Genomic DNA, 118,203 nt, shown 5'->3' on the forward strand with positions numbered 1-118,203 from the left:
GAATCTGTACTTAATTTAGTGACCAATTTAATTACTAATTTATATGTAATTTAATGACAAATTTTTTGGTCACTAATGATATTTCTATTTAATTTTAACCACTTCAAACATAATTTAATAATTAGTTCTGTAAGGTATTTTTCATTTTATCATACCTTAATTATACATTTGATTTCCTTTGTGCGATTTCTTTCGATAGTCTCTCAAATTATTTCTAAAACACACATTTGTTAGTCTTTTAATATTTTTATTTATTGTTTATTTTCATCATGTAGAATAATATTTCGATATATTCTATCTAATTATTTGTTATTTTATAACTCACTATTAATCATACTGTAATTTTTTCCACTTTAATTGTATAAATAACTTTTATTTACTATAATATAAAAATTTAATGTAATTGCTATGAATATTTTTTTGTCACTATCCAACATATATTGAAGTTCAAAAGATACAAAATCTATGTCAAAATTTTATTATTATGTTTATTATTTGTTCTTTGTGTCATTTTGATCAAGTGATGTATTATAACTTTTATTAGTGTATAAAAAAGAGATTCATTATAATTTAAAAAATTGAAGTAAACAAACATTTAAAATATATTTTAATTTGAATATTTGTTTTCCTTTTATTATTATGTTTATTATTTATTCTTTGTGTCATTTTGATCAAGTGATATATTATAACTTTTATTAGTGTATAAAAAAGATATTCATTAGAATTTAAAAAATTGAAGTAAACAAACATTTAAAATATATTTTAATTTAAATATTTGTTTTCCTTTTATATTTTTTTGAAATATTTTTTAATTTTATCAACTAAGTTCATCAATGTTGTAGTTTGCAAATTTAACAAATGTTTTGGTTCACATGAAATTTTATTTGGTATTCTAATATAAAATGTAAACAATTATAATTTATTTTAAGGTATTTGGCATCGAAGAAAATCCTCCTAATATTGAATATTTCATAATATTATGTTTTCTTTACCGTAATTTTTTTTCTTTTATAAAAATTAATATTGAAGTAGTTAGAACACGGGTACGGGTATGGGTACGAGATTATACCCGTTACCCGGTGGGGATGGAGATGGGAAAAAAGTTTGATACCCGTTGAGTTTGAGTATGGGAATGGGGATGAATTTTTTATGCGGGAATGAATATGAGATAGCGAAACCCGTTCCCGCCCCGTTGCTATCCCTAATTTTGGATAGTGTAGTTGAAAAACCTTAAACTGAATTTTGAAAATACAGTGATGTTGGATAATCTTGATTTGCAAAAGTTGTGAGTTATGATTTTACCGTATGATTATCAAGAGGTAGCCAAAGACATGAAATGTCTGATGGGATGGTTCCCAACTTTGTCATACTAATCCCACCCATTCAAACCGCTCCATTACATCACTCCCAATCACACTTCGCCACGTGGCATGCTACGTATGCACCTTAAAGATCCTTCAATGTTGCATTGCATCAGCATGAACATGTGGACCCCACTGTCTTCTACGCCCTCGACCATCGTTTCCGCTGTAAAAAGACAAAAACAAAATTCCTCTTAACGCCTTCTTTATTCACGCCAAACATTTTCCGTCAAAACTAACGCCGTCACCCCTCCTCCTCCGTATAAATACCACACCCTCAACCTTCGCCATCTTCCAAATTTTCGGGTACTGATTCTAGATTCTCGTATCCGTTTCCTCGCCAAGATATCAACTACACCATTTTGTTAATCATCGCTCCATCATTCTTGCTGCTTAGTTCGAAGCTCCAAAAATGGAAAGCTAATTTGAAGGAAACAAAAAAGAGAGTGTCAAATCACATCGTATTGTATCTGAGGCAAGCCAATCCAATCGAATCCAATCCACCGTTATATCAGGTAAGTTTTTATCTCTTTGTTGTGTGGTGAGGGAAATTAAAGCGTAGATAGCAGTAATTAATAGGTGTATGCATTGCATTAAAATGCATTTCAGATCCCAAACGCAGCGCATTTAATTTGATTGATAGATTGTAGTAGGAGGGAGGGATTTTGATTTTGATAAAACGAAGATGGTGCATCGGCGAGAGGTGAGACAGATGAAGGAGAAAGGGTTGAGCGTTTGCTTGCTAAGTCGTTTTCGAATAGTAATGACTGACTATATTTAATTAATTCTGCTTTTGCAGTAAAGCTAGAATTATAATTTCTCAATCAATGCACTAACAATTTCAATTCTCTTTTCTCCTTCATTCTCTTTCACTGTCCAGTTACCTCTCTTCGCACCCTCCGACAAACATTGATTCCTCATTCAAACCCATTCTGTTTTTTCCGCAATCCCAAAAACACGTACCCTCACTCTCACTCTCTCTCTATCTCTAGGTCACTCAGTCAGCCGCTTTTGGTTTTCGGGTGTGCCTCGAAGAACGGGGATTGATGTGATTTACACAAAAGATAAAGAGAGAATCGAAAGAATATATTATAGTATGTCACTTGTTTTTTTTTTTTTCATTATATCTTATTGTGCTATAGTACCTATTTTTGTATTAATTTATCGATTTTTCTCTTTGTTTGAGGTGCGAGAAAATGTTTTTATTATCAATGGGGTTCATTTGGTTCTTTTCTTTATAAGGGGTGTCAGAATCTTCGGCTTGGAGGTTCTTCTTTTAAAATTGCGAATTTGTGTGCGGTAAAGCAAAGCAGATAGTAGTAGTGTAGTAGTACCCTGGCCATTCCTTGCCCCATTTTGTTTCCTTTCTCTACTTTTTATTATTGATCCCATTTTCTTCTTTTGAGATTTTGAGATCGCTTTCGATCTTGCTCTGATCCCGAGCCTCCTTCTCAATACCACTTTTTCTTTTTCTCTTTTCCTCCCTTCTGTTTCCCCACCAAAGATATCATTTCTTAGACCACCAAACTGCTAAATTTAAGTTCCCTTTTATTTTTCTTCTGCTTCGCATTCTCATCTGTGCCGTTGCTGCATTTCTTCATTCAATTTGGGGCTTCCATTGGCTGGCGTTGCTCTGTCACTGTTTCATTCAATGAAAGTGATTGCCTCAAACGCGTGACCAGTTATGTCCTTCATTACTATTCCACGTCGCCCTCCATCCCAGTCCATCCAAAACCATTATATTATTAAAAAATTGACTGGTTCTTTGATATTTATCTAACTATTTTGAATTTGTCTTGCAGGAAAAGACGAGGGTATAATTAAAAAGAGTAAAGAAAGATGTTTACGTGTATAGCGTGTACGAAGCAAACGACGGATGAGAGGGAGGAAGAAGGAGGAGTCCGTGAGAGTGGCACGCCGAGTACAAAAGAAGCTGTCAAAAGCCTGACCACACAGGTTCTTCATCTCTCTCACACATTCTTTCTCTCTCTTGATTCACCCACAATCTTCATCTTGGTGAAAAACAAATAAAATCTTCACCCCGTTTAGGTGCACTCATATATGACGGGGGGCCACCACTATTTCACGAACACTTTATATGATTTTTGATAAATTATTTCTATTTATATTTTTGAAAATAGCGCAGGTATGTAACTATTTCAGTCTTACATGTCTTGATTTTGACTAGTTACCGTCAAAGCTTAATAGTCACAATTACGTAATTTGATGAATGCTTATTTTTAATTTAATTTAAAGTAAATGGTCTATACAAATTTTTTTAATAATACGTTATTATCGATTTATGGGAAACGAAATTAAACATTTTATTTTACTAATATGTTTATTGATATTATTCTTCTTATTAATAAATTAATAAATTTAATATCATTTCTTTATTTGTTAATTTAATAGGAAAAATATTATTTTGAATAAAGATTCAACCGAGTGGCCATAAGTTAAGACACGCATGGTTTTGGATGACGCAGTTTTGTTTTGTTCTGTTCTGATTTGGACCCTTTTGATGTTGGTGGTATGCTCCCTATCATATACTATTTGCTATTTTATTCGTTTATTTAGGAGCTTGTGGGCATATGGTGTTGCCATTTTGCTAAGCTGTGGAGGTGCAACATGGGTTCATGATTAACCAATCAACCCTTGATTATCCACTTATAATTGAATATGAGTGGAGCAGCAAGGTGTTCTGCTGTTTAAAATTTATAATAACCATGCAAACATCAACGGATCAATATATTACACGATTCCGGTGATGTCTCGTTACTTTCTAGTACTCTGCATATAACTTTTATTTTTTAATTTAGGATATAATAAAGAATAATACCACGAGATTTTAGATGCAGAAACTAACTTGTTATACTAATATAATTATATTAATATAATCTTGATCAATAGCGAACAGTATGAATTAATTTTTTGCTTTTATCCAAAATATTAACTTGGTTTTCCAAGAAAAGCAAATGTCTCGGTCAATTATTCTAAATGCGTAATGAGAATAGCAATAGTGGGAACATGTTTCATATTCAGCATTTGAGTTGATGATGAGAAAAGATTCCTATCACAGGAAGGGTCTGCCATATTCCTATTCCTAGTGTGGCCCATCCTTGAATTCTTGTCGATTCAATGTTTTTCAAAAGGTTTCTATTACTACCAACGCAGAAAAAATAAAGCAAAAATAGATAAGTGATAGCCGACTATTGATAGTTTTTATGGCAGAAAAGTATATATATATATATATATATATATATATATATATATATATTTATATATGCCTTAGCATTTACTTTTAGACCAATAGACACGATTCACTTTCTTAATGTCTGCTTATGTGAGTGTGTTACCTTCATTTTAGCGCTCTTTATTCTTCTTTGTAAGTCGATGTAAATGCAATTTAAGCTGGACTCAACTCTCTTAAGACGATCCAATATTGTTCTAATCAACAGAATAGTGTGTGAAGCACTTCTCTCGAATTTCTATGCTTATCCTAATATTTTGAACCAACTATTTCTAAATTAAGCTAAAAACTTCATGGGAAAAAACTGGCTAGAAATCAACTGAATTTTCTTCAAAGGAAATGTTTTCCATTAGTGTAACATAGTTCATGGTAGCATATATGTAAAGATTTTGTCATCCACTTGCATCCTCAACCCAAACACATTCTCCACAATCCAGCTGTAAAGGTTTTTCTTTGAAAATGACCGAAGACTGAAACCTTAGCCTCCATTCAGTTTCATCCAAATTTACTTTTAACTTATACTTCAGAACTTGCACAAATGGTTTCCATCGGTTCTTCCTTGTGTGCCATTTGGCTAACACATTTCTGCTATCGTCTGCCAATATTTAATGTGCTTATCTTTAAATTATTTATATCTTTAATTATGGCTTTTCCTCCTTCTTTTTGTTTCCTCTGGTCCAATTCCAATAAAAAACAGATTTTTTTAATCATGGACAATCTGTATTTGCTTCTTCTAGCCAGTAGATGACTAGTTCTCAGTCTATACTTTTCTCTTTTCCATCTAGTGCATTATATTTTAGACAATCATATCATATTCAGGATAAAAGGAAAGTATCAAAGCAATATGAGTAGGTGAATAAAGCAAGATGCCACTCAGGTGTTTATGAAGCCTTGACACATTGTTGAGATATAAAAATAGAATTTTAAACTGTACCCACTCCCCACTTGAGAGTACTAATTGTGTCAGTCAGTGACCGAAATCCACTTAGACATAGAATATATTATTAAATATTCGACAATCCTAATTTACAAAAGAATAGAAGGAGTATGTTATATGAACTGTTCAAGGAGAGTTACTTGGGGAGGGGGTGTTTGGGCCCAATATACGGTACTCCTTTTAGATAAAAGGAAGGGTGATATAATTCCATATTTCGAGTTGTTATGAAATGTTTTATTGTATTATTTCCGTTACGAAGCAATGATTCAAACGTATAACCACGTTACATCATTTAATCCCTCAATCTTCCCTCTATATTATTATAATATAGTTGTTATCGAGTTGGTTTGGTCGTTAAAGAATTATTTTCCTTTCTGATTACTTGTGGTCTTGCGTCTAAATAGCTTACTAATCAAAATTTTCAACTGAAGTTATCTTATGTATAAATCGACGAGAAAGATTGCTATAAAGATAAATTGTAATATCTTTTCTTGCAATTTCACTCGTCCTGAATAATTTGTCCTTGTGGTAGAAAAAAGGCTCTTATATTTAGTTATTTTCTATATTTAAAATTAAATAATTGAAGCCTCTAATGCATCGGTGTTAATACGGTTATATTCTTTATATGCAGATAAAGGATATGGCACTGAAGTTTTCAGGTGCTTACAAACAATGCAAACCCTGCACAGGGTCCAGTAACTACAAGAAAGGACATAGACCATATCCAGACTTCGATACCATCTCAGAAGGGGTTCCATACCCTTACATTGGGGGTGCAAGCTCAAGTTCAACCCCTGCTTGGGACTTCACAACCTCTCACTACCCTGGTGGTAGATCAGACCCACGATTTACTGGGGCATTTGGTGGTGACCGCACGCCTAGAGGACGAGACTCAGCATCAGTTTGTGATGTAGTCTTAGAGGACGAGGATGAGCCTAAGGAGTGGATGGCAGTGGTGGAACCAGGGGTTCACATTACCTTTGTGTCTCTTCCTAATGGGGGAAATGATCTTAAAAGAATTCGCTTCAGGTATGGTAACGACTACGCCAATAATTGGCTAGTGATTTCAATTACAAGTTATTGCAGAAATGTTAATTTTCTAGTCAATGATAATTGTGCTTGTCCCTAAAGTAATAATTAATCAACCAATTAAACACTAAATAAATTTGTCCCAAATTTCCCTCGCCTAACAATGGTCTATTACTTGGCACTGCACTTGTTGGATCAAAAGATTAGCTGAAATATGGAGTTTACATTCTGAAAAGAATACCTTAGGCCTTAATATGAATATTACACAAAATGTATGGGAGTTTTTAGTTGTTGAGAACTTAAATTATCCTGTAGGAGCAAAGACTGACAATACTTAGCATTTGAATTTGAAGCCGAGAGATGTTTAATAAATGGCAAGCGCAAAGATGGTGGGGTGAGAATTACGACAGAATCATGGAACTTTATAACGTGCAGAGATTTAATCGACAGGCACTCAACACTCCTCCAAGGTCTGAGGACGAGGTAATAATCTAAATTTCTTTCCATCAAGATTATGTTTTGCATTATCTTCCTCATTCATTATATCTTATCATGTAGAGCACGATTTTGTAAGACTAATTTCGTCTATACAATTGTAATGGATGGTCCAGCTTATATGTAAGTTAAAAAAATGTTTAGATCATTCAGGTTGTACTGATAAGATTAACTCCTCTCGCACTCTCTAAACTTGTAGCTTGATAATATGTTTCCTATGAATTAAGTAAGAAGACAACTGTATTCAAATTTTCAAAACCTACATTGAGATTAATCTGTATAATTTTTTGGACAGCCAAGAGATTCTACCTACACAAGATTGACATCTGCACAGGAAAGTCCCATGGCCTCAAACAAGGATTGGACCCCCAGGAGTCACTATAAACCTTCTGGGAGCAGAGGATATTACCCCTCTGAACCGTTGGATCATGGTGGAGGTGGTGGGCACTTCCATGCAGGGCCATCTATGGAACCAGCGAGGGATACTACTGCTTCTAGAGATGAGCCTTCTATCAGCAATGCCAGCGAAATGGAGGCAGAATGGGTAGAACAAGACGAGCCTGGGGTTTACATTACAATCCGGCAGTTAGCTGATGGGACTAGGGAGCTTCGACGTGTCAGATTCAGGTACTACATAGTATAAGGCATCACTAAAAACATGTTCCTGTTCCTATTGTGGTGTCACAAAAAGACAGTTTAAAAGTTTTTATGGTTATTTGGTTTTGAATTTAACAGTTTTTGAACTCATGTTTGCAGCCGGGAAAGATTTGGTGAGGTGAATGCAAAAACATGGTGGGAAGAAAACAGAGAGAGAATACAAGCTCAATACCTTTGAAGTGTATTCCTAACAAAAAGTGGAATCCCCAATTTTGTCTCCAAGAAAATGTTACGGTATGACTCCAGATTAAGGAGTGAAGTGAGTCCTATACAGAAAAGAAAACTGGACTTGTGGTGACTCCATTTTTGCCAAGTATCAGTCGCCATTGGAATGGATTGGGAGGTCTAATCTTTATTACAAATCACATATATATTTTTTATCCTCCTAATTTCCCTGCCTTGCTTTCTTTTCATTTTAAGGGATGCTTTTTTTCTCATCACAGTTGCTGTTCCATTAATTTATCACCATTTGTTTATTTTTTTTATCTCCCAAGTGGAACTGTGTTGTAGCTGCTTACCAAATGGTTGCCTCTTATAACGAGAGATCAAAGAAATTAAGCGAAACACACTGGTATTTGTTAATGCATGATTCTACTATTTGGTTTTGTTTAAATAAATTTCTCTATAAATATTTACAGAGAAATGAAATTGAGCTTTTCAATTAAATATAGTAGAAGACGTTTAAATTTGCGTTCTTGTATAAAAGTCCGTACAGAATACATTACCTATGGTAGTGAGTGTTTAGGAGAGGTGAGGCTTTCCTTGTCCAAATTCAAGACACAATTCCTCATTGTTACTTCCACCATTCTTTTGCTATTTTCACAAAATTGCTGTAATTTTCTTTACAAAATACTATATAAATACTCATTTTATATTAGTTCACACTACAAAATGGAAACAAGTTTATGTTCTGAATTTACTTTCTCCAAATATACAGCGAAGCATCTTGTGAATTATAAATCGATATGAAGTGAAAGTTTTTTTGTTTTGAACTAGGTTCTGTTTTATTATTATTATTATTATTATTATTATTATTATTATTATTTGTTTAAATGCTTATGCGTAAACTTTTTAATTCATTTTGATTCTTCCAATTTTGAACATCAAAGACAAAAATAAATTTAAAATATGTAAAAACTATCAACTGAGGTAGTTAAAATCTCCAACAATATATCAATTACACTGATATTATTGTAAAGTCAATTCTTGATGTAAATATAAAAGCGGTTTTTTTCTGAATAGTCTATGAAATAAAAAAGATAATAAGTCATTACTTTTAACCTAACTCAGTAAAATAATTTAGAATAAGATGATAGCATATATAACAATACTTCAAGAGCTACCAAGGATAAACAAGAAATAATAATAATAATAATAATAATAATAATAATAATAACGTAAGATAATAATTTTCTGAGTGAATTTATTATCATCCACGTTGAAGTCCATGAAGGCACTTAGTCCTTTATATAGACACTAAGGTCAAATAAAAAAAAAAACAAGTTAAATATTCCTATTTTTAAATAATTAGTTTTGGAACTCAAATTACAATAATAAAAATACATTGTCCCCTTTTTAAGATCACATCAAATATGAAATAAGTCTAACACGACTTATAACAATTAAACTATAAAATAAGAGTAAATGCTCAATTTGGTCCTGAAAGATTGACAAAATGGTTGGTAGGTTTCTCAATAAAATGTTACGCAAATGAGTCCTTCAATATGTATCATCTTGCATCTAAGAAATATTACATAAAGAAAACCAAAAAAAAATCTAAGTTCGTATGTAACTTCTGAAATTACCACTCCTGTAAATATTAAGTCCTCATTACATTAGACAATCTCTTTTACCATTGCTCAACAATAACACCTACAATAACAACATTCCTCCAATGAACGTAGAAAATGGCCGGTGAAGAAAAGAATTGTTGCAAACTTTCCTTGTTGAAGAGTAGTATCCAAAATAATCTTGAAGGAGCACGTCTTAGAAGGAAGATGATGTATTTCTAAGTGAAATTAGGAGTCATAACTATTCACAAAAACACACAAGTATAAATGTTATATCCAAGTTCAACATATCATTTTTTTGGTTTTGATTGTAAGTTTAAATTGTTGTAATTAATTCAAGTAGTTATGTTCCTATCTAATACGCCAATTCTAGATGGAAAGAATTATGATCATTGCGTGATAGGAATGGAAGTCATTTTTGGTTATCAAGAAGTTCTTGAAACTATGAAAGAAGGCACTAGAGAGAAGGCAGATGCAACAGCCAAGAAAAAGTACTTCAAGGCACGTTGTCTTCTTCATCAGTGTGTGTGAATCTTGATAACTTTGAGAAGATTGCCAAAGCCCAGACACAAAGGAGGCGTGGGATATTCTGCAAAAGGCATAAGGAGGTGCGGAGAAGACCAAGAAAGTAAAGCTACAGTCTCTCAGACGACAGTACGAGATGTGTTATCCATGCTTGATCAAGAATCTATGTTGGACTACTTCAACATGATGCATTTGCTGGAAAATTCCATGAGAACATGTAGAGAAGTTGTGACATAATAGAATATGCTAGAGAAGAGTCCAAGGATATTTCAAAGATAAAGATAGAAGAGATCCAAGGGTCGTTGGAGGCTCATGAGTTAAAGTTGTTGTCAAGAAATGCTGACAGAATTGGTTAAGAGCGAGCCCTACACTAGTTTGTCACGTGGAAGATGGAAGAAAGAAAAGCAAAGCAACAAATTTGGAGAAAAGGGAGTTCTTTTGATCAAGAACAATCCAAACATTATGAGAAACCAAGATCCTCTAGTGGGAGTAGCTGAGGAAGTAGAAGTGGTAAGCAAAATCAAGATAGGAAGAAAATCAATGCTTTAACTATGAGAAATGAGGTCATTATACAACTGATTGTTGGTAGGGCAAAGGGAAGAAAAAGAAAGATTCAGATAATGATGCTTATGTGGCTTAAGATGAACTGATTGAGGAACATGTGTTGCTCATGGTTACAAAACATGATGATATTGTCTTTGAAAATTGGTTCTTGGACACTGGTTGCTTCAATCACATGACTGGACACAAGGAGTGACTTACCAATCTTGATACCAGCAAACAAAGCAAAGTGAGGTTGGCTAATGACAACACCATAACAATAGTAGGTGCAGGTGATATTGTGATCAGAGGAGATGGAGAAAAGGTAACAAATATTAAGACAACTAGTTGAGAAAGGCTTCTCACTTGCCATGAAGGATGAGTTGCTGAAAGTTTATGACACGAGACAGAAATTGGTGTTGAAGTCTCCTTTGTCAAAGAACAAAGCCTTTCAGATCAGGTTTCAAAGCAGTGTTTTGCAGCCACTGTTTTGGACAAATCAGATTGGATTTGGCACATAAGGTTTGGTCATCTAAATTTTCAGAGTTTAAAGAAATTAGCTGATAACAAAATGGTGATTGGATTGTCTAATATATCTCTGCCAGATAAAATGTGTGAAGAATGTTTACTTGGAAAATAGCCAAGAATTGCTTTCAAGTCCCATATGCATATGACAACCACTGATTTGTTGCATGTGACATATTCTGATGTGTGTGGTCCATTTGAAGTACCTTCTTTAGAACAAAACAAGTATTTTGTGTCTTTTGTAGATGAATACAACAAAATGTTGTGGGTGTATCTGATTAAAGCCAAGAGTGATGTTTTGCAACATTCAAGAGATTCAAGGCTGCTGTTGAAAATTATAGTAGGAAAGCTATAAAAATTCTAAGGACAGATAGAGAGAGAGAATACACTTCAAGAGTCTTTGAAGATTTTTGTGTTGAGAATGGTATAGAACATCAAGTCACAACTCCATACACTCCCCAACACAATGGTTTGGCAGAAAGAAGAAACAGAATTGTCCTGGATATGGCCTGCAGTAATGTGAAGCAGAAAAATTTGCCACATGTATTATAGGGAGAGGTAGTCTCTAATGCTTGTATATGTGCTGAACAAGTATCCTACAAAGAAGTTGGAAGATAAGGTTCCATAAGAGGTTTGTTCTGGCAGCAAACTTGTGGTAAATCATCTTAGAGCATTTGGTCCATTATGCTTCAAGCATGTTCCATATGCAAGAAGAAGAAAGTTATAAGACAAAAGTGAGATTTTGATCCTTGTGGGATATCATGATACAAGTGCTTATAGGTTAGAAAAACCCTATAACAAAAGAATTTTGTATCAGTAAGTATGTAGTGGTGAATGAGGCAAAATCTTGGTATTAGAAGTCTGATTGCAACAGTTTAAAAGAATTTAAGTTCAAGTAATACTAGGTGATGTAGGGAGTGAAGAAGGTGCAAAACCTGCTTCATAACATGAGTTTGTCTAGCAACCTAGACCGCAACAGAGACAGTTCAGATAGATAAATCTCCCATATACATTGCTGGATTTGAGTTGTATCCGAATAGTGATATGACAAATGAAGGTGATCTTTTGCACTTTGCTCTAATGGCAGAAGCCAAGCCAATTGATTATGCAGAAGCATTGAATCAGGAGTTGTGGAGATCTGTTATGGTAAAAGAGTTATAGGCAATTGAGAGAAATGAGACCCGATTTTGAACTGAATTACCCCATGACAAAAGATCGATGGATGCCAAATGGGTATTCAAGATAAACAAAATCATGTTGGATCTATCTCTAAACGCAAGGCTAGATTGGTTGAAAGGTTTGAAACCATAAGATTGGTTATGGCCTTGGCAAATGGAAGAGGGTGGTCCTTGTTTCAACTAGATCTGAAGTTTTCATTTTTAAATGGTTCACTAGAAGAAGATTGTATGTTACACAAGATTAATGAATTTCAAGTTGAATTTCAGTAGAGTTGAATTTCAAGATTAATGAATGCAGTGATGAGGAAGAGAATGTGGACAACACTTTGTACAAACATATAGTAGGCTCTTTGAGATATCTTTGCAACTGCAGACCCGATATCTTCTTTGTTGTTGGATTGATTAGCAGATACATGAATAATCCAAGGAAGGCACATTTCCTTTCTGCAAAAAGGGTGTTGAGATACATTAGAGGAACTTTGAATCATGGAATTTTGTTTCCTAAACAAAATCAGGTGCAAGGTGATTTATTGGCCTATTCAGATTATGATCAATGTGGAGATAGCCTAGATAGAAGGAGCACCAGAGGGTACATTTTGAAGTTTTTGGGAGTACTAATTTCTTAGTGCTTAAAGAAGCAACCAGTTGTAGCTCTATCTAGTTGTGAGGCTGAGCACATTGTTGGTGCATATGCAGCATGCCAAGTTGCATGGCTAGACTAAATTCTCACAGAAATGACGGTCGGAATAGAGAGACCAAAAAAGTTATTCGTGGATAACAAATCAGCCATTAACCTAGCTAATAATCTTGTATCTCATGGCAGGAGTAAACACATAGAAGCTAGATTCCATTTCTTACTGGAGGAGGTGAATAATGGAAGGCTACAAGTACTTCATTGTTCCATTGGAGTTCAAGTGGCAAATATACTTATTAAGTCATTGAAAAGAGATAGACTTAGAAAGTACAAAGTTGAGCTGGGTGTGGTTAATTCATGTACTTGAATTAGGGGGCAATGTTGTAACTAATTCAAGTAGTTATGTTCCTAATTAGGTCTTCTATAAATACATTTTTTTTTCTCTGTAAAACTGGTTAATATATACATACATAGAGAAGTTTCTTTAAAATTTTACCTCTATTTTCTTCTTCCCTTCTCCACTAACATAAAGAACTAAGTATAAAACATAATTTTAATGTATCATGTCAAATGAAAAGTGTCTAGCTTAGCCCACCAAACACAAGTTGAGTGGCTGAATGGATGCAAGCGGTGTTTGTTGTGTACTTCGTTTGATAGACATAAATGTTGTATGTATGCTTTGTATCTGATAAATTTTTTCTTGAACAAAAACAAGTCAGCATACTTAATCTACTAATATTTTGCCTGAACATACAATAAATATACTTTGTTTTACATACATAAACCTTAAACATTTCGTAATACATGTCAAACTAATAAATGTTAATTTTATGCTTGTAGAGAATATACACTTCTTCATTATTTCAAGATAATTTCATAATCGTTCTGTCAACTTCAAGATTTTTCAAAGAACATGCTAAATGAATCTTCACATAGACAAACTTTTCTAGAAAAGGTGGGATGTCAATATTGTAAAATCAACCAACTATACCAAGTCTTACACTTTGCTTGAAGAAGGAAAGAAACTACGTGCATAAGTTTGTTTAGCTTTACCATGCTCCAAAAGGTGTTATCAAAGAAGTAATACATTTAATTTCAAAACTTGGTTAAGAGTATTTAATGTGTTTCATAGCAAGACTCTCTCATGGTTACAAATTTGCAAGGACTCTTCTTCTCAACTCTACATTAAAGAAAATCCACGTGAAGAAAAAAGAATGACGAAACCCTTGCAAAAAGAACGTGCACAAGCTTTGTTTTTCTTAAGCTTTCCTAGGCTTTGTATTTCATCGCCATAACTGTTTATAAGAGTGTTTGTTAAACATTTTCTGACTAGCAACTCTATGATCTATTAAATCACTTTCTTTATAAAAGTTCAACCAACAGTGGTTGGGTCTAAAGAATATTAAATCATCAAATTGTCACTTGCACCTAACAATAATGGTCTTTCATTACTCTGCCAGCCAACCTATGCATGTTCCTTAAAGAACTAAAATTCATGAATAATTAAATAAATTATTAAGCTGCTTAATCTTAATAATATTCAACAACTATTTTATCCGCTAAAAATGCTCTTCAGAAAAAAAAAAGTGCTATTCTCAATAGATGTACGCGTAGATGAAAATGAGGCATTACATAATGGAAAACTCGGTTTAAAATTTAGTGGTTAAATAAAATACATTTATGGAGAAAACAACAAAGAATATTGAGGTTTATAATTTTGGAAAACCTGATTCTCAAAACAAATAAAAAAGTGTGATGTCGGTATGTTGAGTGAAGACACGTCAAACATAATAGTTGATGAGTGAGGGTGACACTGGAACTTGTTGAGCACCATTAATGAAGAAGCTTTTATATAAACACCTCCGCACGACTGAAATCTATATAAAAAAACCCGTAATAGTAACAAAAACCATCACCAACTCAGCAGGGCAGGTGCAAACCCTTAACATATCATTCAGCATTGGCACAATTTAAAAAATTGATCTATCGAAGATTCTCAAAAGTCAACTCAGCCAGCAACTTTTCTAGTAAAACGTCTCTCAGTTGTTGGATTTTGTTGTCCGGACCTGAGTACGAAGTTTCCAGATTCAGATATATAATTCACTCCCGCCTTCATTGCAGGCGATGGACGGTTTTGTCCCATGGACTGTCTACGGGTACCGATGGACATATTCGATAACTTTTCAGCGGTTTCTGAAACCCCGCGTACAGTCCTCCCCTTGTTCATAGAAGCTGCCAAACACATTATTACGATTCAAAATCTGCTTTAAATCAAAGTAGTTATTAGAGTATTTAAAGCCTTACTCGGGCTGTCTTTTCCTGGAATTCGATATTTTGATTGTTGAGTAGTCTTCAATGACTTCTTGTTCTTATCCTTCAGAACAAACAAAAGAATTTTAGAACAACAAATAAGTCCAATATTGTAACACCAAAAAGGAGCAAAGGCCAAAGAGGAGTCAGATTTGTGTGAGATCCTGAACTATCTTGATGCATAGCCCCACATATTCAAAGAGTGAATAGGTATGGGTTGGCAATAAGATATTCAACAAGTAAAAGGCATGGGTGGGAACCAGAGATTCAATGAGTAAAAGGACATGGGTAGGTAGGGCATGAGTTAGTAAGCACAATGGGAAAGGACAGAAGTAGAAAGACAGAACAACTCACCTCGGTTGCCAAATCCAGCTTCCGTTGCACACCTGTAATGTTCAGAAATAAATGAGTTCCATGCTCTTTGCACATGTGAAACACAGCATGCCACTAAAAAGAGGGCCTATTTTCTCCACTTTTCAAGAAAATAAAAAATCTCAGCTGCAACTAGAATTTCATTGCTTCGAGACTGTAAAGAAATAAATAGAAACTATATATTCAAAAGAGCATGACTTTTGTTTGAATAGAAGATCAAATACGTGGAATGTAAGTTTAGTTGGTGGTACATTTGACTTGAACTTATGTGAGAACTGGAGATCATACCATACCAAATATAGCGTACAAATATCAAGTCTATATCACACAAAATGATAGGGAAATAGGAGGCACTAGAATTTAAAGAAGATGAAAAAAATGGAGTAATGCATCACGGTGTCGTGTAATAGAAATGTACCACCCAAGTTTAAGGAAAAAAATTTAGTACAGTATGACTTGAAATGTTTGTACAGGACAGAATGCTAAGTAGAAAACCCAACAATGAGAAAAGGTCAACATAAAAAAATATTACGATAGATAAGTGGACACAGCACAGGACTGGATTAGGAATAACATCGGAAAGCAAGTACATAATCTCCACCGATAGGTATGATAAAATATAGAATAGTCTAACAATTAGTGGAGTGAGGGAGACAGAAAAGTCAACAGGCCAGACCATTGAAGTTTTAGATTTTCATCTATAAAAGTAATTTACAATAGGACTAAGTTTATCCATTCAAGGAAAAGGCTATTGATGGTTATTACTTTGTTTCCATTATTGAGATATAAAGTAGCAATTAACCAATGTAGTAATATCTTATGGAGATTTCGCACAGAACACCAACAGATATTTCTAACCATAATGAATAATAATGATTCAGATCTACAGATGAATGGACAACACAATACGAGACAATTAGGTATAACATCGGAAAGTAAGTTGGGATAAGCAAGCCCATAATCTACAACAAGGAGAATGATAGAACATAGAATAGTCTAATAATCAGAGAAGGAGGGAGGGACACAAAAGTGCCAATAGGCCAGAGCATTGAAGATTTAGATTAATAAAAGTAATTTACAATAGAACTATGTTTTATCCATTCTAGTAAAAGGATATTGATGGTTATTACTTTGTTTTCGTTGTTGAGATATAAAGAATTAGCAATTTAAACAATGTAGTAATATCTGATGGAGATTTCCCAGCTTAAGCACCAACAGATATTTCTAACTAACAAATAATTATACGACCCAGATCTACAAAAGCTGCAATAAAAAAAATGCAGCAAGTATTAAACCTAAATATGGCTGAAACCATTTATATCACCTGAAGCTATAGAAGCATGTAATTTTGGGGAAGAAAAATTGTTTGTGAATTTTGTATTAGGCAAAGCACTAGAGTATCTCTTGAGTCCCTGCCGGTCCAGTGAACCCCTGGTTCCAGCTGCAACAAAATAAACAACAAGGAGTTTGGTATCCCTTCCAATTGAAGCATAAGCCATTCCTTAGAAGACAATATAAATTAAACTACACACCAGATGGAGGAGTTCTCGCCACAGCTCTAGTGCGAAGGGATGGAGGGATGTAAAAGCAACTCTAAACAAATCAAAAAGCAAAAATATTTAAAGCCTAATTACAGAAGTTAACATATAGTTCGTGTGATTAAAAGATATAAAAATTTTACTACAAAACTCATCCAAAGTAAGGATTTATTAAAAGATAACCTGAAAGAAAGGATGTTGAAGAGCCTCTGACGCTGTTGGTCTCTTGCAGGGATCCCATGAACAAAGTGACTACAAAAATGCAATGCAAACAGAAAATGAATACATGGCACTCCGTTAGCTAAAAAATGGGGCCAAGACTAAACTACTGTGTAATAAAAGTAAAAGTACTCACGCTAACAAGGCTAATTGCACCATCACTTCTGGATGGGATCAGAGCAGAGAGATGTACACCAGCATGCTGCAGAATTTAAACATAAGGAACTATTTAAGGAAGAAAATATTGATCTTAAAATACATAATATCAAAAGACAACAGTTTAAGGGGATAAAAGGACTAAATTAAAGACTTTTGAAATTATCCAGCACACAAAAAACAGATAAAATAGCACATATTTAATTGTTTCACATCTCACAACTTGCGTAATAATTGGTATCTAGTACTCTCAAAGCAAAACCTAAAAAGAGAAACGGCAAAAGTAGGAAAAGAACCTGTGGAAACTGATAGTTGATATCCCTCGCAAGCTTGAGTCCATCTGCCCAAGATTCAGTTGTGGGACTACCTATTACACTGCATATTTTGTAGATCTCATCTGCTTCACTGCGTGTACAGAAATAATGGAACATGTTAATTCAAAGCCCAATCGGTAAACTTGATGCTGTAGAGGAGTATGTTACTAATTATATATGTTATGCCATAAACTAATGACAATTTGAAACCAAATAATTTGCAAAGAAGTATTCAGTCATGCACTTCGAACCAAGTATCACAGATTTGCGAATTCCCTAATAAAGATCGATTAGCTATATCTAACTAAAAATATCATCATATGGGAAGTTTCATGAGTGGAGAGAAGTTAATACCTAGTACCAGGGAATAGAGGACGTAGAGTGAACAACTCAGCCATAATAGCACCCATTGCCCACATATCTACAAGATGGAAAAAAATCCATAAATGTATGGTTCTTGACACTTAAGAAATGTATTGTCTAGACTTTAGACCATAATATTTGATAAAACATAAGTCACCATAAATGACAGTTACTCAAATCAGAAACTTACCGACTTTAGATCCATATAAATGGGACTGAAGTAGGACTTCAGGGGCACGATACCTAATCAGAAGTCATAATAACACTATTAAATTAAATGCATATGAAATAGTGTATTATACATTTACAACAATAAAGTATTGAGTTGAAAAAACATACCACCGTGTGGAGACATACTCAGTATAGGGTGGTTGTGAACTGATCTCTCGGGCTAGGCCAAAATCAGCAATCTTGATGACATCCTTAGTGACCAGCAAGTTCTCTGCAAAAAGAAGTAATAGATATATGTAAATCTTAATGTGTCATGATATTCAATTCAATTATCCAGCAAGCTGCATTTAAAAAATATTATTAAAATAGATAACAAAATGGAAAAAGTTAGCAAGAAGAGAATAAAATTCTAACGTTATATCCATTCCAAGCTGTATAATATACACGGAACCCTATTAACATCATGCTACATACTAACACATTGGTATCATATGATAATTAAGTACCTGGCTTCAGATCACGGTGAAAGTATCCACGCTGGTGCATGTAAGCTAAACCTTGGAAAACTTGAAAACACCAATTTCTAACATCATTTTCAGAAAACAGTTTTTCCCTGTTTTTCATTTGTTGGTACAGGTTGTATTCCTACATTACCCAATATTGACTGAAAACAATTAGTATTAGGCTTTACATCAGCCACCAATATGCCACAAAATCCAGCCACTCACCATATACTCAAAAACAAGGCACAGAGTGTCACATTCTCTAATAACTTCCTTCAGCTTCACAATATTTGGATGGTTCATTTTTCGCAATGACTGCCATAGGAGAAATAAGAGAATAAATATATGGAGAATAAAACTAAGGAAAGATAAAAAAAAAAGGATGTGATACCTTGACTTCTCTCAAGTTTACACACTCCTCCCAAGAGTAATATTTCTTCTTCATTTTCTTTATTGCAACCTGGAATTTTATGACAGATTAGATGAAACAAACACAATGCAACTTCATATATCATTCTACTCAAAACATACTTACAACTTCACCAGTTTGCTTATTAATGGCTCTCCAAACACTCCCAAATGTTCCATCACCAACTTCCTTAATTAACTTGTACCTGTGTTCAAGGAAAGGAGAAAAAAATTGAAGATATTAAACAGTTCAAAAGAGGGAATAACAACTTCTGGTTTCAGAAACAAATACTCACCTCTCCATTTTCCCAAAGAACCCAAAGCAGCTCTTATTCAAAAAGAAATGGCAAACAAGATAAAGATAGATGGCATTTATCCCTAGCAAACAATGCCAATAAAAAGGTACAAAATGTTGACAGATATTCGATGGTCCGGAAAAGTTCACTGTCAATTCACTGTCATGGCAATGATATAAAAAACAAAAATTGTTTATGCAAGGGCAGCATAGCCTTATTGATTAATAGACCCACAGCTTTGTAGCGGTAGCAAGATGCATGCGATAGAATCAAACAAGTCCTGGAGAACTTATTTACATAGTTTCAGAATGATTGATCAAAGCACCATTCATCTTCTGCTAAACTCATCACGACCCAAGGCTTGAGGACTTCAATAATAGCCACTTCATCTAATCTACATAGTTTCGGAATTGTCAGGTAAAAAATATTTTGTGGCCACCAATATCCATTAGAAACAACAACACATCAATTGTAAATAAGTGCTGTCTACACTTCTTCAACACAATTGCTTATCTAATACTTGAGAAGCAGGCATCCAAAATTCACACATTAATCCATATACTTCGGGCCTGTAAAACAAAGATAAGGTTAAGTTAAAAATTAGTAGGTTAAAACAGGTGAAGGTGGTTATAAACAACTGTTCCCTGATGAATCACTTATCCCAGAAGTAGATTTTACAGAATGTTTCAACAGGATATTGGGTTACTAGTGCACTGTCAAAGGAACACTTATTAAGAAAGACCATTTTTTAAAGGTTTCAGCCAAAGACAAATAAGTTCTTACTCGTATGTGTTCCCCAAACACGCCGCACTGGTCTCAGATGAAACAAGCATTGAGTACACTGTGGCGATCATTAACGCAGAACAAAAGGCTAGGTGCAATTGACAAAAGAAACAAGAATAAAATCTCTATGGATGAAGAATTGGCGGTCAAGCAATTCTTGGGATAAAAGCAACCAATACTGGAAGCAACTTGGCAAGATACAAATTCTTTCCATGTCTCAAAAAATGTACCAGGAACCTCAAGATTCAAATCAAGATCACCCTGCAATTATAGAACATGAGAAAACATCTGATTAGATTAATAATCTACATATGCAAATGGCCGACAAAAATAGAAATCTCAACAAAAACAGAAATGGCAGGGGATGTGATAGACTTCAATGTTATATGAAAATCAAAATCTAAAAGTGTGTATCATCAATGCCAAATTAAACATTTTTCCTTTTTAATTCTAATTTGTTGCTAAAGGTTAAAATTTGAAATCCAACAGATATTTCAATTTTTCCAGTGGTAGAAAAGTCACCAGACTAATAAGCCATTATATCAACTAAAAACTAAAATTATGTACAAAAATACAATCAAACAAATTGCAATGGAGAGAACAAACATTACTAATTTGCAAGTCCCAAATTCAATTATGATTACAGGCCGAATGTAAAATCCATAATTATTTCAAAAACCATTTCCAAACATCCGTACTAGCCAAACAGCTACACTCGAGGCAACATCACATGTCAATTTACCTACAAAACAAACATATCATCCAGGAATTCAAGAGAGCATCAAAATTGAAAATTTTTCACCTAAGAAACAGAACTGAGTTTTCAGTTGCACCTCAAAGACAAACCCACTCCAATATTTAACCCCAATAATAATAATAATAATAATAAGCATCACAAGGATGAGGGATCCAATCATAAGAGCCCTAAACATATGATAAAAACCAATCACATTCTTGGCAAAATCCTACCAACGCACGCAGAACGCAAAGCAAAAGAACAATCAGTACCATTCGAATCAAGCCCCACGAAAAAATCGAGAGAATTGAAGACGCGCCAATTCATCTAGCAAACAATGCGCTCACTAAAACCGACATGAATGAACTTTGACAAGAGAATCAAATATCTAATCGAAACCCTAATTAAGCCATAAAATGCATAAAGAAAACCACACTCAGCCTCCTCTGCAATATCCCACAAGAATGTTCAATCAATCCCAGAGCATGAAACGAAAGCCATTCTATATCAATAGAGGGGGCATGAATGCAATTAAGTTGGAATCGGATCTGCAAATAATGAAGGGTAGAAGAAGAGAAAAGGAAGAACCTGAAAGAGGACCGTCACGAAGGACGGGAGGAGGTGGAATCCAGAGTTTCCCTCTCTCTCTCTCTCTCTCTGCCACCAAACCCAACGCAATGCCAATAAAGTCAAACTTTCCGATAATTCCTACCCTCTCTTGTTTTTTTTTTCTCTTCTCTTCCACCAAACTCTCTCTATTCTCTACAGTAAACAACACTCCAATTTTGTAAATTTTAAATTAAGCAATCTTATCAGATTAGGAGAATTTATTATTCAAAATATTTGTGTCCATAAATTTGTGTCGTTACATAATAAATTTGTATCGTTACATCATAGAAATTTAGTCACGGAAGTTTTCAGTCTCAAATACCATACATCTAATTAAAAATACATTTATTGTTAATTTTTGTATTTCCTTGCCATATTTCTATTTTTTTTTCAAAAATATAAAAGGTAATTAAAGTTTTGTGATTATTTAAAACATTATCTCGTATAAATTTTCATTTCTTGTTTATCATTTATAAATTGAATTGATTTTTATATTTTTTTTATTTTATAATATAATTATTGTGAGATCTTAGAGATCTTAAAAAGTACACAAGTATATTAAATATTTTGAGTAAAAGATAAAACAGTTTGTTTTTATAATTTGAAGAATTTATTTTATTTCAAAATTCTTTTTAAGAAGTAAATATTGGTGAATAATTATTTAATTAGAGAAGGATATTATCAGAGATAGTTAGATATTAGTAGATATTTTTGAATATTATTATATTATTATATTGTTACATATTAAAATATATTTTGAAATATTAGATATAACTATAAATTATTGTTAGATAAGTGAAAATAAAATATAATAGATTTAATTTTTTTGAAGGTCCGTTTTGGTTTAAAAATCTCAATTGTATCTATAGATTTTAAGTTATTCTAATTATATTCTATTTTAAAAATTTGTTTATTTATGTTAAAACATTATTAACAACGTTAATATTAATTGTGTGTTAGCTCAAATTAACTATATGTCACGGGCGTTTTTTCTTTTTTGTCTTACAATTTAAATTGATGTCAGTTAGGAACACATATAACTTCAATTAGTGGAGGTTTATTGGTAGTTGTAATTTAAACTATTTATCATTTTTTTAATTAAATATTAAATATTTTATTAAAAATAGATAACTGAGTAATTGAAAAAACGATAAACAAGGGTGACATATAAATAATATAAAATATATAAAATTAAACAATAAACTAAAAAATTATAATTAAATTGGCGTTTCAAATTTAAATGAGCTTAATGTTTTATAGATTGTATCCGGTTAATTTAAGAAAATAATTTATTTATTTTGTAAATTTAAAATTTTATAAAGAAAAATTAATTGTTTGAACTGAAAAATAAAATAAAAATGAATGTTTTATGTATTGTATTTGGATGATTTAATTTAATAAATTATTTATTTATTTAATAAATTTAAAATTTCATAAAAAAACGAATTGTTTGGACTAGAAAATTAAAAAAAGAAAATTAATTTAGAGATAATTAAAATAGAGAAATTTGAAATCCATTAGAAAAAGTAAAAAAATTCAAATTGGATCATTGTAATAACTTTTCATATATATATATATTAAAAAATTAAATTGATAATTTTTGTTTGAATATTTAAATTTGAATGATATTTTTATAAATTTAAAGTCTAAATTTTATATTTTAAAATAAATATTTTATCTTAAAAAAATACATTATTCAAACAAGAAAATTAAGATGTAAGATAGTTTATTTATTTTATTCAAATAAAATATTTAGAAAATAACGAAAATCTAATTACAAATAATTCAAATATAATAAATTTTAATTAATTCTTTAAAATTATAACAATTTCTTATCCTAATACAATATTAATATTTCTATGAAAATTATTCAAGGGTCCAATATGTTAATTAAGATATAATGCACATATATGATACATATATCGTATAAGACATATATTTCATACGTCGATACGTTTATTTTAAAATGCTAGGATATGATACATGATAGATATGTGATATATAAATATTAAAAAATGTACAATAATTCTTAAAAACATAATAAATATATGATTGTTATTATGTTAATCCAAATTAAAACTATATGTACTAAAGTTGTCAACATAAAGAATATAAATTATTGTCATCATAAAAGTATCCCTACAAGAAAACTCTCAAATAATTACCAATCTTAGTAACAAAAAATATGTTAAATACCAATTTTATAACTAGAGACCAATTATTTTAGTAGCCAAAACCTTGATAGTTAACATCAGTGACAAATTTAGAAACCAATTATTGTGGTCAAAACCTTTGTAGATAATTAGTGACCAGTTTAGAAACAAATTCATAATAAAAATGATTTTAATTATCAATTTAAAATCTAATTATTTGAAACTATTTATTTACCAATATTTTTTAGTTTTTAAATTGGCAAATAAATTAGTCATTCTACAGTGACTAATTATTTTTTGTCACTAAATTGACCATCATTCAAAACATTTCTTGTACAACTTTATAAATTAGATATTTGATTAATAAATATCAATAAAGTATCCTAAAGTATCGGATACATACACATGTCGAACACAAATATGTAACCTAAGTTAAAGTAAGGTACATCATATTCAAATATATCACTAATTAGGGAAATTTGTAATTCTGGGTCACTTTGACCAAGAATTTGTAAAAAATGGTCGTTTGAAATTTTATTTGTAAAAGTGGGTCGTGTCGTCAGGGGAGAGGACGACTTTAAAGGTGAAGTCGTCATCCCAAAGGCCGATTTTCTTTTTTTTTTAAATGAAGTCGTCTGGCTGGAGGCCGATTTTTGGTTTGGTGTTGGTGAAGTCGTCTTTGCAGATGACGACTTCATTTTAGTTTTTTTTTTAACAGTAAATGATAATAAATTGAAATAAAAATAAAAATAAACATTAATATATTTTTAAAATGATTAAAAATTAAAATACAATAATTTAGTAACTTGAAAATAATGAAACAGTCATCTATGTCCTCCGGTTCCAAATGTTGGTCTTCTTCTGGGTCTGTTGGGACGTCTTAGTGGTTGTTGTTGTGGTTCATCATCTTCATCTTGATGACTTTGGACATTTTGAGGAATTTGTGGTGATTAGGAAGGCATTGGCGGAGGATAGAATGACATTGATGATGAAGATCCTGGATAATAGGCAGATGGTGGTGCCATGGTTGTGGTTCCAAACATATGTGATGGACCAGCACCATAAGTTGACTGATGCTGGAAAAAACCGTATGAGGAAGGGACGTGTTAGAATAAGGTGTTTGATGGGTTGCCAAATTGAGGATGTGAATGTTCAAACATTTGACCTTGACCCATAGGGGACTGTCCGAAAAAGGGTTGGTGATGATGCATGAAATCTGGAGAAGACCCAACATGGGTAGTGTAGGGTTGTGAAGCAGGCTGAGAAGGTTCTTGTGATATGTCGTACTGTAAAATAAATAACACGGTTATTGGCATGAATAAGTATGTATGATAAACAAATGTACTACAAATGTATTATAAATAACCTCATCGTCGGAAGATTCTGACGGAGATATATAGCGGATAGTGTGGTTGATGTACCACTACATATACGGTGTTTCATCACGCAAATGACCGTTTTCGCTGAACGGTGTACCTTGAATGATCTGATTTTGTCGATCATTCCAAATTGCAATCCATTGATGATGATGTGCCACCCAATCTCTGTCGTTTCTCCCCCTCAAGTCATCCCTTTGAACTTGATCTAGGTTAACCGGCTCAGGCGGAATGTTTTGTCTTAAACCAAATTGACGCATCACCCTATCCGCCTGATGGATTTCTACTGTTGCGAACCAAATTATTAGTACTATTGCTCTGGACACTGGAGGGATGTCAACCACAATCAATCGACTAACTTCGGGTTGAATGTAAGGCCTCCACAAGAACTGAAACCAAATTGTAGACATTAGTTTTAAACTTTTAAAAATAAAAAACCTGCAATTACCTTAAGTATTACCTGTCTTGTACGTATTTGATCAAATCTCAACCGAAAATCAGTAACTGAAATTGAAGCTGGATTTATCTGATGCGTTACGTTCATCCACCTAAATAAAAATTTTGCAATTTAAAGTTAGTTAAATGACAAGAAAAAAAATAATTTAAAAGTTAGCTTTCTACCTTCTACAGACAGGGAAACCATCCCCATCAGCCACCTCCTGATCACTTAAAGGTTGAAGTGGTGGGGCTATAGAAGTAATCCTTTCCCAAGCCCAACATTGTAACAAAATCATGCATCCACCAATATTTTCTTGGCATAGGTGAATGCCATGATCTAGGCAACGATATAGACAAACCAAGACTGCAGAGCCCCAACTATAATTTCTGATGACATCCAAGTCAGCTAGCCTAAGTAGATACATGACATGTACCCTAGTTGCAGACGTGTCTGGCATTAAAATGCTTCCAATCAATGTGAGAATGTACGCTCTCGCATATTGAGCAATAACCTCATTGTTTGCATTGGGTGGAAGCTGTTGGAAAGTAGTGTTTAACCAAGATACTCAAATTGAGTTCCCCCTTATCACCGTCGGTGGTGGAATGACACCTAGATGTTCATGAAAGGTGGCGAATATGTCGTCAACCGTAGTGGGACCAATTACCACATCTTCGTCTATCGGTAGGCCAAGGAGGACGGCTACATCTTCTAGTGTCACGGTGGTTTCTCCATGGGGGAAGTGAAAGGTGTGAGTTTCTGATCTCCATCTTTCTAATAAAGAACTGATGAGGAAGTGGTTGACATCCATGTCTGGGATGTACAAGGCGTGTCCGAATCCAGCTTGATGCATTAAATTTATGACACGGGGATCAAGTATGTCTTGGTTGTTTAGTATCCAAACTCTAGCTATTCTCGGTCTAAGAACTCGTTCTCGTCCTTCCCATAAGTCGTGAGTGATATGCTCATGCTGAAGCCGGAGTAGTGACATATCTTGAGGTAGGCGTCCATTTCGTGTCATGCTAAATTAGAAATAGTAAATAAAAATTAGAATCTAAGTGTGCAAATTAATTAAAAAAAATTATTAAATCATACTTGAACCTTGAAAATAGAAGCTATCAAAGAAGTGATGAAGTATTCAACACTCTCCCACTGCGCACAAACTTCAAATAATTCTCTCCCAATCTAAGCACAACACACAAACCGAAATTGATGCATATGGATGCAACTTGAAGGTATTTAAACCAATGCCTTGATTCCTCACGTGAATGCACAACAGCTGTCCATCAATCCTTCAATATTTTCGTGCAATGTGGTTGAGAGCATGCATTCAGAAAAGGCATTTAAAGCTGCCAACACTTTAGACCAGTGCATGTAAAAATTGGACTATGCATGGCATAGAGAGTAGGAGGAATCTCTGAATTCCACTATTTCCCTGAATTCATGGCTTGGAAGTGGTGCAGTGAGGGGATCCACACATCACGGGCACGGTCAACCACGAAATAAATGCGCGCAGATTCGCGCACGTGATGGTGTCAGGGTCTTGGACAGTGAAGTCGTCATCAGTGCGGATGACAACCAAAGTGAAGTCGTCACTGACGCGGATGAATTTCAATTAATGTCATCATTGGTGCGAACGACTTTCAATTAATGTCGCCAGGCCGCCTGACGGTTTCTATACTGTTCATTTAATGAAGTCGCTGGCTTTTATTAATAAAGTCATTGCCATTAATGCGGCTTTTGTGTATCAACAAGGGTTATTTATTAAGAAACAGTGTCATTAATGACGTTTGTGTGCATTAAAATAGGTTATTTAATATGGTTGACCGTTGCCATTAATATCGGCTTCTCTGCACACGATTTAAACACCACATTCTTGTTGAAGTCTTATATTTTTTTCTCCCCTTATTATTTTTGACCCTACAAAATTTTCACTTTTCACCAAATTTGCACAGAAATGGCCGGACAAAGTCAATATCCAGATATTTTGTCTGATTTTAGTGAAGATGAGTTGGTTACCAACCAATATACAATGCATACAACAGATCATACTGGCTCATCAAGTCACACCTTAGTTGAAGCTTCAAATCCAATGACCGAAAATTCATTATGTATTGGGATGTCTTTTGACACAAAAGAGTCCACAGTGTCATATATCAAGCAATACCACATCGACAATGGTTATAGATTTGTGGTTGTTGAGAGCAAATCTGAAAAATTCATATGTCGATGTGTCGACCACAAAAAAGGATGCCCGTGGTGTTTACGAGCTGCTTATAGCAAGCGGAGTCTGAATTGGGAGATTAGAAAGATTGACGGAATCCACACTTGTTTGTCAACCATGCAACCTGCAGATCATGTCAATCTTGATTCCAACCAAATTGGTTCTATTGTGATGAACTCTGTAAAGGAAAATCCTTCCATACCTATCAAAAGTTTGATAGTTGAAATCAAGAATCGTTTCAGATATTCAGTTTCATATGACAAAGCTTGGAAGGGTAAGCAAAAAACGCTTGCTAAGGAGTTTGGAGATTAGGAAGAGTCTTATAATGAACTTCCAAGGTGGTATCAAGTTGTACAAGAAAGCAATCCCGGCATAATAATTCAATGCACTGGATCTCCTAGACTTGTTAGTGGCCAACCTGACCCTTCTTGCTATATTACGGAACGCGTATTTTGGTCTTTTGGACCATGCATTCAAGGGTTTAATTATTGCAAGCCAATTATCCAAGTAGATGGCACATTTCTCACAGGAAGATATCAAGGGACATTGCTAATATCACTAGCTCAAGATGGGTCACGTAATATATTCCCTTTGGCCTTCGCGATAGTGGAAGGAGAAACAAAGGAGGCCTTGATATGGTTTGTTCAACTCTTAAGGGAGCACGTACCACAATCAAACCTCTGCTTCATAACAGACAGGGGGAAAGGCATATTGGCAACCCTACAATTTGAAGAAGTACAATGGGAAGCAGATGGATTGCAATCAGTATACTGCATACGTCATATTGCTTCCAATTTCAACAAAAAATTCAAGAATCACGAATTGAAAAACCGGTTAAAGAATATGGGTAATAAAATTTTTGTTTCAGTCACCATATTTGATAATTAAATTAACTAATATAATTGCATTTTTACAGCTTACGAGGTCAAACAACCCATATTCGATGCTAAATTGGCGGCTTTGAGATCACATTCACCAGAAGTGGCATCTTGGATCGATAGGATACCACTACAAAAATGGACTCAAGCCTACGATGGGGGTAGTAGATTTGGACACATGACAACAAACCTGGCAGAATGTATGAATTCTGTTTTGAAAAGAGCTCATTCATTACCAATTTGTGCTCTAATTAAGGCAACATTTGAAAGGACCGCAACATGGTTTGTTGAGAGAGGGGTTAAGGCAGACTCCATGTTACGAGCAGGCCACCAGTATCCCAAGGAAATTAATACTATTATTAGAAAAAATCAACAACAAGCGGGAATGTGTCAAGTGCGTTGATACTCACGAGACAATAATGAATTTCAAGTTCAAGAGATGTTTTCTCCACATGATCACCGCCTACCAATGTCTTTTACAGTTAAATTAAATGATTGGTGGTGTGATTGTGGTCATTTTCAAGTTGTTTGACTGCCTTGTCATCACGTAATAGCTGTTTGCTCTTTCTCACATATAGACCTAACCTCATACATCCACCCAGTTTATAGCCTCTACAACATCAACAAAGCATATGAAATACAGTTTCATCCGGTTAGGAATAAAGAATATTGGTCCATATACACCGGACCAAATTTCATTCCAGACCCAAACATGCATCGTAGGGTAAGGGGAAGACCACCAACTAATAGAATCCATAATGAGATGGATGAACCAAATCCAAACAGACGAAACAAATGTTCATATTGTAGAAATGAAGGACATCATAGGGACAATTGTACCTACCGTTAGTAATTTATTACTTTATCCAATTTTCATGTAACTTTTATTATATTATTTTCATTATGTAATTTTTATTATGTCATTTTTATTATGTATTGGTTGCAAATTTTTATTATCTTATTTTTATTATGTAATGTATTTTTTTAAATTAATTTATTATACTAATAAAAGAATCCCAACAAATTAAATATACTATACAAAAAATTTAAAAAATGTAAATGATTGAAAAAACTGAAAATTAAAAATTTATAAAACATAAAATAAAACTGTAACGAAAAAAAAAATCAAAAACTGAAACCGACCTCCTTCCGGACGACTTCATCACGCTACATGCAAAAACCGAACGGAGGCCGGGCGACTTCATTTAAAAAAAAAAGGGGGGGGGGGAACCGGCCTCTGGGAGGACGACTTCACCTTAATGTCGTCCTCCCACCGGACGACACGACCTACTTTTACAATATTACTTCAAACAAACCCGCCGAGAAGGTGACTCCTTTTTTACAAATTTCCCCACTAATTAATATGGAAAAAAACAAAAACGGAATGTGTAAGACCATTAAAAAAATATATGGTATTTTATTCATAAATTAAGAGTGCACACCTCCACAACTCCATTATATAACATAGTGCAATCAGAGCATACAGCAGAATTGATGTTTGAAAGCAATATATATATAACTAATTAACCAAGTGATATTGTTAGGGTATAGTAATACATGGGAAATGCATAGTACTGGAAAGTTGTTCATGATTGAAACAGAACTTTGCCATGTTCAATATTCATATGGGTGATCTGAATCTCCTGAGGAAGAAGATGATACTTCACACCATGGATCTCAAAGATCCTCTTCAGTTCCAAGAGAAGCTCAGTCATCCTAACGTTTCTCTCACCATAGTTCTGATGGTTGATAGTGTGTTGCACACATAGGGCAAACTTTAGCTTGTCCACATTCTCAATTCCTTTTGCTATCAAACTGTATTTTGGATTCCAATACTTGGGTTTGCTCTCAATGTACCTAAACTCATAATCACTCATGTAAGATATTTTAACAAAATAAAAGGTGCTTAATGTTAAGCAATAAATTTGTCTGCAACTTTATGGTGAAGTCCTAGATTTGTACTTTAATACATCAGTGATTATCAATGCATTTTGAAGACACAGCGAAAGAACAGTTCAGAAAAATGGTTACTAGAAATCTCAGTTGTTTAACTTACATCTGTATAGATTTCTTGAGGGCAAGGATGGTCTCCATGGAAGTTGAAACATCGATGGTGAAATCAACTGCATCACCCATCTCTGGACTCCTATAGAAGTTGCTTATTGGCTTAGAGAGCAAAACTGCATTAGGGTAGTAAATTTTCTCATTGTCATATCGAAGAAACACTGTTGTCAAGATATTCATCTCTTCCACGATCATCTGTGGGTGAATGTAAGCACACAGAATTGAAGTTGAGAATGAAATGAAACAAAGAGAAAGATATGAGAAAAGAAAGGTTGTGAAATGAATTAATTACATGAACTCCATCAATGACGCATCGATCTCCAATATCAAAAGGGTGCATGACAAAGACAAAGATAATGGCTTCCAACACAGTCTTGCAGGTACCTTGGAAGGCAACACCTATGAGAACTGTTTGTGTGATGCAGAACAAAATTATCTTGAGTGTGGCCACCTCCATCACCAAAAGCATCACAATGATTATTATGACACTAACAATTGCACTTGCTATTTTGTGAAGCTGTTGCACTGCTGTTTTCGTATCGTTCAGTGACTGTGCTAGGGCTTTTCGTTCATAATATGCTCGAATCTGATCAAATAAATCGTTAGGGATATTTTTCTTACAATTTATATATATGGAACTTATTAATGCACTTTTGTTTTGAATCTCAATCCAATTTAAAATGAAATTCTTTTAATTTTTCAATGACTTGCTAATTTGAGTGCTTCTTTGAATTCTCCATTAAATAATTTTCATACATTTTAGGTTGTTAAATGGTCATAATTTGTCTTTATTTATGTGCTTTAAAAAGTTAAATAATTTTTTAATTTTTTTAATTCTTATTATATGAAAGAAAATAATTTTATTGCAATGAATGGGAATAATTTAAATGAAATTTTAGCCTTTGAAAATAATTATTATATTTTCTTTAAATATAATTTAGATCTCATAATACTTTGAATTTTTTAATTTATGGTTACTTTTTTGAAACATAAATTGAAAAAATTATTTTAAATAAATTTGGCATTATTGAGTTCTAATATAAATTTTAAACTGTTATCTTTACTAATTTTTTATTAGTATTATATTTAATAAATAAATTGTAAATGAGATTTAAATTAATTTTACTCTTTTAATGCATAGATTTGCCGTGTATTTTGTTATCATAAAAACAAATTTCTGTAAATTAAATTAATTTTACACATGTTTTATGTTCATAGGTGCATTTTAGTTTTAAATATATTAAAAAAAAACAGTTTTTTCACCAAGTAACTTTTAGTTTAAAAAGATTTCAAACCTAAAAGAAATAAAAAATACCTAGAAACTTCTATTCTATTTTCTTATCTTAAACTTCAAATTTAAAATAGTTTTCAAAAAGGGAAAACACATATAATTTTTATATAGTAAAAACTTACCACCCAATTTCTGAATGAAGACCTGCTTATCTGTCCTGTTTCAAGAGCACCTTCAAAGAGTGGAAATATGGTGTGTATCTCAACCCTCTTCAAAAATCTCATCAGATCTTCCTCCTCAATATACCTTCAGTAATTTGCAAATTACCATATTTTAACTCACTGTTAATAAATATTATGTATAATTGTTGCTAATTAATCTTTTCAGATGTTAATTGCTTATTCAAAAAGTCAACCACTGACACAATCATTTGTGTCAATTAGTTCAATCAGAACACATGATAAATGAGGTAAAATTAGCAACCCTGACCCACCAAACCAAAACACTTCACTGTACCTAATTTAAAAAGAATCATATTTTAATCTATTTTTTTAACCTACTTTTAATTCATTACTCTTATTATTCTTAAATCATCATATCACATCATTATAAAAAATTAAAATATATAATCTAAAAGTGATAAAAATAATGAGTTAAAAATAGATAAAAAAATAGGTTAAAATATTATTTTCCATAAAAAAAAAAAAGAAACAGTTTATTCTTGGTGGGACAATACATCAATAGTGCTTTGCTTGCGCACTACATTTAGAATATTTTGCACCACAATGGAAGATCTTAACGGAACCATCTTCTCTGTTGCTGCAAAATAATGGATCTGACACACCACTATGGTGCTGACACACTGGGGTAGGGAAAAAGTAAACCGGAACTATTATAATATAAAATAGTTCTATTTAAAATATGTATTCTTCTTTATAAGTTGGAACTAACAGAATTAAATAGGCAGTCAGCAATGTATAACATGACGTCACGAATAATGCTGCTTTATCAAAATTAAGAGAATTAATTACGGTTAAGAAACCTTAAATCAGAATACATTTACGAAACTTAGGTATAAAATTCCGCGGGTGTATTTTTTTTCTCTTGCTGCATGATGACGCATTGCCACTGAGCACAAATTGCGGGAATTGGTCGATGAAAGAAGCAGTGAAACGCAACACTAATGGACCACTGACAATGAGTACGAAATGAACCACAAAATGGCTCCGATCGCAGCACTACACACCTTAGTTCTATTTTAAGAGCTCATAGCATGGACCACAAAAGCAAAATAAAATTATAAATACATGGGACCAAACCCACAATATATACAGTGCCATGGCACCTGGGTCCGAATGTGCACTAGAGATGCCCTTAATGGTGCAAAACTCACCCACTCTCTTCTTATTAATTAGTTGTTTATTTGTATGGGTCAAGTGCACAACCTTTTCGATAGACCTAGAAAAGCATCAAAGTATAAAAGTACCTAGTCGCTAATGTTGTCCACTTTTAGTGGCTTTAGAAATTTTATGTCACCAAGATACCTAAGTTTCTCATTCTAGGTCATTTTAAACGACAATACTGATGGCCTTTTCAGAAAATATATCAAAGAGATTTGATATGATAGATTCATGAATAAATAAAAAAGAATTTGAATTCAATTTCAATCTAAAATTATAAATACTCACACATATGTAAGTGAAATCTCATATCAACTTAATCTCTTTTGTTGTTTGTTAATCCGGGTAGATATTGTTCGTTTTGAAAAAAAAATATTTAAATTGTATTTGATTTAGGGTTTAGGGTGTATCGCAACGCTAACAAATAAAAAAAAAAATGAGAATATGCACTTACTTGGCACCAGGTTTGGCAACGTTCTTGAAAATCCTCTGAGCACAGTTTCTAGCTTCCCACTCGCTATTGATCTCAGACTCAGCATTGCCAAAATCATCGACGGTTCTGGAAATGGTGGACAAGCCAGAAGATCTGACATAGTTAACAAGTCTCTTCACACTCCATGCAGACGAAGGGCTCTCCATGCTGAGCTCTCTCAGCTTCTCCATGTCGATCTTCCTCGACCCAAATCTCTTCGACTTGTACGAGTTCTTCGCCTCCTTCATCTTCAACCTCGCAGGCATCGACTTCGACCCCATCAGCTGGTGCTGCCGCAATATCTCCTCCGCGTCCTCCATCGCCGGACCCGACAAAGTATCCAAAATGTAGTGGTGGAAAACGCTCTCCTTCATTCTGTCAAAGTACGTCGTCACGTGGAACGACGACGCCAGCATCTTCACCAGTACGATCTTCACCAGCCAAATGGTTGCGCCCACCAGAACTGCCACCAGCGCCTGAAACATCTTGTTCAGAAACTTGTGGTTCTTCTTCTGCACATCGTCGAATACCAAGCTCCAGTACGAGAGTAACACCAGGCCTAACCACAAACAGTTTCTTATGCTTTTTCTAAGCCCGTAGATGAAGTACAACACCTTATCCCTTAGCATGAAGTTTCGTTCAAGGAAGAACACGATCACACCAACTAGCCACCCTGTTTGGATCATAAATTATTTGCAGAAATGTTTTTCAAACCCTAAATTCAATACATTTATAAGGAAAATGATATTATAATTACCTGAAACCAGGCGACCACTGAATGTAACCATTACCATGACACACCACCTCCAAATCTCCAATCCCAGGACGTGCATGTTGGTTATGGAAGAAATTGTCAAAGAACACACCAAGCATGCCAATATATTGAGGAACAAAGCCCACTCCATCACGAGCCTCCACTTCACTTTGAACTTCTTCTTTTGGTGCAACTTCGTGTTATGCTCTGAGCCATCCTCTTCCATGTCTTCCTTGTCCCATTTCCAGTCATCTTCGTCGTCGTCTTCTTCATTGGAAGTGAGCTTGTACGTGGGTTGGATAATGTCATCTTCTTCTTCAGAGGCTGCGAGCTTGTTGCGGGGAACATGGTTGAACTCTTGGATTCGGGATTTGGGTTTTGAGAAGCTGAGACGGTTAAGAGTTTTTACTTTTATGGGGTGTCTGGGTTTCTCTTGATGGTTTTCGGCTTCCATGGATGATGGCTTAGGATTATGTTGGTCGATGAAGAGAACAACTTGGTCTGAAGGCCTTGATTTCTCCATTTTTAGAAGGCTAAGGAGTAAGTGGTGGCCAAAACTTTCTTTGTTAAATGGATACGAGGGAGACACTCCATTCCAAACTTATATACAAGCTTATATACATCCATCTTTTCTAAATTTGATAGGGTCAAATATGATTTATATAAATGCAATTTTTCAAATTTAATTTAATCTATTTGTTTAATTATCTATGAATATACATTTTCATGCTTCCATTATTATTATTTTTTTTGTTTCATGAAAGTCAATACACGGTCTCCCTAGCTACTTTGAATGACCCATGGAGCCTCTAGGAGCATCGATAGATGTGCACCACTAAATTAAAATTGTGTTAATTTTACATTACTTATTTAAAATTTAACCCACAATTATATTAATTTAATCGAAACATTCCACTCGTTTAATCTAAGTGATGTAGTCTTCAAAAAATTATGTAGATATCATGTTTCTCAATTATAATAATTTGGAGATATAAATTTGATTTGGTGAATTTGAAAGAAAAAATAGAAGAGGCTGTAATAAGATCAATAGAGAAAAGTCTCAAAAGGATTTCAGAAGGCCTTTTAACGATTATGTGATGCCTATATATGTATTATAGTAGTTAACTAATAATTTTAACCAAAACATTAAACTAGTTTAACCAAAATGTGAAAACGTAAAATAGGTGTTCTTATGGTAGAGGTATACATTTATCATTTTTCAACCTCCAGTATCTTTATTGTGTTTTTAAGAGATAAATAGACAAAAAATGGACACTAATAAGATATCAACGGATAAGGTGTTGATAAATATTTCAATATCCATGAATCATCGTCATTTTCTTAAAATATTACAACACTTTTAACCCAAAATTTAAAAGTAATAGATTTATGAATGTTATTATTATATGTGGCTAATTTTTCTATTTCTTCGCTATCAATTCTACAAAATACATCAAATTAGAAGCAGAAAACATCCATTAAAATAATAGAGAAGAAGAAGAAGAAATAGAAAAAAGATAAAGATATATTAGATTTATAATAAGAAGACTGATATTTTGATTATTTTTTCTTACAATTTAAGGTATGTGATTTTGGAATATAGAAAAATGAATAATAAAAAAAATAAGTAGTCACTCAGAGAGGATGCAACCGATGTTATAAGATAAAATTGTCAAAATTTAATTTTTAAAAAATTATTTTTTTATAATAATTAAATTTGTGTAGGCTAGCTTGAAAGTTTGTAAGTGGCTATGGAGGATTCTCCCTTTTCTAGCATGAAAACGCGTGCGCACTGCGCGTACAAGCACTTTCTTGAAATGCAACTTGCCTAAATTCTTAGTTATGTTGCTAAAGTCAACTACCAAACATTTTGAGTAGTGATAATTTTAGGCACGTGGTTTTATTATGGAGTAGTGATATCTAAATCTTAGTATTTTTAAAATTCATTTTGTAATGAAACTAAAATCTTTAACTTTTCAGAACGTTTATATATTTAACGTGTAACTTTTATTATTCTTTAATTATTTATGATAAGATGTAATTATTGAGTTAGCTATATATTTCTAAATATATGAATATTTTACATGTTTAAAAAATCTATCAGAAATTCAAAGTCAAATATTACAAAATTATTTCTAATAAAAATTGTTCTAGAAAAGCTTCATACAATAGTTTCTATCATTACTCTAATAAAATTATTCACTAAAGCAGTCATGTAATGGGTAATTCCAGTCGTAAGGGAATCCATTCTCTTACTTTGATATTTTTGACGTTTTTTATGGATAAAAAGTTTTATTATTGCAAAAGAAAATAGTTCATATTAAATAAAATAGATATTTCAGTATCTTTGTGTTTAAAAACTTTGGCTCCTAAGCACAAAAATACTGTGTCCACTTTTTATAAAACATTAAATTAAGAAAAATTATTGAAAGAATTTATTTACGGATTTTTTTTTCTTGGTATTTTTCCAAGGACTTCTCTTACATTGCAGAGTCTTGTAGTTTTCGCATTTTGGTACTTAGATGTTTTTTAAGAAACGATTTTGTTAATTATATATAATTTAAAATATATAGGTTATAATACTTTGTAAATTAATATAACGAATTTTTTCATAAAATGAGAATAAAAAAAAATCAGCTTTTAGTATTGTATGTTTATAATTATGAAAAATTAATTTAGCCTTATAAGATTTTGAAAGGCCATAATAATCAAAATTTGGGGTTATAATGCTTTGAATACTTACCATTGTTAATTCAAAACTAACAAAATAACTATAAAAATTATGTTTCACTAAAAGAAAACTCTTAAATAATAATCAATTTTAATGATAAAAAATATATTTAGAGATCAATTTTATAAATAAATACTAATTTAGAGATAAATTCTTTTGAAAATCAAAATTTTAGTAACTAATGTTAGCGACAAACTAACTCGTAATAGAAACTATTTCACTTACCAATTCAAAGACTAATTATAATTTTCTGAAATTATTTGAGTTACTAATAATTTTTAGTTTATAAATTGATTATTATAGTGATTAATTATTTTTTATTATTAAAATTGATCATTATTCAAAGATTTACTTGTACATTATTAATTAAAAAATAAATAAACTGCCAATTTTAATACAGTTAATTTTAGAAAAAAAAGACTTTCAAAAATTCATGTTTTGTTTTTATTTATATTTTTCTTTCTATTATGTCATGTATGATTATATTTTCCTCCCTTATTTATATATATATATATATATATATATATATATATATATATATATTCAAATCTTCCTTCTTTATTTTATATTCTTGAAGTTTTCACAAGAGAGTACACAGTAAATTGTTTAAATAATCATTATTGATGAGGAACGATTAAGATAGTTTTCAAAACTTATGGTATTAAATTTACTTGGACTTACTATCATAATTTTATTAGTGAATAGTATATTAACTAGAAGAACTTCTTTTTAATTACTTTATTCACTAAACTTATGACATGATTTCGTATTTCACTTATGATTTAATTGAGTTATCCATTGAAGTCGTATCTAAGTATCAGAGAATATCTTACATATTAATTTTTAATGATAGATATGTAAAAATTGTGCAAACTATTATATATATATATATATATATATAATAATGTTTTCATAATGATCAATTTTAGTGACTAAAATTTGTTAATTAATATAGTAATTAATTTACAAAATAAAAAATTATAGTTACTAAAAAAATTCACTATTATGAATAAAAAATTATAATTGGTCTTTAGATTGATTTTTAAAATTTAGCTACTAAAGTTTTAACTACCAAAAAAATTGGCCACTAAACATTAATTACCAAAGTTTTTGTTACCAAAAAAATTGGATTTTAAATTAGTCTCTAATTAATTAGTGACCATTTTAGCGATTAACTATAACTTTTTATTCACAATAGGGTCTATTTTAGTAACTAAAAATTTTGGTATCTAAACTGGTCATTATAATGATTAACAACTTTTGATCATTAAAATTAAGTGTTAATGAGAATTTTTTTTATAATATATATATATAATCTTCATATATATATATATATATATATATATATATATATATAAATAATATGGTTGGATGGTGAAGGGTTGTCATGCGCATGAAAAGAACATCATGATGAAATGAAATAGACTTTCTTTTTTGGGTGGAAAAATGAAAGACTTGCTTTCCATCACATAATGAATGTGAAGATATGTATTGCATCAACATGTGAAGCATTAAAAATGTATATACATAGATTGTGATATCGACCTCCAAACAAACAGCTGTACGAGGTCGGAAAGTGCTTCATCATCGACTATAGTTATTTAAGGTTTAAACACATCAATTATTTCAACAAATAATAATATTAAATATTAAGCTAATATAGCTACATGAAGCTACAAAGAAGAACGTGGTCATCTTTGTATCAAGGAAGTGTTGGCTAACGGTACAAGATCATAAAAAACACACACCTTAGTGGGAAAATCCACTAAGCTATACAGAATTTGCAAATCAAAGACACACTTTTCTAGTGAAAAATAATCATTTTATATTTATATAATATTTCAGTTTTAAGTGAGTGTTATGCCTATGTTTGAGCATATCTTGACATTACAGGAATGATAACACATATTTTATAAACATGTTTATAGTTTTATTATATCGTGAATGCATTTTTCACATGTTTTATTTTTGTTTTTTAGCTTACTTCATTTCAATGTATCAGAATAAATTATGTTCAATGTACATATGTATTTTAATTTTGTGTTTTTAGCTTATAGATCTTTATTCATTATCTTGACGATAACTTTTTATTCTCTAAATATTATTTTTGTCTAATTCTAGTAACATTAGATTTTACATTTTTAAAGTTTCAAAATAAATATGTGATTTACAGGATTTGAAGTTCTTTACTATTTTGACACATATTTACAATAATTTTATAAAGGAACCTATGTACATTAAATTTTTCTTGTATTAGCTTAATTTTTTATAATTGGACTAATGAACCTAATTAGAGTCCAGATTTAAATCCATATAGACAATAATCTATTTATGGCATAAATATGCTTAAACTTGCATACAAAAATCATTTATTAAAATTTTCCACTTTTAGAAATGGTCCCTTCATCTCCTTTTCTTTCCATTATCTCCATATTTGTTTTCAGCCAATCCTCTTCTCCTCTCTTATCCCAAATTCCTTTGTTGTTTTCTTATCAATATATAACTGATCAATGAAAATTAATTCATCAAATCAAGAATAAATAAGTCAATTTAAGTTTTGTACCAATCATTGAAAGTTTATTTTTGTCTTTTATAATTTTTTTAGTTTTGATTTTGCTCATCGTGATTATAAATTGTGTTTTTTATTTTATAAATCAAATTTGAAATTTATTGAATTTTGATTTAATCATTAAATATGAATAGAATTGAATGATAAGTTGATTTGATTTGAATTAATCAATTTAATTGATTAATTAAATGAATTAATGGTTCAAACTTGAATATAAATATTTAGAAAACTTGCTTGGTACTTGAACATGAATTTCTTTTTTTTTAAATATTTTTAGTTTCGGTTTTTCAATTCTCATAGTTATTTAATTTTTATTTATACTCTCAAACTCTAGACCCCAAATTAATTTTTATATAAAAAATATTAAATATAGAAGACAATCAAAATTTGTCATCCGAAAATCATTCTTGATTATATTCTATATTATAAGAATGCAAAGAAAACTTTTTATATTTGATTTCAAGAGTGACAGTGAAAATTAAAAAAAAAAGTAGCCACACATAATGATGATCATGGGGCTAAGATGTAACATCAAGATAAGGACAAGAAGACTAAAAAAACAATGAGATTGTTTCACATAGTCTGAAAACAATGTTTAAATTCCTGTAGATTTAGTAACAAAATCATGCGTGTAGACATTGGGGTACGGAAAGAAGTGGTTCTAATTTCAATAATATCATTAATATTAATATTAATAAATTCTTTTCACGTTGAATTCATTTTTTTTTTAATGTATGTATCATGTACGATGCATGAGATATTATGAAACGTGAAAGTCTTAGAAGCAGAGGTTCAATGTCTGCATTATCAATCCTAATATATTAATTTTGTTTATTGTGATTACTGTTTTCTTATTATTTAACAAAAATGTGAATAAAAACATTTATTTTTCTACTAATTAATATAACAAAAGTATATAATCAATCAATAAGAAATTAAGAAATTGTAACATGATAATTTGTGAACCAACATCAGTGCTATGAACTAAACTGTATTAAATAAAAATAACAACACTGAGTGATCAGGTAAGGACGGCTCTTGGAAAACTGTTTGATGTATTTCAACACATGACGTCCATTATATGTTATGTAATAGGTTGAATCAAAATAACATGAAAGTAGAAAAATAGCAGGGATATAAAATTAAAATTAAAGATATTTGATTAAAAAGAAATAATAAAAAAATAAATATAAAAATTTTGAAAAAGAAAATTTATTTTTTTATTTTTTATTTTAAAATCATTTTGTTCTTTGTTTCGCTTCGCCCTATGTCAATATCGTTTCTTTTCTTCCTATCTCATTAATTTCAACATGCGTCACCATTAAATTTTTAAATTTTTTTATTTCAAATTACATAAAATATAAAATTTACATTCGGAATTCCGAAAAACACAATAGGGAATTCAAAAATTTTATGAGGGTACAAAAAGAAATTGATGGTGTTGCAAGAACAAACTACCCCAAGAACATTGTAGTAAGTGTCTTTGACTTTCTTTCCTTGCCTAACTTGAAAAGAAGAAATTAGCACAGGAAATCAACTTCTAATAACGTGCATGCATCCACGTCCATATATCAGAAAATAAGGAATGCTACGCTGTATAAGATACTAACAGATATAATATGCCGCCACAGAAGTGATCATGGGACTCGAGTATCATATCATAACTAGCCCGAGCATGATCTTCATAGCAATCTGGATGATCATGGCAACGTTGATGTCAGAGAAATTCAGACCATATTGATGATTGCTCATGTTGCCAATCATATACGATGGTAGCAGTTTATGAGCACAGCTCTTTATCGCTTCCATTCCAGATCTTCACAATGAACTGTTTAATTCCTTTTAGGGAGTTATCAGGCTGGCTTTTCATGTTTACGTTTCAGATATTTCCCATTCCCAGCAAGTCCAGTGTGTTTTGTAAGAATCATGCTTAAACATGAAGACGAGGGATGAATGATCTTACTACTCAACAATTTGGCGACGATGATAGCATGTCTCTTTGGTGGGAACCAGGACCTCATTTTCCTTACAGCCACGTCATCCACTTAGACAGGCACTGTCTATGAAGGTACTCTGGTAAATCTGCCTAGAAAAATAACACATTACAAAATCAGTTTAACAGTAACTTTATTTCATCTTTATCAAGAACAATAGATTTTCCTACATATACTTCTATAGAAGGTGACATGATTTCAAAATTAGAACAATAAAAAATATACAATGAAGCACATTGGATGGAGAAGGGCATATTCAGTTCAAATATGATATTTGAGCACTGATAATAAAGAGGGATAAAATACTTGAATCAAACATATTTTAAATGTAATAAACAAAATATCTATAGTAATTGCTAATTAAAGTCAAAGCTAATCATATTCAAAAACCAAAGTATGTCAAGAGACAAATTGATCTATTCATATAAACTAGAAAGAATTGATAAACAAGACAAGGGTCATAATTCAGGTACTTCACAAACATAGAGAGATAGGGTAAATAATAAAAATTCAAAGACATGGTTATGACAGAATGCGTAAAATTAATATAAAACACAGCTTAAAATGAAAAAGAGAATTGACATTTAGAAAACGAACAAGTCATTATACATGTTGTAATAAGCCATAATTTATCGATTTATTACAGTGAGTCTGTGATATTTCCATCTGTATTGATACAGAAGCTTAAAAGACAAAAGCAAAAATAAAATAAAATTATAAAATGAAGATAGGAATATTCAAAGTGCTCAAGAAGTAAAACACATGTACATCACAATAAGGTTACTATTTTGAAATGCCAGTGCTTCCTCGAATCAGACTAAAATTCAATCAAGATATTCAGCGATTTTAACAACCATAACAAATACCTCAGACATTTTTAATTTGAATGTAACCATGCAGTTCTATGTCCATAATCACTGCTTCAAATTCTACCAAGGAGAATCTCGTTTTCTTTTTTCTGGTAACTTAAATCTCATCCACTGGCAGAACCATTATGATCAAAATCCAACATTTTTCACCACAAATGTTGCAAATATGATTCCATCCACTAACGTTTATAAGCCTAAAAGTTTATTTAAATATATGGATTATGGAACTTACACTGCTCAATCCTGAAGAGTACCCATCAGTTGAAAGCAACCAACTTCTAATATTTGACAGAGAAACTAACTTCTGGCTAGCAGAATCATAATCTAGCAATTCATCATCGTCACCACCTTCATCGCGATAATAGGTCCTCCTCTTCTTTCTAGCCTTCTTTTTTCTTCTACTTTTTACTCTGACTGACAAACTGCTATCGAAATCAGAACAATCTTCTTCTAATGGTCCATCCTCTTCTGGCAATGCATTTTTATTAGAGTTACGAAAACCAATTTGATTATTCACAAACAAAGACTCCCAAGACTCGGGGGTCTGGTATTCTCGTGACAGTCTATAGTAAATAAGCCATGACAAGAGTCCCATATACTTTATCACTTCTATAGTTTTCATCTTATATTTGTCCTTGAAGATTGTTGTCAAGATATTAGGATTGCTTGGGATTGCAGACATCTTTGAAACAATTTCATTGATTTTTTCATGTGGCTCCCAAGCCTCTTCATCACGTAAAAGGCGTAGAAGCTGCCTCCCCTGTGCAGTGACAGCATTTAGCAGCAGTAACTGGTCAATAGATCCATAAGCACCACATTTAAAAACTAAAATCACAAACAAATTAGAGATGTCGTTGAAATGTTGAAGTTCCATTCTTGGGCCAAGAGATTTACAAAGTGATTCCACAAGATAGCATAAGTCTTGATCTTCAAGAGCAATAAGAAGACGTCCACACAGAGAGGAGAAGGGCTGCTGCCCGAGGAATTCATTTATAACATCCCATATGTCTTTAAATTCCTCCTTATACATTAAATCAATGAAATATTGCACAAAGAAGGACCTATCAATAAAAAAAATATCACCATCCTTCACTGACTCAGAAAACTCATCAGATGACCAAAACTCAGGTACATGTTCTAGAAAGTTTTCTACAGTTTGGAGAATATCCAAATCTAGAAAATAATGGGGCTTAGTAGCAACCACTGCTGGTGACTGCCCGTGCTTTCCTTTCCACTCCAGCTCCTCCCAACAAATATCTCTATTTTTAAATGCAAACTGGGACAGTGCCCTAAAACCTTTCCCCTGCTCTAGTCCACCGCCAGAGGAAGAGCAGGTAAACCACTGCAATACTCGCTTAGGATTACCTGCATCCCATACACAAGTTATACAATACAACAAGAACTGATACACACACTTGTTTTGCTGTCATGAAAAATTCACAAATCATAGTAAGTTCGATTTAATGAATACTAGAGCACCCATCACATATATATAAATTTCAACCAGAAACCATTCAAAAATTCACAAGGTTAAATCCACAAATGATACAACCGTTTGAATCAGAGAGCAACAAGATATCGCTATAAACAACCTACAATGCATTCAGGAACAAACAAGAGAGTATAATAAAGGAGAAACACCCAATTTCTCTCCTAGTATATGCATTCTTCATCACTTCTAGTTTTTGTAATCCCTCAAATCTCTATATCTACTTGACAATAAAATGCATAGTTTCACCCCTGCTCTGACACAACCTACTAACCACCAAAGTTTGAAACTGCAGTCAAGGTTTTAAGAAACAATCCCTGACCACAATTTCAACCACAATGCCAGGTTTTTTAAATCACTGAAACATATTTTCGACAGCAATTCACCAGTATGTCCACAGTTTCCTATGACATGATTGCAACGAAAACATTATCACAATTTAAAAAAAAAAACATTGAAATTGCGACCAGCAAACGTGGCCGAAATTTCATGGTTTCAGGCTTTAAGAGTCAGTACAAATTGCAGTACAACAAAAATTCAGAGCTTTTGTGCCCCATTAACAGTAACTTCAATGACTACTCCTAACAACACTTTAAAAGAGCAAAGAATGCGCAGACGGACTAACCTTGAAAAAATTTCTCAAGAACGTGACACCTCCCAGCCAAAATGGAACCAAGTTTGTGCGGCGAAGTGTCAACCATGAAATGCAGAAGCTGAGACGCCAAGTCGCGTTTCGTCCGTCGTGTTCTTAGCAAAGCCCGAAACAGGTCACGCTGATCGACGAAAGTCACGCAGTTGAAACCCGCGACGGTGTTGCAGAGCCATAAGCGCGCTTCGGCGCGACCCACCGCGGACCAAATAACGGTTTCCAAGTCGTTCAAAAGGGACAATTTGGATCGAGTTGAATCGTCGTTGTCTACGACGTCGTTCCAATTGGGTTTCGTTAACAACAAGTCGATCATTGTTTTGCTCTGAATGAACGAACCCTACGAACTTGTAATGGGAAACTCTGAAAACCCTAACGCGACGGAGCAAAGAAAATTGCCACGCAGCTCCGAACTAGCATGTACGTAGCCAACCTTTCAAATAACAACATAAATAAATAAGAGGCGGTTACTTTTAAGAACATGTAAAAGAATTGATGAATTCTGTAACAATCATTTTAAAAAGTTATATTTTTTTAATCATTTATACCATAAATATTTATCTAGGAAAAATGCGAAGATATTCTTTTAATATGTTATAATCGATTTTTACATGTTATAAGATTTTTATTTGTATAATAATGGCTTGAAAAATCATATTTAGGATAATTTTTAATTGATTAATATAAAAAATACATATCAAAATTAAACTCATTTAAAAAAATATACTAAATATTTTAATTATTATTTACTAACCTTTATTTTAAATGCTGTTGTCACATTTATAAATGAATAACTTTTTTTCAACAAGCAATGAACTAAATTAATTATTAAAAGTACGGTTGTAAAACATTTTAAAAAAATCAAACAAGCAATAAACTAAATTAATTCTTAAAAGTACAAGGATAAAAGTACCGAGTAATGGTTGTTATTATTACTAAATGACTACTAATTATATCTCCAAATAATAATAATATAATGAGTTTTCGACAGAGTTTTACCAGTTTGAGGATGAAAATTATATAATTTGTCAGTCTATGGAATTTTAGTCACTTAAAAGGTGAGTTGAAAATAGAATGTTAGATAATATATCACTAGCATTTAAAGAAAAACTTAAATAACAGGCATTTGATCAGTTTAGGGAATAAAATGATATTTTGTAATTTTAGAGAGTAAATAATGTTGTTTAACCCAACAAGGAACATAAATTTAGGCAAATCCATCCTCGTGAGTCGTGCATCAAACTCGTCTAAGGTTATTTCAGCCAGATATTTGGTTTTCAAATCCTGAGTATGCAGCATTAAATACTCAAAGGCGTCTCCAACAAAAATCATTGTACAGTTTCACATAACTTACGAACACTAAAATCAACCTTCAAGTGTTTTGTAAAGACTAATCTTAAAATTCGAAGGTGACTAAAATTGAACTTTTAATTTTTCAAAAACAAAATATTGTATCCATAATTTGTCATCTTGAACCAAGGTTAGACGAAAACCATAGCTTTTTCTGGCATACTAATATCTTCTGAATGCTACTGCCATTCTCAGTATCTTCTTTACGACACTCCCAACGCATACCCTTACAAATGGTTGAGATAGCATCCGTAAAGTAAATGGATTCACGAATAATTGCATACCCACCAGGTCGTAAGATTCTATCCATTTCCAGCAACACATATTTCATCTCACACCTGCAACATAACAAGCATTCTCAAATATATACACTGTGCAAGTCATGTAGCAGAGAACATATATTGTCAAGTGGGTTACAAAAGGATCCATTTTATAGATTGGAGTCGGTTATTAATAGAAAATAACTCATCTTGAATTAGCAGTTCTATATTTGTGTTGTACTAGAAACTGCAGAATGACTGTTATCCATAGAAAATTAACATATGGTACACTCACCTGTGGCTTTCTGCAGTGAAGAATCCATCAAGGTGAAGCAGGTCGTATGTTCGAGGATATGTTGAAAAAGCTTCACACCTACCATGAAAGGAATGGAATGAACATCTTTACCAAACAAAAGCATGGTCATAAATAAATAAAAGAAAGGTTAAATATATTTTTAGTTCCTGAACTTTGACACAAAATTATAATTTATTATATGTCTCAAACTTTGATACATTTTGATCCTCGAGTTTTAAAAATAAATAAATATAGTCATTTTAATCCTAAGATGTTAACTTCTTTTTTACGTATTAAATGTTATTTCAAGTTAGCATTTGAGTTGTTTATATAATTTATCACATTCAAACTTCAAATCCCAACTTGGAATACCATCTGACACTTAAAAAAAAAAGTTAGCATTATAAGGTTAAAAAGGACACATCTATTTATTTTGTAGAGTTTGAGAATAAATAGACGAATTTCAATTTTGTGTCAGAATTCAGAGATTAAAAACGTATTTAAGCCATAAAAAAATTATGATTCGTATAAAACATTTCCAAATTACCAGTCATGGAAGGTCCCAATAAGCCCTCGATCAAAAATCACAGGGAGTGTATTGGTAGCATAAGATGAGACCACGTTCATGATCCATACAGGATCATTGATCAAGGCAGTAGCAAAACCTCCATATGCTGTGTTCATGTCCATTACATTTCTTATCTTGTCTGTCCCAAGGTCGGGGATCAACTTCTTGTAGTACAAAGTCTGTTTTTTCCATTTACTGTTATCATGTCTGAAAGCTTTAGCACTCCCACGATGAACCATCGAAATCCGTTCTGGTGGAACGTTCAACCGTTCAGGCCACTTAGCAATGGATGAGAGGCCTAATTCCTTAAACTTAGGATCTGGAACCACAATACAGGCACGACTTGGAGTGTACCATGCTGAATCTGGTTCAAGGCCGTCATCACAGATATGTGGATAGGTATCTCTAACCACCTTATTATAACAATTGTTATCTTCAGACTTCTGCCATACAGCAATGTCACCCTTTTCCTTGAACAATTTAAAGCACATTGAAGTCAGCAATTCCTGCAACTTCTCATAATCTGATATTTGTGCTTCAATAGTTGTGTTCCATCCACGCCACCTGCGCTTGTAATTTATTGGTGGGCCAGACAAGACCCAAAATCCTCCAGGACGAACAATCCGGTGTATTTCGAGGAGATAAGCACCACCTAAAATCAGATAGCCATCATAAAGAACTAGAATTTAGAGTGAACTACACAGCTATAAGTAGAGAGAGATTAGAAGAAAACAAAGAAAAAAAATTATCAAGACAGTAAGATTAGAGTAAACTTGACAGCTTGAAATAAATGATGGACCTAGTTCAAGGGCATTCTATTTACCATTTTATGAAATAGAAACTCTTGTTAATATGGGAAAAACAAACTAAAATAGTCACAGCTTCACCTTTATAAAAAGCAAAGTAGTAAAATGTGGCTGATTAAGATCTAAAACTAAATGCCAGCATAATATGAAAGCACTCAACGTGTTCACAACATATGCATTTAATCCAAAATTTAGGCAGCTACAAACTGGTAATTACTGAAGTTCATGATCACAAGAAGAGTTGCATAAAAAGGAATAAATTCTAAAGTTCAAAATCCCCAGAAAGAAGTACCAAATTCTGTCCATGGGATTAGACACCTGGAGCAATGAGCCATATCAAAGGAGTTTGATGGAAATGGAAGTCTCTGTGTAGAAATGACACCAAGAATTGCAGGGATACCACGCTCTAGAGCAAATTGAATCTGAGCTCGATGGTTATCTCTTGGTGCAAGAGAGAGAGTTAGAATCCCACGATCCAACAAGTTACCACCCCAGCTAGCAACCTAATATAATATAAATTTGAGTTATGTGGTTTAATTGATTTAACTCACGTCTATAACATGTCTGAGTAATGGGACTGGATCAGTAGTAGAGTTAAGAATAGGAATTACAAAACTGGCACTTTCCAAATCCCAAGTTTGTGTCGGGAAGATACAATAACAGTAATGCAAGTGAAGAACAAGCCAAAATGTTTTAATCCCCCATTCCTCTCCTTGTGCTTCTACTTTTAAACCACCTTAATAGGTGTCTTACATGCACAATGAAATTAATTGGTTCTTTCCATTTTATGGTAATAAATTGATTTCAAAATATATTCATACAGCAGTTCAAAAGCACAACGAATCAGCATGTGCAATTAAACTAGAATCAAAGGAACTTCGAGAACTCTTATAAGCAGGCCACACCCTATTAGACAAGAAAAAAAAAGGCTGAAACACTGACCCCACAGCCAGTATCAATGGCAGTTCGAATGGTCCCATCTTTCATTTCTGGTATCATATCTTGCATTAAATCAACATATTTTCCAACACCATTGGGGAACATAGTTCCCCCACCGGGAAAGATGAATTTATCGCCTTCCTTTTTCAACCAATGCTGACCAGACTTCTGCTTGTTAATCCACTCATTTGGAACATTGCTGTAATTAACATAACAAGGAACACTTGATGTAGTGACAAAATATCTATTAAAAGAAATTTCAATCAAGCAAAGCTTTTATTGAAAACCCAAAAGACAAATATTATACCTGTACCAACATTCATCTCTGCTCTTAGGCCATCTAATTGGAGGCTTATACCCATTTGGGGGAGGAACTAAGCATTCTTTCCTCTCAGCTTTTGGAGGGCAATGGCGTTCCAACAAAGTAGGCTGACGGGAGATGTACTTCTTCCATCTCTGTAAGTTTAAGCATACATAATCAATAATAAAACTTTCTTCTACAAGTTCTATAACATGAAAAAATGGACTACAATCAGTAAACATTACCCTTGGATCTGTGCATGGAGTGTAATCTTGAAAGTCAATACTGCATTCTGGAAAACTAATGTATTTAATTTGCAGAGGATTTATGGATAGCTCCTTGGGGGACCCAATGGATATCTGGTCATATATTGACAAAAGTCTGTCCTTCTCAGAACAAAAGATTATCCCCGTATAGAAAGAAAATCCACATAGCACCACTAATATGATTGCCATAGGGACAATCGTGCTCTTTTCCTGCTGGGTGACTGGTATTCCATCTCTGTTGTTCATTGTCTGTGAAATAATCAACTATCTGAAGAAAGACAATAAACTCAACATCACAAATAGGTAACATGCTCCCCCAACTCATATCTTAATGATAAACCCAACAGTTTAAAAAGACAAATCAAATTCATATCCCATTCAAAATAGTCAGTTAACAACATTATCAAACATAGATAGATAATCACTGATGAAAAAAAGGGCACTCGGAACTCACGAGTTTCAAGAGCCACACTGTAACCACCTGCCAAGAAATCAAGTTCTATTAGTTCTGTGTTTTGCCCCTAATAATAATAATTATAGTAATAGTCTAGAAGATGCTAAAATACTGAAAAGGGGGGAAAATAACATCAGTTTCCTATCTGCTGCAGAAATCAAACATGCATAAAAGTCATATAGTATGCACTCAAATCTAAAAAGACAATTTCTCTAAGGTTATCAATCCTAGTTTAACTACTTAGGTCAAAGAATAACAGTACAGAAATCAGCAATCTGTAAAGGGGTTATCAATGTTAATTCACATTAAAAAAGACTTAAACACCAATATCACAACCAGAGCAATGAAAGAATACACAAATTCCCATGATTGCTGCATTGTGAAACCAAAAACTGGCAAAGAGAATGCGATTATGATTAAATTCCAGCCGGTCAATACTCAGCAACCACAGCAGCTACCTTCCACGCACTCTTGCCATCATGATTTTCACACAACACTGGACCCAAAAACCCACTCTCCATTCAATAAGTTAAAAGAAAGCTCTAATTGTTGCTCCATGCTCTGTTGCCATGGAAGAAAAAAAAAAAAAAGGGGGGGGCACCAAATAACAGCAACATAACAATAACTAATTGGTTAATTGTCCTTGTTTGAAAAGATGAATTGTCTATAGAGTTGTGTGAGTGCAACATTTCAGAAAAGGGTTAAATCCAAAGAACCCTCTAATCCAAGTTTCACCGATTCAGTTCAGACTTCAGAAAAAAAGGGCATATAATAATGTATTCTGTCCAATAAACAGTAAGAATTTAAACTACTTTAAGCCCATCTGATTGTAAAACGAAAAATATAAAGACCCGGAGAACTCATGCAGAAATCAGATCCGTGACAATAAAGAATGAAAAATGGAAGAATCCAAAAGAGACACGAGGACAGAGATCCGACACAGGTGAACAAAGAGAAAGAGAAAGGAATCCATGGAACAACTCACTCAGATTCCTAATGCCATGACTAACTAGCTCAGTCATTATATTACCAAATCTCTGCTGTTTTCGTCTCATGTTTGATTTCAATTCAACTTGGTCCATCCTTAACCATTTTTTTTTTCATTTAAATCACCAAAAATATCGAATTTTTTGAACCAGGGATTGTCCTTGTTCATATTTTAACCCTTTGGGGTTTTTCCATTTATAATCAGCTTCCTTGATCTAAAATTCATCCACTACTAAAATTATAAATTTGTTCAAAATAGTAAGACATTTCATTTATTTTTTATTCTTGTCATAAATATAATTATCTGTTCATAACCAATATAGATCACTGTAATTAAGATGTTCAGTGTTTTTTGTTTTTGTTGTCTAGATACCGTATCGAGTCAACGATAACGTTATGAATTTTGGTTAATTTTTTCATAAATTTTTTTAAATCTTATGAAAAATAAATTTATTTAAACAGGTCTTTATTCCATTGAATATAAAAAGCAGTTAAAATGGAGAGACTTAATTATTCGTAAAAGAAAAAAATTAACTTCTCAAAAAATAAAAATTATACAATATTCTTGATAAACACTTCTAGAAAACAAAAAATCAATTTGATTATTACTTGATTATGTGTGGATGTGATGTTGTAAAATAAGATGTTTACCCTGTCTATTAATCTATATTTAAAATAAAGTAGTTGTGGTGGAAATTAATTTTAAAATATTTAAGTTCTCATTTCTTATGAATTTAGTGTCTTATATTTCTTAATGTTACTTATAACTTTTTTCCAGTCAAGATGTCATAGGATGCTAAGAAGAATCTCACAGTAAAACAATAGCTAGCAACTTAGTCTCACACTCAAAATTAAATATTTATTGAATTATTATACGGTACTTATGAAACTATAGAAGTTGTGAATTGTCACTTATAAATTTCCTTTATTTAAACTATTGATACTTAAAATTAAAGTTTGTTTTCGGTAAACTCCAGTATTGAATTTTTCATTTTTGTAGGGATCAAAATGAAACCATATTATTCCATGTAGAATCATTACTTACTCAAACAAAATATTTAGAAAAAAAATTATAAAAAAAGTTTAATTAGAAAACAAAAATGATTGATGAGTCAACATTTGTTGAAATTTTCTGCTACATTTTAAGACTTTTTGAAATTGAGGTGTATTTGTTGAATTTTTTATGAGAGATTAATGCTATAACATTTGTAATGCCCACCTACTCTAATTAAGAACTATAAACAAGCCCTAATGTTTGATCATTAATCAGCTATTAATAGACTATACAGAGATTAAGGAACACTCACTTTTTTTCTTCATAATTTTAGGTCTATATTTTCTCTCCTGTGTCTTTTCATTTTCTTCCTTCCCTAGCCATGTTTTTGTGATTAAGACTATGTATCAAACTGTTAGAATCTGTATATTATTAAAATAGTAAAATCTGGCGCTTGATAATTGATTAAGGAAAATTATATGACTAAACATTAAAAATTCATTTGAGTTATTCAGGACAGAAATTTCACCTATTTGTCAACTTATAATCAAATAACACATGAGAATTAATCTTGAATTTATGTGAAGAATTAACTCCATTACATAATATGGCTTTACCTCTTCATGTTTGACATTCTCTTTCGATTCAAATAAAATCCTTCTTTATTTCTGTTGATGAATTCTTATGCACAGCATTAATAAAATGCTAACAATCATTGATTTGTTGAATACGATAAATGTAAAAAAATTCCGTAATTATCTGCGTATAAAACGTGCAACGGATAGAAAATGAATATTGTAAATAAATACTTGTGAATAATGATTACGAATATTTTTAATATTCACGTATTAACGAGACGGATACAGATATCAATATTCATACCCGTAAATATTCGTACCCGCTATACTTTAATTTAAATTAACAAAAAATAAAAAAACATGATTAAAATATCAACATATTGATTTTGAAAAAGTTATTTTTTTATCAATTAATTTTAAAAAAAAAATATTTCTTTGTAAACTATCATTCAACACTATTTAAAAATATTATTTACACTTTGTTTAAAATTTATAAATGCTATGTATGATATTTTATTTAAATTTTTACGATTAAAATATGTGATCAAATATTTATTTTTATTTTTTTTAAATACCTACAGGTACTCATGAATATTAAAAAATTATATAACTACCCACATAACGAATACCATGGATATGAAATTAATATTTATCCAAAATAAAGTATCATACTCGTCCCGTTCACATCCTAGAAACTATCTAAGTTACTTTTCGTTGTTTGAGCAAGTTACCACAGATGCATCGATCATCCCAATAAACATCTTTAAACAATACAGCCAAGTATTTGATAATCAAAACTCACAATAAACTTTGAACCGTGGAGAAAAAAATCATAGTATTTCTATATCATGCTCAGCATTAATATAGGTCCAGTGTTGTTCTCCGCTAAACAATCTGTACAAAAATATCATCGTCCTTCCCGTGGAGTTTGATTCCTTCACAATGGCAGCATTTGGATACCAAAACATTTTTTCCTTGAAAGGGACATGGGTGTTTAAAAGGAAGCAAGTGATTCAAAATCATGTATATAGAAAATTCTTCTCTATAAATTAAAAAAAAAAAAAATCAGATTAATGGGTTACCACTTGATCTTATGACAAAGTTGAACTTCAATGATTCTTGGCTCATTATATTATAGAATTTGTGTCATCTCTGAAATCGCTTCCCTTTTGCCTCTATCCACTATACTACTACTGAGGTTCAAGTTCCATAGTTTGTCATCTTGAAGCCTTGTTGGATGAATACCATAGCTTTTTCTGGCATACTAACACCTTCTGAGTTTCACTGCCACTCTCGGTATCTTCTTTACGGCATTCCCAACGCATGCCCTTGCCAAGGGTTGCAATAGCATTGGTAAAATAACTGGATTCTCGAATGATTGCATAACCCCAAGGTCGCAAGATTCGATCCATTTCCAGCAACACATTCTTCATTTCACACCTGCCATGCAACAATCTCTGTCAGAGCTCATGTATATAGACATTGCAACTTAAATAAGCAGAACAACACTCACCTGTGGCTTTCTGCTGTGAAAAGACCATCAAGATGGAGTAGGTCATATGTTCGAGGATAGGTAGAAAAAGCCTCACACCTAACATAAGAAAATGAAATCAACATCACTATGTTCAAAACTAAAAATCTAGTGCTTCATATTCAATATGCAAAGTTACCAGTCGTGGATGGTTCCAATAAGGCCTCGATCAAAAACCACAGGAAGTGAATTGGAAGCATAAGATGAGACAACATTCATGACCCAAACAGGATCATCAATCAAGGCTGCAGCAAAACCTCCATACACTGTATTCATGTCCATTACATTTCGAACTTTGTCGGTCCCAAGCTCAGGTATCAACTTCTTGTAGTACGCTACCTTCTTTTTCCATTCACTTTCATCGTGTTTGAAAGTACCACCACTGCCATGGTAAAGCATTGAGATCCGTTCTGGTGTAACATGCAACCGTTCAGGCCACTTAGAAATGGATGATAGACCTGATTTCTTAAACTTAGGATCTGGAACCACCATGCAACCACGAAGAGGAGTGTACCATGCTGAATCTGGTTCGAGGCTGTCATCACATTTAGGTGGATAGGTATCTTTAGGTAGTTTATTGTAGCAACTGTTATCTGGAGACTTCTGCCATACGGCAATGTCACCCTTTTTCTTGTACATTTTGAAGCACAGTGAAGTCAGCAATTCCCGCAACTTCTCATAATCTGATCTCTGTTCTTCAACGGTTGTGTTCCATCCACGCCACCTGCGTTCATAGTTGATTGGTGGACCAGACAAGACCCAGAATCCCCCAGGACGAAGAATCCGATGTATTTCAAGGAGATAAACTCCACCTAAAATGAAGATAGCCAAAAAACGCTTGAAATCCAAAAGTATTAAAGATCATGATCATTGGAGTCTTGCATAAACAGGAATAAATTCCTTTTAGATGCTAAAGAGTTCAAAATGCATAGGAAAAGGTACCAAATTCTGTCCATGGTATAAGGCATCTGGAGCAATGAGCCATGTCAAAGGAATTTGAAGGGAATGGAAGTCTCTGAGTAGAAATGACACCGAGAATTGCAGGGATACCACGCTCCAGAGCAAATTGAACCTGAGCTTCATGGTTGTCTCTTGGTGCAAGAGAAAGAGTTAGAATCCCACGATCAAGCAAGTCACCACCCCAGCTAGCAACCTAAAGTGCAGAGTTAAACGGATCAGTAAATCTCTCAGTAGTTGTTTTACAAGCACAATTAAAATTAATCAGTTTTCTGCAACTAAACCAGAAATTTGTTGTTCATGAAGGAACTTCTAAGAATTGTAATTTTGCAATTCCCGATAAAAAAACTCACCCCACAACCAGTATCAATGGCAGTTCGAATGGTCCCATCTTTCATTTCCGGGATCATATCTTGCATTAAATCAACATATTTGCCAACACCATTGGGGAACATAGTACCTCCACCGGGAAAGATGAATTTCTCGCCTTCCTTTTTCAACCAATGCTGATTAGACTTCTGCTTGTTAATCCAGTCATAAGGAACATTCCTGAAATTATACACAGCAGAAGACTTGAAGGAGTGGAAAATTACCAATTTCAGGAAATCTATATCAACTGAACCTTTTGCTGTTAACTTATAAAACATATACTGTACCTGTACCAACACTCATCTCTGCTCTTAGGCCATCTAATTGGAGGCTTATACCCATCTGGGGGAGGAACTAAGCATTCTTTCCTCTCAGATTTTGGAGGGCAATGTCGTTCCAACAAAGTAAGCCTATAGGATCCAAATTTTCTCCATCTCTGTAAATTTGAACATACTCAATCCATTAGGAAACTTTCTCCTACAAATTCTACAGCATCAGAAAATGAAATACAATTAGTATTACTCACCCTCGGATCGGTGCAGGGAGTGTAATCTTGATAGTCAGCACTGCATTCAGGAAAACTGGTGTATTTAATCTGCAGAGAACTTGTTGATGACTCCTTTGGGGATTCAATGGATTTCTGGCTGTAAATTGACTCAAAACTGTTCTTTTCAGAACAAAAGATTATACCCATATAGAAAGAACATCCACATAGCACCACAAATATGACTGCCATAGGAACAATCCTGCCCTTGTCTGGCTGGGTGACTGGTTTTCCATCTTTATTGTTCATTGTCTGTGAAAATAATAACTATCTGCACAAAAGCAATAAACTCAGCATCACAATATGGAAACATGCAACCTCATTCAAAATACTCAGCCCTCAGTCTTTATCAGACATAGATATAGTCACTAAAAAAAAGAACATTTGGAAGTCACTCTAACCACCTAGCTTATGAAGAGAGTGAATGCACCATCACTTTCCTATCTACTCCAAGAACACCAAACCAGCACATCACTTTTATACTATGGGCTCATTCAACTTGGACAAAACCATTGTACCTAAATTATCTAATCATCCTAGTTTAACTAAGTTATAGACGCAAAAACAGATTAACATCAACCAGAAAAGTAACACAAACAAACAAATCAATAACCCATAAAGGACAGGCTATGTCGATACTCCAAAAACAAGATTTAATCACGATTACTACAAGCAGATCAATGCAAAAGAATACACAAGTTCCCATGATTGATCCTAAATGAGAAACTAAAAGATGGCAAAGAGAATATGAAATGGTGTTTGAATTCCACTAGGTCAATTCTTTAGTAATCGATCACAGTTCAAAAAGGGAGAAACACAAACTAACACAAAGAACCCTCCAATCCAAGCTTCACTGGTTCACTTCAGACTTCAGAAAAAAACACGAGAAATATAAGAACGCATTTAGTCCAAACAAAAAAAAAAAGAGTTAAAAATGATTAAACCCCGTGAAACAGGAAAAAGAATAAATCTTTTTGTCTAGTAAAGAATAGTAAAGCAAGGAATAAGCAGCACTGTAAGTAACAAAAACAGGAAATTTAAGAGAAATGAAAGGATAGAGAAGCCACATGCAGAAATCAGATCTGTGACAGAAAATAAGGGGAAAAGGAAACATTCAAGAAGAGCAAGAACGACAAAGATCCTAATAGAATGAGATCTGGCACAAGAAAACAAAAAGAAAGAGAAGAAGATGATGGGAAGGAAGTGAAAGATATGAAAGGAGGGCACTTACTCCTTCTCTGTGTTCTCTCAGCTTGTGTTGCTGTGTTGGGAAGAATGAAAAGTGAACACAAACAAACAGCGATCAGAGAGAGAGAGAGAAAGATGAACTAAGAAGAAAAATAGTCCATGCAACAACCAGTCAGATACCTAATGTTATGACTAACTTGCTAACCACTATATATAGTATAAGTACAATACCATGTGCTCATGTTTGTTTCGCTTGATTCAACGTAGTTTATCTCACTTTTTTTTAGTCTGTTTGTGAACAGAAATATAGAAATAGGTGGATTTATTCTTATTTTGAAAAGAAATCTAGAAATAAGTGATGTTTTAAAAATAACAAAATTGCATTTTGAAGCATGATTTTCTTAATTGTTCAAATTGTTACATGTTTTAGAAAATAGTTTATAAAAAATTAATATTCTTAAACTAAAATTTTATCAAGAGTCCGATTAAAAAATTTATAAAAAACAATTTCACTCAAAAATTAAGAAAACCCCATTATAAGATAGGACTCTGACAGATATTGTCAAAGTTGTGATCTAGATAAGAAAAATACAAATTTTAAGAATAAGTAAATTGGAATTTTAGAACAAAAATTCAGTTGTGCATAAAATATTGTATAAGAAAACTAAAAAATTCATTTTAAAAACTTTTTAAAATATATTTCATCACATAAGAAAAGTCGGCTACTCAATTTGTTGAATGACATAAGAACAGAGAATAAAATAAAGAAAAGTTAAAAGTCTCTTTTATCACAATTAGGGTATAAAAGGAAAGAACTTCAGAATCAGAAAAAAAATTAAAACTTATTTAATCCACAAAATCGAGGTGAAGGAAGCATTTTGGCTTATTTTATGTAAAAAAATTTATCTAGCTTTGTTTGTTGTGAATGTTGGATTTTAAATTTTGTGTGAATAAAAAAAGTGACGCCAGCTTTTAATTTTCTTTTTTGGAACTCTTGTCAGAAACAATGACGTGAATATGTTATAAACCCTAGAAATTCGGTAACCTGAGTTGTGACTTTTGCTCAAACAAAGGGACCCTGCCACTTGCTATACTTTTTTTTATCACCTAAACAGAGTTTGCCACGTTCAACATTTAATCTGCACCTTATCCCTCGTTTTTGTTTTTCTTTTTTATTAGATGCTCCACTGTCCCACATATACCTCCAAAAGAATATAAAATTAATATATATCTAGTAATTTTATTATTAGAATCCTGAATTTAAAAATTAAGACACTGTCAAATAAAAATCCTTTAGTTAAAGAATAAAAATAAATAATGTAACGGTGTTAATGTCGTCAAATCTTGACAAGACCAGGAATGTGTAGAAAAGTTGCACGATGAGTTATCGAAAATTACGGCGTATTATTTGCAGGGCTTAATAAAATGTAGAAGAAAAATTAATGAAAATGTTGAATAGTAATAATAATAATAAATAGTTGTCAAGCTACTTCAAACAAATTGTGGGAACACACATGTGAACAGATGTGATATGCAATTAGGAACAAATATGGCTCAATGAAATTTTGAGTTTTTTTTTTATATTATTCAAATTAAAATTTTGGTAAATGCTTGTTCAATAACTTATGTATTATCACAAGAATAAATAGAATAACTCAAAAGATTTAATTATTTTTGTGTTGTGTTGTTGTCCGATTTGTTTCTTTTCTTTTGTTTGTACTTTCTGATTATTCTTTATTAATAAAATGTTTACATTATTTTTGCTTTGTACAGGGCATCCATATGGCAGCTAGATGATTTATCTATGGAATTTTATTTTATTTTTTACAAATGAATTCCAGACTTGTTACTAGCTGTTTCTAGAATGAGAAAATATGTTAAATCTATAAGATTTTTAAATCTAAATATCTTATTAAGATTATCGGATTAGAATTGATTTAAGTTTAGTTGCTTTTAACAAGGATAATTATCATCAATATATATTAAATAAATCGCGGTATTTTAGTTTGTATTTTTTTTTGGATAAACATACATATCCTTGTGAAATAAGAAAAACATAAAACTTTCAATATCTCAATTTAGGTGCTTGTTTATATGAAATTGTTCGGTTTACAAACCCATTTAGGATGTGTTCCTTTGGGGGTGTGGATATGAGAGAGAGTGTGAAGATGAATTTGTGTTGATTTGGGTGGATGAATTTATGTATTTTTTTAGTGGATTTAGAAGATAAAGTGAGTGGATTTGGAGATAAGTTTTATGAAAGTTAGTGAAAAATTTTATTGATGTGATAAATAAAATAAATTATAAAAACATATATAATTAGAAAGTTACCAAAATACCCTTGATGAAAAAGAGAATGATTTTGTAATTTGATGTTATAAAAATAATTATAATTAATTAATACAAAGTAAAAATATATTAAAATTATATGAAATTTTAAATTAAATAATAAATAAATTTTTATGAATGTAAAAAAAATTATAGAATTAAACTTTTAAAAAAAGTTTAAAAAAATAAAAAAAATTAAAAAAAACAACACATATACACCGGTGTCATAACTGGTGTTAAGCTCTTCTACGCACCGGTTACAAAACCGGTGCCCACAAAAGTATATTTACTCACACTTTCACATTCCCTCTCCTTAACCTTTTACTGGTAGCAATCACCAATTCTTGAGTCTCATACAAGAGTTGATTTTTTGCATAAATACCACCACCCCATTAACAATTTCTATCAAATCAGATTCAAACAGTGGAGTAAATCGAAAACCTAATATGCGGACAAGGTTTGAAAGATGGAAGATGAGGTGAAATAAGATTGCGAACAAGTTTCTATTATCAGATAGCAAAGATGAAATATATGTGAAGGGGTAGAAAAGTAAATGTTTGTATATTATCTCAAATCTCTGCAAAATTGAGGGGATGAGTTTTTAGAAAAAACCCGCAAATCAGTCTTCGCTTTTCTGTTTGAATCGTTAAATGAGAACACGAAATATTTGTAAATCCATCTTCTCTAATACACGTGAACAGTAGGAACCTTTCAAACGAACAGACGCTTAGTAAGATTTACATGAATGCTAGGAGGGATTTGCATATATAATTATTCATAAAATTCCCAATATAAAATGTTATTATTTACATCTAGTTGGTTAAGATGTCAAATGTTATATTTATAACAGAAAGTAAAAAGTCTAAGAGATAACTTGTTATGAAAAAAAAAGGATATTAAGGAAGTCTAAACTTTCTAATTGAGTGTATAATAAAGCTTCAATATCGTTCTTTCTTCTTTTTATTTCTTGCTATAAAATAAAAATATGATACATATTGTCAGACAATCTACTTGAATCACTTTTTAATTAGTGATGATAATGTCATTAGTGATTTTTTATAATAATATATATATATATATATATACCAGTTATAATCCATCAAGAATAAAAAGGGAGGTGGTGATAATTTTGCAAATAATTTGAGATTTTTTATACCGGTTGGACTAATAATCAGTATAGAAAGTAACACATTGGCAATTCTATAAATAATTAAAAACTTTTTATATCGATTTTAGGTATAATTGATATAAAAAGTGGTTTTTATAACTTCCCAATTTCACCATTCTTTATAACCTTAATCCTTATATCCAAACTTCTCCTTCTTGCACAACTCTCCAAGTTTTTTCCTCCATTTCCTTCGTCTTCTTCCTAATCTCTCCACCTTTATCTCCTTTTCCATCAACCTTTTCACAGCCATCTCTATTCTCTCCCCACTCAATACCTTCTCTAGTTGCAACCAAAATAACCAACGATGAAGATACAAATTGGAACAGAAAAAACCAACAGGGAAGCATTGTGAAACAATAAAGGTATTGGTAGTGGGTGATGGCTGGAGAGAGTAAGAACCGGAGGTGGATCGTGATTCATCAATGGTTTGCAATTTTTCTCGTGAATGATAGTTGCGGTGGAGCATAAGAGGTTTGTGAATGGTAGCACCATCGGTGACAAGGACCGACGATGACACTATTGTGGGTGGCATTAGCTATGAGGGGCGATGGTTTCTACATTGAAAGTCGTTTCATAAAGGGAAAGACAAAGGTCGAGGATGGGAGATGTGACGATCCCAACAAGGCCTTGTACCAATTCAGGAGCCTCTCACGTGAAGAAGAAGACCTTTCCCTCTTTGGTGTTTGAAGAAGAAGAAAGGTTTTGAACTAGATTGGACCTACCCCCTCTTCCTATTGTCTCCTCAAGTTCTACTATTTCATTCAACTTTATTATTTGATTTTATTTTTTTCTTTCCTTTACTTTGTGTAAATGAGTTTTAGTTTTCATCCATGTGTATGCAAAATCAGGTGAGTCTTTTTAAAAGCTTAAATAGAAATATGAATATTGTTATAATGGTGATGTTGCTTATTCTTCCTCTTCTCAACTGTCAAATAGATTGCTTTTCGTGGATTACTCTGAGCATGGAGGTGAGAAGTGAGCTAATGGATTATCTTAGGATTTTTTTATACCAGTTATGGATAGAATCAATATAGAAAGTAACATTCTTTATACTAGTTTTGGAATCAATATAGCAAAGTGAAAACTTTCTATAACGCTGGCTGATAATGTTAATTTTTACCATTATCCAAGCTACATTTTATTAGCAAAATCATCTCTTCTAAAGCTTTTAACCTACTTAATCCTCAATTTTACCTTACTTTTGTAAATAAATACATTTTGGGTTACATTGATCTAAATATACCACTAATCCCCATTTGTGTGTCTATTTATAGATTGGAAGCTTTGTTCCAAAAGTCCAGACAACTGAGTGACCCAGAATAGCAAGGAGAAGATGAAAAATGTCAACAGGAGCTACTTGGCGACACAAAGCCAGCGTCAGGCACAAGAGACAGTCAGCGCCAGGCGACACAAAGCAGGCACCAGGCGTAAGATGTAGTCACCGCCTGGCGGCACTTGGACATCGTCGGGTGATTCGCGCAAGTTTTCACTACTGTTTTGTAGCTAGTGCCTAGTGGTGAGAAGCTTCTGCCAAGCGTTAGTCTCGCTGATGTGGCAAGAGTGCCCTTTTTCTTCTTTTTTTGCGAGGGGAAACTCATCTTGAACAGTTTGGAGCTCAAGCAACGCGTTTTGGAGCTCAAGCAACGTGTTTTGGAGCACTTGGAGGTCTCTTAGGGCTAGTGGGAACTATCATTTCTTCCTCTTTGTATCTCTTCCCTCTTCCACTTCCATTTTGTAAGCTTGGGCTCTCCATGACAATGGAGAGCTAAACCCATTTTTGTTGGGGTTAGATATAGCCACTAAACTTTCATGTATTTGTGGATGATTTGAACATATATATATATATATATATATATATATATATATATATATATATATATATATGCTTCTTCCATTGATTGCTAGTATCTTTGTTTATTTACTTAAAGCTTGCTTTGTTTTAACCATTCACTGCATGATATTTGGGTCATTAGGTATTGGAAAATATCTCTGAAAACCTAGAATTGGAACAAGATACCTAATGGAACTAAATCGGGTTTGCTTATTTAGGGATTCAAGGGATTGGTTGTTAATAAGGAAACCTAGGCTCATTCAACTAAGGGATTATGGTTTAAGTAGACTTGTGGGTTGACATTAGTAATTAATGGAGAAGAGTTTTATTGTTTTATATACATGAGAGTGAAGTAGGTGAAGTCTAACCCCAACAATATCAATCCATTGTATTTCTAGTCTTTATCATTTTCTAGAGTCTTCAAATATCCAAGTTCAATTTTTACTTGTTTATGAAATATTTACTTTCTTGCACACAAAAACCCAAATTATGAATTTATTCTTTAGTTTAAATTAGTCATAAATTACGCAATTATTTAGTATACACAAGTCTCTTGGAAAACTATATCCCAGTCTTACCAGTTAGTACTTGCGCGACTTGGTACACTTGCTAAAGTCTTAACACTGGTATAGAAAACCTTGTTCAAACAATTTAAAAAGGTTTTTTTACACTAGTGTGCTTCCCTATCATAAATTCTCATTATCTAGCACCTTTGACTCATTGTCCGCAATCTCCACATATTATTGTTGACAACTCACTAATACTCATTTGCGGAACTTATGTGTGACATAGGGGAGCCAGACTCCCCTAAAATTTTTAATTTTATTTTTTATGTATATTTTTATACATTTTTAAATTATATTTATATATTATTATATTATTTATATTAAGTTTTGGAAAGTTTCTCACCATTTTATTTATATATACATTATTTATTTATATATTTTTATTGTACAACATACAAAGTTGATTATGTTCACATCAAATTGTTCATCTTTCTCCCTTCCTTACTGAAAATAATATCGCAATAAAAAAATAATCTCTTATAGTGAAAACACGACTTACATTTAAGATTATTTACCAAAAGTATTATTATTTAATATGCGAATTTTCTAACAAAATTACAAAGTTCCTACAATTTTTTTTAAAAGAAGTACAAACTTTATCTCATTTTTTAACAATTTGTAACATTCTCATAAGACAAAACTATCTAAGCTATAGATACAAACAAGAGACTTATTAAATTGTTTTGACAATACACAAATGTAATTTTTTACTTATTCATATTACTCAAAGTAAGAGTTTCATGAATATTGACTTGAAAATCAAGATATTTGTTTTAATTTGGTAGAGATTTTATTTGTTGTAATCAATTGTTGCATTGTTTTAGGTGTTTCCAAAAAACTATTGAAAGGAGAATGATCAATTGCATATCTAATACGCAAACTATATGTTCTCTTTCTCTTGTAAATTATTGTCTTACAAATTAATTAATTATATTGAGTTTCTTTTCCATAATAATTTACTTCATTTTATAAAACTAACATTTTTTTCATAATAATCTATAACATTTTATAAAATTAATATAAAAGCATAACATAATCAATTACAACACTTCAGGATATATAAATAGTGAAAGTCTTTGTCTTCTACAAAATATATTAGGTATTGTGTCTCACTAACGGTGGAATTAAGTTTCTCTAGGTTTCTAATTGGCTAATTAGGGTTAATAGATCTTGATAGTTCAAGCCTTTTTTTTTTAAAATATGTTTCATTTAATTTTCAGTAAAATTTGGAATTAGTCTATTTTGAAACTTTAATCCAATTTAGTCTCTCAACTTTATAAATACACGAATTTAGTTCTTTTAACCAAATTTTATTAAATTTATTTGACGTTTTAAACACGTTTTGTGATACAATAGTTGTTTACATCTTTTAACACATTTATACTTTAATGTTAGCTGAGAGATGCGTTAGAAACATCAAATAAACTTAACAAAATTTAATTAAAATGACTAAATCCATGTATTTCTAAAGTTGAGATACTAGACTGGACAAAAGTTTTAAAGAGAGACTAATTCCAAATTTCATTTAAAGGTAAGGGACCAAGAACATATCAGTTTTTTTTTTCTATAAATATGTTTTTCATAGCTTTTTATATTATATTTTGTTTCATATTTTACTGTTTTTCATTGTATTGTAATTATGTCACTAATGTTTTGATGAGGTTAAATTATACGTTTTCAACACTTGCTTAATGGTTTGATATTCGTTATTCTTTCTTTCCATTAATATCATGTGACGATAAAAAGAAGAATTGTTGGTGCATCTGAAAACTCAACTCCTCAATTTCTCCAATATTGTCCATGCTTACTCATTTTTGTAAAATGTATTTAATGGCACGTTGAATATCATACTATGTTGTACACCATAATTGGTTTCTAAATAATGACAAGTGATGAACAACTAAGAAACAAACAATTCTTATTATTATTATTAAAGATCATGAAACATAGTAATGCTTCGTGCTAGCAATCATACCAACCATGATGTTTTATATAACTTCCATTAGTTGAAAAAACTCAGTATTATAGCACGCGCACTCAGAACACATCACCATGCATCAATAACTACCGTCATAAATTGTAGTTAATGCAAAGTAGTTCTAGTCTCCAAAAGTGGAACTAAAATATGCATAAATATAATTAAATATAATTGAAATAAAAAACGAGTTAAACAATTCAAATATTATCATGAAATATGCTTGAAACATTATATAAACTTAACAAAATTTGGCTAAAAAGACTAAATTCATGCATTTTTAAAGATAAATGACTAAATTAGTCAAAATTTTTGAAAAAAGACTAATTTCAAATTTTACTAAAATTTGAAGAAGAAAAAACATATTTAACCCTAAATATAAATTGACGTTAATTTAACACCAACATCAGTATTAAAAGAAATTTTGGTGGGTCGATGAGACTCCGAAACCACCATTTTCCATTGTTGGATATATACTAGTTGTTTAAAGTTACCTTCCAATTTTTTTTTTTCAGTGATATTCATCTATAAAAAATTCATTAAATAATTAGTTATTATGTAATTTTATAAACTAAAATTTATTAATATTTAAGATAGTTCGTATTATAAATAAAAAATTATAATAATTTATATTCTATTTTACAAATTACTTATAATTTTTTCATAATAAAAAGTATTTTAACTATTAATATAATGTTTAATTTACAAAGTGATATTTAACTTAATTAATATAATAACTAATTATTTTAATTTTTAAAATTTGTTACTGATTAATGATTTTTTAGTGCAATGCCAAAAACATTTTAACTAATTATTAACTAATTTTTGCACAAATACTAAGATAACCCAACTAAATCCTAGTTCCAAATCATATAACAAATAAAGTCATGTTTGATACTTTTTCATAAAATATGACAAAATTCTTCTTCATTGCTAACATGTCTTCCTTGTGGAGTTTGGTGAGGCAGGTAGGTGTACAACTTTATTAGCCTTCTTTCAAGTGTCCAAACACACTGTTTTCAATGCAAACTTATTAAATAAAATGTATTTAAGATTCTTAACTTATAATAAAAAAAATCGCCTTAAAAGAAATTTTATTAAAATAGAAAAAAATAAATAATCTAACAACATTTTTGTATTAAAATAAAATGTATAAATAATATGATATAATGACATAAAGCTAAATAAAAGATGATATGAATTAAGGTGACCTAATAAATGTTACTAAAATCGAAAAATTAAAGAGGGCACTTTCTCTTGGTTGACTTCATTGATTCATAAGTTTTGTTTTGTTGTTGTTATTCCATTATTGGTGCTACTACTGTCAAAGGTTGAGCACGTCGATGTCACGAATCACCCACTCCCATTTATGCCAAACAATAAAAGCTATGAACAAAATTGTTGAAAAATTCTTTGCTTTGAAAATCGAGGTTTTAGATCGGTAAAATTTTAAACTTTTACGAAATTTTTGTGATGATTTTTCTTACACATATTGAGAAAGTAATAATTTAGAATGGCAAGTTGAGTTTTAATGAAGGAACTTCCTTCTCAAAGCTTTTCTAATTTCTGCTCAAAACTTAATGACGATAAGTTGCATATTTGACGGAACACATGGTGCTATGTTCCATTCTTTGCCTCAGTCAGTCTACATCACAATAAGATACAAAAATCTTGCGTACAGTTAAAAGAAGTTTAAACTTAAATGCATTTTCTGAGATACTTTTCTCATTTCTCTCCTTAGGAGTTGTGAAAGTGATGGTTTTGGTATAACAGGTTGAATTAAGAAAAAACCAGTTAGGCTTTCATTACATGTTAATGTGTGAGTAAATTAACTTATTTATAAATTTTTTTTTTTTACAATTTATTTTATATATTTATTGTATTACAATAAAAATGAATTGATTACATTAATTTTGTTTAATAGTGGAATCAAGATGTTTACTTGATTCTCGAAATATTATTATAAAAATACCAATTATTAGATTAAACTATCAACATATATAACTTGACAAACAAATAAATTAAATATTCAGACTATTTAAACATTATTAAGCAACATTTTCAAATATTATTGAACAACATTGTAGTATTTAAAAATATCAAATTGTGAACATATATAATTAAAAATAGTAAATAATTATAATACAAAAATTAATAGTGTTGTTGTCTTCGACACAATTCATATCTTTTGACCTTTGACCTTTGAATCAAGTGATTAAGTAAATCAAATTCAATTCAACCCATCTTTGAAAAAATAAAATTCTTTCGATCTAACCTAGTTGAACCCATAATAAACTGAATAAACTCAAATATTGAAACTAATTTTGACTTCACAAACTCTTCTACTGTAATTATAACATCATTTTAATAAAAGTTTACAATGAAAACAATAACATAAACTGTAAATGTCAAACTCTGATTTTAACTGGATGATCATCGTTAAAAATGTCTAAGAAAAGCAATGTAAACTTTTTCCTATAAAAGCGAACTAACTCAAACAGTTATAATTGGACGATAACATAAATGGTATCATCTTTCGCTTGTTTTTCTACTAATGTCGCTACTTTATTATTGGGAAGTTGTTTTTTTTAGAGGTAATTCCTACGTACGTTGAGGTACTTTTTCTAAAGATGGCATATTCTAGGGTTTGTAAAAAGTATGATAATAATTAAAGGTATGATTAGAAAAGTTTTTTATGACTTTTAAATTATTTTAATTAACTTTTTCACATTTTTATTTTTAAATTATGTGTATATTAATATATTTTTTTAATTATAGAAAAGTCAAGTTTATTTTTTAAATAATGTATAGTGGTATAAAAGTTATTATCAACTAACTTTTTCGCATTTTTATTTTTAAACTATGTATATATCAATTTTTTTTAATTATAGAAAAGTCAAGTTTATTTTTTAAATAATGTATACCGACATAAAAGTCGTTGACAAAGTGTTGGGTCTTTAGAAGATTAGTAGAGAGACTTAATGATAATGAGTCATGAAACAAAATTATATTTAAATTTTTACAATATTTTGTACTCAAAACTTTAAAGTAATGAATTTTAATCCTAATATGTTGTTATTTTTTGTTTCATTTCTATTTATTGTAAGAGTCATACTCATTATGATTTCTAACAAGCACAACATATAATGTTATATAAGTTTCTATCAATATCCTCTAACTTCTCTTGTGACAAACTCCTTTCAATATTTTGTGTTACGTCAACTTACCTAAATTGTGTATTATATTAAACTGGTTAAATAAGTTTTTTATTCATTTATAAAGTTAAAGTTGGTATAGTTTCAAAAAGTTCACTTAGTTATGTTATTTTTAAGTGATGTCCTTTACATAACTTATATTAGTTGATCATTGACAATGTTAATAGTAAATGTAGTGGTGTGTTAGGAGAAAAAGCAATAAAATAAATGAGAGAGAAAGAAATGACACAAGAACTTAAGATAGGACATAAGTAAGTATTTGATTTTGGGATATTTAAAAGCTTTACGATATGTTATGTTACTTATATAGCAACACAAAAATTAATATTCCTAAATAATATACAATTCAATAATATACAATGTGGGTCTAAAACCAAACTCCACAATAATAACAATTATCTGACTAGGAGTTTACATCATCATCTAGTGTGTGTGTCTTCACCATCAATTAATTATCCTCAAAAATCATTTGTGATAATAAAAAACATCAACTTCTTTGTTGTGACATTCTTGGCAAGCATATTGATTAGATTCTCTTATCTTGAAATCTTTAACAATGGGAAATCTCCATCACTTATAAGGTCTCTAATAAAATGATACATTCACTCCGAATGTCACTAAATAATGGAGAATCATCTTGCTCCTTCCCTAATTCTTTAAGAAGGTTTTTCAATCATATCATCTCATTAGTTTATGGTTTAGGGTTACGTACTTGGCTTCAACGGACAACAATATCACCTAATGAAAAGTAAGATTGTTTCTTCCAAAAACAAATGCAACCTTGAAGTGTCCTTTGTATATATCAATATCCATTTCACACTTGGTGTGTTTGTTTCTGAAGATAGATTTGTACTTGGCTTCAACGGACAACAATATCACCTAATGAAAAGTAAGATTGTTTCTTCCAAAAACAAATGCAACCTTCAAGTGTCCTTTGTATATATCAATATCCATTTCACACCTGGTGTGTTTGTTTCTGAAGATGGATTTGGATATGAGTGAATTTGAGTAATTTGAAGGGGAAAAGAGAGGTTGTTTGGATTAAGAGAAAAATGGTAAGAAATTAAGGGATTTGATACGAAAGTTTATGAAAGTAAGTGATGTGATGGATTTAATTAAAAAAATAGAAGATTACCATTTTATCCTTGATTTTAAATTATTCTTACTATTATTATTAGGATTAAATATGGTTTTAGTCCCCTAACTTTAAGTGAAAATTAGAATTACTCCATCTTCAAAACTTTGGACTAATTTATAATCCTCAATCTTTATAACTGCATGATTTCGTCCTTTTGACCAAATTTTATTAAGTTTATTTGATGTTTCAAACACGTTTCTTAGCTCACATTGAAGCGGAAATACATGATTTCGTCCTTTTAACTAAATTTTATTAAGTTTATTTGATGTCTCAATCACGTTTCTCAGCTAACATTGAAGCAAAAATGTGTCAAACAGTGTAAACAATTCAAATGCTATCATGAGATTGAAGTGGAAATGTGTCAAATAGTGTAAACAATTTAAATTCTATCATGAGACGCGGTTTAAATGTCAAACAAATTTAACAAAATTTGGTTAAAAGGATTAAATCCACGCATTTATAAAAATGAAGGACTAAATTTGGCTAAAGTCTCGAAAAGGATCTAATTTTAATTTTCAGTGAAAGTTAAGAGATAAAAAGCATATTTAACCCTTATTGTTATTATTATTAAAGCTTTATATCCAGGTTTCTTCATTTTAGTTGATTTCTTCTCGAACTTCAGTTTCTTCAATGGAGGAGAGAAGCTAGGTGAATCTGCGCACCACCAAGAGTAACAACCCTGCATACATAAAAATCATAGAAAATGCAAGTGATAATAGAATTTCAAAGCATTAAGAAGCCTCGAGGATCAATTATTCAGCACATAATAGGAAGGAGAATTGATTTCGTTGTCAACCACAAAAATCAAGCATTGTTGTCATCCAACCACCTACAACACACTTTAGTTTCTCCGCTGACCTCTACATGCCATGGAATAGCTGAGCCAATAACACATGAAAAAGCAATGTTATTTTCATATCGCATAGTGTTGAACTGACTTTCCATGCAAAACTTCATATTCAAGCAAGGACATGAAAAATTAAAATCAACGCTTTTCCTTGCCTTCAAATCTTTACAAATACCCAAAAACAAATGAGTTACTCACCTGCAAATCCATCCGTGTAAATAGTGCGGGCGCGAATACAAACACAAGTATATAGGTTTCTAAAGGAGTATTCTGACTCTTAGTATCTCCTTGGACAACTTCAAAATACCTTTTAGTTTATTTCTCAAGATTCTCGTACTAAAAATTTGTTTGGATGGACAAAGATCCTTCGTCTTAAAGATTTATATTGTTTTCTTCAACATATTAAGTTCCATCACATTAAACCCTATGATTAACATGTTGTCAATATACAAAGCAAGAATAATATTACTATTAACATATTTCTTAACTTAACAACAATGATCCTTTTATTTCGAGTTGTGCATAAATTTACTAAACTTCTTGTGTCACTATCTTGATGTCCATTTCAAGTCATACAAATTTTTGTAGACTAACTCGTGGATCATAGGAGTTGGATTTTCATGCCTTCTTAAAAGACCTAACAATAGTATTAAGTTTTATTATTCTATTTCACGATCGACTCAGAAGAGTATACAGATAAAGAATCCTACGTTATGGATATCCTGTATCGAAAAATTTTCTAGCAAAATTTTAGACAAATGTATTTTATTTTAATGTAGTAAAGAGAATCTACAAATTTCTATTTAACTACCGAAACAAGTGTCAATTTAAAAAGTTAAACTCATTTTAAATATTCGATAAGTTCGGCCGACAAAAGGTAAATGATTTTTTTTATCTAGTTACATTCAGAAGTCCACCAAACGCAAGTAGAATAAAAATATACAATGAAATAAATGAATCAACTAAAAGAAATGTCATTTCCTTTTAAGTTAATTTTATCAAATAAATATATGATGTTACTCACATTTGCAACTAAACGGATCTTGTTATCAATTAATTAATTTCCTTGTATTAAAAAAATTGGGAACTGTGATTTTAATATAAATATAAATATCATCTTTTGCTAGGTCATTTTATTTTCAATCCTCAACCGCTTTATTTTTAACTTTTGACCAACTGATGGGCTGGATCAAGTATCAATTAATGGCGATTCTTTCTTCCTGCACCACCAAAATTTCTTTATACACCGCTCAAAAATTTCAAATTAACTAAAGTAACTCTCGGGATATATATTTCAGAAACTTTCTAAAATAAGTTCTCCAAAATTTTCAAAACTAAATATTCAGACAAAATTTCCAAAATACAATTTTTGAAAGAGACAAAATATATTTCAAAATTAGCTTTCCAGAATAAAATCATCAAAACATATATAATTTCTCTTGAAATGAAATTTTCAGAACACTCCATGTTTCCTAGAAAGCTTTCAGAAACTGATGAAATAAGTTAAAAAAAAAAATGTTCAATTAAAGCCAATGGTAATAAAGTAAAAGGAGGTTTACTATGAGATACAATTAGTATATATTGAAGTGCAGGCTTGTAAAACATATTTGGGCAAAATCGAACCCATGTAGGTATCGGTGTATCACAAAATACAAGTGAAGATATTCAATATATATATATATATATATATATATATATATATATATATATATATATATCAAAAGTTGGAAACTATGGTTTTAACATAAATATAAATTTAGGCACCGATCAAACTTTAGTACAATCTATTATTTGAGAATTTAATTTCCTATTTTGCTTGATAGCTATCATCTTCTGCTAAATCATTTTCTTTCCCGACCTCAACTACTCTATTTTCAACTGAACAGGGACTGGATCAAGTATTAATTAATGTTTACTTCCTTCCCATGAATAAAAAAAATTTCAACGGCTCTTTATAACCCTCCCAACCACGATTTTTTATATTAAACATTTAACCTCAAAATCAGAAATTATATAAATACTATATATCAAATAAAATAAAAATAGTAAATGAAACCGGACACATATTTTTATAATGAATTGATGATTGCTTCGTTTTTATGATTTTGTTTAGAAATGACTAGGTCCTCTCTATATATCGAAATCTTTTTATTTTCATATTTGATGTTACTGTTAACTTGTACAGTTCACACTTTGTGGCTCTACCCATATAATATTGAGTAAGTAGGTTTTTTCACAACGAAATCTAATTATATGATAATAGTATTTAATTATAAATATTTGTTAGGTAACGGACCCTCTTATTCCATATCACCAAATTTCTTTACACATCCCTTCTTCAGATCTTCAAAGGAAGTATTTTATTTTATAAAATTTACTTTATGATTATATATTTCAGAAATTTTCTATTTTTTAAAATTTACAAAAATGTCCAGAACAAAATTTCTAAAATACAATTTTTGAAACATACAAAATATTTTTTTAAATTAATTTTTCAAAATAAAATTACCATCATACCTTAGTCGGGATGATATGTTTTGTGAGAACCCATAAAAATAATAATAATAAATTTTTAAAAATTATATATATATATATATATATATATTTCTATATTTTAAAAGCTTAATGGTTTAAGAGGGTTAATTCACAAATAGTTTTTGAAAACTCTTCTATTTTTGGCTTTTTGGTAATTCTGGGTCAGTTTGACCAAGAATTTGAAAATATGTGTCTTTTGAAATTTTTTTTTGTAAATCTGGGTCATGCCGTTAGGGGAGGACGACATTAAAGGTGAAGTCGTCCTCCCCAATGCCGGTTTCCTTTTTTTCTTTTTTTTTTTTGAAAATCAAAGTTGTTAGACAAGAGGCCAGTTTTAGCACTGAAGTCGTCAGGCAAGAGACCGGTTTCAATTTTTTTGTTTTTTTTTTAACGTTGCAGTTTTATTTTATTTTTAAAAAATTTTCAAATTTCTTTTTTTAACCTTTAAAATTTGATCAATTTATTTTACACAATTTTCTTAAGAGTCGTTATTACATTTAATTTGTTGGGAATTAATTTTCTTATTGGTACAATAAATTAATTTTAAAAAATACGTTACATAATAATAGAAATACATAATAAAAATAACATAATAAAAATTACATTATAAAAATTACATAATAAAAATAACACAATAAAAATGACATAATAAAAATAACACAATAAAAATGAGATAATAAAAATCAACTAGAAAATAGGATAAAGCAATAAATTATTGACGATAGGGACAGTTGCCCCTATGATGTCCTTCATTTCTACAATATGAATATTTGTTTCGTCTATTTGGATTTGGTTCATTCATCTAATTATGGATTTTATTAGTTGGTGGTCTTCCCCTTACCCTACGGCGCATGTTTGGGTCTGGAATGAAATTTGGTTCGGTGTATGGTGACCAATATTCTTTATTCCTAACCGGATGAAATTGTATTTCATATGCTTTGTTGATGTTTTAGAGGCTATAAACTGGATGGATGTATGAGGTTAGGTCTATATGCGAGAAAGAACAAACAGTTATTACGTGATGACAAGGCAGTCGAAGAGCTTGAAAATGACCACAATCACACCACCAATCATTTAATCTAACTGTAAAAGATATTGGTAGGCGGTGATCATGTGGAGAAAACATCTCTTGAACTTGAAATTCATTATTTTCTTTTGAGTATCGACGAACTTGACACATTCCCACTTGTTGTTGATTTTTTCTAATGATAGCATTAATTTCCTTTGTATATTGGTGGCCTGCTCGTAACATGGAGTCTACCTTAACCCCTCTCTCAACAAACCATGTTGCGGTCCTTTCAAATGTTGCCTTAATTATAGCACAAATTGGTAATGAACGAGCTCTTTTTAAAACAGAATTCATACATTCTGACAGGTTTGTTATCATGTGCCTGAATCTACTACCTCCATCGTAGGCCTGAGTCCATTTTTGTAGTGGTATCCTGTCGATCCAAGATGTCACTTCTGGTGAATGGGATCTCAAAGCCGTCAATTTAGCATCCAATATGGGTTGTTTCACCTCGTAAGCTGTAAAAATGCAATTATATTAGTTAGTTTAATTATTGAATGTGGTGAATGAAAGAAAAATTTTAGTACCCATATTCTTTAACCAGTTTTTCAATTCGTGATTCTTGAATTTTTTGTTGCAATTTGAAGCAATATGACGTATGCAATATACTGATTGCAGTCCATCTGCTTCTCATTGTACTTCTTCAGATTGTAGGGCTGCCAATATGCCTTTCCCCCTGTCTGTTATCAAGCAGAGGTTTGATTGTGGTGTAACGTGCTCCCTTAAGAGTTGAAAAAACCATATTAAGGCCTCCTTTGTTTCTCCTTCCACTATTGCGAAGGCCAAAGGGAATATATTACGTGACCCATCTTGAGCTAGTGCGGTTAGCAATGTCCCTTGATATCTTCCTTTCAGAAATGTGCCATCTACTTGGACAACTGCCTTGCAATAGTTAAACCCTTGGATGCATGGTCCAAAAGACCAAAATACGTGTTCTATAATATAGCAAGAAGGGTCAGGTTGGCCACTTACTTGTACAGGAGGTCCAGTGCATTGAATTATTGTGTCGGGATTGCTTTCTTGTACAACTTGATACCACCTCGGAAGTTCATTGTAAGACACTTCCCAATCTCTGAACTCCTTAGCAAGCGCTTTTTGCTTACCATTCCAGGCTTTGTCATATGAAACTGAATATCTGAAACGACTTTTAATTTTAGCTACCAAAGTTTTGATAGGTATGGAAGAATTTTCCTTTACAAAGTTCATCACAATAGAACCAATTTGGTTGGAATCAAGATTGACATGATCTGCAGGTTGCATGGTTGACAAACACGTGTGTGATCCGTCAATCTTTCTAATTTCTCAACTCAAACTCCGCTTGCAAGCAGCCCGTAAACGCCACGACCAACCTTTTTTGTAATCGACACATCGACATATAAATTTTTCATATTTGCTCTCAACAACAGCAAATCTATAAACATTGTCAATATGGTATTGCTTGATACATGACATTGTGGACTCTTTTGTGTCAAAAGACATGCCAATACATAGTGAATTTTCAGTCACTGGATTTGAAGCTTCAAGTGAGGTGTGACTTGATGACCCACTATGATCCGTTGTATAGACTATATATTGGTTAGTAACCAACTCATCTTCACTAAAATCAAACAAAATATCTGGATATTGATTCAATTGATCTGCCATTTGTGTGTAAATTTGATGAAGGTACGAACAAAATGAAGGAGTCTCGCTACTGAAATGAGTATAAATATTAATTTTAAGAACCTTAATTCCTAATTCCTGCCCACCAGCACATTTATTATTGGACACAAACCGCTATTAATGCCAACGATTTTGTAATAAATATCCGCTGAAAGCCGCTTTTAATGCCAATGTTTTTCTCTTAAAACTACGCGACTTCATTAATTAAACCACGCCACTTCATTAATTCTTCATTAATTGAACACAACTGAAACTGGTGCATGTCAAGACGACGTTGGTGGCATTAAAGCGAAACCGTTAGGCCGCCTGACGACTTTAATTGGTTATCGTCCGCACCGCTGACGACTTTAATTGGGTTGTCGTTCGCGTTAATCACGACTTCGCCTTTAATTAGCCTGACACCATCACGCGCGCAATTAATTTCTTTGACTGTGCATGTTGACTCTGCGCTGCATCACCACAAAATTAGGGTAAATTCAGAGATTCCTCCTACTCCCTATGCCATGCAAAGTTAAAAATTTGCATGCATTCGTCCAAAATGGTGGCATCTTTTAAAGCTTTATTTGAATGCTCTCAACCACACGCCACAGATAGCTTTTAAAGTTTGATGGACAGCTGCATTGTGCAATCACGTGAAGAAAATTCTACCATTGGTTCAAATACTCTCAACTTGCGCATATTCATCACTTTTGCATTCAGCTTGGATTGGCAAAAAATCCTTTGAGGTTGCGCGCAGTGGGAGAGTATTCAAGACTTCACCACACCTTTCATTGCTTCTACTTTCAAAGTTTAAGTATCTTTTAATATTTTGTTATCAATTAATTTCCAGACTTATGTTCTAATTTTTATTTACAATTTCTAAACACGTTTAGCATGGCACAAAATGGACGCCTACCTCGGGATATGTCACTACTTCGGCTTCAACACGAACATATTACTCACGACTTATGGGAAGGACGGGAACGAGTTCTTAGACCGAGAAGAGCTGGAGTTTGTATACTAAACAACCAAGACATACTTGATCCCCGTGTCGTAAATTTAATTCAACGGACTGGATTCGGACACACCTTATATATCCCAGACATGGATGTCAACCACTTCCTCATCAGTTCTTTATTAGAAAGGTGGAGATCAGAAACTCACACATTTCACTTCCCCCATGGAGAGACCACTGTGACACTAGAGGATGTAGTCGTCCTCCTTGGCCTACCGATAGACGGAGATGTTGTCACTTGTCCCACTAACATGTTATTTATTTTACAGTACGATATGTCACAAGAACCTTCCCAGCCTGCTTCACAACCCTACACTGGCCATGTTGGCTTTTCTCCAGATTTCATACATCATCCCCAACCCTTTTCGGACAGTCGCCTATAGGTCAGGGTCAAATGTTTGGACATTCACATCCTCAATTTGGCAACCTATCAAACACCTCATCCAATATGTTCCTTCTTCATATGGTTTCTTCTACATCAGTCAAGTTATGGTGTTGGTCCATCACATATGTTTGGCACCACAACCATGACACCATCATCTGCCTATTATCAAGGATCTTCATCATCAATGTCATTCTATCATCCGCCAATGCCTTCCCAATCACCACAAATTTCGTAAAATGTCCAAAGTCATCAAGATGAAGATGATGATGATGATGATGATGATGACGAACCACAACAACAACAACCACCAAGACGTCCCAACAGACCCAGAAGAAGACCAACATGTGGAACTGGAGGACATAGATGACTGTTTTATTATTTTCCAGTAACTAAATTATTGTATTTTATTTTTTAATCAATTTAAAAATACATTAATGTTTATTTTAATTTATTATCATTTATATTAAAAAAAACTCAAAATGAAGTCGTCATCTGCAAAGACGACTTCACCATGCGCCAAACAGAAACCGTTCTCCTGCCTGACGACTTTGTTTTTAAAAAAATAAATAAATAAATCGTCATCATTGAGGACGACTTCACCCTCAAAGTCGTCATTCGTCCTAGCGACTTAACCCAGTTTCGCAAAAAAAAAAATTGAGGGACCCTTTTTTACAAATTCGAGTAAAAAGGGACCCAAAATACAAAAAAAAAAACATCTACCTTCAATTCAAGTAAACTCATTCTTTTATATCATTCTTCATTTTTTTTTTCTAAAAAAAATTGACTTTGTTCCTTATTTCTTGAAAATTCAATTGTAAGTACATACTTGATTAATTTAAAAATTTGTAGGTCCTTTTATAAATATAGAAATTTTACATATAGGTTATTGACAAATTTAACAACTTTAGGTCCTTAATAAATTTAAAAATTTTGCAGGAAGGTTCCTAATAAATTTAAAACATTTGTAGGCAGGTTCATGTTAAATTTAAAAATTTTGCAAGTACGTCCTTGATAAATTCAAAAACTTTGCAACTATGTCACTGTTAAAGTTGAAAACATAGCAAGTAAGTCCGTGATAAATTTAAAAATTTGTACTTAGGTTCCTCTTACAAATTTAAATACATTGTGATAGGTTTCTGGTAAATTTAACAACTTTACAGGTAGGTATATTAAAAGTTTAAAAATCATGTAAGTAGATCCATGATAAATTTAAGAACTTTGCATGTAAGACATTTATAAATTTAGAAATTTGCAAGTAGGTCCCTTACAAATTTAAAAACTTTGCAAGTAGATCTTTGATAAATTTAAAAAAACTTTGCAGGTAAGTCCCTGATAAATTTAAAATATTTTTAGGTAGGACCCTATTAAATATAAAAATTTTGCAAGTAGTTCATTGATAAATTAAAAAACTTTGCAACTCGGTCCCTGTTAAATTTAAAAACTTTGTAAGTAGGTCCTTGGTTAATTTAGAAATTTGCAGTTAGGTCCCTTTTAGAAATTTAGAAACTTTGGATATAGGTTCCTGATAAATTTAACAAATTTCCAGGTAGGTCTCTAATAAATTTAAAATATTTGTAAACAGGTCCATGTTAAATTTAAAAATTTTGCAAGTTGATAAATTCAAAAACTTTGTAACTAGGTCGCTGTTAAATTTGAAAACTTAGCAAGTAGGTCCCTGATTAAATTTAAAAATTTCTAGTTAGGTCCCTCTCACAAATTTAAATACTTTGTAGACAGGTTTCTAATAAATTTAACAACTTTGCAAGTAGGTCTATTAAAAGTTTAAAAACCATGTAGGTAGGTCCATGATAAATTTAAAACTTTGCATGTAGGTCCTTTATAAATTTAGAAATTTGCAGTTCTCTATTAAATTTAAAAACTTTGAAAGTAAGTCCATGATAAATTTAAACACTTTGTAGGTAGGTCCTTTATAAATTTAACAAGTTTTGCAAGTAGATCCCTAATAAATTTAAAATATTTGCACGTAGGTCCCTGTTAAATTTAAAAACTTTGCAAGTTGGTCCAATATAAATTAAAAAACTTTGCAGGTAGGTTCATGATAAATTTAAAAACTTTATTGACTATCCATTGATAAATTTAAAAATTGACAATTCTTTAATAAATTTAAAAACTTTAAAGGTAAGTCCATGATAAATTTAAAAACTTTGCGGATAAGTCTCTTATAAATTTAAAAACTTTGTAGTTTGGTCCTAATAATTTTAATATATTTGTAGGTAAGACCTTATTAAATTTAAAAACTTTGCAAGTAGGTCCCTTATAAATTTAAAAACTTTGCATGTAGGTCTATTATAAATTTAAAAACTTTAAAATTAAGTCCTTAATAAATTTAAGAACTTTGCACTTAAAGTTTTACTAAATTGAAAATATTTGCAGATAGATCTCGGTTAAACTTTACAACTTTTCCAGTAGCTCCATGATAAATTTAAAAACTTTGCATATACGTCCAGGATAGATTTACTATGATAAATTTTAAAACATTGCAGGAAAATCCTGATAAATTTAAAATGTTCAAATCCAATTCTCTCGTGACATGTTCCTCAAAAAATCCGATTCGTGCGGACTCTTCCCCCAACTAACGAAGAGATCTTGACGGAATTGCCACATATGAAATTGAGCACAATTTTGCAAAGAAATAGCCCGCTTGTTTCTCAAGAAGAGATGCGAAACATGCTCAATATCATTTGATTGAATAATTGACCCAGTCCCTTGTTGTAATTAAATTTAAAAACTTTGCAAGTAGGTCACTTATAAATTTAAAAACTTTGTAGGTACTTTTCTTATAAGTTTAAAAACTTTGGTGGTAGGTCCCTGATAACTTTAAAATATTTATAGGTAGGTCCCTGTTAAATTTAAAAAGTTTGCTAATAAGTCGCTTATAAATTTAAAATTTTGCAAGTACATTCTTTATAAATTTAAAATATTGGTAGGTAGATCCGTTTTAAATTTAAAAAGTGATGTAGGCCCTTGATAAATTTAAAAACTTTGCAAGTAGGTCCTTTATAAAGTTGAAAATTTGCAAATAAGTCCCTTATAACTTTAAAAACTTTATACATAGGTCCTAGATAAATTTAAAAAAACTTTGCAGGTAAGTCCTTGATAAAATTTTGTAAATAGGTCCTTAGTTAATTTAAAAATTTACAGTTAAATCCTTTTATAAATTTAGAAATTGGTAGGTCGTTAATAGATTTAAAATATTTGTAAGCATGTCTATATTAAATTTAAAAATTTTGAATATATATCCTTTATAAATTCAAAAACTTTGCAACTAGTTAAATTTGAAAACTTAGCAAATAATAACAAATAACAAGTAAGTCCATAATAAATTTAAATACTTGTTTTGGAGATAGATTAAGTACGTTGATAAATTGAAAAACTTTGCAATGTCTTTCATAAATTTAGAAATTTACAAATAGATTCTTTATAAATTTAAAAATAACTTTCTTAGTAGATCATGAAAAATGAATATTTTGTCAATATTAGTTATTTCTAATAAAATAAGTAGATCACAAACTTACGGTATGAAATGAAATTAACATTAACTATATTTCCATAGATTATTTTTGTTCACTCTTGCATTCATTATGGTGTATTTATTTTATTATGGTGTGTAGTAATATATGCATGAATTAGATGTTATACCCTTACCACCTCAGCCCAATATTGACTTGGGACTATGGCTCATGCTCATAAAAAACCACAGCCTAATCAGGAAATATTAAATATTTTCAATGCAATGTCCATATAGGAAGAAAGATTATCCAAAGACTACAACGGCATTTGTAATGCGATGGTCATCTTTTCGAATTCGATAAACGGTAATTCTTTTTACATAATTGATAATATATTTTTCAAAAATAAAAAATTGGGGGAGTTCCATCTCTTCATAAGATAAATCAAGAAATTAACTTATTTTTTGTATTTTATTATATATATTCTGAAAAACTACGACTAAAGAAATTATTATGTATATACTGCAATCGGAAGACTACATAAATGATGTGGTGTATTCTGCAATAGGAAGACTGTTTCACAGATTAAGATATTCGATCTATACATAATTCATTTTTTATTTTCGTTTAAATTTTATCAACTTATAAATTCAAATATTTAAATCGTATTTAAGGCATTTTTAGCAAAATTTCCTTCCAGAGTATTTTAAAATTAATCCTTTCATTTGTAAAATTAATTTTAGAAAAGGACGAGGCCACCCAACTTTATTGACCTGGGTCTTATACTCTGTATAAACGAGATGAAAACTCAAGTCAATCACGTACACGGTTCAAATCAGAGGACGAAGAAAAATATAATAACATAATATTTGGTTCCTATAATACCATTAGGTCCTATAATAATTTAATTTAAATAAAATAAACAGACAAAATTAAAAGCCAGATAAACCTAAATCTGCAGATAAAAAACAGAGTTCAGATCGGTTCCACAAGAAGATTCAATTTGAAGAAAAAAACATGTAAAAAAAGCATCCAATGTGACCCTAACTCAAATTTACACAAAATAAAAATTATAACATTGGAAAGGGGAAATTAAATTAACATAGCGGTTGTAAAAGTATTGAGATGTGTGGTGGAATTAGTAGACAAGCAGCATTAACGCCGTTCATCTGTGGATCCACCACGGCAGTTGTCTGGCTGCCTGCTGACGAATCAGCTCTCACTTTACGCACCATAGCTCAAAGACCTCTCCACGTTATCGGAGAGGCCTACGATACAAGGTGCATCATGAAAAAAACCCTATTCACCAACCATAACATTTCCGCAGATGAAAAAAAAAAAAAAAAAACAGCCAACGATTCAAAGGGAAAGAAAACGGATTCAATAAGTGAACAATAAGAAGACGATAATCGGTATATTTCAAAAAACAAGAACAGAGATTGGCTTAGCACAAATAAGGTGTGAAATGGGATAGAAGCGTAAACACTCGATGGTTGCTGCCGAGGAATGTTGATCCAGAGCTATCATGAATTCGATTGCAGCTGCTCTGGCTAGGGTTTGGATTGGGAGCGCTAGGACTTGAGAATATATAGCGAGTGGAGCCGCACCCAGGGTTTGTATTTTGCCCTTTTCTATAACTAACCCTAGTTTTCGTAACAAGAAACTACTAACATTGTTATTTTATTAATTTGAAATTCGAAATGATGTTTTACGTTTTTATTTTCTATATTTACTTTCAGCCATGTTTTTTTTTATATTTTGTTGTACTTAAAAGAGAGATCGCAAAGAAATTATTAAAATTAAAAATGAAAATAAAAACAATAAATTCGTTTTAATACATTTTTGTAAATCAAAAAGTAAAAGTGTAAAGCAAAATTAAGATTGAAAATTGTTTTCCTATATTAAACAACTATACAAATAATTCATAATATATATATATATATATATATATATATATTTATTGAGCACTACGAGAAATATTATTCGAGATAAAATAAAATAAAATTCTTCAAATATTAAGTTGGATCTTTCAAGATTTAATTGTTAAACTTTTGATGAAGATAAAAGAAAGATTTATTGTGAAAATATTCATTAATCCATAACTCAATAATAATTATAAAAAAAGTTAAGTATATATTCATGAGAGATTTTCAACTTTAATGACGAGTTATTATTTTTTCAAGATGTTACGTCATTTGGATAACCTATAATTAACTTTTCATGATATATTGTTTTAGGATGTGATGTTTAAAATTCTCATTATTTTGCAAATGAAACATTTTAAACTCTTAACTTGTCTTATGTTCAAACATTAGGAATGGATATACAAATGGACCAGACAATTGAAATATTGTGTCTATCTTAGTATGGATTAAAAAAGTGGTTGAGAGTTTGAGGATGCACAGATCTAAACCTGTGTGTACAAATTGGGTACATCAAATGAAGATTTCAATTACCTAATCTCCTAATTCAAAGAAGGTAAAAGGGAAATTGAAGACTATTACATATGATTACGAGGTAGAGAACATCATGTAAGAGGTGACACATAATTCATCGAACTTGGTGCATGATTTTAGTGTTTTTAACAAATTCATGGTAGATCTTGAACATGCTCACTAGAAGGCTTTGAAATGGGTATTGAGATATTTAAATAAAACAATACATTATAGTTTGGTGTATAAACAATCAACCCACAATTGAGGTGCCATAGAAAGGTTTGTGCTTGTAGACTCTGTCATGTTGATATCAAAAGTCACTTTTTAGGCTCGTATTGTTTAGAATTGTAGTTTGTTAAAAAGCTTGTTTGCAATTAGCGATGGTTTTATCTATTACCTAAAAAGAGTATATCGTCCTCACGAAAGGAGTGAATGAGACATTGTGGTTGAAAGGGATGATGATATGAGAGTCGTGTATTGTGTAGAATTGTATGACTATTCGTTAGAGGTGGCAATTAAGGTCTGGCCTATCGAGCCGACCCGCAAAAAAAATGCGGGGCGGGCCAGGATAGTGAGCCCACAGGCCCGTAGTGGCCCGACCCACATAAACCTGCAACCCGCGCATACTAGCCCACAACCCGCATAAAATTAAAAAAAAAACTTTCACTTATGTATATTAATTACTTTTTTTATAGACTCTTGCATTAACGTTTCAAATTCTTGTATAACTGGAAAAGACAAGTATTATGTATTTTTTATTTTTTTAATGTGCTAAAATTGGAAGAATACATTGTGTATGTCATAGTATGAATATGATGAAAATGTTAATTATCAATTTATCATCCAATTCCCCAAAGTCTTTACTTAATTTTGTGAACTTCTTAAAGTTTCCCTATTTTTAAACATTGAAAGTTTTATCATAAAAATTAAAAAAATAATTTTTAAAATTTTTAAAAAGTTTTAAAACCGCGGGCCAAGGAATATGCGGGACGGACCAGTGTTTGCAGCCCTAAAGTGTGTGGGGCGCAGTGGGCCAGCCCGTGTTGTGCGGGCCCCATGCGGGTCAGGCCTAAACGGGTCAGGTCGGCCCGCATTGCCACCCCTACTATTCATTGTGACAGTCAAAGTGTCATACATCTAATCATTATATTTACCATAAGAGAACTAAACACATAACATTAGACTACACTTCGTGGGGATGTTGTCCAATATGGGAAGGTTAGAATCGAGAATATAGTCTCTAAAAAGAGAATATTATAGATGTGTTTACAAAGTCGTTATCAATATCAAGATTCAAACAATGTCTAAAGCAATGATGGAACTAAGACAAAAATTTTAGGGGGGCCAAATCATATTTTATATATATAAAAATTATTTTTTCTAACTAAAAAAAAAAGTTTTCATTTTCTCTCATCATTTTCTTTACTCAAACTAAATCTCACCTATTTAGGAAAAAATAAAATTATGAATACTCAAAACTAAATCTCAAAACCAACATTCAATATTTCAAGAAAATCAACAACTTTTAAATGGCTAGTTTCCCTTACCTTAGAGTGGATTCCTAATATTGTTCTCACCTGGCACAACTTCAGAGCCTAAAATAGTTTTACCTGTACAAATAAGAGTTCAATCAACAATTAAATTATGATTTTATGATCATTAACATATAAGCTTTACCTATACAAAGAAGAATTCAATCAATAATTAAATTATGATTTTATGATCATTAACAGATAGAAATCTGCTTATAATGTAAAAACGCCACATACAAGAGGAAAATATATTGTTTTGAAGAAAAAAAAAGGGTAAAAAATTAACTTACTCAAAAGAAGAAATTGTTCGATCCAAAATGTTTCTTAACTCTTCAATTTTGCTTTGGTACAGCTTGATTTTGAAAATGATAAAATACTGAGGGTGAAAATTGAGATAAAACTAAGAGGTGAGAAAGAGATGGAACTATAAAATAGAGAAGAACCAAATAAAGAAGAATAATAAATAACATATGAGGAGAGAGACGTAGTTTTCAAATTTTAGATTTTTTTTTAATTAAATTAATATAAATAATAAAATATAAATATAAATATATTTTGAAAATATATATATAAAAAAAATGAAATAAAACAATGTTTGGGAGCCTCCCCTCTCATTTAAAAGGTTTGTCACTATTCTAAAACAAATTATTTTTTCATTTTATGATACAGGAAGGTGATGCCCAAAGTTCTTCCATAATTTGGAGTTAGGGTGGAGAATTCTAATGATTGACTCTAAATCATGATTTTCCGATAAAGACTACAATGTCTGGTAATGTTAAGTCTAAACATACCGTCTAACACATTATCATTATCTTATGTCTGAATTAATAATGTTTGGGTGTAACTATCTTAACAATATCTATTATTTTGTTGCTTAGGTTCTATATATAAACAATTTGCGTGATACACTATATCTTGTGATAATGATCTAATGTACAAAACATAGTAATGAGAATAGACATGACTGACGCCAAGCCCCTAATTTGAAGTACCAAGTGTTCTTTTAGTTGTGGTTTCAAATAGTCAACAAGCCTATTTGGCACTTACCTCTCTTTTCTCTTTATCTGATGTGGATCTTCTCTGTCACTCTGCCACCTAGTCTTCCATCTCTTCTCTCTTTCTCTCACAACCTAATTTCGTTCCTTCACCAAACTGTTATTTTTTTTTTTTTTGGCGTTAATGAATTCAATGACAATGGCAATTCTGTGGTGACAATGGCATGCAAAAGGGAAATATTATTCTCTTTGAAGCTAACAAGTAAGCCAGAAATATTGAAATCTTTGTTAATGAGTCATTCTCTGTTTAAGTTTCTGTTTTATTAAGTTTTTGATAGTCTAATTTTTGGGTACTACTTCTTCAAATGGAAGCATGAACAATCCTATGTAATGGTATAGCTACATTTTTTGTACTGCTTCTTCTGAGTGGAAGCATGAACAATCTTAATGATGAATGAAGTTTACAATTTACTGTGTCATTACTTCTTCTAAAACTTATGAACAATTACCACGAGCTTAGTGTATATAAACTTTGATATATATAGTACAATGTACAACAATGTCACAAATAAAATATATCTCTCAAAATTCTAACTTAATTAGTTATAATTGTGGTACTCAAAATAATTTTGTGCATTGCACGGGTAAAAACACTATTAAATAGCATTCAATTTCTCACACAGGCGTACATAACAACACAACTGAATGACTATTTTATCAATGATGGTATACGCAGATAAAGAACAAGAAAATTGAATATATCCAGTTTACCTTTCAAGGAAACATCTCACATTTACAAACAATAAAGGAATCAAACACAATAAAACCCTTTTAAGTTCTTTACAATTCACGAACCTCGTTGTTATCTTATCTCCTAATCTTGGATATAAGCCAACTTTTCTTCTTAGAACCTAGTTTCTTGTGGTAAGAGTTTAAAGTGAAAAAGAAAAAGGGAGAAGGAAATCAATATACATTTTCAAAAGTGACAACAAAAGATTATACGAATATGTGAAAGTTAACCAAGGACTATAGTCAAATCATAGAGCTGAAAGTTTCAATGGGATCAGATTCTTCAAGCAAGGAAGCTGCTTGGAAGCAATCAGCAGCATCAGTTATTCGACCATCAGCTTTGTGAGTTAATCCCAAGTAATACCAAGCCATGCGGTTGGTGGGTTCTATTCTAAGTGCATCACAAAGTAGGCATCTAGCAACAGGCGCAGCAGAAATAAAGTTGATTTTCAGTATCAAAGAAGCCATCAAGATCTTGCTTGGCACATAGTTTGGTTCAAGCAGAACCGCATTCAAAGTAGCAATGAGAGCTTCTAAATGTTCTCCACGACCTTCGAACATAATAGCTGGGACAATCACATTCAAAAATATGAAATGTCAATTTGATTAAAACATGAGGGAAAGCACAAGTTCAACGTGGTAAAGTAAATTGTTGACAACAAAAGAATTTGTTCTTGCCTTCAGCATGCGTTGTTGCTGGTGAGAATTCCTTTAACTCTTTTGCCTTTTGCAAACAGATTTCGGCATCCTTCCAATGAGAAAGGCTTGCATACAAATTTGCCAGACCATGCCAAACCTCAAGTTCGTTTATCTTACCATCCTCAACCTACAAAAGAGTTAATAAATTAAATGTAAGATTAGCCTTGAAATCTACATTTTATAATTGAAGAGTTTCATATTAAGCAATTAAAATATCTATAGAAAAAAATGCATTTCCTTTGTTAAATAAAAACTTCCTTTTTATGTATGGTACAATGTGTGAAGAATATCTTAAAATACTCTGAAGTTTTATTTCTTAGGACTAGTTTTCTTGTTTCCTTAGTTTTTTTTACCTTGATTTAAGCGTAAATAAGCATAGTGTTTTATGTTTTTCCGTCATTAAACACTAATAGAAACTGGAGTTTGACAATATATTCCCATGTTTAAGGAACATTGCCGCAAAACTATGACATGACAAGTTATGATGAATGATAAGACTTATGTTTAACTCAACAAAACAGAAAAAGGGAGAGAAATAATGAATGAAATTAATTGAATGTGGTTTTCTTATGTTATGCATAACACCTAGATATAGACTCCCACTAGGCTAATGGGGACAATTTCCAAGGGAGAGTAATGTTATCTATGAAAACTAAATGCATTTAACATGTGATACATAAACTCATTAAACATGTAAAACAAAATTACTCTAACAAAGAGCTTTGAATTAACAAAAATATTAGAGGAAATCTAATTCCCTCATTACATGTCATCCAATTATAATGATAATATAAAGGCAAACCCGTCACCTGGGGACTCATTGAAGTCATTTAATCATATCGTTAATAAAATCCACCATATTCACATCAAAGCTACATATCATCATCACTATTATTTGATACAACATATCGATTGAATTAAATTTGAAGATAATATATTCCTCAGAAGAAGAGAAGATTGCACAATCATACCTGTGAACCTTGTGTAGATGGCCCAGGTGATTTCTTCTGGGCTTGAACCAATGCAAGAAGGTACCGATAAATTTCAATAGCATCCATGGGTTTTAATTGGGAGATCTTCAACTTGGCTTTCAGTCTGAGTAATGGCCCTTGCTCCCATTTTGCAGTCTCGTCTACAGCTGCATCAGTGACCACTTCGGCCTCTGCAAATCTTTTTTGTGCAGACAAAACTAGAGCAAGCAATCTCCAACCTTTCAATGTAGAGCCACCAGTTTTGTCAAAGAATTGTTTAGCACATGATAAAGCAACAGTTAAATTTCGATGCATAGCATATTGAATAGCCAATTCAAAAATGAGATCAGAATTGTTTTGCTCCAATCTAACTGCCTTCTCTAATGATTGTAGAGCTTTGGATTGAAGGTTAGACCTCTCATGGTCAGAAGAACAGACCCTAGCCTGTTTTCCTAGGCAAAGTCCCAACATCCTAAGACCCACACCTTTCAAATGCTCATCTAATCCTCGAGCATTATTGATTGCTCTTTGTGCATAACCTACTCCCTCAGCACCAAGATGAGGATCCTCACTACAAATTTTGGCAGCCAATAATAGTGCTATTAGGTCATTTGGTCGTTCATGCTTATGCAAAGACATCCTAAGCAGATTCAAAGCACTTTTATTTTCTCCAGCTCCACAATTACACAAAGCTATAAAAGTCCAACGATCAATGCGATGATATACACCAGGTATCAACTCTTCAAATTGCTTTGTTAAAATAGAGGTTTGTCCACATGTTGAAAGTGTGAAAGTCAGGTGTTCCATAACTGCAGGATCCCACTTTATCTTACCAAGGATGAAGTTTCTCAAAATAATCATTAAAAGAAGAACTGCCTCTTCCAGATTGCTTTTGGGTACATAAGATCCATCGGTCTTGTTAGGTGGACTTGCCTCCACTTCGCTGTACAACAAAAACACAGCAAGTGCCTTCTGAATTCTTGCACAAATTTCATTGTCAAGGTTCCATTGGCTAAGTAGGGCATTCCTATAAGCAGACAATGCCTCATCATAGCGACCAACCTGTTTCCAAAGCTCTGGAAGGAGCTCCACTAGACGACCGGCTATCTCCTGTGATTTATTGTCGGCTTGTGTATCAAATGTACCCTGACCATATGTCTTCTCAACACCCTCAAGAACACTCTTGCACTCATCAATAGCTTCTGTATAAATCCATGAAACAAGTTTTTCAATGTATTAATATCCCTTAGAATTTGGTTTTTAAACAAGTAATAGTGTTGTGTAAAAGGAATGGAGGATTCGCCTCATTTACAAAGAAAAATCAAACCACAAGTAGAAAACAACTTTCAGTAGTTGAAATAATGGTTAATACCGGTACATTTATCCAACTTTTGTAGACACTTGATTCTTAGGTAGACGGCTTCAAACAACAAAGCATTCTTCACAGGTCCTTTTTCCGAAAGGGAACTTTGTAATTGTTGTATGATTGGTTGAAGATCAATTCCATCAATCACTTGAAAAGCATTTTCCACGTTACCTCTTTGATACTCTAATTTTCCAAGAACAGCCTTTGCTTCCTATATAAAAATAAAAAGAAGTGACTACATCGATTTGACTCAAAGTGATTCATCATTTCAATCCCAAAAAGAAATGAGACATGTATATTTGTATTTGTAAGAAATTTGATGGGATAATATGTCAAAAGTTACAAATTGCATCAATTTTCACTTCTTCTTTTTTTCCTTTAAGAGCTCTATTTCGCTTTAAAATTTGACAACATTTATAAAAAGTACAATCCATAAGATAAGATGTATAAGGCTAACTTACTAGTATAATATCAATACTTACCATATAGAAAGACAAAAATTATGTTCTCTCACCATTATAAATGTTATTTTGTAGCAAAGAAGTATTACACATTAAGTAAAACCACTCCAACATTTATGTCTCATAAGGTCCTACCAATTCAAAATAGTAAGTGAAGGGGGCAAATTTATCTCGGGTAATTAGTTATGGTAATGAATAATGTGACATTGTAACATTGGTTTCAGGTTGTTGGAAGATGAATATACAATTAACAAACAAAAATGAACCTCGGAACTTAGTGACAACCCATCACGCAGTGCTGCTTCTGCTTCTTGAACATTTCCTGCATCAAGTTTGGCCTCAAGTTCTTCCGCACTGATGCTATTTCCATTCGCGCAAACCTCGCGACCCTTCTCACGTTCGTTCTCCTCAGACTCCATCAATCATTATCTCACCACCTGCACCAACGTGTGTGTTAACTTTAATAAATTCAGGCATTATCGTTTAAGATGGTTATGTTGCTTATTAGTTGTTCGTACATAACATAAAGAAAGGGAAATGTTGTTGTGAACAGAGATTAATAAAAAAAAAAATGGTGGATCCAGAAAAACAAGAACATAAGAAATAGAACCTTAGCGTCGTCAAAGAAAATGTGGCTCCGAATTGCGATCTCTTGGGAGGTTTTGCTTGTTCGGTGTTAGATTTAATTTTGCAGTTTTGTTTTGTTTTTTCTCTGGAATTTTGTTTCAATGCAATTTTCAGATCCCAGGAACAAATTATTTGGAATGTTGTTTTGTCTTCTTAATCTTTCACTCTGACGAAAAAACAAATAAAAAGATTAAAAGAAAAAGAAAAAAAAATGCGGAAGGATAATTGGGCGGTCAACCCTACTCAACAAATGAATTAGTTTTAATTCCCATGCAAAATGATAAGGATTATAAAAAAATGGTTGTAAGGAACATTAAGTATTATAATAATAGTTTAGTATGTGTTCTTATAACAATTCTAGGCACATATTATATTGATATAAACCTTAAAAGTTGGACTACTAAATAAGTCTCATACTTTCTAGTTTCAAAACTAATATTATTTACATATTTTATATATTTAGAAATACTACTTAATACTTGCATAAAAATTACCAAAATTCAAAATTAAACTTCTAAAAGTATAAATATTATGGCATTTTCATAAGCAAAGTTTGAATGATTTTTAATTTCTGAAATATTCTTTTTTATCAACAAAAAGATAAATTATTATTTTATCAATTTTTTATATCTTTATAATACACTTTATTTTAATATATAATAATTAAATTCTTCGATTTTTCCTTTAAAATTGTTTAATTCCAATATTTTAAAATTTTGTTTTTTAAACTTTAAATAAAATAAGGAAAGTATATGTTTATTTAAAAGCTAAAAATATATATGTCATTTATTAAAAACTAGTATATCTACCCGTGATGCATGGATTTTAAAAATTGTAATATATTTAATAAATTAATTTTAAATTTTAAGTATAGTTAAATTTAGAATAAATATTATATTTATAAAAATAAATAATAATTTTTTAATTTATTTTATGATTAAAATATATTTAAGTTATCTATATATATTTTTAATAAAATGTATTGTATATAATTATTTGTACCCATATATAATTTTAAAAATTATACAACTATAATTAAATTTAATATAAATAATTTATTTAATAAAATTAAATAATAATATCTTAATTTTTTTAATATAAAAAATTATTTGTTATTTATATTTTTTTCAGCAAAATATATTATGTATAATTATTTTAAATAATATACTGAATTAATCAAAATTAAGAAATAAAATTTAATTTTAAATAAAATATTGATTTAACAACGTAGAAAAACATAAATATTAGATTCCCAAAAATAAATAAAAAATGATGAACAATATAAAAATTGTTGATAAGACTATTTAAAGATATAAAAGTTAGATGACACACAAAAAGTTTCTAGTTATAACTTTGTGTACCTATCATCATCATCATTAGTTAAGATTTTCAATGTCTTGTATGCGATAAGATGTTTTGGTAATTAAAAAGACTTTTAGTTTTTCATTCATACCTTTTTTAAATTTATTTGATGTTGGTGGTATGATAGTGTTGATATGGTTATATAGCATCTACACAAAGACATTTATTAGAAGATGTAAAGTTGTGTCTAAGACATTTGCAAAAATGTTCATACAAAACATTTATGGCTGGCAGAGGTTGAAGAATGTGTGTTGGAAGATTCAATATTCATTTAATGTTTGCATCAAAATCAATGCATGAGATAACGTGCACTCATTTAATGAGAGTAAATTTATTAATAAAAGTATGCAATCAAGTCATCTATTATATATTTATTTACAAATTCAAAAACTTTAATATTCCCAAATCTTTTTGAAAAATATATATTATATACTATAAATTATACATATCTATTTTGTACTGTATATATTATATTCTTGGACAATTTATTAACAACTATTTGCATTTTATTGAGCTAAATGATCCATGAAAAACAATATTTTTAATTTACTTTTGTAAAGATGTTTTGAAAAATCTAAAGGTAAATTTCTTTTAAGAGATAAGTTTGCGAATAAATAAGTAAAAACTTTGCATAAACGATTTGGTTTTATTAAATTAAACAGATTAAAAAAAAATTAGTATGTCAAATTAATTAATATACTAACATAATAAAGAAAGTATAATGGAGTGAATTTCCAAGAAAAAATTAATAAAATATAAGGTTACATGTCATTTGATATTAATATTAATATTAAAAATAATGTTTAAAAATGTTCCTGCAGAGAACAAATAAGATGAGTTAGGCACAAGTGTCACCTTATCATGTAGTTCGTTATCTCTTCAGTTGGCCTCTCCCCGGTTGATACATGTCAGCTTGAACCCAGGAGGGGTTACCTGCAGAAAAGTCTCTGAAGCTCAAGTAAGTCAAAGCTCTCAAAGAGTCAAATTAGTGATTAATGAATGCGTACCTTTAATTACTGGGGTTCACGCGTATTTATAGAGCATTAATGATGTCTGATTATCTCATGGGTCGGGCCTTGACTTAGGCTCTAACTTGGGCTATGAGTGGGCCTGGGCCCTAACCCAGGTTCTTAAGACCTATTGAATGCGGGGGCTTCTATTTCACTAAGTTTATAGGAGTTATCGGCCTGGGCTTTAATCTTACCGGGTTTGCTGGAGTAGCCGGCCTCAACCGCTTATCTTGACGATGTGTGTAGGTTAGAACCGATATAAGTTAGGCTGACTCGGCCTAGGCTGAATGCTTGGCCGCCTTGGTGCATGTATTGTTTACTTATTTGGTCGAGTCAGGCTAGGTGTGGTACACCAGTCCCCCAGCCTTGTCCGATGGGAGTTGTCGGTCAAGGGTGATATGTGTTGGTTGTGTTGGTATGCTAGCGGAACCGGTTAGGTGTGGTACACCAGTCCCCCAGCCTTTAAGTGTGATGAACAATGTTAAGGCTAAAAAGTGGTAACCGTCAGAAGGTAGGTGAAGGGTGTCAGGGGTCCAATCAAGAAATTTTGGTGCCGTCGTTTTTCAAAAGTTGTATCTTTCGCAATGATGGTGTCGATTGGTCTGGGGTTTTATTTTGGCAGGAAGAGTTATCGTCGTTTGGGGCTCTGGGCTATAAATATGGGTTTGAAAATGGGTTAAGGGTTACTTGTTTCATTTGCGAGAGTTCTGAATTCAGAGATCTTGTGTGCGTCATAATGTCCGACTAGTTCCCAAAATCAACCGACATCTTCCCGTAAAAAAGAAACCAGGTATGTCTAGTAGTGATAGCATGTCTACGTCTAGTAGTAGTGAGAGTACCGAGTCGGAGAGGAGTAAAGATAGGCGACTTGATGACGAGGGTATGAGTTCTAGGGTTGTTACAAGTGGGATGCCAATGGAGGTTGTGAGGGAGGTTCGAGAGGATCCCCCTGAAGAGTTGGAGGAGAGCAACTGGCCGGTGAAAGGCGGCTACGGGTGGGCGGCTGCTGATGTTCGTGATCAATCGTCTTTGTTCAGGTGGTCCCGTCTACTGAACTCTTGGTTAAACTGCACACCTATTATCTCCAAGGGTGTCAGTGGGGACATTGTTTCTCTGGAGAGGGTTAGTGCTATCGACCAGGTATGCCATGGACAGGAGGGGGCTACCGAAAGGTTTTTCTACATGTATATGTGCCACTTCTCTCAACTTCATGTGCGATTGCCGCTAGACGATTTTACTATGGGCGTATTGCGGGCGTTGAATGTGGCACCTACACAGCTACATCCGAACAGTTGGGCCTATTTGCAGGCTTTCCACATTTTGTGCCAGTCCTTATACTTGGAGTCCACTCCTTACGCTTTCTTGTATTTTTACGACACCAGACCTCGGCGACCGGCTACTTGGCTATCCTTGATAAGTCGCCCTAGCATCAGCAGACTGGATGCCTTCTCCCAATCTTTCAAGCATTTCAAGGATGGGTACTTCAAGGTCGTCGTCAAGGAATGAGGCAAAGCTCACTTTTTGAATGCGGATGGGAGTACCAAGTTTCCCTTTAGTTGGACCAGCAATCCTTCCCGGTATAAAGACATGGGAATTGAGGAGTTGTCGGCTGGTGATAAGGAGGTGGTGGGGATGTTGTTGAAGTTTGTCGATAAGTTACCCACTAAGGACCTAGTTAGGGTTTATAATTCGGTGCACCCGATAATAGATATCGAAAGTATCTGTTTATTACTTAAGCTGTGTTAATAATGCTAAGTTGTTTTGATCCAAGTTGTGATGTGTTATTGTAGGGCATATGGCGTAGTCTGGAAAGAAGAATCTGGCGCTTTTTCAGACATTAAGGAAAGAAATGGCTGCTAAGGCCAAGGCGGTTGGGAAGACTGATGTTCCCAACTTACAAGAATCGGTGGTGGAGGTGCACGTCCACGGCGGGACAAAGAGGAAGGTTGAGCTTCCGCCTCGACCCAGGAAGGGAAAAGATGTGAAGAAAGTAAGGGCGGCCCTGCTTGGAACGGGGTCGGCTAGCGGGGCGGGGTCGACTAGTGGGGAGAAGGGGCCGGAAGCTGGGCTGATCGAGTTGTCAGAGATATCCGTGAGGAAGGATATCTCGATTACCCTCCCGGATACCATCGTAAACTCTATTGACAACATGGATGCGGAGCACATTGTGAGAACAATGGTGGAATTTGGGAGCAAGGCTTTAGTTTTGAGCCGGCGTGTGGGGTCGCTTTGTAGAAGGGAAGTGAAAGAGGGTGGTTGGGAAAAAGTGGAGGAGTTGTAGGGGAAGGTGGATAAGCTGGAGGAGGAAAAGGCTGCGTTAGAGAAGGCTGAGGAAAGTTGGGAAGTGGAGAGGAAAAGGTTGGCAACATGGAGGGTTCGTTGCTTGGATTCTGAAGAAAAGTTGAATAAACGGATAGGGGAATTGGAAGAGGATTATGATGACTTGAAGGATAAGTATGATGGAGTTGTTGATGAGCTTGATGATCTGAAGAACAGCATTATTCAGGAGCACATCAATGGTTTTGAGAAGGGATTACGGCAGGCGGCCTTCTTCCATCAAGATGTGGACGTCACAGATTCAAAGTTCGATGTGAATAAGGACGTTGTTGACGGAAAGTTGGTGAAAGAGGACGAGAGCAGTGCAGAGGAGAAGGCGATAGAGGGGGAGAAAAAAGCGGGCGATGCCGAAGAGGTGGCACCTGATGCAGCAGAATAGAATCTCGGTTTTAAATGATTCGAGAAAATTATTTGAGCCTATGTCTGTAATATTTGGTACATTATGTTACCTTCGTACATTCTTGCACTTATGTTTAAATGTGATTAAGGTTCTGTATGTTGTTGTGTATGTTGGGTTTTGATGATATGTGGTGTATGTGTGTTTCAATCGATTGTATGTTAGGGGTGTTCGACCTAGGCAGCTTACTTGTGGTAAGGGTGAGGAACTTAAACGAATTAAGCACAAATTAAGGGTGTTCAAACCAGGCCGCTTACTTGTGGTAAGGGTGGGGAACTTAAACGAATTAAGCACAAGTTAAGGGTGTTCGACCCAGGCCGCTTACTTGTGGTAAGGGTGGGGAACTTAAACGAATTAATCACAAGTTAAGGGTGTTCGACCCAGGCCGCTTACTTGTGGTAAGGGTGGGAAACTTAAACGAATTAATCACAAGTTAAGGGTGTTCGACCCAGGCCGCTTACTTGTGGTAAGGGTGGGGAACTTAACCAAATTAAGCACAAGTTAAGGGTGTTCGACCCAGGCCGCTTACTTGTGGTAAGGGTGGAGAACTTAAACGAATTAAGCACAAGTTAAGGGTGTTTGACCTAGGCCGCTTACTTGTGGTAAGGGTGGGGAACTTAAACGAATTAAGCACAAGTTAAGGGTGTTCGACCCAGGCCGCTTACTTGTGGTAAGGGTGGGGAACTTAAACAAATTAAGCACAAGTTAAGGGTGTTCGACCTAGGCCGCTTACTTGTGGTAAGGGTGGGGAACTTAAACGAATTAATCACAAATTAAGGGTGTTCGACCCAGGCCACTTACTTGTGGTAAGGGTGAGGAACTTAAACGAATTAAGATAAAAAACAGATAGAAAGTTGTACAGTTGGAAACCCTTCTTTTTATTTATTGAATAGGGGTGCCTCGTTAAAACCTCCTTGGCCAAAACCCTCCTTAGGGAAAAAAGACCAAGTGAGGAAAGAGTACACCCGGGGTTACAAGTATTGGTTTGATTACAATACACATTCAACTGAAGTAAAACTTGAGGTGGGATACATTACAAGTGTTGTGAATCTCTTCCCCAGATAATTGTTATAGGCGATAAGCTCCTCCTCCTGCATCTTCTCGTATGCGGTACGGGTCGTCCCAATTGGCGGAGAACTTGCCATCCTTCTTTCTAGCACTGTTGGCCATTCTCCATACTAGGTCCCCGATGACGAATGATCGTGGATGTAGATTTGCATTATATTTCCTGGCAGCTCGTTGTTTGGCAGCTAAATTGCGTATCTGGGCTTTTTCTCTGAGTTCGGGTAAAAGGTCGAGATGTAAGGCCATGTTTTAGTGGTTGTGGGTTGGGTCGTATAGTTCTCGGCGTAGTGACGGTTTGCCAATTTTTACTGGTATCGTGGCGTCTGCGTCGTAGACTAAGCTGAATGGGGATTCGTTTGTTGATGTTTGGGGCGTGCATCTGTAAGCCCATAGTACTTCTATTAACTCTTCAGGTCATCGGCCTTTGGCGGTATCTAATCTCTTGCGCAGCTCTACGAGGATGACTTTATTTGCCGCCTCTACTTGTCTATTGGTTTGTGGATGTTCTACAGAACTTGTGATGTGCTAGATGCCTATGCCGGTGTAGAATTTGGCTAACTCCTTGTCAATAAATTGTCGGTCATTGTATGTGATGATGATATGTGGTACGTCATATCTGCATATAATGTCCTTCCACACAAACTGTTGGACTTGTTGGGTCGTGATGGTAGTTAGCGGCTTGGCTTCGATCCATTTAGTGAAATAGTCGACAGCTAGAATTAGGAATTTCACCTGCCTCTTGCCGGGTGAGAAGGGGCCGAGGATGTCCATTCCTCATTTTGCGAATGGCCATGGGGACAGTATGTGATGTAGTTGTTCCTGTTTCTGGTGAATAAGGTTGCCATGTTTCTGACATGGCTTGCATTTCCTGACATGATCCTGACAGTCTGCTTCTATGGTCGGCCAGAAGTATCTGGCTCTGAGAACTCTGGTAGCCATGGTGCGTGCACCGGAATGATAACCACAAATTCCTTCATGTAGCTCTTTGATTATATATTGGGCTTGCTCTGTCGTGACACACTTAAGTAGGGGTTGGCCATATCTGCGTTTGTAGAGGTCATCGCCTATCATGGTGTACCTGGCGGCCTTAGCCAGCCAAGTTTTGTCTGCGTCGAGGGGGGGTTGCCGGTTTTGAGATATTGAATGTAGGGGGTGGTCCAGTTTTGGATTTGGGAGGGGGTGACGTTGTTAGTTGGGGTGTGGTTTGGCAAGTGTGTGTGATGGAAGGTGTGGACAGCGTTTGCTATAGTAAGGATCGGTGGCAGTTTTTGAGCTTGGTGCTGGCCAATTTGGAGAGGATGTCGGCCCTGACGTTGTCGGTTCTTGGGATGTGTTCGACGCGGACTTGTTCGAAGGCGGATTGAATGACTGCACGGACCAGATGGTAATATTGTAGAAGGATGGGGTCTTTGATCTGAAATTCGTAATTTAGATGACCTACAGTGAGTTTGTAGTCGGTTTTGCACGTTAACTTCTTGACGCCTACTTCGCGGGCTAGGAAAAGGTCGGCGAGGATGGCTTCGTATTCGGCTTGGTTATTGGACGTTTTGAAGGCAAAATGAAGGGATTTTTCGATGAGGATGTCGTTGGGCCCTTCTACGACGATGTCGGCGCCGGCACCCCTTGGATTTGAGGAACCATCTACGTGAAATGTCCACTGGTCCTCTATGGGTGTTTGTTGTAGGTCGTTAACGAAGTCTAAAAGACATTGGGCTTTGATGGGGCCGTGAGGTTCATAGCGGATGTTGAATTCTAACAGTTCCACGACCTATGATGACATGCGTCCGGCTAGATCTGGTTTTTGTAATATTTTTTGGATTGGGTAGTCGGTCTTAACGGTTATGGTGTGGTTTTGGAAATATGGGCGGAGGCGACGTGCCGTGTGGACCAAAGATAGGGCCAGTTTTTCTACCATTTGATACCTGGTTTCGGGATCTTGCAATGTTTTGCTCACAAAATACACTGGATGTTGTGTGCCTTCTATTTCTTGAACAAGCGCGGCGCTTACGGTATAGTCGATGGCCGTGATGTATACCAGCAGGGGTTGACTAGTGTCTGGCTTGTGGAGGATAGGTGGGGAGGTTAGGGTTGTTTTGAGTTTTTGAAAGATTTGTTCACAATCATCAGTCCACGTGAACCGGGTGGATTTCTTTAGGAGTTGGATTATGGGTTGGGTTTGTTCGACTAGTTTGGGTAGGAAACGAGAGATGGCTGTGAGACGACCAATGAGACGTTGGACCTCCTTAACAGTAGTGGGGCTGCGCATTTCGATGATACCCTTGCATTTTTCAGGGTTAGCCTCTATGCCGCGTTGGGTTAACATAAAACATAGGAATTTACCCCGGTCAACGCCGAATACGCATTTGTCGGGATTTAGGCGAAGGTTATATTGGCGCAGCGCGGAGAACACTACTGACAGGTCTTCAGCGTGTTGGTGATGGCTTGGGGACTTGACAACCATGTCGTCGACGTATACTTCGACACAGTGCCCCGTTAGGTGGCTGAACACCTTGTCCATTAGCCGTTGGTAAGTTGCCCCAATGTTTTTGAGGCCAAAGGGCATGACCCTATAGAAGTAGTTGGCATCGTCCGTGATGAAGGCGGTCTTGTGCATATCTGCTGCAGCCATGGGGATTTGGTTATACCCTGAATACGCATCCAAAAAACTAAGCACCTTGTTTCCTGTCGCGCCGTCCACGAGTCGGTCAATGTTGGGTAAGGGGTAGGCGTCGCGAGGACAAGCCTTGTTCAAGTCCGTGTAGTCTACGGACATCCGTCATTTGCCATTGGCTTTCTTCACCAAGACAACGTTAGAAAGCCAAGTCGTGTATTGAGCTTCTTCTATAAATCCTACGCTCAGTAACTTGTCGGCTTCGACCTTGGCTACTTGTCGACGCTCTTCACCAAGCTTGCATTTTTTTCTGGGATACGTATTTATATATGGATAGCTTGTGGGATGCCACCTGGGGGTCTACTCCAGGGAGGTCGGCGGCCGACCAGGCGAAAAGATTTGTGTTGTTGATGAGGATAGGGGTGATGGTGGCACGCTCGTCAGAGTTTAAACCGGTGCCTAGATTAATAGAGTGACCATTGGGAAGCTCTAGAGGAGAGGTGTCCTCAACTGGTTCGAGGCGGACATCCCGGCCTATTGTGGGGTCAAGGTCCTCGTCGGATAGGGTTATGCTTGAACCGGGGGGTTGTTCGATATGGTGGTCGAGGCCGTGGAAGTCATCATCTGTGAATACGATAGGAGGCATACGGCGTCTGTGGTGGGAATGTGTGATGTGGTTGATGGATTGTATATGGCGGAGGTGTCTTTTTCTGGCAGAAGAGGTGGAGCCTTCGCTTGCGAAGCCGCCAGAGATGGTGTTAATGGTGCCTCGTAAGGGGGGGTTGGTAGGGGTGATGTCGGTGCGGGCGGGCTCTGGTTCTTGATTGTTGGGTTGGGCGGGGTGGCTGTTGTGACGGGAGTCATGTGGTGGACGTCTGTGGTCAGGTCGAAGGGGTGACGAGATCGAGAGGAGGAGGAATGGTCGTCCCTACGGATGAAGCGACGAAAGTGGCCAGCACGGACCAATTCTTCTATTTTATCCTGGAGTGCTTTGCATTCTTTTGTAGTGTGGTCATGGTTGCGGTGGTAACGGCAATATTTGGTCATGTCGACGTTGGGGGGTGTGGTTGTCTTGCGCGGTGGAGGGATTAGATCGGCTTGGAAGGCTTCGTCGAGGATGCGGGAACGGGCTACGGTGAAGGGGGCGTATCTGGTGAAGCGAGGTTGGCGGGGTTCGCGTGGGCGGGTATTAGAGCGTGGGTTAGGTTGTGGGGTGGGGTTGGCGGTGGTGGCTGCGTAGTCGCTGCAGAATTTAGTGTGAAGTGTTTGCATTTCCTCCATGCGGACATAGTCGGTTGCACGCAACTTGAGTTCGTGCATGGAGGCAGGTGGGTGGAGATAGACGTTGTTGGCGAAGGGGCCGGGTTGTAGGGTAAGGGTCATGCACTGGAGAATCATCTCTTGTTGAGGTGTGGTGTACGAAGGGCGGCTTTGCTGAAGCGATCGATGAACGCTCTGAGTGATTCGTTGGGTTCTTGTCTAATGCCCAGGAGGGATATGGTGGTGGTTTGATGGGGACGGCTGCCGGCAAAGTGGGTGGAAAACATGTGGGAGAGGACGTTGAAACTGTCGATTGAGTAGGGCAGAAGAGTTGTGAACCATTCTAGGGCAAGGCCTTTGAGGGTGGTGGGGAAAGCTTTGCAAAAGACTGCGTCTTGGGATGTGTACAAGGCGACGTGGGTGATGTAGACTTTAAGGTGCTCGTCGGGGTCGGTGTCGCCAGTATAGCGATCCAGGGTGAAAGGTTCCCACTGGGCTGGAAAAGGGGTGTTGGCGATAAAGTCCGTGAATGGGTGACGGCGTCTGGGCTGGTGAGGAGGGAGCAAGTGAGGTGGAACGGGGTGGTTGATCATAGTGGGAAAGGTGGAGGTGATGTTGTGAGGGGAAATGTGGGTTGTCGGAAGGTATTGTGGGTTGTAGGGTGGAATATGTGTGGTGTGTATGGTGGTGGGTATGTTGTAGGGGATCTGGGTGGTAGGGAGGGTAGCGGCGGGGGTTGGGGTGCGGTAAGCCCCGGTTGACCAGGTGGAAAGTGATGGGGATGGGTGGAGGTAGCGGGTGTTTGTTAGGTGGTGGTGAATGTGTGAGGGGTGGGATTGTATTCACTTTCTTCTTCTGTGGGCTGAAAGGCCGGAGACTTCACAGCTTCAGAAGTTTCTTTGGCTTTTCCCTTCAGATTGGGATCAGCCTCGATCCTTCGCCTCAGGCGAGAGTTCTCTTGCCTTAATGCCTCTATTTCATCAGCGTTGCGTTTCTTCAAATCTGCGAGTTCCTGTTGCATCTTTGCTTGGCCGTCTAGGATGGCGGCCAGATCAGGGGTGATGCCAGGAGGTCCAGAGGGACCAGCATCCGCTTGCTTGTTTGCTCCAGCTTTGCTACGGGTGGAAAACATCTTCAGAGAAAAATGGGTACTAAAGGTGTTCGTCTCGTGCCCCACGGTGGGCGTCAATTGTTCCTGCAGAGAACAAATAAGATGAGTTAGGCACAAGTGTCACTTTACCATGTAGTTCGCTATCTCTTCAGTTGGCCTCTCCCCGGTTGATACATGTCAGCTTGAACCCAGGAGGGGTTACTTGCAGAAGAGTCTCCGAAGTTCAAGTAAGTCAAAGCTCTCAAAGAGTCAAATCAGTGATTAATGAATGCGTACCTTTAATTACTGGGGTCCATGCATATTTATAGAGCATTAATGATGTCTGATTATCTCATGGGTCGGGCCTTGACTTGGGCTCTAACTTGGGCTATGAGTGGGCATGAGCCCTAACCTAGGCCCTTAAGACCTATTGAACGCGGGTGCTTCTATTTCGCTAAGTTTATAGGAGTTCTCGGCCTGGGCTTTAATCTTACCGGGTTTGCTGGAGTAGCCAGCCTCGACCGACTACCTTGACGATGTGTGTAGGTTAGAACCGATATAAGTTAGATTGACTCGGCCTAGGCTGAATGTTTGGCCGCCTTGGTGCATGTATTGTTTACTTATTTGGTCGAGTCAGGCTAGGTGTGGTACAAAAAACATTTTCAAATAATATTCTAAAATGAAAATCAAATAAAAAGTTATAATTTAAAATAAAAAACATTACAAATAATATTTTAAAATTAATTTAAATAAAAAGTAATAATTACAATTGAAATAAAAAAAATTAATTGCAATTTTATAAATATATAACAAATTTGGTTTTTTTACAAAAATGGTCATTTTGACTTCTTTTTTAATTAATTATATGACATGGTCAGGTTACAAATGATTTGATTTTTTTATTTAATTTTAACTTTTATATATTTTCTAAAGTTTTATATACTTTTTTTAAAATTTTTTTTATAAATTGATTAAAAGTATTTTAAATAAAATTTTATTAAAATTTTGATATTTTAAAACTTAATATGTTAAATTTTATTATAAAATTTACAATAATAAAATTTTAGTTAAAAATATTTTAAATAAAATTTTATTAAAATTTTGATATTTTAAAACTTAATATTTTAAATTTTATTATTACATTTTATTATAGCAAGTATTTATGAATGTTCACCATTAAAAGTTATTTTTTATAATTATTAATAAATATGTATTTATTATATTTAAAAATAAGATTTTACAATTTTTTTGTGATTAAAATAACATGACATTATCATAATTAAAAATTAATTTAATATTACAACAAATTCTGTTAATAAAATAATAAAGTGTAATAAAAGATTTTAATTTAGAGTAAATCCAAATGTAAAATTCATAAGTAAATAATAATAATAATAATAAAATAATAATTGATTAAAATATAATTATTAATTTAAATAATAATATTAAATAAAACTAATATTTTTAACATTAATGATAACAATAATTAATTAAAATATATAATAATTGATTAATTAACAATAGTAATAATTACAATATTAATATTAATGATTGAAAAATAATTAAAAAAATAAATTAAAATATAATATAATAGTAGGTTATAATTATAATAACAATATCAATAGTAATAATAACATTAACATTTAAAAATTATTTGATAGAATTATAGTTATGATAATAGTAACAGTAATTATGTTAATAATAATTAAGGCTGGTGTGAAATATTTAATATTTTTATCCAAAATCAAATATATGATTTTTTTAATAATTATAAATATAAGAACTTACATTTTTTTTAAACAATTTAAATTTAGAGAGTCCAATTTAAATTAGAAATTCAATAAAAATATTTAATACTTGAAGACCAAATTATGATATGTAACAACGTTTCAATTTCGAATTCAGTTACGTAAAATTCAAATTCTAACCATGGAGAACATAGACAGCTAATTCAATAATTAAATGCACATTAGGTGATGGTGGAAGATGAGAAGTAAATATGGTAAATTGAGAGGTTTTGAAACGTTTATAAAAAGATTAAATTAAAAAAATTAAATTACTATTAATTATAAATTATAATACATTAAATCAATTAGGTTGTAGAAATATGTAAAGTACATTGTATCTAGATGGATGTGGTAGATGTGTAGATAACACCATAATGTTTGGAGGTGAATTGAGTGCCACAAAACATCATTCCTAATGTTGATATTTAAAGTTTTAATAATTATTAATGCAAACGTCTTGGAATAGGTAAATTAATCCTTGAAAAAGTGAGAAGTGTTTGATTTGCAGTTATTGGTATAACTATTATTCATATTCAGAAAAATTCTTGATATTCTTTCCAACACCAATTTATTTGGTGGGAACATGCAAAGTAAAAAGTTATTCATAATTAGTGTTTTTAGACTTTGGGTTGAAATGCACATAGATATATGGCATTGCATTGAGACACAAAAAATAATTACTTTCTTAATATGCCATAATTAATGAGAAAGATGTCTTGGAAGAAAGAAAACTTTCTTAAATTTTGAGAACCATGTGTTATCAGTGCATGAAGTCCAATAAACATTAGTTCTTTAATAAGTAATGATGGATACTTGGAGTAACGTTGGGAAAATGAAAAGTTAATTTTGGTTGTTGCTAATATTAATTACTTCCTTGGAAGATGAAAAAGCTTCTTGAAGAAACCTACATTAAACTTAAAAAAAAAAAATCTTATGTTAGGTTGGTATTTCATGTAATACATTTTTTATGTGAGTGATAATATTTTATATAATAAAGATAACTAAACTTAAATTTTAAAGTTCATTATTTATTATCCAAATTACAAATTATAAAAAAATTTAATAGATAATGTGAATAACTTTAGATAATGTGAAGAAAATGAAATAATGTGTAGAAAATGGAATTAATATAGTAATATTAACATTACTAAAGTAAAAATAACACTTAAAAGTGACATAGTACTTAAACACATAGAACTTTAATATTTTCATTATATCTAACATCATCACACTCAAATTCAATATGAAAATCTTCTTCTAAGTCATTAGAAGTATAAACCTTCTTTCACATGCTTCCTAGCTTACATAAAAGATAGACAAAGTGTATACAAATGAAACGTTTTAACCTATTAGAGAAGTCATTAGCATACACTTTTAAATACAATTTTTTTAATTTAGATCTAAACCTGAACAATTTATATTATCATGTTTTTGCAAAAACTGCAAAGATAAAAAGAAAATATGTTATAAAAATAAATTTATAAATATTTAAATTTATTTGATATGAAATGTTTTGGGTGTGACATTAATTACCTACAAAAGGTGTTGGAAGATTAAAAAAAATTATTGAGCAATGTAAATTATCATATACATTGTAATACAAAACAGTTTATCATTGCTACAAATTAAATTTCTTCATTATTTTTCAAATTATATTTAAAAAATTTTGAAATGCAAAAAAAGTGTGTTGTAATTGATATGACGGTTTTATGTGGCATTAATTACATCAGTTAAATTACAAATATTATTAAGTGTTATTTCAAAAGTAATTACTTTTCAAATTTTAAATAGAAAGAGATTCATTGAGTTGAAATTAGAAAAGATTTCATAATACAAAGAGATTTTGCAAATGTTTCTTGAGCAGTGTGAAATGTCAGCTTATCTTGGAATACATTTACATTAAATGTAATTGTAATCTTGGAATATGAAAAGCATTAATGATGGTAAAACATTTAATTTCTAATATTTTTTTAATTTAATTTAATTCAATTTATTTAATTTGTAATATTTATTCAATTTAAATTAATTTATTTAATTTGTAATAATTAATTTTATCCATTAATTTCATACATAGATTTTTATTTCATATTATTAAAGAATATATTGTGATACAAAAAATCATATTAACATGATATCTTTAAAAGTTGAACAATATTTTAAAAAGTTCTTATTATTTATTTTTGTCCATTACTTTCATTAAAGTTCTTAACAATTTAACTAATGACTCTTTTGAAAGTACATAAAATATAAAATAACAAAAAAATGTCAGGTTACTTAATATTTTTGAGAAGATAGTAAACTACATATATTAAAGATATGGTAGATTATAAAGAACTTTTACATCCATGCTTGTTTTTTCACTCTCAACTTCAAAAATAACATAACCCTTCTCCTTTAGTGAGTGAAAGGCACAAAACTTTTTATAGCCATGACCTATCTTCACAGACGTTGTTGTTATCACAAAATTGCATTGGACATGGAACACAATAATTGAAAGTCCACTGTTGCGAAAATACCTCATTATTTTATTTTTTTTTGCGAAATAACCAACCTGTATTCTTCAAACAAATCATTCATCTAAAAAAAAGAATTATATTTAGTAGAAGAAGACAAGATTCGACAGAAGTTGAAAGATAAACAGCTTGTACCTTTCTGGTGTTCTTCAAAGATCCTACCTTTGTATGGAAGACGAAAAAATTGTACCTTTGTTGTCTTCTTCGAGCAATTCATTGATATGAAAGAAAACCTTCATTACTATTGTCAACACCCAATTTTGTCTGGATAATACCTTTTTTTTTATTATTATTATTATTTTCCTTATCTTATTTTACTTTTATTTTGATTTGTCATTTTATCTTATTTTACTTGTATTTTATTTTTATTTTGTTTTATTCTTATTCTTATTTTTTTTTATTTTTGTTTTTAAATTTATTTTTTTTATTTTGATTTTAATCATATTTTGTTTACTTTTTTATTTTTTAATTTTGTTTTATTCCTTTTTCAAAAAATATGTATATAAAAAAATGAAATAAAAAAATAGGAGAAGAGATTAACGTAAGATCTAAGGTCTCTGATAGGTAGGGATGGTAGCTAGCTGACTATGGTCATGATGGCTGAACAAGGAAAGAGCAGGAAGCAACATCTGCCTTATCCCACGTCTTGAGGTAGGAAATGAACGAAGCAAAGGCACAACAAATATCATCAAGGTCCTTTCATTCAGGAGGACCTTCACCTTCTTCACTATGAGGCTTTTTCTCATTTTGTTCTCTACAATATGAAAAACAACACCTTCACCAACAAAAACACCATAACACATTGTTCCCCTTATTCACTCAACAAATTCACCTCCTCTCAACTTGCATAAAAATCAGATAGAACAAAAACCCAAAATCAGAACCCACACGCTCAGAACAGATTCACATCTCTCCATCATTAAAATAACCTATCATCATCTTCATCTTCCACCTATACCATCATTCATCACCACGGATGTAGCGAAACACCCAAATTCATCATCATAACCCAGTACGAATTGGAAACGAAAAACAGTGAAGTGAGTGAGATAAAACCCTCGCCGCCGGCGAGTCGGAGTCTTGGACAGAAGTGGACCTAGTCGCGGTGTGACTGGCGTAATGTGTGACGGCGCGACTTTATAACCTAGCTCGTCTCGCGCGGGAGAAGAAACGATAAAGGGCACGGTTCGGGAACCTTGGCATCACCGGCGACATGCTCCGTTAACGGCAGCAGAGGCGCTCACGGTGGTGGTCACAGGCGCTGCGTCAGTGGCGTCTTCGGGAAGAAGGAGCGACCCTGTCTCGCACGCGGGAAGAAAAACGAGGAAAAGAAGTGACTCACGTAGCTTCTCGCCGGCGACAGCGCCGATGGTGGCTGGCGTCGACGGCGGCGCATCTCGCCGGCCGTGGAACTTGCGGCAGTGGCACCTACGGCTGGAGTCTTGATGGCTCGGTGGCTCGAGACATTGGAGAAGGAAAGGGGCTGCCATGAGGTTTAGTTTATTAGGGTTTCACATTTCTTTCATTTGGGCCGAGATTGGGTTCAGACACCTTTACTTCGCGCACCCCGCTTTCAATCTTGCACCTCTCTTTTGTGTGTTGTTTCCATTTCGTTTATACACCCCCTGCATGCTATTCCCACTCCTTTTGCTTTGCATTTTCGTTTTGGGCTTTATTGCTTGCAAACACCACTGCTCTTCACTAGTTACTTGTTGCACCCCATATTTACTGACCCTCACTCCCTTTGCATTTTTATTGTCACTTTTTGGGCTTGTTTTATATTTTATTTGTTGCACCCCTATCTTAACCTCTCCACCCCTGTTTTCATTTCATACACCTCCATAATTGCTAACCCCGCACTCCTGCCACACTTATTTCACATTTTACTCTACACACCTTTTTTTTCTTCTTTACTTCGCATCCCTGTTTTAATTTTATGCTACGAGTACCTCCTGATATTTACTAACCTCGCACCCCTGACACACTTGTTTCATGTTTGCTTCATGCACTCTCACATTTACTTCACGCACCCTGCCTGCTTACTGTGTGCACCTCCCATATCTTATAACTCGCACCCCCTATGTCTTTGTTTCTTATTTTTGGGCTTCTGTTTATGCATTACTCATGGCACCCCCACATTACTCATGCACCCTACTATTGTTGTTGTTTTTTTGTTTTTTTTTCTTTTATCTTTTTGTTATTAGTTTTTTTTCTTTTCTTTTCCTAAAAAAGAGAAAATGAAAATATTTTAAATTATAAAAAAATTACAAAAATAGAAAAATTTTAAAAACGAAAAATATTCTTGTTTGCTTTATTGTGTCTGTCCGGTCGCCCGCACCGTGTGACACTCATTTTCAAAAATACCAAAAATAGTTTTCTGTCTCTTTTAGTGTCTGTCCAACTGCTCGCGTCGTATGACACATATTTTCAAGTAATTCAAAAAAAAACACAAAAAAAAAATACAAAATTTTCAAAATATAAAAATATCAACATTTTAAAAAAGAGTCTTTCTTAAGAACTACCTGATCCTTGATTCTCCATTGTGAGATACGTAGGAGCAAGGTTAGTCCTTGTCAGGTTCACCTCCAAAAAATTAAATCTTTTTTTTAAAGAAAAAATGTTTTCCAAATATCTTTTAAAGAACTACGTAACCCTGATCTCTCATTTTGAATGAGAATAAGTAGGACCAAGGTCAATCCTTGTTGGGCCCAAAAAATAAAAGAAAAATATTTTGTTTCTTTTAGCATTTTTGTCTTATTATTTTGGGAGAAAATTAATATTTTGAAAATCACATCAACTTTGCATTTTTAATTAAAGGTACCGCCCTCGGGCGAGCGCGGTAGGGTGTTAATACCTTTCCTACGCGTAACCGACTCCCGGATCCAAAATCTGGTTTTTCGCAGACCTGTTTTATTTTTATGGTTTTCCATAGTTTTTTCAAAAATAACTATGGTGGCGACTCCAATCTCTTTTTAAACCCGTTTTCTTTTTCGGTTCGCCCTCCCGTCACGATTCCGGTTGCGACAACTATAATGTTCTATATGCAAAAAAAATTCTACAGACGAATAAAACATTCATTCATTAAAGAGAAAATACATAACAAAGTACATAAAAATGGTAGAAGTAGAAAAGATCCGAGAGAAGAAAAAAGGTTGTACCTTTGTTGTCTTCTTCAAACATGTCATCCATCTCGAATAAAAACTTCATTCATCACAGCAAAAAAAGACATGCAGAAGTACTTAAATATGGTAGAAGTAGAAAACATCAGAAAGAAGACGAAAAAATTGTATCTTTGTTGTCTCAAACAGATGAATGATCTACCAGATTTAAAAATATGTTGAGGAATTTAAAATTTAAATCAAAACTGAAGAATAAAAACTTAAAAAAAATAAAATAAAAAATTAGATCTTAGAGAAGAAGAGAATATCAGCCAAAGTATAAAACTTACCAAAGTATAAAACTTACGTACCTTTATTGTCGTCGTCAAAGAGTGAAAGGTTGAAAGATTCAACCTTTACTATGTTCTTCAAATATTTGATTTGATCCACCTTGCAAAAAATATACATTCATCAGTTTAAAAAATAAAAAATCATTCAAATCTTACAGAAGAACATAGGATTCAGAGCACGGTATAAAACTTGTGTACCTTTATTGTCGTAGTCTTAGAGTGAAAGGTTCAAAGATTCAACCTTTATTGTGTTTTCCAAATATTTGATTCACCGAACAAAAATAAGTAGATCTTAGAAAAATAATCCATGAGAAAGAAAAATAAAAATAATAGAAAACAAAGTAGATATGAGAAGATGGTAGAAGAACGAAAAAAAAAACAGAATCCTTGTTACCTTTTTGTATTCGTCAAGTTGCTCCAGGTTCTCAGAGCAAAACATCAACCAAAATAAAGGTAGATCTGAGAAGAAAAAATCCATCGAACAGTATACATGGAAAAGAAAATCTAAGAGCAAAGAAACCATTCAAAGAGAAATAGATATGAGAGAAAAAATTCGAAGATGGTAGAAGAACGAAAAAAAAAACATAATTCTTATTACATTTTTTGTATTCGTCAAGTTGTTCAAGGTTCTCATAGCAAAACATCAACCAAAATAAAGGTAGATCTGAGAAAAAAAATCCATCGAACAATATACATGGAAAAGAAAATCTAAGAGCAACGAAACCATTCAAAAGAGAAATAGATTTAAGAGAAAAACCTAAATCTAACACATCTCGTACAAAAGAAAAGTAGATCTGAGAACATGGTAGAAGAACAATAAAATGAGAAGTGGTTACCTTATTTTAAGTCTCGTGAAGGTGCTCAAGAATATCAGAGGAAAAAATCAACCAAAACAAAAGTAGATTTGAGAATAACAAATCCATACAACAATAGATATGAGACAAAAACCTCGATCCAACACATTTGGTCAACAAAGAAAAGTAGATCTGAAAAATTCACCCAACCAAAATATGTAGATCTCAGAGAAAAATAACACTTGAAAATCATCAGGAACAAAGAAATAACCCAAAAAATGTCTGGTGTTTCTTTAAGACTCTTGCATGTCTTCGACCTCTTCATCTCAAGCATTTAAACAAAAAAAAAATTTAGCATCAACACAAAAATCACATAGATAAAAGAAAATATAAGAAGAAGATGAACTCTTTGCTTGAGAAGAAGATGAACTCTTCACCATGATGTTATTGTGAGTGAGAAGAATATGAAGTTTATCTGGAAACCATGATGTTGCGTGCGACTGAGAAAGAGAAAGAGAAGAAGATGAAGAGGTTTGAATGTGTGTGAGTTAGAAAGAGAGAAGAAACTGTGGTTTGAATGTGTGCGAGTGAGAAAGAGAGAAAAGAAGCTGAAGAGGTTTGAATGTGAGAAAGAGAAAGAAGAAGCTGAAGAGGTTTGAAAGAGGTTGAGAATGAGGAATTGTGTATGGGACACGTTAGGTCAGAAATAATAGTGAGAGAGTTTGATTTTTGATTTAAATTTTAATGCTCAAAATTCTGAGAGATTGACACGTATCCATTGTTTCCTGTTGTAGAATTTTTTTTTGAATGGAAGTGATTCAAAAATATTAAGAAATTAAAGAACTTGCCATTTATTAGTTCAGAATTGTATATAGTATTAGATATAAGAGAGGAGAAGCAAATGTTTGTTTAAAAGCTAAAAATGTACCTAACATGATATTTGGCCTCAATGTCATGACTTATGAATTGAGTATTTTAATCTTGATTTATATTTTTCCTTACCATATATGCTTTGTGCTTCTTATTTGTAAAAAAAAATTAAATTAGTTAATAAATGTTTATTTACATAATTACTATTAACTTTTGAAATTATATATAATTTTTATATGAATGTTGAGAGGAATGCATACAAGTTTGATTATACTTATTTCTGTTTAGGAACTAAAGTCAATTTATGTACTAATGTACATTAGGCAATTATGTTTGAGTAATTCATCAACGATGATGAATGTAAATGTTTTGAATTTATTGAATATATCTTGATCGATAAACAATTTACTTAGTCAACTTTAACCGAATCACAACAAATTTTAAGAAAGTCAAAATAATATTCTTAAAATTTATATATTTAATATTAGTGTCACTAATTCAAGAAAAAAATAATACATAATTTAGTATAGTTATAATTATAAAAAAAATTACACAAAGAAAAAAATAATATATAATTTAGTATAGTTATAATTATAAAAGAAATTACACATATCTAAAGGATTGGCTATCATATATTTTCATATTTTTGAACTCATCAATAATTAAATCATAATTAAATTTTTAGTTTTTTTTTTCAATGTAAATAATCATGTTATTTGTATTCATCTTCCATTTTATTAACATGTATAGATTAATCAAGTCTTCCCAAACTTTCATTTTATTATTACGCGATGAGGAACATTATTGTCCTATTTTCATATCCAACAATTATCTCTCTTTCATCAATTTTAAAAAATAAATTTGTTCTTTTTGTTTTCCATCAATATACCTATTTAAAAAAAAAGTTTAAGACTAAAGAATAACTTATCATAATCCAATAAAAATTAAGAGACACAATTATTATAAAAACTATAATAATTAAGTCACAATTATAAATCGACTATGAAAAATCACATAATATATTATTGTTCTTCTATATTTATAAAATAGAATATACAAAAGGATCATGAGATAAAAAATAGTGCTAAATATTAAACAAATATTTCAATATCAAATGAGACAGAAGTGAGTTGTCTTTTTTTCTTTAAGAATGAAAGAGAAAATATGAAAAAATGAGAACAAAAATAATGAGATTCTATCTAACTTTGTTTTTTTCTTCAATGACAAAAGAAGACAAGTAAGTGTGATATATGAAGACAACATGTGAGAAATCAAAAGAAAAATGGAAGAGAAAATAAAAAATATATTAATAATTAATTTAATGTTTTATTATTTATTAAATTAAATGTTATACTTTATAAAATAAATAAATAAATAACCTAATTCAATTTCCATTATTTTTTCGATATACTACTATCTAATTTTAAAAGATATATAATTTAAAAAATTTAAAAGTATACATAATTTAAATTTTTTAAAAATACGTATAATTTAAAACAAAAAATCAAAAGGATTGGTGGAACTCCACATGCCTCTTCTAACCTCCGCTAGTGACTTTGACCACACACTAACACAGACGTTTTTAGAATAATTTTTAAACTTAATTCTTTAATTTATTTTTTCTAGATATGACTTTTATGTTTTACATTTTTTTTTATATTTGTAGTTATTTTATACCATTTATTATATCAAATCATGTTGAGTTATGAATATCTTCCTAAATAATAAAATAACAATTTATTCTTTGATTATTCAAGTATTATATTATTGATTGTGTGATGGACTGTGTAAGAATTTGAAATATGCAAGTTGTTCGATAATGAGCACAGAACAAAACTAATATAAAAAAATTAAAATGAATGATGATTGTTATATCATCGTATTTACACACAGGACAACAGTTGTGTTGAAAAAACCATGTAATGCATAAAAATTTAAAGATAAAATAGCATGTCCTATTCACAATTGAAATTATCATTGAAAACATTATAATGATACCTCTATAATAAAAGTTTCAAAACCATTCTTGTTGGACAAATTTAATTAAAACTCTCATTCCACAAACGAAAACTTCACAAAAGAATAAAAGAATAAATATAAATAATTAGTAACAAATAAGTTTTAAGTAATTTCAATACTTTTTCTATCTTCTCAAACTACAAAACAACATTGGTTTTTCATATTAAAAAAAACTTAACTAACTTCTTGATCTTTTAATTGAATTTTTATTTAATTAATAAATATAAAAATTTTAAACGGTTTATGATATTAGCCTTCTTGCATCTTTAAGTATAGAACTATCAATTTGGTTCAATTCTCAGGCAAAGGCTTGGCCTTGACCCACATTGATTGGGCCAAAAAAAGCTCTTAAAACCAAAAAGACCCCTATTAAAACCCACAAGGCCAAAACCTCCACAAAAATCATATGGGTTAGGGTTAACTCATGAACTTTCTTCTTAAACAATACAAATATATTATTTTTCTAAACATTAAAAAACCTAATAAGGGTTCTAGTCAGTCGTTGGTCCGAGTTGGCCCATCTCGGCCTTCGGTCCAGGCTGACCCGTCTCGACTATCGGTCTAGGGCATGGGCAGTTGTAGGCTCGGTTAGCCCCGAGTCGGTTGTCGGTCTGGGTCGGACTGCGTCGGTCATCGACCTGGCCCGACCAGTCTCGATCATCGGCCCATGTTGGTCATCAACCCGATTCGGCCCATCTCAACTGTTAGCTCAGGCTGACCCATGTCATGTGTTGACACGAATTGACATGTGTTGGCAGTCAGGCCTAGGTCGGTGAGTGTCGGAGGTCAGCTCCGGCCAACCCCTGTCAATCATCGACCCAAGCCAACTTATGTCGATCGTCAACTCGGGCAGGTTTGATCTGCCCGTGTCGACCGTCATCCCAACTCGTGTTGGTGATTGACCAATTTCGGTCGTCAGCCCAAGCTAGCCTATGTTGGCCGTTAGCCCAGACTAGCCCGTCTCTACTATAGGGCCAACCCAGGCCATGTTTGCGATCAGTTAGTTGCAATCAACAAATTTTAATGACAAATCTGGTGAGGTAGTGACATGTAACAATTAGTGGTGGTGAAGCATCTCACTAAAGGAAGGAGAATGGAGGAGCAATATTATATAGTGTATATAAGAAGAGAAAATTATCATGCAAGGAGAAGGGAGATGATATTGCCAACGTCAACGGTGGCTCTACCAATGCTCCTAACGACAGTGACAGTGAGCGAAAATAGATAAAATGGAGATAGATGTTGGCAATCGAAGAAGATGTTATAGGTACCATTTTAGTTTTGTGTTTTCGGTCACGCTGGTTGGAGCGTCGGTGGCTGGGGTCTCCCATGGAATTTCCTACGTTATATGTGGTTTGCATGGAGGATTTTGAGAGGAAAGTATTGTGAAGTGAGATTTGAGGATATTATGGAGAAAATACTTTGATGACGGAGGAGATAAAGAAAATAGTTACAACGAGGAAGATAATTGGTTATGTTGAGGAATGTTTTGAACCAATTAGAGTTCAAATATAAAGCTTGTGATTTGGGAGTACAGTATAAATATAACTTTGGGAAAAGTTAGTGAGAGGTAAAGGAAGCTAATGTTAATTTATACATGTTCACGATGTTGAGTGAATAACTAATTTGTAAAGTAATGAATAATTCATATGAGTAAATTATATTTAAAGTTCCATCGGTGATGCTTTGGTATTATATTGTGTGTTCATCAATTTATGAATTGATGTGTTGTATTTTGAATTAGCTAACATGTTATGTGTGAGATTGTTGATGTGGTATGATGGTTGGTTTATAAGATTGGTTGAATTTAAGTATTCATAAGTATGCATGAACCTTTAAACACTTAGTATGTTTGAAATTGTTGATTTTGTTAACGTGGAACCTGATTGAATTAGAAATATGTGACTTGCATGTTAATAAGAGGTTTTGAGATGTTAAGTTTATATTGGAATCTACAATTTTGGGTATCTAATGAGTTGATTAGAATGTATTTGGTGTGTTGATGGTGTGAAGGAAGCATGAGTTGAGTTCTTTGGTTGCTTGGTGTCAGTTGAAATGCAAATTTATTTGTCTTCATTATGCAAACTTGTTGGACGAGTGCCAACTATGGGTTTCACAGAGAGTAAGGGGGCCTACTCGCTGCACAAGCAGACTCTAGCTGAGCAAAAGCTAAACTCGAGTTTGACAAAGAGTCAAGGGACAAGCTCTCATTAGGTGAGTTGACTCTCGTTGAATGAAGAAATCTACAATTTGAGTGAATAAAATATAATTAAAAGGTTGACTCAATTTATTTTTTTAGGTTTAATTAATCGTATAGTACCCAGTTTGGGGCTAGTGTGTCAAATAGGTACCCGGTTTTAAAAAAGTGTCAATTGCATCCCAACTTTTGAAAATTGCTTCAATTAGGTCCCTTTCAGACAGAGTTGACTAACGCCGTTAGGCAACGTGCCACGTGTCAATCTGTGGTTTTTTTTATTTTTTTTTCAATTTTTAATTTTTTTTAATTTTAATTTTTTTATAAAAAAAATTAAAAATGTCACGTGTCAAGTCCCTGTGTGTGACACGTGGCATTGTCAGTGCCACGTGGCATTGTAATGCCATGTGTCAGTGTCACTATTAGATATCATTATGTTGATTTTGATTTAGTCCCCAGATGTGTCTTTTTGTTTCAATTTAGTACATAAGTATGTGTATCTGATTCAATTTTGTCCCAATTTTTTTTTTAATAATTAAAATATTTTTTTAATCCATTTTTTATAAGATTAAAAATAATTAAGTATAAATATTTTTACAAAATTAAGTACTAATATTTATAATGTTTCTCTCAATTTCAGACCAAATTTATTATTTGTATAAATGTTATACTAATATTTTTTTATTAAAAATAACTTTTTAACATATTACTTTATTAATTGTTTTTTTATTAAGTACTCATGTTTTGTTAATTTTTTTTTTCAAAATAGAACAATATTGTCTCTTACTAATTTTAAATCAAAATTTCTATTTGTATGAATGTTATACTAATTTTTTTTTATTAAAAATGACTTAATAAAATGACTTTTACCACTGAATTTTAATATAAATATAAAATACTTAATTTTTTTAAAACTTTTATACTTAATTACTTTTAATTTTATTAAAAATATTTTAATTATTAAAAATTATTAGGTCAAAATTGTATCAAATACACATAAGTAGGTACTAAATTGAAACAAAAAAACATAAATGGGAACTAAATCGAAATCATCACAATGACATCTGATAGTGACACTGACACGTGGCATTACAATGCCACGTGGCACTGACAATGCCACATGTCACACACAGGGACTTGACACGTGGCATTTTTAATTTTTAATTTTTTTTAAAATTAAAAATTAAAAAAAAATTAAAATTTAAAAAAAAATTAAAAAAACCACAAATTGACACGTGACACGTTGACTAACGGCGTTAGTCAACTTTGTCTGAACGGGACTAATTGAAGCAATTTTCAAAAGTTGGGATGTAATTGACATTTTTTTAAAACCGGGTACCTATTTGACACACTAGCCCCAAACTGGGTACTATACGATTAATTAAACCTTTTTTTAATACTTAATAGACAAAAAATATATTTAAACACTTAATTAAAAATACTTAAATTTATTAAAAACTTAAAACTTAGTTAAAATTTTATTTAATTATAATAAAAATATATTTGAAACAAAATAAAACTACCTTATATCAACCTTATTTAAAAATAATTTATGTTAATATAGCTTTTAATATACTGTGATTTACTTTAACGTAATATTTTCCGTTTCAAATTCACAATTTCATACTTTGTAATTAAGTTTGTCATTAAATTATGTTTAATCAATTATTAAATTTACATCTACACTAATGTTAAATATTTTAAATTAGCCAACTAGGAATTATACACTAATTAATTACTAAGCATAAAACTAGTGTTGTGAAAACAATCCTTAACATCCATAATCTTCAAATACATTAGTTAAATATTGATCGAATTTATTCTTTTAGCCAATAATGTATTTCAAATATTTAAAATTAAATATAACAATACAATTATAAAAAAATTAAATACAATACTATCGACATAATTTTAGAACAATTTTAATACAACATAATTCATGCAATATAAAAAATTGACTAGATTAAAACAACAACAACAAGGTCATGGTGAACAAGTAATAGTTAATATAAAGATTTTTATTTTTGAAAGAATAATAGGAAGGAGAGTAAATGATGAATTTGACTATCACTAAAGCCACCACACCATCACACCACCCTAAGCATACCAAGAAGACAAATCCACATCTGTCATTACAAACAAACTAAACACCACCCTAAACCACTAACATATAACACCACCTCCACCACCTTTGTAACCACCCACGATAGTCGCTCCACCATTACCAACAAATCTCCAAAAGATTGCACCTTGACCACGACACAATCTATAACAAAGCGGCCATAAAAAACACAAATAAATTTGGTTTCCCAACAACCAAAATAGGTTCTCCAATGACCATAAGCGATTCCCATGAGAATAAATTTTCACTTCCACAAAATTGGTTCATGGTAGAGAATCAATTTTCACCTCCACAAAATTGATTCCAATGGTGTGGAATTGGTTTTCCTCATCCACGAATAACTATTTGATGTACGAATATCTGCATACATGCTACATGCGCAACCTGTGAGAGTGTCATGCAAGTGTGCAACGTGGTTCCATAATAGTAAAGGACACTTCAAACACAGAATGCATGAACAACAATCACTCTCACATCACTTATACAAAAATGGAAATACCCAACCATGAAACCTAATCAATATTTTTTCGGAAGTGAAAATAATACACTCAAAATTTATATATTTAATTACTATCACTAGTACAATAAAAAGAATACATAATTTAGTATAAATATAACTATAAATGATAAACCTCCATTTCTTCATATTCTTCAACTCATTAATAATTGAATTAGAACTACATGTTTTAACTATTTCCTTTTCAATGTAAATAATCATATTACATTTAATATGGATAATTTTTAAGTTATATTTCATATGGAGCCCATTTTAAGTAAACTCTTATAATTTCATTTATTTTACTTATTGGATATTCCCATATTTGAATAAGTTTTATTGAATCACGTTAAAAAAATTTAATATGAAATTGTCTACCTCTAATTCCTTGAACCTTA

At 32.5% G+C, this 118,203-nt stretch overlaps 8 protein-coding genes, 1 non-coding gene and 1 pseudogene across 17 annotated transcripts; 2 read left to right on the top strand and 8 right to left on the bottom strand.

Annotated features, from left to right (window-relative positions):
• The first annotated feature begins 1,621 nt into the window (after window positions 1-1,621).
• Window positions 1,622-8,311, top strand: LOC114176541 (protein BREVIS RADIX). Of its 3 annotated transcripts, none has more exons than XM_028061612.1 (6): window positions 1,622-1,876; window positions 3,164-3,317; window positions 6,180-6,577; window positions 6,931-7,060; window positions 7,368-7,699; window positions 7,829-8,311. In XM_028061612.1, the coding sequence occupies exons 2-6, from the start codon at window positions 3,201-3,203 to the stop codon at window positions 7,905-7,907; spliced, it is 1,056 nt and encodes a 351-aa protein (XP_027917413.1). In that variant the 5' UTR covers window positions 1,622-1,876; window positions 3,164-3,200; the 3' UTR covers window positions 7,908-8,311. The 3 variants fall into 3 exon arrangements, with proteins under 3 accessions (XP_027917413.1, XP_027917414.1, XP_027917415.1); XM_028061613.1 differs by lacking the exon at window positions 1,622-1,876 and adding an exon at window positions 2,584-3,042; XM_028061614.1 differs by lacking the exons at window positions 1,622-1,876; window positions 3,164-3,317 and adding an exon at window positions 3,814-3,891.
• Window positions 8,312-14,741: 6,430 nt separating this feature from the next.
• Window positions 14,742-21,886, bottom strand: LOC114178195 (cyclin-dependent kinase F-4-like). 2 transcript variants are annotated; one of them, XM_028063956.1, is made up of 18 exons: window positions 21,679-21,886; window positions 20,355-20,615; window positions 19,572-20,140; window positions 19,403-19,481; window positions 19,259-19,327; window positions 19,093-19,182; window positions 18,871-19,009; window positions 18,533-18,635; window positions 18,384-18,436; window positions 18,185-18,251; window positions 17,813-17,921; window positions 17,497-17,562; window positions 17,325-17,393; window positions 17,136-17,196; window positions 16,928-17,044; window positions 15,586-15,617; window positions 15,226-15,295; window positions 14,742-15,153 (listed from the first exon to the last, which is right to left on the bottom strand). In XM_028063956.1, exons 3-18 carry the CDS (start codon window positions 19,577-19,579, stop codon window positions 14,930-14,932), a joined length of 1,356 nt encoding a protein of 451 aa, XP_027919757.1. In that variant the 5' UTR covers window positions 19,580-20,140; window positions 20,355-20,615; window positions 21,679-21,886; the 3' UTR covers window positions 14,742-14,929. The 2 variants fall into 2 exon arrangements, with proteins under 2 accessions (XP_027919757.1, XP_027919758.1); XM_028063957.1 differs by lacking the exon at window positions 21,679-21,886 and adding an exon at window positions 21,363-21,601.
• A 3,389-nt stretch (window positions 21,887-25,275) lies between these two features.
• LOC114175398 (protein MAIN-LIKE 1-like) lies at window positions 25,276-26,685 on the bottom strand. The gene is made up of 4 exons (XM_028060167.1): window positions 26,332-26,685; window positions 25,850-26,202; window positions 25,689-25,776; window positions 25,276-25,617 (listed from the first exon to the last, which is right to left on the bottom strand). The coding sequence occupies exons 1-4, from the start codon at window positions 26,683-26,685 to the stop codon at window positions 25,276-25,278; spliced, it is 1,137 nt and encodes a 378-aa protein (XP_027915968.1).
• Window positions 26,686-27,993: 1,308 nt separating this feature from the next.
• Window positions 27,994-29,169, top strand: LOC114175399 (annotated as a pseudogene).
• Window positions 29,170-30,157: 988 nt separating this feature from the next.
• On the bottom strand, window positions 30,158-35,300 carry LOC114176272 (mechanosensitive ion channel protein 10-like). Its single transcript, XM_028061255.1, has 6 exons — window positions 34,691-35,300; window positions 33,916-34,606; window positions 32,244-32,367; window positions 31,123-31,416; window positions 30,823-31,025; window positions 30,158-30,623 (listed from the first exon to the last, which is right to left on the bottom strand). The coding sequence occupies exons 1-6, from the start codon at window positions 35,208-35,210 to the stop codon at window positions 30,353-30,355; spliced, it is 2,103 nt and encodes a 700-aa protein (XP_027917056.1). The 5' UTR covers window positions 35,211-35,300; the 3' UTR covers window positions 30,158-30,352.
• Window positions 35,301-41,381: 6,081 nt separating this feature from the next.
• Window positions 41,382-45,435, bottom strand: LOC114179224. Of its 2 annotated transcripts, none has more exons than XM_028065485.1 (3): window positions 44,965-45,435; window positions 43,083-44,215; window positions 41,382-42,069 (listed from the first exon to the last, which is right to left on the bottom strand). In XM_028065485.1, the coding sequence occupies exons 1-3, from the start codon at window positions 45,299-45,301 to the stop codon at window positions 42,025-42,027; spliced, it is 1,515 nt and encodes a 504-aa protein (XP_027921286.1). In that variant the 5' UTR covers window positions 45,302-45,435; the 3' UTR covers window positions 41,382-42,024. The 2 variants fall into 2 exon arrangements, with proteins under 2 accessions (XP_027921286.1, XP_027921285.1); XM_028065484.1 differs by having other exon boundaries at window positions 41,382-42,073.
• Window positions 45,436-46,254: 819 nt separating this feature from the next.
• On the bottom strand, window positions 46,255-51,429 carry LOC114178151 (probable methyltransferase PMT20). 4 transcript variants are annotated; one of them, XM_028063888.1, is made up of 9 exons: window positions 51,210-51,429; window positions 50,225-50,251; window positions 49,750-50,038; window positions 49,511-49,659; window positions 49,207-49,402; window positions 48,557-48,767; window positions 47,438-48,110; window positions 46,891-46,968; window positions 46,255-46,673 (listed from the first exon to the last, which is right to left on the bottom strand). In XM_028063888.1, the coding sequence occupies exons 3-9, from the start codon at window positions 50,014-50,016 to the stop codon at window positions 46,451-46,453; spliced, it is 1,797 nt and encodes a 598-aa protein (XP_027919689.1). In that variant the 5' UTR covers window positions 50,017-50,038; window positions 50,225-50,251; window positions 51,210-51,429; the 3' UTR covers window positions 46,255-46,450. The 4 variants fall into 4 exon arrangements, with proteins under 4 accessions (XP_027919689.1, XP_027919691.1, XP_027919692.1 ...); XM_028063890.1 differs by having other exon boundaries at window positions 51,255-51,392; XM_028063891.1 differs by lacking the exon at window positions 51,210-51,429 and adding an exon at window positions 51,076-51,203.
• A 2,091-nt stretch (window positions 51,430-53,520) lies between these two features.
• Window positions 53,521-57,567, bottom strand: LOC114178284 (probable methyltransferase PMT21). Of its 2 annotated transcripts, XR_003603311.1 has the most exons (9): window positions 57,416-57,567; window positions 56,167-56,455; window positions 55,928-56,076; window positions 55,625-55,820; window positions 55,257-55,467; window positions 54,454-55,126; window positions 54,297-54,374; window positions 53,866-54,223; window positions 53,521-53,757 (listed from the first exon to the last, which is right to left on the bottom strand). XR_003603311.1 is itself a non-coding variant. In XM_028064103.1 (8 exons), the coding sequence occupies exons 2-8, from the start codon at window positions 56,431-56,433 to the stop codon at window positions 54,001-54,003; spliced, it is 1,797 nt and encodes a 598-aa protein (XP_027919904.1). In that variant the 5' UTR covers window positions 56,434-56,455; window positions 57,416-57,567; the 3' UTR covers window positions 53,521-54,000. The 2 variants fall into 2 exon arrangements, 1 of the variants encoding a protein (XP_027919904.1); XM_028064103.1 differs by having other exon boundaries at window positions 53,521-54,223.
• Window positions 57,568-81,678: 24,111 nt separating this feature from the next.
• LOC114180010 lies at window positions 81,679-81,841 on the bottom strand. The gene has a single exon (XR_003603588.1). It is a non-coding gene; the product is annotated as a small nucleolar RNA snoR143 (small nucleolar RNA).
• A 4,405-nt stretch (window positions 81,842-86,246) lies between these two features.
• On the bottom strand, window positions 86,247-90,546 carry LOC114177534 (protein NPG1-like). Its single transcript, XM_028062917.1, has 6 exons — window positions 90,414-90,546; window positions 90,070-90,240; window positions 89,349-89,553; window positions 87,977-89,178; window positions 86,985-87,132; window positions 86,247-86,872 (listed from the first exon to the last, which is right to left on the bottom strand). Exons 2-6 carry the CDS (start codon window positions 90,220-90,222, stop codon window positions 86,550-86,552), a joined length of 2,031 nt encoding a protein of 676 aa, XP_027918718.1. The 5' UTR covers window positions 90,223-90,240; window positions 90,414-90,546; the 3' UTR covers window positions 86,247-86,549.
• Window positions 90,547-118,203: the final 27,657 nt, after the last annotated feature.

This window comes from Vigna unguiculata, chromosome 3, assembly GCF_004118075.2.
Source record: "Vigna unguiculata cultivar IT97K-499-35 chromosome 3, ASM411807v1, whole genome shotgun sequence".
Lineage (NCBI taxonomy): Eukaryota > Viridiplantae > Streptophyta > Magnoliopsida > Fabales > Fabaceae > Vigna > Vigna unguiculata.

Bases quoted from the DNA above. Each gene is read 5' to 3' on its own strand.
- LOC114176541 (XM_028061612.1), top strand. From the start codon at position 3,201: ATGTTTACGTGTATAGCGTGTACGAAGCAAACGACGGATGAGAGGGAG. The intron at 3,318-6,179 runs GTTCTTCATCTC...CTTTATATGCAG, and splicing joins TCAAAAGCCTGACCACACAG to ATAAAGGATATGGCACTGAA. The intron at 7,061-7,367 runs GTAATAATCTAA...TTTTTTGGACAG, and splicing joins CTCCAAGGTCTGAGGACGAG to CCAAGAGATTCTACCTACAC.
- LOC114176272 (XM_028061255.1), bottom strand. From the start codon at position 35,210: ATGGAGAAATCAAGGCCTTCAGACCAAGTTGTTCTCTTCATCGACCAA. The intron at 31,026-31,122 runs GTAATTAATTCA...ATTCACCCACAG, and splicing joins GCGTCATTGATGGAGTTCAT to ATGATCGTGGAAGAGATGAA. The intron at 30,624-30,822 runs GTAAGTTAAACA...TTATGAGTTTAG, and splicing joins CTCAAGAAATCTATACAGAT to GTACATTGAGAGCAAACCCA.
- LOC114175398 (XM_028060167.1), bottom strand. From the start codon at position 26,685: ATGACACGAAATGGACGCCTACCTCAAGATATGTCACTACTCCGGCTT. The intron at 25,777-25,849 runs GTAGAAAGCTAA...ATTTTTATTTAG, and splicing joins GGTTTCCCTGTCTGTAGAAG to GTGGATGAACGTAACGCATC. The intron at 25,618-25,688 runs GTAATACTTAAG...ATTTGGTTTCAG, and splicing joins ATCAAATACGTACAAGACAG to TTCTTGTGGAGGCCTTACAT.
- LOC114177534 (XM_028062917.1), bottom strand. From the start codon at position 90,222: ATGGAGTCTGAGGAGAACGAACGTGAGAAGGGTCGCGAGGTTTGCGCG. The intron at 89,179-89,348 runs GTATTAACCATT...GGATTTATACAG, and splicing joins AAAGTTGGATAAATGTACCG to AAGCTATTGATGAGTGCAAG. The intron at 86,873-86,984 runs GCAAGAACAAAT...TGATTGTCCCAG, and splicing joins AGCAACAACGCATGCTGAAG to CTATTATGTTCGAAGGTCGT.
- LOC114178195 (XM_028063956.1), bottom strand. The intron at 15,618-16,927 runs GTGATATAAATG...TGAACATTACAG, and splicing joins ACATGCTTCTATAGCTTCAG to GTGTGCAACGGAAGCTGGAT. The intron at 15,296-15,585 runs GTGAGTTGTTCT...TTTGTTCTGAAG, and splicing joins AGCTGGATTTGGCAACCGAG to GATAAGAACAAGAAGTCATT.
- LOC114178151 (XM_028063888.1), bottom strand. From the start codon at position 50,016: ATGAACAACAGAGATGGAATACCAGTCACCCAGCAGGAAAAGAGCACG. The intron at 49,403-49,510 runs GTATAATATTTG...TGTTAATTACAG, and splicing joins AGAGATGAATGTTGGTACAG to CAATGTTCCAAATGAGTGGA. The intron at 46,674-46,890 runs GTGAGTGTACCA...GTTATGTTGCAG, and splicing joins TTCACTGCAGAAAGCCACAG to GTGTGAGATGAAATATGTGT.
- LOC114178284 (XM_028064103.1), bottom strand. From the start codon at position 56,433: ATGAACAATAAAGATGGAAAACCAGTCACCCAGCCAGACAAGGGCAGG. The intron at 54,375-54,453 runs GTAACTTTGCAT...TTCTTATGTTAG, and splicing joins ATTGGAACCATCCACGACTG to GTGTGAGGCTTTTTCTACCT. The intron at 54,224-54,296 runs GTGAGTGTTGTT...GTTGCATGGCAG, and splicing joins TTCACAGCAGAAAGCCACAG to GTGTGAAATGAAGAATGTGT.
- LOC114179224 (XM_028065484.1), bottom strand. From the start codon at position 45,301: ATGATCGACTTGTTGTTAACGAAACCCAATTGGAACGACGTCGTAGAC. The intron at 44,216-44,964 runs GTTAGTCCGTCT...TATGGGATGCAG, and splicing joins TCTTGAGAAATTTTTTCAAG to GTAATCCTAAGCGAGTATTG. The intron at 42,074-43,082 runs GTAAGTTCCATA...TTATTTTTCTAG, and splicing joins ACTCTTCAGGATTGAGCAGT to GCAGATTTACCAGAGTACCT.